This window comes from Hyperolius riggenbachi, chromosome 6, assembly GCF_040937935.1.
Source record: "Hyperolius riggenbachi isolate aHypRig1 chromosome 6, aHypRig1.pri, whole genome shotgun sequence".
Classification (NCBI taxonomy): Eukaryota; Metazoa; Chordata; class Amphibia; order Anura; family Hyperoliidae; genus Hyperolius; species Hyperolius riggenbachi.
In genome coordinates, this window is record NC_090651.1 from 229892892 (window position 1) to 230037070 (window position 144179).

Genomic DNA, 144179 nt, shown 5'->3' on the forward strand with positions numbered 1-144179 from the left:
CCCGCCAGCCAATTAGCAGCGGCGGCGGGTTGTTAGCCCCCGATCTGCCGCATGTAAAGCGGATAATACGCTTTGTAATGTATACAAAGCGTATTATACAGGCTGCCTCCTGCCCTGGTGGTCCCAGTGATTGAGGGACCACCAGGGCAGGTTGCAGCCCTCCTAGTAAGTACCCAAGCACACTGATCCTGCCCCCTGATCGCCCACTGCCCCCATCAGACCCCCCCTGCCCACCCCTCAGACACCTGTTTGCACCCAATCACCCCCTAATCACCCATTAATCACTCCCTGTCACTATCTCAACGCTATTTTTTAGATTAGGTCCTAAACTGCCCCCTGGGGGCTCCTGAACACCCCCTCCCCACACCCTCAGATCCTCCCTAGACCCTCCCCCTGTGTACTGTATACATCTATTCTTCCCTATAATCACCCACTGATCACCTGTCAATCACCCATCAATCACCCCCTGTCACCACCTGTCACTGCCACCCATCAGATCAGACACTAACCTGCCTTTTGTGGGCACCTGATCACCCACCCACACCCTCAGATTGCGTGCAGACCCACCCTCATATCACCTCCGAAAGTGCATTGTTTACATCTGTTCTCCCCTCTAATCATCCACTGATCACCCATCAATCACCCATCAATCACCCGTCACCACCTGTCACTGCTACCCATCAGATCAGACACTAATCTGCCCCTTGCGGGCACCCAATCACCCACCCACACCCCCAATTAGCCCCCCAGACCCCCTCTGATCAACTCGCCAGTGCATTGCTTGCATATATTCTCCTCTGTAATCACCTACTGATCACCTATCAACCACCCCGTCACCCCCTGTCATTGCTACCCATCAGATCAGGCCCTAATATGCCCCCTGCGGGCTTCTGATCACCCGGCCAAACCCTCACCCGCCCCACCGCAGTGGTACGACTTAATTGCCATGTCCAGGTCACGATTTGAGAACATTCCTGCACTTCAGTGCCAATACAACCTGTCATCTAAGAAGCCACTCTGCTTATGACCGGTTCCACAAAATTCAGCCCCTCATAGACCACCTGTCATCAAAATTTGCAGATGCTTATACCCCTGAACAGTCATTTTGAGGCATTTGGTTTCCAGACTACTCCTCGTGGTTTTGGGCCCCTAAAATGCCAGGACAGTATAGGAACCCCACAAGTGACCCCATTTTAGAAAGAAGACACCCCAAGGTATTCCGTTAGGTATATGACGAGTTCATAGAAGATTTTATTTTTTGTCAAAAGTTAGCGGAAATTGATTTGTATTTTTTTTTTCACAAAGTGTCATTTTCCACTAACTTGTGACAAAAAATAAAATCTTCTATGAACTCACCATACACCTAACGGAATACCTTGGGGTGTTTTCTTTCTAAAATGGGGTCACTTGTGGGGTTTCTATACTGCCCTGGCATTTTAGGGGCCCTAAACCGTGAGGAGTAGTCTAGAAACCAAATGCCTCAAAATGACCCGTGAATAGGACGTTGGGCCCCTTAGCGCACCTAGGCTGCAAAAAAGTGTCACACATGTGATATCGCCGTACTCAGGAGAAGTAGTATAATGTGTTTTGGGGTGTATTTTTACACATACCCATGCTGGGTGGGAGAAATATCTCTGTAAAGGGACAATTGTGTGTAAAAAAAAATCAAAACATTTTAATTTACAGAGATATTTCTCCCACCCAGCATGGGTATGTGTAAAAATACACCCCAAAACACATTATACTACTTCTCCTGAGTACGGCGATACCACATGTGTGACACTTTTTTGCAACCTAGGTGCGCTAAGAGGCCCAACGTCCTATGAGTACCTTTAGAATTTCACATGTCATTTTGAGGCATTTGGTTTCTAGACTACTCCTCACGGTTTAGGGCCCCTAAAATGCCAGGGCATTATAGGAACCCCACAAGTGACCCCATTTTAGAAAGAAGACACCCCAAGGTATTCAATTAGGTGTATGGGAAATTCATAGAAGATTTTATTTTTTTGTCACAAGTTAGTGGAAAATGACACTTTGTGAAAAAAACAATAAAAATCAATTTCCGCTAACTTGTGAAAAAAAAATGAAATCTTCTATGAACTCTCCATACTACTAACGGAATACCTTGGGGTGTCTTCTTTCTAAAATGGGGTCACTTGTAGGGTTCCTATACTGTCCTGGCATTTTAGGGGCCCTAAACCGTGAGGAGTAGTCTAGAAAATAAATGCCTCAAAATGACCTGTGAAATCCTAAAGGTACTCATAGGACTTTGGGCCCCTTAGCGCAGTTAGGGTGCAAAAAAGTGTCACACATGTGGTATCGCCGTACTCAGGAGAAGTAGTATAATGTGTTTTGGGGTGTATTTTTACACATAGCCATGCTGGGTGGGAGAAATATCTCTGTAAATGGACAATTGTGTGTAAAAAAATCAAAAGAAATCTCATTTACAGAGATATTTCTCCCACCCATCATGGGTATGTGTAAAAATACACCCCAAAACACATTATACTTTTTCTCCTGAGTAAGGCTATACCACATGTGTGACATTTCTTTTGCAGCCTAGGTGCGCTAAGGGGCCCAAAGTCCTATGAGCACCTTTAGGCTTTACAGGGGTGCTTACAATTTAGCACCCCCCAAAATGCCAGGACAGTAAACACACCCCACAAATGACCCCATTTTGGAAACTAGACACTTCAAGGTATTCAGAGAGGGGCATGGTGAGTCCGTGGCAGATTTCATTTTTTTTTTGTCACCAGTTAGCAGAAATGGAAACTTTTTTTTATTTATTTTTTTTTGTCACAAAGTGTCATTTTCCGCTAACTTGTGACAAAAGATAAAATCTTCTATGAACTCACCATGCCTCTTAGTGAATACTTTGGGGTGTCTTCTTTCCAAAATGGGGTCATTTGGGGGGTATTTATACTATCCTGGAATTCTAGCACCTCATGAAAATTCAATTTTTGCACCATAGTTTGTAAACGCTATAACTTTTACCCAAACCAATAAATATACACTGAATGTTTTTTTTTTTTTAATCAAAAACATGTTTGTCCACATTTTTCGCGCTGCATGTATACAGAAATTTTACTTTATTTGAAAAATGTCAGCACAGAAAGTTAAAAAAAAATCATTTTTTTGCCAAAATTCATGTCTTTTTTGATGAATATAATAAAAAGTAAAAATCGCAGCAGCAATCAAATAGCACCAAAAGAAAGCTGTAATAGTGACAAGAAAAGGAGGTAAAATTCATTTAGATGGTAGCTTGTATGACTGAGCAATAAACCATTAAAGCTGTAGTGATCTGAATGGAAAAAAGGCTCTGGTCCTTAAGGGGTGAAAAGACTGCGGTCCTTAAGTGGTTAAAGAAAGACTGAAGATCTCAAGTGCCAATTGGAGTATTTGAATCAAACGCTAGATCCACCTGTTGTTTGAGGTGGCTGGAATCCGGTGAGCGCATTCTAGATTGGGAGTGGATTCACGAGTGGTGCACTTATACACTGAAACACAGGTGCATGTGTGTTTTATGAAGTTACGCTATGTGCAATCTGTTCTGTAATTTTCAGGAAAAGTGGAGAGCGCAGTTCAGCAACTTGATATAAGTGTCTCTATTTTAGATCATTTTTAGTTTGTTGGAAAGTAGTTTTCTAATTCAGAAATGTTTCTGCCTTCACTGTTAACAGAAGAAGCAGTTTAATCCACCCAGCAGTAAATAATAATAATAACAACCTGCACAGAGTATACATAGTAGTAAGATTAGCTTGGAATTTTAAGATCCCTACATGCTTCAAAACTCCTCCTTTTAACAGCTGGGAGCATATTATTTTTATTACATTTTCCATCTATGAGCAAACACAGCCATAATTGCATTTCCAGAGGGTTTTGTGAGCAAGTGTAACTATGGAAATGTTTCCATGACTACAAATCAATAAAAGTTGCCACAGATACAAGTCTGACTTTGTCGTCAAGTAATCTGAGTTTTATTGTGCCAAGAGCTAGGAAATAATGTTTTAACGAAGCAAGCGACGAGAATGCAGTAGAGATGCTTAAAGGAATGGGAAATCAATCACAATGGGATGTAGTGCACTACTGCTGCTTGCCGTAGAAGCCACGTGTGAGTGTGTAGGGCCAGGACAAGGTCCTCCAGCACCAGAGGCTGACTTTCCAAATTGCACGCTCGCCTCTCCCCCAAACCATCACACATAGATCCGACCTGTGAGATGTAATTCAGTGCCCTAATTCCCCACTAAACTCCCCACCTCCAGGACTACAGGCACTAAATAGCCATATGCCCCTAGACATTTAACAAAAATCAATGAGCCTCTCAGATGCAAGATCTAAGCTGCCAGGTGCCCTCCAAACACAACAATGAAGTATCCATGCACTCTCAGATACAAAAAATAAGAAGTCATGTGCCTCTAGTAGGGATGCTCGCTGGATTCCGCGGAATTCTAAATTCTGTGATTCCGGCCAGAATTGGGCCAATTCCGATTCCGCCGGTCGGAACTGAATTGCTATACCTCTAAAACGGAATCCCGCAGAATTTTTTTTAATTCTGTGGTATTTTACGGAATTAAAATTTATTTCCTTACCTATCTATTTTCTCTCCCTTCCTCCCTCCCTTCCTTCCTCCTCCCAGAGGGAGTCTGGGAGGAGGGTCTCATCTTCCAGGGAATTGTAGTATTTCAAAAGCCAGCTTACATACCATGGCTGGGAATTGAACCCAGGCTGGGCTGGGAATTGAACCCAGGTCTCAGTGTGTGGTAGGTAACTGACTTAACCACTATACCACCAACAACACTACATGCTGAAGCCAGCCTAGCATGTACCACTATGATCAATCCAAGAGAAAAAGTAGCGTGCTTAAGGATTTGTAACATGTCAAAAGCCAACTCATCGTAGCTGGGAATTGAACCCAGGCTGGGCTAGGAATTTAACTCAGGTCTCAGTGTGTGGTAGGTAACTGACTTAACCACTGTACCACCAACAACCTTAAGCAAGCTAACTTTTCTCTTGGATTGATCATAATGGTACAAATCCGGCGGAATTTACATAGCGACAGAATTTAACATTGACGGAATATGTGATTTCCGGCGGAATGGAATTTGCTGGTTCTGATCATCCCTAGTCTCTAGATTGCAGTATTAGGTAACCATGGGTACCCTCCAATATCAGTATTAGGTAGTCATTGTGAGTACAAATATCAATATTAGGTAGTCATATGAGATCCTTCTGATTGCAGTATTAAAACGTAATAAGTCAGGTCAGCTCCCAAGTAGTCTTCTTTTAAAGCTCAAAGCTCCAAAGTTTAATGCATTAGCAAACCACAATGGCAGAGCTGACAATTGTTTTGGTACCCTAAAGGGTCCCCTTTTTTCAAAGCACAATTTAGACAGATACAGTGATAAGCCTGCAGTGCAAATTTATATAAATTATAAAAAGTGCACATGCCCAGTGCTGATAAGGGAAACACCCCCTCATGAATGTGCATAACAGAACATAAACAGTACATAAGCATAAGATTACTGACAATCACCTGCTTTCACTAAATTGGTGATTAGGTGTGATGACTGTGATTGGCTCACCGTGATAACAGGGAGGGTTTAGAGCAAGTGAAATTGGCTTTTGACTGGTGCATGGAGCTGACATCTGAGTGTAGTGGGGGCAGCAGGTGATCACAGTGGGAAAGCACAGAACCAGGACTTTGATATTTATACCCTAGCAGAGATAAGAGTCTCCAAACGGTGTAGATTTCAACTGTGTGTGTGTCTGGAACCGGTTAAACTTCATGTGACCTATGTGTGCATTTGTTCCCCACTCTTGTTTGTACTGCACTTTGCACAATGCCAGAGAGTATGATGGGGCAAACCCAAAGTATCAGTAAATATCAATGGGAGCCTCCATACCACTCTCACTGAAATTCCATTTAAAGTGGACCAGAGATGAAGCACCCTCATGTATTTTACCATATATATCAGTGGGGACATTAGAGAAAATGTCTACCCTGCTCTCTGTTTCATTTTTTACTGCTCAGCCTGTTTCTAATCAGCCCTGATAAAATCCCCCACTGAGCATTCAGTCTGACTTTGATCAGGAATCATTATAGCTGAGTCATTATAGCAGAGCCAGAAGGGGGCAGGCTTGGGCTTGAAAAGACATCAGAGAAGACAGACTCTGCTATAATTATTCCTGAGCAAAGACAGACGGAATGCTCAGTCGGGGATTTAATCAGGGCTGGTAAACAAGCCGGTTAAGCAGTGAAGAATGAAACAGAGAGCACGGTAGGTGTTTTCTCTAATGTTCCCACTGATATATATGGTAAAATACATGAGGGTGCTTCATCTTTGGTTCACTTAAAGCTTCTGGCAGCGCTTTGAAAGTAGTAGACCCTGGTAAGTAATTGATAAAGGTGAGCATTATGCAGATGGAGTCCAGTTTAATAATCACATTAAATTACTTTTTTTTAATGCAGGGCCACCTAGAAGCCTGAAGATTATTCACTTGTATAGACTAACTCACGGAATATGCTTTACATAATTTACTCTGAACAAGTTGTCTTATCATCTTTGCCAACAAGAAAAGCTGTAATAATTCTAATTTCTGAAACAGCAATATTAAACTTGGTTTGCATGTTAACAATGGATTAAAGCAATAACATACTGTAATGTTTATCCAGCAATGTCAGCTATATCGGAGGCCTAGGAAATTAAAGGGAGACTTGGCAAGGACTTCATGAATATTTTCATAAGCTGTGAACTTGTGTTTAATACAGCTAAGGGATGATGAGTTTAATTTTCCATAAATGTATTGCCTGAAGTATTATTATCCTAATAAAGCTATATCGCTGTGTACAACTCAGTATGCCAAGACCATCAATAGTACCATGGGGTGCCTTAACGAAACAGCTGTTCTCAATGTCCCGAAACATTGAGAGTATAAAGTATAACAGTATAAGATAAATATACAGTAATACAGAGGATACATGTTCAAGGGTAACTGTAAAATGGCTTGCTTAGTAAGAGCTCATTTGCAGTTGTGCTGTGGCTGAAAAAGCATTGTAGAGTGGATCAGTGGGAATGTCAACCATTGCTTTTTCTGCAGACTTCATTTCAGCTTACTTACTGGGTTTTTATCTGTAGATAAATTACAAACCATTTTACAGTTACTCTTATGAAACATGTCAGATGGGTGTGTCAAATCCTGCCAATAATTTATTTAAGTCCAAGAGACAAAGTAAATGATGATAGATCCTGCTTTGTTTAGTTAAATACCAGTTGAGGAAGACAATACATCTATCTACTGTAAGATCAAACTACAAAACCATCAATCTATGTTTATAAAAATTTTCAGCAAAAGTTTACCGTTAAAGGACATCTGAATTGAGAGGTATATGGAGGCTGCCATATGTATTTCCTTTTAAGCAATACCAGTTGCCTGGCAGCCCAGTTGATCTATTTGGCTGCAGTAATGTCTAATCTTGTTAGATTTGACAAAAATGTCAGAAACACCTGATCTGCTGCATGCTTTTTTAGGGTCTATGGATAAAAGTATTAAAGGCAGAAGATCAACAGGACAGCCAGACAACTGGTATTGCATAAAAGGAAATACATATGTAAGCCTCCATGTACGTCTCACTTCAATTGCCCTTTAAGGTTGGCATAAGGTAATCTCATGCTGAGAAAGAATAGTCAGAGGAGAGATGGAAGAGAGGAGGCACACTGGTAATCCAAGTACAGAAATCTGGCATCTGGGATCAATAGATCATATGGGGGGGGGGGGGGGGTTAAAGTACTAAAGCAGGTAATTTAGACACTGACAGCCACCTGTAAAAAATGGGTGCCACAAAGACTGCAATGTAGTGGCATAACAATAGGGGATGCAGAGGTTCCAGGACAAGAGGGGCCAACTAGGGGTTCTCTCTCAACCATAGTATTAGCTCTTCAATGGTGCTAAGCTGGTAGTGATCACTTCTATATATGTTTTGAATAGTGGTAATCATTAACAAACTGTTTCCCTCCTCTGCTTACACCTCTCATAACGTGGATGTCTTAGGCAGGTTTTTCTGCACCTTATAAACTGTATTGTATAGATTGCTTGGGGGTCCCAATGTAAAACTTTCAATGGGGCCCAAATCACCTTAGCTATGCTACTGCTGCAATGTTAACTGTGGATATGACGGCACCTACCTGGTAGCGGCTATGGGCAGCGCCTGGGTATAGCAAGTACCTAAGAAGTAATTTGGGTGCCGGGGTTCAATTATTAAAGCCAAACTCTGTTGGGATAGCGTCGTGACAGTGGCTATTGTATGCAGTATGACCGGTGCCTACAAAGTAATTTGGGAGTTCTGTAGTTTGAAGTTCAGCTATTATAGTCAAACACCAGCGGGATTGCAGCAGTGACTGCGGCTATGGTCTGCTGTGGGTGCGATTGTGGCATGCGGCGCTGAGGGTTTGGCTGTGGAGGTTAGTATTGACATATAAAGGGGGAGGTTAGTGTTAGAAGTAGGGGGATGGAGGTAAGTATTTGGCATAGATATGGGAGGGTTAGTGTGATAATACTCATACAGTGAGGGATAGTAGAATATTGCTGTAATTAATATATTCTTTTATGGGGTATAGTAGAATAATGGTAAAACTACAGATCTGCTACTATTAAAATTTCACGCCCATTTAACCAGGCACCCCTTTTAAATGTACAAAAAAAGGACACAAGCAGTGTCTCTTCTTCTGATTGAATGTGTGAGGTGAACCTAAAGATGCGGAGGAACAGATTGCTTTACAATTAGATAGATGGGAGAACTTTTGCTCTAAATGGATGAGTTGGATGGAATTTATTTGTATTCTGGTTTACTGTATTGATAAATATATATATATATATATATTAGGGATGGGACGAATCCACAATTTCTTCGAATCCGAATCCGGATCCGAATCTAAAAAGGTTCTCGAACATCTCGAACCTTTCGAATCCCGAATCTAACGAATCCTGCACATAAGAATTGTGCGATCCGTGGTATAGTTGCCCGCAGTATAGGTACCCAGGCATAGGTAGCGAGGTAAAGGTGCCTTCAGTATAGCTAGCTAGGTATGGGTGCCTTCAATATTGGTAGCTTTCAGTATAGGTAGCAAGGTATATGGGCCTTCAGTATAGGTAGCAGGGTATATGGGCCTTCAGTATAGGTAGCAGGGTATATGGGCCTTCAGTATAGGTAGCAGAGTATATGGGCCTTCAGTATAGGTAGCAGGGTATATGGGCCTTCAGTATAGGTAGCAGGGTATATGTGCCTTCAGTATAGGTAGGTAGCAGGGTATAGAGGCTTTCAGTATCGGTAGCAAGGTACGTCTGCCTTCAGTATCGGTAACAAGGTACATGTGCCTACAGTATCGGTGGCAAGGTATAGGGGCTTTCAGTATAAGTAGCACGGTACATGTGCTTTCAGTATTGGTAGGTAACTAGGTATAGGGGCCTTCAGTATAGGTAGCAGGGTATATGTGCCTTTAGTATAGGTAGGTAGCTAGGTATAGAGGCCTTCAGTATAGGTAGTAAGGTACATGTGCCTTCAGTATAGGTAGGTAGGTAAAGGGACCTTCAGTATAGGTACCAGGGTATAGGGCCTTAAGTATAGGTAGGTATGTAGGTAGGTATAGGGGCCTTTAGGTAGGTAGGTAGGTATGGGGGCCTTTAGGTAGGTAGGTAGGTAGGTAGGTAAAGGGACCTTCAGTATAGGTAGCAGGGTATAGGGCCTTAAGTATAGGTAGGTATGTAGGTAGGTAGGTATAAGGGCCTTTAGGTAGGTAGGTAAGTAGGTAAAGGGACCTTCAGTATAGGTAGCAGGGTATAGGGCCTTAAGTATAGGTAGGCATGTAGGTAGGTAGGTATAGGGGCCTTTAGGTATGTAGGTAGGTAAAGGGACCTTCAGTATAGGTAGCAGGGTATAGGGCCTTAAGTATAGGTAGGTATGTAGGTAGGTATAGGGGCCTTTAGGTAGGCAGGTATAGGTGCCTTTAGGTAGGTAGGTACGTATAGGGGGCCTTTAGGTAGGTAGGTGGGTAGGTAGGTATAGAGGGCTGTAGGTAGGTATAGTGGCCTTTAGGTAGATAGGTAGGTATAGGGGCCTTTAGGTAGGTAGGTATAGGGGCCTTTAGGTAGGTAGGTATAGGGGCCTTTAGGTAGGTAGGTACGTATAGGGGTCCTTTAGGTAGGTATAGGGGCCTTTAGATAGGTAGGTAGGTATAGGGGCCTTTAGGTAGGTAGGTAGGTACGTATAGGGGGCCTTTAGGTAGGTATAGGGGCCTGTAGGTAGGTAGGTAGGTAGGTAGGTAGGTATAGTGGCTTGTAGGTAGGTAGGTAAGTATAGTGGCCGGTAGGTAGGTAGGTATAGTGGCCTGTAGGTAGGTTGGTTAATTATAGTGGCCTGTATGTAGATAGGTATAGTGTCCTGTAGGTAGGTAGGTAGGTGCCCCCCCCCCCCCCCCCGTGCCTCCTCCGATCACCCCCAACCCCCCATGGCCTCCTCCGTCCCCCGTGCCTCCTCCGCTCACCCCTGCATAAGTATCTACTCACCTTTCCCGTGAAGCGCAGAGCGGCAGACCTCTTCGTTACTTCCCTGTTCCCTCTAGTGGCTTTTACTGATGACGTGACGGCGTCATTGTAATAGCCATCACTAGAGGGAACCAGGAAGTCAGTGAGAGGTCTGCCGCTCTGCGCTCCGCTCTGGATAGGTGAGTTGATACTAAGTATGCGGGCGGGCGGGTGGGCGGAGGCGGCGTGGGGGGGCGGGGTCGGAGGAGGTCGGAGGAGGACGAGTGCGAGCGGCGGATGTGCGGCGATGCAGCGTCAGGATTCGGTGGATTCGTATAGTGGAAAATGGCGTTGGGATTCGAATTCACGAATCTCGAATATTTCCCAATATTCGAGGGATTCGTGGATTTGCCGGATTCGTCGTCCCATCCCATATATATATTATATATATATATATATATATATATATATATATATATATATACAGTGGTTTGCAAAAGTATTCGGCCCCCTTGAAGTATTCCACATTTTGTCACATTACTGCCACAAACATGAATCAATATTATTGGAATTCCACATGAAAGACCAACACAAAGTGGTGTACACATGAGAAGTGGACCTAAAATCATACATGATTCCAAACATTTTTTACAAATAAATAACTGCAAAGTGGTGTGTGCATAATTATTCAGCCCCCTTTGATCTGAGTGCAATCAGTTGCCTATAGACATTGCCTGATGAGTGCTAATGACTAAATAGAGTCCACCTGTGTATAATCTAATGTCAGTACAAATACAGCTGCTCTGTGATGGCCCCAGAGGATGTCTAAGAGAATGTTGGGAGCAACAACACTGTGAAGTCCAAAGAACACACAAGACAGGTCAGGGATCAAGTTATTGAGAAATTTAAAGCAGGCTTAGGCTACAAAAAGATTTCTAAAGCCTTGAACATCCCACGGAGCACTGTTCAAGCGATCATTTAGAAATGGAAGAAGTATGGCACAACTGTAAACCTACCAAGACAAGGCCATCCACCCAAACTCACAGACCGAATAAGGAGAGCGCTGATCAGAAATGCAGTCAAGAGGCCCATGGTGACTCTGGACGAGCTGCAGAGATCTACAGCTCAGGTGGGAGACTCAGTCCATAGGACAACTATTAGTCATGCACTGTACAAAGTTGGCCTTTATGGAAGAGTGGCAAGAAGAAAGCCATTGTTGAGACTGGGGCGGAGGTTCACCTTCCAGCAGGACAACGACCCTAAACATAAAGCCAGGGCAACAATGGAATGGTTTAAAACAAAACATATCTACGTGTTAGAATGGCCCAGTCAAAGTCCAGATCTAAATCCAATTGAGAAGCTGTGGCAAGATATGAAAACTGCTGTTCACAAACACTATCCATCTAATCTGACTGAGCTGGAGCTGTTTTGCAAAAAAAAAAAAAATGGGCAAGGATTTCAGTCTCTAGATGTGCAAAGCTGGTAGAGACATACCCTAAAAAGACTGGCAGCTGTTATTGCAGCAAAAGGTGGTTCTACAAATTATTGGCTATGGGGGCCTAATAATTATGCACACCCCACTTTGCAGTTATTTATTTGTAAAAAATGTTTGGAATCATGTATGATTGTTGATCCACTTCTCACATGTACACCACTTTGTATTGGTCTTTCATGTTGAATTCCAAAAACGTTGATGCATGTTTGTGGCTCGTAATGTGACAAAATGTGGAAAACTTCAAGGGGGCCGAATACTTTTGCAACCCACTGTATATATATATATATATATATATATATATATATATATATATATATATATATATATATAGAAAAGATATAGTGGTAAATGGAAATAGCAAAATTTCTATGTGGAATTCCATCGGAATTTAATCAGAAGCGTGTAAAAGCTGCATCAGAAGGGATAGACCCATCACAGAAGCTTAAAACATGATGATTTCTGTATTAAAAACAGAATTTCTGCACCAATTAGAGTCTTAATTAAAACCAACCAATCCTACGTTAGCAACCAGCTCCTAGCTACCTATCATCAGCTATCCCACCCATTTTGTATATAAGAGAGGTGTGACAGTCACGAAAGTTTGTGGGTTTTAGTCTGGTGTTGGAGAGAGGAGAGACAGATCCATATTAGTTGTTTCAACATAAAACAATAGTCTTTTTAAAGACTGTACTGTATATAAAACAAAAGTATTTTTAAAGACTGTGAGAGAGAATTAGATTGAGTGTGAGCTATAATTAGTAGTAGCTAGCTAGGTGTATTTGTGAGAGAGTGACAGTAGATTGTTAGTTTGAGTGATAGATTGTAGTGTAGTGTACTAGTAGTTGCTGTGTGGAGAGGGTTAGACAGAGCCAGCCAGGCCGCAGGTTTAGTGTTTGACAGAGTGAGAGAGTTAGGTGGTGATTGATTAGTTGAGTGTAGTGCAAGTTTTTTTTTTTTTCTTCATTTTATTTTTGATTTATTTTCTTTATTTATTTTACTTTGGTTCTGTCGCTCATACCCCTTCCCCAATAAAGTTTTTGGCCCTAAAGCAATGGAGCGAGAGCAGCAGCAATTTCCTGCCACTCCTAAAATAAAATGGAGTGATGGTGGTGTTGGTGGATCACGTCAAGTACGTGATCAGGTTGATGGTGGCAGCAGCAGCAGGAAGCGTTCCCCCCTGGTCAGAGATGTCTTCCCTCTGTTCGTACGCAGGAAAATTTTGACAGAGCAGCAGGCGAACAGATTTGTTGATTATTTAGATCAGGAACCCTCTACTGTTCTGAGGAACTTGAAGCTAGTGGCAGCAGCATCAGTAGTGGCCAAGTTCCTCATGACCAGAACCCGACCGCAGCTGCTTCTCTTGATGAGTTTGCTGCCCAGTACTCTCCTCCAGAATTAAAGCACACCTATGTCGATGAGAGAGATGTGCAGAAGGATTGGGAGGAGGCATTGGAGGAGACCATGGGACCAAGGTCCCAAGAAGTGGTGGGTTCTGTGGTGACAGAAATGGCCCCTGTGTTTCTTCATCCAGTAGTAATCCATCACAACTGGGAGCTTGTGTCACCACCAATCTACATCACCACCAGTCACCACCAGTCAACTACAGAGGTGTTTTGTGGCCAGGTGGAGGGTCCAGAAGAGTCACTTATGGGTTCCAGTGATTTGGTTGAACTGGATGATGTTTTGGATGATGAGACGGCTGATCCACCGTGGTTGCCATCTGGTGGGTTTTGCACTAGCAGGCGTGAGCATCATGGAGAAACAGAGCAGACGGTTGGCCAGCAGCCTGCAAGTGCTTTACCGTCTGTCAGTACCCACCAGTCCAATGCTGAGCATCAACGTGCTAGAACAGGTCACACCACTCACACCGCTGCTCCACGTGCACGCACGTCCCCTGCATGGAATTATTTTACAGTTCTGGAAGAGGATGAATCGAGGTCAGTCTGTTCTGTGTGCCATAAATCGGTGAGCAGAGGCAAATCGGGCACCGGGTTCAGCACTTCAGGGCTGATAAGCCATCTACGCAACCACCACAGACGGGATCTCGAATATGTAAAGAATTACAATAAGATGGGTGGAGGAAAGCAGCGGCAACAGGCCCCTCCTCTTCTTTTTCTACTCATTCTGTCCCTATCCAACCTGCTCAGTCCCATTCTAGTTCAAATCCCTCTGCATGCCAGGCTGGAAGAGGACTCCAGACCTCGGCAAGCACCTCATCATCACCCTTGTTGGTTTCCTCTGAATCACTCTACACATTCCGAAGAGGTACCAGGGAAAATTATATCATACACTGTTGTCTAATTCAAAGACAGGCCCTTAACAGTACAAGCTTAAAAACAATAAAAGAGGGTACTTTTATTGGGTATTTCAGAAATAAAAATCAATATCCGTACAGGACTACACTCTATAGAGTTATCAGTGTACCATGAAGTAGCAAACAATTCACTGTCAGTCCACTGAGTCAAGTACACTCAGCTCGATCAGGGCTACAAAGGAGGTCTTTGCCCATCCCCCACTGCTCCCAGGTGTGAATGAGCGTGGTGTGGCTATCCCCTAGTAGCTCCCAGACCATACAAAAACATCAGCCGTTTGGGCCACAGAAATCCAATGTGACCACACAGTCCGTAGCTGTGTCAGTGCACACCAGATAGACCCTTAAATACGGTGAAAGTGATAGATAGGGGGTCCTCAGGCAGGACAGTGATGCTTAAAAAGTGCTCATATTATATACAGTGCAGCCTAACCCTCGACCGGTTTCTCCCTTATGGTTTCATCAGGAGGTGACAGTGGTGCAAACAAACCGAACGCTCTCTCACTCGTCATCTGAGTGGGAGGCCCCCATCCACATAGGTTGCTGTGGCTACGAGACTACCCGCCCCCAGACTATATGTAAACAAATAGTGTACGCCGCCATGCTGCCACTATATTCTCGCACTGCCATGGCAACCACAGGATTCCCCCTGCCGTCCAAAACTCTCGCTTGCTTGCATACACACAAGACTGGGACAGATTACTCACACTGTGGCAAGGTTCGCACAGCCCTATGCGGGCGTCTCTATCATTTAGTCACAGAGCAATTTATACAAATCAGCCAGATGCGCTGAATTCAGATACAATGTCCATATATATATGCAACTCTGAAAACATAAATTCTGCGCAATATCCATCCATCCTCATCCCAACCACTCCTGTCTTCCCCTCCCAAACTGTCTCAGTGTCCCCAATGGTGTAGTATTTACCATACCTTACCCTTCACTGTCGCCACCCCCTCACATCTATATTGTGTGGCATTTCTGGGCATGATAGGGTCAGCTCAGATTGAGGAGGGGGGGGGGGGATCCATTCAATATAAAGATTCCCTTTTCCACTGTATACAGTGGTAAATGTGAGACAAACAGAGGACACTTGTGTACTCATTAAACATGTGTCCATTGCCCCACCTGGAGGGGGCTCAGGGGCTCTAAGGCGAGGGGTGGCCAAGGTAGACAAGACCAGAGGGGGAGGAGGGGGGGAAAGGGGAGAGGGGGGGAGAAAATACAGGGGAACTAAAGATCCAAGGTCTGCCAACCAACCATTAAAAGGAAGGGGGGACCCAAAGAAACAAACAACAAAGCAATCATGGACTAATGCCAATATAGCCATATGCACAATCTATTGGAGATACAAGGTTTACAGGAAACATGCCAAATTAAAATCCTCGTTTAGACCTTTTGGTGCTAAGGTCTCCAGTCTAAATATCCATTGTGACTCAATTTGTGTCCGTTTTTTGTCAACATCTCCACCTCTAAAGCCCCTTCGCCACTGTTGGATCCCCCGGAATTGGATGTCAAAACGGTGTCCCATATGTACAGGATTCATATGCTTCGCTACTGAGGTTTCCCTCCAATATGTTTTGCGTTTAAGTGGGCGAGTGGTTTTGCCCACATACCACAGATCGCATCTGCATCGTGCTACATAAACAACATTTGGAGTGTCACAGTTGATGAATGAACGGATATCAAATTTACGACCATTTGTAGGTGCTGTACACGATTTCATAGTGGGCATATATTTGCAAGATTTGCATTTCCCACACTTAAAGGAACCATTCGGTCTCTGGGGTAGCCATGTGGCAGTCTGGGGGGGTCTGTCTACAAATGTGCTGTGTACGAGTAAATCACGTAGATTGGCTGCTTTCTTGTAGTTAATGCATGGTGTTGCAGGTAAAATCCTTGCTAGCTCCTTATCTTGTTGCAATACTGGCCAGTAGTGTTGAATGATCTGAAAAATTGAATGTAAATGACTTTAGGTGCCTTAAAGCCTTTAGGTGCCTTTAGGTGCACTTAAAGGTGCCTATCAAGCGTGGCGCTGTACGTGTTGAGCTGGGCGGTTTAGGTTTAGCCTGTAAGGCATCAGTACGCGGGGTGTCTTTTGCCCGATGGTAAGCTTTGTTGATAACCTCACTTGGAAAACCCCTTTGTGTAAATCTGTGTTTCAGTAGCCGACTCTCTCTGTCAAAGGCTTTTTCATCCGAGCAATTCCTCCGAGCTCGGAGGAACTGCCCCACAGGGATCCCTTTCTTGAGGGCCTTTGGATGCGCACTTTCCCATCTCAAAAGGGAGTTGATAGCTGTAGGCTTGCGGAAAATGTCCGTGGTAAGGACTCCGCCATCACCAATTGAAATTGTCAAGTCGAGAAAATTGATCGACTGTTTTTGTATCTCATAGGTGAACCTCATCCCGTTCTGATTCTCATTTAAGAGATGTACAAAGTCTTTAAACAGATTTTCCGGGCCATCCCAAAGGATGACCACATTGTCAATAAACCTGAATCACCAGTGTTCCAGCGCCAGGCCTCTGTGCCAGAAATGTTGCAGAGGAAGCCGATGCTACCTGCAAGTGATCCTTTTGTTGTGAAAAATAATGCGCTCCTGGCAAGGCTGTTGGGCCAACAGCTGCTGCCCTACCAGTTTGTGGACTGTGCCCCCTTCCGCAGACTGATGAACAGTGTTGCTCCACAATGACGGATCCCCAGCTGCCATTATTTTGCCAGGAATGCTATCCTTTTCCCTGCCCTTCACCAGCACATTGTGGAGTGTGTCGGCTGGTCTAATTAGCCCCCTTTTGGGGCTAATTGGACCATGCCTTGTAAGGGTTTTTTCGACTTCCTCTGGATCAACAGGGATATGTGAGGGAGCAGGCTGGAGTTGTACTTTGTACTGGTTGAACTCGATGGACGTATGTCTTTTTTCAACCAAAATAACTATGTAACTATGTAACTATGTAGCTGTCGGTGGCAAGGTGCACTTCACTATGGATGGCTGGAGCAGCAGGCATGGGCAGGGAAAGTTTCTAACTTTTACCGCCCATTGGGTCACCCTCCATGGTGCTGCTGAGGAGGGTGCATCTCAGCTGGTGGTGCCACCACGTGGGTTAAATGGGAGGCCTATTCTACTTCCCTCTGCTACCTGTTCTGTCCAAGGCCAGTCCGCCTTTGATGAGCCTCCCAGCAAGTGGTCCTGCTCCTACACTGGTCTGCAGCACCATCGATACCAAGCAGTGCTGAAACTCGAATCCATGGACGAGAACAGGCAAACCGGATCTGTAATCCTTGCAGCGCTTACAGGATCAGATTCGGCAGTGGCTTTTCCCCCGAAAACTGGACACAGGTTTAGTGGTGTCTGATAATGGTGGCAACATGCTGTCCGCCATTTTGGAAGGTGGCTACACTCACTTACCTTGCTTGGCCCACGTCTTCACCCTTGTAGTCCAGAAATTTCTACGAACTTTTGATGGGTTGAAGGACGCTGTGGTCTCAGCACGAAAAGTGTCAGCCCACATCCATCACTCCGCAACCGCCACTGTGGCCTTGAAACTGCTGCAGAGCCGCCATAGCCTGCCGCAGCCAGGCTTATTTCTGATTGTCCAACGTGGTGGAACTCCACCCTCCACATGCTGGAGAGGTTGTGGGAGCAGCGAATGGTGGTCAGGCTATACCTGTTTCAGACATCTTCCTCCAGAACAGGGCCACTGGACTACATTACTGGGGACCAGTGGCAGCTGATTGGACAGGTCTGTAAAGTGTTGGAGCCGTTTGAGCAGGCAACAAAGTTGGTCAGTGATGAGCACTGCAGCATATCAGAAGTGCTTCCTATTATCTTCATGCTGGACAAGGCTCTTGACAAAGTGCTCAGACAGTGGTAGGAAGCCCTACTGAACAGTGGTCAGTCAAGTGGGGGAGTGAGTGAGCATGCTCAAGTCCTGAATGAGGAGGCAGAGCTTGTGGAAGCAGAAGAGCCCATTGTCCAAGGGTGGGAAGAAGATTCTGATGATGTGGAGCTGGAGCATGACGACAGTTCTGACAGCCAGGAAGAGGTGATTAATGGCAGGCATCTCTTCTCTATGGCTGCGCATATGATCCAGTGCTTCCTTAAGTCCTGGATGAGGAGGCAGAGCTTGTGGAAGCAGAAGAGCCCATTGTTCGGGGGTGGGAAGAAGATTCTTATGATGTGGAGCTGGAGCATGACGACAGTTCTGACAGCCAGGAAGAGGTGATTAACCTCCTTAGCGGTAACCCCGTGTGTGACACGGGGTAAGCCGCCGGAGGGTGCCGCTCAGGCCCTGCTGGGCCGATTTACTTAATTTTTTTTTTTTGCTGGACGCAGCTAGCACTTTGCTAGCTGCGCCAGCACCCCGATCGCCGCCGCCGCGCGCCCGATCGCCGCTATCCGGTGCGGCGCGCGGCCCCCCCCCCAGACCCCGAGCGCTGCCTGGCCAATCAGTGCCAGGCAGCGCCGAGGGGTGGATCGGGTCTCCCAATGACGTCCCGACGTCGCTGACGTCGGTGACGTCATTCCGCCCCGTCGCCATGGATGCCCTTCTTCGTTGGGTAGAAGATGCGTTTCCTGAACCTGTATCCCGGGCCCAAACTACCAAACCTCATCATACTCAGCAAAGTTTCTGGTGGTCCCACTCCTGGTAGCAGCACCAATAGCCAATCTGTGAACCTGCTGAGTATGTTGAAGGAATTTTATCAGCCAATGCCAGATACTCCTTCTAGCACAGGGGTGTCAAACTCAAATATGAAGTGGGCCGAAATTAAGCTCTGAGACCAAATTTCCTGGTGCCTAGTGCCCCCTCCTTCCCCTATACAGTTCCCTGGTGTCTAGTGGCCCCCTCCTACCCCTATACAGTTTCCTGGTGTCTAGTGGCCCCCTCCTTCCCCTATACAGTTTCCTGGTGTCTAGTGGCCCTCTTCCCTCTCCTATAAAGTTCCCTGCCCGCCTCTCCATATGGCTTCCCTGGTGATATTAGGGTTCTCCCTCCCAATATAGCTTCTCCCGTGGTCTAAAGTGGGCCAGACATAATGCGAAGTGGGGAAACCACCTGAGGGGCAAATCTGATTCCTCAAAGGGCCAGATTTGGCCTACGGGCCAGAGTTTGACATGTATGTTCTAGAAGCAGCACCTCCAGCGGGCAAAGTAGTCACCACCAGCAGCTGGCCCGTATGATGAATGATTACTCGGGGTCGGCCAGTGCTCCAGACAATGTGGAGAGTAATGATGACCCCATTGAGTTCATGGGCGAAGTTTCAAACCTACGCTTACGAATTTACGCGTAGCGAAGTACCGCTACGCGTAGCGAAGTACCGCTACGCGTAGCTTACGCCCACTATGCGTAGTTAACATGTGTATTGCGTAGTGAACTACGAATGCGTTACTCGCGTCTAATTTTCCGCATGCGATTGTATGCATACAAATTTACGCATTGGAAAGGGGAATGTACGCATAGAAGGGTTCCCAGTATATGCATTTCTAAAGAAATTAATGCGTACAATTTTATGCATACGGGCATAAGTATCCGCATTCACTACGCTTCGCACTACGCGTAATTGCGTATTTTAACGCGTATTCTACGAAATGCATACAAAGCGAATATTTTTTCTCGAAGCCGTAGTTTGGCGAAGCGTAATTGCGTAAAACTACGCGTATTTCCAGCGTAGCGAAGTTGGCTGACTACGACCATCCCTGCTCAGTATGGACTGGAGGTTCTTGCATGCCATATCGCCAGTGTTCTTTCTGAGCAAGTATTTATTTAGTGCTGCAGGTGGGGTGGTCACCGACCAATGGACCCGTCTGTCCACAGACAATATGGACATACTAACGTTCATAAAAATGAACGAGTCATGGATCAGTGATAATTACAAGGCCCCTCTCACTGATTCACAATGAAGATTGGACAGACTAAATTAAAATTTTGCTGTAATGACTGCCGTGGAACCACCTCTAGGTCCCATGGCCTACGACAACTCCTGCTGCTCAAAAGAAAAAAAATTATAATGACTGCTGTGAAACCACCTCTAGGTCCCATGGCCTACGACAACTCCTGCTGCTCCAAACAAAAATTGTGATGACCGCTGTGAAACCACCTCTAGATCCCATGGCCTACGACAACTCCTGCTGCTCCCAAAGAAAAGTAGTGATGACCGCCGTGAAACCACCTCTAGGTCCCATGGCCTACAACAACTCCTGCTGCTCCCAAAAAAAATGCAATCAGGATTGTGATTCAGCCACCACTAAAGCCAAAGTTATCAGCAGGACCGCCAGGAAACTGTTATTTGTTTAAAAGGAAACATCCATTGCGTTCCCTTTAACATTGTGGAAATGGATCCGCCGGAATGCGGAATTCCGCGGAATACTGCGGGGAATGTAGCGGTTATGGAATTTCGTTACGGTTGAATCCTGAATTTCCCGCGATATCGGAAATCGCCTGTTCCGATCATCCCTACTAGCAGCTGGAAAGCAAAAAGGGACTAGTATGACTGTGATGACTGAATTCCAGCTGTGCAATGCCAGAAGATACATGAGAGTCGGGAACTGTTGCCACGGTTAAAATTAATTTAAATGTAGACGAAACACTGCTTTCACAGGCCACCACAATGTTCATCTTGTTCTTCACACAGTGGTGTATATGCAAATTTTAACTTTTCCCCTGAGTTTTCCCTTAGGTTACATGTTTACGCCTTGTTGTTAATAAAATGTCTTTTAAACCACCAGCAAGTGAGAAAATTCTTAAAATAATTTTTCACCTATTTCTGGTACTTTTTCAATTGCAGAGTGCTGAAAAGTAATTTAAAAATAAGTTGAAAAATGATCTCCTAGGAGAAAACGTAGGAGAAAAAGTGAATTGCATATGGGCCAGTGGCATACATGTAAAAAAAATGCCTGGAAAAAGGGAACAGGGGCTTGTTGCCAGTAGAATATTGCTAAAGTTATCAATAGTCTACTACTGGATTCCAATAGTAAAATATCGGTAATGTTTACAGATATTTTACTATGACTAAACCTAACTCCACTCTCACACTGAACGCTACCTCTACTGGTGCTTCCCTCCCCTGGTGGCTAACCCTAACCCCCCCTGGTGGCGCTATCCCTACTCCCCACCCCCAGTGGTGCCTAAACCTTAAGCCGCAATTTGCATAGCGATTAGCGAGAAGACTAGGCACCCGCTATTTTATCTGGTGCCTCCCTGTAGCCAACTGTACTGTCTTTGTTGCAAATCGGGGCTTTTGATGTCTAACCCTAACCCCCAGCCACCCCTAGTATTGCCTAGCCCTAACTCTTCTCCCGTGGTGGCACCTAATCTAGAGTGACCAGATTTTTGTGGGTACAACCTGGGACAGGGAGGGGGGGCGCGGGGAGGGGGGGTGGCACAGCGCGCAGCGCGCTGTGGCGAAAAGTGGGGAGGACTGAGGAGCGCTCAGCGAGGAAGATCGGGGGGGGGGGGGACTGCGGCGTGGCCATGACATTGTATGGGCGGAGCTAACGTAATGATATAACAGCGAGGCATAAGAAAGCAGTGTTTACGCCATGATGTGGACAAACGAGATTTTGCATCATGGGTGTGCAGAAACTGTGATGCTAATAGTATACCGTAACCACAAAGCAGCAAACATAGCCATCTATGACCATTAAATAATAAATAATAAATGCAGTAACAGTTACCCCGGACACCAGAAAATAAACGCAATGGGCAACATGTCAGCACAAAATAAACGCAATGCGGGCAACATGTCAGTATAAAATAAATGCAATGCGGGCAACATGTCAGTACAAAATAAACGCAATGCAGGCAAACATGTAGTACAAAATAAACGCAATGCGGGCAAACATGTCAGTACAAAATAAACGCAATGCGGGCAAACATGTCAGTACAAAATAAACGCAATGCGGGCAACATGTCAGTACAAAATAAACGCAATGCGGGCAAACATGTCAGTACAAAATAAACGCAATGTGGGCAACATGTCAGTACAAAATAAACGCAATGCGGGCAAACATTTCACCAGAAAATTACTGCAATGCGGGCAAACATTTCACCAGAAAATTACTGCAATGTGGGGAAACATTTTACCAGAAAATAAACGCAATGCGGGCAAACATTTTACCAGAAAATTAACGCAATGCAGGCAAACATTTCACCAGAAAATAAACGCAATACGGGCAAATGTTTCCCCAGAAAAGAAACGCAATGCGGGCAAACATTTCCCCAGAAAAGAAACGCAATGTAGGCAAACATTTCCCCGGAAAAGAAACGCTATGCGGGCAAACATTTCCCCAGAAAAGAAACGCAGTGCGGGCAAACATTTCCCCAGGAAAGAAACGCAATGCGGGCAAACATTTCACCAGAAAAGAAATTCAATGCGGGCAAACAGCACCAGAAAAGAAACGCAATGCGGGCAAACATTTCACCAGAAAAAAAACGCAATGCGGGCAAACATTTCACCAGAAAAGAAGCGCAATGCAGGCAAACATTTCACCAGAAAAGAAACGTAATGGGAGAAAATTTCACCTGGAAAAGAAAGCATTTACTCACCTGGCAGAAGTCTCCGGCCTCTGGCGCGATGCTCCCGGGACCACCTTCCTCCTGCTCGTCTCCCGCGCTGACAGGGCTACGGCAAGATGGCGCCCGAAGCCCTGTACTGGAGACACAAATAGTCTCCAGTACGGGGCTTCGGCATCCATCTTGCCGTAGCCCTGCTCTGCCTGCAGGTGTCGGAACAGACACCGGAAGAAGGAGGCTGGAGCGAGGCTGCGGGCAATGCACTGGCACGGCGTCTATAGACGCCGTTGCCGGTTCGTGAGGATAGAGTGGCCAGAGTCCCGAGGCCGGGACGTCCCGCTGCTGAAAGCGGGACGTTTCCCGGGACCTCATGCAGCCTGGGACAGCGGACCCCGAATCCGGGACGCGTCCCGGGCAATCCGGGACGTCTGGTCACTCTACCAAATCCTAACCCCCCCACCTCCCAATGGTGCCTAAACCTTATTTGCCCCCCCCCCCCCTTAATTTGCAGCAATGACAGTAAATCTGACCCCTTATGTTTAGGGCTCTGCTTTACTACAAAATGGAGTGAAGAAAGCAGCAGGAGAAGGGAGAGATATTTTGTCCTGTGTAGTAGAAAATGGTATGAAGACAGCAGAAGCAGTTTATGTTTTGGGATCCACTCATAATAAGGACCCAGTCTAGTGAAACAATGCTAGAAATACAGGAGAACGAGTATTATTATCATGAGCTACCCTTCTTCTATTCAAGGCCCTGTCTAGCATTAACATGGCAATATGGCATCATTGCAAAATATTTTAAAGTTGTAGGAGGACCCCTTTTTGTTAGAGTTGCCAGATTTAGTATTACATGCTCAATAATTTTTCATACAGGAATAGCATGACTTCTTTTAGTCAGCCTTGTTTGGTATTAAATTGGCAATGAAACAAAGACAGCAGCATGGGAACTAATTTCTTGAACACACAGTAGCATGACTCCTAAAAATCAGGCCCTGCCAACCATAAGAATTAGTAAGACACCTTCAACCGTAACATAATACTTGACAGAAAGGCTGTTCCCAGAATCTAGAGATGAGCGTAATGGAGTAATTACGATTTCGCGAAATTTCGCGTAATTAGTGTAATTACGTTTATGGCCGTAAGTACATAATCGTAATGAAGAAGGATTTCGCGAAATTTCGCGTAAGCGTAATTTTTGCGTAATTTTCGCATTGCAACGGGTATTACGAAATTAATGCGTATGGTCATGCTCCCGAAGCGGAAAAGTTGACGCATGTATCAATGTTAGGTAGCCGCCGACTTTAAGGGTTAATAGCAAAGCCCCCTGAAATGCTAAGAGCCTCAAATTTGGAGAATATATTAAGGAGATCAGGAGGAATAAGAGGAAAATTTTTTTTTTCAAAAAGACCTTATAGTTTTTGAGAAAATCGAGGTTAAAGTTTCAAAGGAAAAATTTAAACATTTAAAAACCCGCCGACTTTAACGGTTAATAGCAAAGCCTGCTTAAAGTTTAGGAACACCAAATTCCCAGGGTAAATTAAGGGGATCAGTGGGAATAAGAGGAAATTTTTTTTTTCAAAAAGACCTTATAGTTTTTGAGAAAATCGATTTTTAAGTTTCAAGGGCGAAAATGTCTTTTAAATGCAGAAAATGTCAGTTTTTTTGCACAGGTAACAATAGTGTATTATTTTCATAGATTCCCCCAAGTGGGAAGAGTTTTACTTACTTCGTTCTGAGTGTGGGAAATATTAAAAGGGTCCCCCCTCCCAGACCTCTTTAACCCCTTGTCCCCCATGCAGGCTGGGATAGCCAGAATGCAGAGCACCGGCCGCGTGGGGCTCCGCACCCTGACTATACCAGCCCGCATGGTCCATGGATTGGGGGGTCTCGGAAGGGGAGGGGCAGCCAAGCTTTCCCCTCCCCCTCCGAGCCCTTGTCCAATCCAAGGACAAGGGGCTCTTCTCCACCTCCGATGGGCGGTGGAGGTGGAGGCCGCGATTTCCTGGGGGGGAGGTTCATGGTGGAATCTGGGAGTCCCCTTTAAAAAGGGGTCCCCCAGATGCCCACCCCCCCCTCCCAGGAGAAATGAGTATAGAGGTACTTGTACCCCTTACCCATTTCCTTTAAGAGTTAAAAGTAAATAAACACACAAACACTTAGAAAAAAGTATTTTAATTGAACAAAAAACATAACCACGAAAAAAGTCCTTTAATATTCTTAATTAACCATTAATACTTACCTGTCCCTTTAAATAAATGATCCCTCGAAATAGCCTCGGAAATGTTCTATCAGTTACAATGTAACAAAGTTATTACAATGTAACAACTTTGTTACATTGTAACTACGCCGCACCCGACGTCACTCGCCGCCGCCGCATACGCGTCTGCCCTGCACACATTCCCGACAGAGCTCTGAGCTATATAGCTCAGAGCTCTCTAAGCATCTTTGTATTTGGGCTCCAAGGAGCCCCATTGGTCCTTAGCAGACCAATGGGGTTCCTTCAAATCAAAAGGAACCCCATTGGTCTGCTAAGGACCAATGGGGCTCCTTGGAGCCCAAATACAAAGATGCTTCTCAGAGCTCTGAGCTATATAGCTCAGAGCTCTCAGAGCTCTGTCGGGTCCGTGCAGGACGCTAAGTCCCCGCAGCTCCCGCTGCCCTCCCCGCCTCTCCCACATGTCACCCACATGTCACTCACATGTGGGTGACATGTGGGTGACAGATGTGGGCGGGGTGGACAGCGGGAGCTGCGGGGACTTAGCGTCCTGCACGGACCCGACAGAGCTCTGAGCTATATAGCTCAGAGCTCTGAGAAGCATCTTTGTATTTGGGCTCCAAGGAGCCCCATTGGTCCTTAGCAGACCAATGGGGTTCCTTTTGATTTGAAGGAACCCCATTGGTCTGCTAAGGACCAATGGGGCTCCTTGGAGCCCAAATACAAAGATGCTTAGAGAGCTCTGAGCTATATAGCTCAGAGCTCTGTCGGGAATGTGTGCAGCGCAGACGCGTATGCGGCGGCGGCGAGTGACGTTGGGTGCGGCGTAGTTACAATGTAACAAAGTTGTTACATTGTAATAACTTTGTTACATTGTAACTGATAGAACATTTCCGAGGCTATTTCGAGGGATCATTTATTTAAAGGGACAGGTAAGTATTAATGGTTAATTAAGAATATTAAAGGACTTTTTTCGTGGTTATGTTTTTTGTTCAATTAAAATACTTTTTTCTAAGTGTTTGTGTGTTTATTTACTTTTAACTCTTAAAGGAAATGGGTAAGGGGTACAAGTACCTCTATACTCATTTCTCCTGGGAGGGGGGGTGGGCATCTGGGGGACCCCTTTTTAAAGGGGACTCCCAGATTCCACCATGAACCTCCCCCCCAGGAAATCGCGGCCTCCACCTCCACCGCCCATCGGAGGTGGAGAAGAGCCCCTTGTCCTTGGATTGGACAAGGGCTCGGAGGGGGAGGGGAAAGCTTGGCTGCCCCTCCCCTTCCGAGACCCCCCAATCCATGGACCATGCGGGCTGGTATAGTCAGGGTGCGGAGCCCCACGCGGCCGGTGCTCCGCATTCTGGCTATCCCAGCCTGCATGGGGGACAAGGGGTTAAAGAGGTCTGGGAGGGGGGACCCCACGTCGTTTTTTTTTTTATATTTCCCACACTCAGAACGAACTAAGTAAAACTCTTCCCACTTGGGGGAATCTATGAAAATAATACACTATTGTTACCTGTGCAAAAAAAACTGACATTTTCTGCATTTAAAAGACATTTTTGCCCTTGAAACTTAAAAATCGATTTTCTCAAAAACTATAAGGTCTTTTTGGAAAAAAAATTTTCCTCTTATTCCCACTGATCCCCTTAATATACCCTGGGAATTTGGTGTTCCTAAATTTTAAGCAGGCTTTGCTATTAACCGTTAAAGTCGGCGGGTTTTTAAATGTTTACATTTTTCCTTTGAAACTTTAACATCGATTTTCTCAAAACCTATAAGGTCTTTTTGAAAAAAAAATGTTTCCTCTTATTCCTCCTGATCTCCTTAATATATTCTCCAAATTTGAGGCTCTTAGCATTTAAGGGGGCTTTGCTATTAACCCTTAAAGTCGGCGGCTTTTTTATATTATACGGAGCGTTACGGTTTAACGCGAAATTACGGTAGCGTTTAATGCGAAATTACGGCATGAACGAAACGCGAAATTACGCGTTGAAAATTACGCTTACGGTATTTTCAATTACGATTTTAATGGCAATTACGCTACTGTAATTTCGCATCGTAATCGCAAATTTCGCATGCGTAATTTTAGTAATGCGAAATTACGAAAATTTCAGCTCAACTCTATGTGTACCTGCTCAAGACTTAAGCAGTCAAAAACAACAATGTCAAACAGATGTGGCAGCCTAAGCAGTTTAAAAAAAGAGGTAGTGTACCCAGTCCTCATGCTCCATCAAGTTCTGGGCAAAGCCTGCAAGCCATCGTACTCAATACTTATTCATTATTTGATCCCACTTCAAGCTAGTATTAGTGATGACCCGAACCTCCAATTTTCGGTTCGCGAACTGAGTTCGTGAACTTCCGCAAAAAATTTGGTTTGCGCAAATTTCCGCGAACCGCAATAGACTTCAATGGGGAGGCGAACTTTGAAAACTAGAAACATTTATGCTGGCCACAAAAGTGATGGAAAATATGTTTCAAGGGGTCTAACACCTGGAGGGGGCCATGGATGAGTGGGATAGATGCCAAATGTCTGGATTTGACGCAAAGCAACGTTTTAAGGGCAGAAATCACGTTGCATGCTAAATTGCAGGCCTAAAGTGCTTTAAAACATCTTGCATGTGTATACATCAATCAGGTAGTGTAATTAGAGTACTGCTTCACACTGACACACCAAAATCACTGTGTAATGCACCGCAAACGGCTGTTTGTGTAGTGACGGCTGTGCTGGACTGGTGCGCACCATGGCCAGAGTGCAGGCCGTGGCGGTTTTCAAGCCCAGTGCTTTAAAACATCTTGCATGTGTATACATCAATCAGGGAGTGTAATTAGAGTACTGCTTCACACTGACACACCAAACTCACTGTGTAACGCACCACGAACAGCTGTTTGTGTAGTGACGGTCGTGCTGGACTGGTGCGCACTATGGTCAGAGTGCGGGCCATGGCGGTTTTCAAGCCCATATGGTCGCTGGGCTGTGGTAGCATAATGATAGAACAACAGTGACTGTCAGGTAGGTATATGCAGTGATGGGTATTACAACGTGTACCTGTCACACACAGACAGGTAGCGGACAGGCACAGTGACACTGTGTGCACTCACGTAGGTGGGTGGGTGCACAGTTACATGAGTGCACAGTGAACAACAGGTAGGTATATGCAGTGGGTGCAATGTGCACCTGTCACACACACACAGGTAGTAGTCACTGAATGTGCTGGGCCTGGCAGTGGCACACACACAGTATGAATTATCAAGGCTGTCTATGCAACACAAGTGTCAGTGGGACACAGAAAAAAAAAATAATGCACTATGGGGGCGAACCGAACTTCCGGAAAAGTTTGCGGTTCACCGCGAATGCGAACCACGGAAGTTCGCCGGGAACCGTTCGCCGGCGAACCATTCGGGCCATCTCTAGCTAGTATAAGAAGTATTATTGATTTATAATTTTGTTGTCTGGGTGCATACTTCTAGGCTGCCTGGGTTGATCAATCTGCAGGAGGGTCAACTGCTGCTTATGCTGAAGCTCCACATGTTGATGACTGAGAGACAGAAAATAATGGCATGCTATTTCCCTTTTTCTCACTTTTCATAAGCTCCAGGGCATCAAGGACCATGACCTATACCAGCTGCAGGGCCTTCCCCAAGAGGAACAAATGGTCTCCTCCTCAAACATCAAGCGTTTTCCTCTGGTTTAAGTCTAGCAACCGAAGAGGTTAGAGATTATGCCATTATTGTCACTAAGGACAGTGTAAAGAGATCTTGTGGGACGCACTCCACCATAGCCTCAGCTTATTACAGATGAGTAGAGTAGCAACAGTTGAGAAGTTTTGAACTTCCTTAGAGAATGTCGAGAATGTCATGTACTGCAGTGACTGTATGGTATCTAATACCTTGCAGGCTAATTTCTAAGATAGTATCAGTACATTGATTTCAATTATGGCCTGGATTCGTGTTGGGGTGGGATTGGTAAACTCGGCAAATTGAGAAAGAATTAACCCTTACTTCATTTTAACTTATTCTGCTATGGAGTGCATTATTATGCAGCCAGTGTATAATAAAATTAATTGATTATATGAGTTTGTCTTCATTGAGGAAAGTAAAATCATTCTTCTTTTCTTTTCATTTTTGTTTTTAACATGGTTTTATCAAACCCTCAGGTGCCTCTTCCCCCGATTGTGCTTATTCTGCCATGGAGTCTTTTTTTCATATCTAAATTCAGGATTATAATTCTCAAAATATATTGTATTTCTGGTGGGTCAGGATTTTTCCAACCAATGCGAAAGGTAGTACACAATAGATGAGTGAAATCTAAATGGTTGACGAAGTGGAATAATTTCCAAACCATTGTTTAAAAGGTCTGAAAAGGAAACTGGCTTTACAGAATAGTGCCAAATGATGGTGGACTTGCTGCACATCCCTTCTTGACTGGGCAATGCTGCTGGTGATGCACATGTTAACTTTGACTAAAGGCAAGCAGTTGAGGAGATGCTTACATCTTTTCATTAATCTGTAAGGTGAACTGGCCTTCTTCAAAACTTGTCCAGCCAATACACATGCTAGAGCAATTTTACCAAAGCTGCAAATTGGGGCTGTATATTTTGAGATTAGTACAGATGCTCTGAGGTCCACCAAGGTCACTTTAATAATCATTAGGAAACAATCGGTGATCAAGTCCATTGCTCCTCTCCTTGCTCCATTTGCATTAAAGGTTGCTTTAATGATCATGGCAGAAGCTGCTCCATTGGGCACCATGCTGTTGTCACTCCTCCATAGAGACAGCTGTTGCCTAGCGATGCATCTGTACAGCACTGAGGCCTTACAGTGTCCCCCATAAGATCAAATTGTGTGGGCTGCACAAACTGAGCTCAATTAATGCATGTGTAAGAACTTTAAGAATGTGCCAGTGAGTTTGACTAAGACTCTCTCTGAGGTTGTAGCACAGAGTACTATGTAAAGCACTGTGGCCTTACATAAATGTGTAATCATCATAATGAGAATTCTGTTTATTTTAATCACAGTTAAGTTGTCTCTTAAATCGGGTACAACTTATCCTTTGATTATTATTTTTTTGTTGGTGCAATTGCATAAGATCACTATCTAGTAGAGTTTTGCCCTGGCTGCTGTGAGTTAAATGATTATCTTTTTACTCAAACATCTCTGTAAATAAGATCCTTTGAATTTTAAATAATTTGTTTTGTTTCAACAGCCATAAGCTGCCCGGCTGTTTTACGATGTTCATCTTTTTATTATATTATCACCAACTGGCTGCACTGTAATTGATTTCCATCATTTGCATTTTATTTTGCCCGGAGAATATACATAAAATGGTTTGCATCACTGAAGTATATCATTAACTACAATCCACTCAGCTGACAAGAGCTGGTCTAATGTATTTTTTGCTAGGTTATAAGGTGCTTTTATTTATTTATTTTTTTCTTTCGCTAGGCTTTACTAAAGCTGAATTCCTGGAGCGCACATTAAAAAAATATGACACACATCAACCTTGGATTAGATCTCTATGTAAAATATGTCACCTTTCCTTGATACTTCAAATCCATGCAAGAATGCCTAATCAGCTTGCCTGGATGAGGGTGGAGGTGGTTACATCACCATGTTCAACACCTTGCCAAGCTCAGAACAAGCATGTGGACTTTATCTAAAAACAATTAAAAGCCCTACATCTTCAAAGATAAGCAGTTAGGCTGTGCATACATCAGGCGACTTGGCGGCTGATTGAAAATTGGTGCTACCATGTGCATGCCCGATCAACGATGCGACCAATTTCGGGCAAAATTGGTCACATTAATTGTTCTGACATGCTGCAAGATATCGTGCCTTGCGGTCGGTTAAATGCGCAGCTGTAATGGCAAGTGATATCAGGACAAGTGACAAATGCAACATAACCCCCAACACTGTCCCCCCTAATGCACAATATGCTCCCCTGATGCCCAGTGCACTATACATTACCTGCCCATGATTGCCACTGGCTTTGGGCTGGCTCGGGCATTGTCCTCCATCCATTCATGCACCCCACGTGGGGCGTGTCTATGGACGAAGGACAGATCCAGAAGCCATCGGCGGACAAGCGGTAGATCCGGACCGGTAATGTATACTCCACTGGGTACATGCGGGTGGGGGGGTGTCATATTGATCATTGGGGGGACAGCGTCGGGCAGCAGATGGGCCATCACAAGACCAATTCCGGATCGATTTTAGCATGGAATTGATCGGGAATCGTTCTGCAGGGTATGGGCAGGCAACAGATCTCTCTCTGAGCAGATTTGATCAGAGGGAGATCTGTCTCTTGCTCGATCTGCCCATGCATCGTCTGATGTATGGGCACCTTTAGATTCTATTCTTAATCTGACCACATTATAAGAACGTGTGAGCAAGCATCATTATCTGTTGGGAACCGCATTAGTGATTTATGCTCCCTGAATTGCTTTTGATGTTTTACTGAATAAATCTCTGAATTAGCATATCCATTGCGTGCAGATCATTTTCTAAATCCTTGAATCTGACGGCACTACTTGGTTCAGATAAGACACCAAAGTCTAACCACACGTGAAATAGACTGTATGGCATATGTCTTCCTATGGGGATTGCAGATTTTAAAGCTTGTATATAGCTAATGCATCAATAATATTGAGGACCTGATTCATATTGTGAAAGATTATCAATGGCTCAGAGTACTATGGCTGCATTATGTAGTAAACATTTGTTCCATTGTTAAATTGTTACATTAGAATACAAATAAATAATTCATACAGGTGTAAAAAGAGAGAAAGAAAAGGATTGAAAACTAAAAAACGTTTTCTCTTTAGCTGACTTAGAGACCCTACAAGGCAGTTTTGCCTGCAAATAACTCATCAGAACATAATAATGAAGCAATTAGTATTACGTTCCATTTATTCTTTTAAACTTATTATTTACCTTCATGTATCACCCCTCTAGTCATCTCGCTTTCCAGGTGTGAAAGACGTTACACGTAAGAAAGAATAACTTTCAAGGGATTTCTAATACTTTGCACAGTAGAGTGTGAAATTATTTCTCACATGAATAAGCATAGTAACGATGGATTTGGATGGGATAGCGATGTAGGAAAATAACTTACTGTATGCCCCAAACTTTATAACCATAACAGATGTCTACAAAATGGAAATGCACATCCTGTTTTTCCTTAAAGAAGAATTTTAGAGAAAAGGGGGAAAAAATCAATACATTGCAAAGTGAGGAGTTAAAAAACAGAAGAAAGATTAAGAAATGATTGATATTCCCTATGGAATTTGTTTATATTTTTTGTTCCACAATAAGCCTTCACATCATCATCTTTACTACTGGCAGACAAGTAAAAGACTAGACCGCAATAAAGGTAGACAGATGTGCCCCCCCCCCATTATAGATATACATAAGTATTAAGTACCCCCCCCCCCCCCCCCAGTATAGACAGCCAATTGTGCCTCTAATATTAGGTAATTCCTCCACCTCCCTGTATAGGCTTCTAGATATGCCTCCAGTATTAGGTAAGCTCCTGCTCCACCCCATTCCCAGTATAGGTAGCTAGATGTGCCCCCAGGACCAGTATTAGATAGACCCTCTACCCAGCATAGGTAGGCAGACATGTATGCATTCAGTATTAGGAAGACCCCGCCCCCCCCCCCATATAGGTAGCCACAGCCTCCAGTATTGGACAGCCCCTTCCCCAGTATAGATAGCCACATATATCTCCAGTATAAGGCAGCCCCCTTCCCCAGCATAGATAGCCATATGTGCCTCCAGTATAAGGAAGCCCCCTTACCCAGTATAGGTAGCCAGATGTGCCTCCAGTATTAGGCAGCCCCCTTTCCCAGTATAGGTGGCCACATGTGCCTCCAGTATTAGACAGCCCCTTCTGCAGTATAGATAGCCACATACTGTATTTCTCCAGTATAAGGCAGCCCCCTCCCCAGTATAGATAGCCACATGTGCCTCCAGTATAAGGCAGCCCCCTTCCCCAGTATAGGTAGTCAGATGTGTCTCAAGTATTAGGCAGCCCCCTTCTCCAGTGTAGATAGCCACATGTGCCGCCAGTATAAGGCAGACCCTTCCCCAGTATAGATAGCCACATGTGCCTCCAGTATTAGGCAGCCCCTTCCCCAGTATAGATAGCCACATGTGCCTCCAATATAAGGCAGCCCCCTTGCCCAATATAGGTAGTCAGATGTGCCTCCAGTATTACGCAGCCCCTTCCCTAGTATAGATAGCCACATGTGCCTCCAGTATAAGGCAGCCCCTTCCCCAGTATAGATAGCCACATGTGCCTCCAGTATAAGGCAGCCCCCTTCCCCAGTATAGGAGCCAGATGTGCCTCCAGTATTAGGCAGCCCCCTTCCCAAGTATAGATAGCCACATGTGCCTCCAGTATTAGTCAACCCCCTTTCCCAGTATAGATAGCCACATGTGCCTTCAGTATAAGGCAGCCCCCTACCCCAGTATAGGTAGCCAGATGTGCCTCCAGTATTACGCAGCTCATTCTCCAGTATAGATAGCCACATGTGCCTCCAGTGTTAGCTAACCCCCGTCCCTAGTGTAGATAGCCACATGTGCCTCCATTATTAGGCAACTCCCTTCCCCAGTATAGGTAGCCAGATGTGCCTCCAGTAATAAGCTGCCTTCCCCCCATATACAGAGTTGCAAGAGCAGAGCAAGTTTGTTGCTTTTACTCACCTGTCAGCACTGCCAGGATCCCTCTTCTACCTGTCACTGCTTCTCCTCTCTGACTCCCTTTAGCGGCATCATGTAATCAGAGATGCCCCTGGAGGGAGTCATAGAGATGAGAAGCTGTGACAGGGCTGAAGGGGGTTACTGTCAGCACTGGAAGGTGAGTAACAGCTAAAAGAACACTCCACTTCAGTGACGTACCTAGGGCATTTGACACCCGGTGCTGGGTATTAAAAGATGCCCCCCCCCCCCCAAAAAATAGAAAAATAAATGGGTGTGGCTATAACCTACGGCGCGCGAAGCGCACTGCGGTGAAAAATGGGCATGGCCATGACCAGATTAGGGCGGAGCTAACTAATTTAAAGTGAACCCGGGACGAGAGTGATATGGAGGCTGCCATATTTATTTCCTTTTAAACAATAGGGAGCCCTGCTGATCTATTTGGCTGCAGTAGTGAACTGAATTACACCAGAAACAAGCATGCAACTAATCTCGTCAGTTCTGACAATATTGTCAGAAACCCCTGACCTGCTGCATGCTTGTTCAGGATCTATGGTTGAAAGAATTAGAGGCAGAGGACCAGCACGGCAGCCAGGCAACTGGCATTGCTTAAAAGGAGATAAATATGGCAGCCTCAATATTATTCTCACCTCGGGTTCCCTTTAAAAGTGCAACGCAAAGACAGTGGGCCCAAGTTTTGGTGAGCCTTTTCCCAGAAAATTCACATAATTGTGCAGGTTTTCTCAAGAAAATACACGTAAAGTGAGTAGATTTGCCCAGAAAATAAATGCAATCATGGCGGTAGATTTGCCTAGAAAATACATGCAATCATGGCGGCAGATTTGCCTAGAAAATACATGCAATCATGTGGAAGATTTGACCAGAAAATACATGCAATCGTGGCAGACCTGGCCAGAAACCACTTCAATGATGTAGCAGACCTGACCAGAAAATGCATACAATCACGTAGCAAACGACCAGAAAACGCTTCAATCATGTAGCAGACCTGGCCAGAAAATACATGCAATCATGTCGGCAGATTTGACCAGAAAATACATGCAATCATGTGGCAGACGTGGCCAGAAAACACTTCAATCGTGTAGCAGACCTGGCCAGAAAATACGTGCAAGCATGTGAAAGATTTGACCAGAAAATACATGCAATTATGTGGAAGATTTGACCAGAAAATAAATGCAATCATGTGGAAGATTTGACCAGAAAATACGTGCAATCATGTGGCAGACCTGACCAGAAAATACATGCAATCATGTGGAAGATTTGACCAGAAAATACATGCAATCATGTGGCCGACCTGGCCAGAAAACACTTCAATTATGTAGCAGACCTGGCCAGAACAGTCGATACTCCTGCTAATATAAATAAAAAAAAAAACATTTACTCACCTGAAGCAGCAGCAGACCTTCTGTCCTGGCCTCCGTCCGGCGCAGCTCCCACAATCCTCTGCAGCCAGCCAGCAACTGAAACTCCCGCGCTTAGAGCAGGGCTATGGGAAAATGGCGTCTGAAGCCCTGCACTGCAGACTCAAAGTCTCCAGAGCAGGGCTTCAGACGCCATTTTACTGTAGCCCTGCTCTGCTGCAGCTGTGGGCTGCTGCTGTCAGTGAACTGACACGGCATCTATTAGACGCCGAAAGTCAGTTTACGCTGGGGGGTGCTTTAGGGGTGCTTGGAGAATGGCGCTGCCATTGCCCCAGTATAGCTAGTATAGTTGCCCCCAATATAGCTAGTATAGTTGCCCTTAGTGTAGGCTATATAGTTGCCCCAGTATAGCTAGTATAGTTGCCCCCAGTATAGCTAGTACAGTTGCCCACAGTATAGCTAGCTAGTATAGTTGCCCCCAATGAAGTTAGTATAGTTGCCCCAGTATAGTTAGTATAGTTGCCCCAGTATAGCTAGTATGGTCACCCACAGCCAGTATAGCTAGTATAGTTGCCCCAGACAGTATAGCTAGTATAGTTGCCCCCAGCCAGTACAGTTAGTATAGTTGCCCGCAGCCAGTATAGCTAGTATAGTTGCCCCCAGCCAGGGTAGCTGCCCCCAGTATAGCTAGTATAGTTGCCCCAGCCAGTATAGCTAGTATAGTTGCCCCAGCCAGTATAGTTGCCCCCAGTATAGCTAGTATAGTTTAGTTGCCCTCAGTATAGCTAGTATAGTTTAGTTGCCCCCAGTATAGCTAATATAGTTATCCCAAGTATGTATAGTTGACCTCAGTATAGCTAGTATAGATGCCCCCAGTAAGCTAGTATAGTTGCCCCCAGTATGGCTAGTATAGTTGTCCTCAATATGGCTAGCATAGTTGCCCCCAATATGGCTAGTATAGTTGCCCCCAGTAAGCTAGTATAGTTGCCCCCAGTATGGCTAGTATAGTTGCCCCCAGTAAGCTAGTATAGCTGCCCCAATATGTATAGTTGCCCCCAGTAGGCTAGTATAGTTGCCCCCAGTAAGCTAGTATAGTTGCCCCCAGTAAGCTAGTATAGTTGCCCCCAGTAAGCTGGTATAGTTGCCCCCAGTAAGCTGGTATAGTTGCCCCCAGTAAGCTAGTATAGTTGCCCCCAGTAAGCTAGTATAGTTGCCCCCAGTAAGCTGGTATAGTTTCCCCCAGTAAGCTGGTATAGTTGCCCCTAGTAAGCTAGTATAGTTGCCCCCAGTAAGCTGGTATAGTTGCCCCCAGTAAGCTAGTATAGTTGCCCCAATATGTATAGTTGCCCCCAGTAAGCTGGTATAGTTGCCCCCAGTAAGCTAGTATAGATGCCCCCAATATGTATAGTTGCCCCCAATATGTATAGTTGCCCCCAGTAAGCTGGTATAGTTGCCCCCAGTAAGCTAGTATAGTTTCCCCCAATATGTATAGTTGCCCCCAGTAAGCTAGTATAGTTGCCCCCAGTAAGCTAGTATAGTTGCCCCCAGTGTAGGTGCCCCAGGAGTGGGAAGCAAGGCTAGATGGAGGGGCTGTGGAGGGGTCCCTCACCTGGGACCCCTCCTTCTGCCTCTCTCTCCCCTCTCCAGAAAAGCGGCGACAAGTGCGGGGCGGCCGGAGGCGTACAGAGAATTACTCACCTGATTTCCGCGTTCCAAGCGCTGGCAGCGTCATGACGTTACAGGTCTCCGCCTCCAATGCTGCCCACTGCGCTTCCGCTAATCAGGAAGCACAGTGGGCGGCATTGAAGACGGAGACCTGTAACGTCATGACGCTGCGCTCCATGCTTGGAACGCGGAAATCAGGTGATTAATTGTCCATACGTCTCCGGCCGCCCCGCACTTGTCGCCGCTATTCTGGAGGGGGAGAGAGGCAGAAGTAGAGGTCCCAGGTGAGGGAGGGGGGGATATGTCCCCCCTCCCCACCGCTGCCTCCACAGCCCCTCCTTCTAGCCCTGCTTCCCCCTCCTGCTGTGCTGCTGTGGGGGGTCATGGCGACACCCCCCTGGGTGTCTGACACCCGGTGCGCCACGCCCCCTGCGCCCTATGGTAGGGACACCACTGCTCCACTTGCAAATGCTTTGCAATGGCTTGGGAAAGGGAGACAGGGAAAGGGAAGGTGAGAGATGCACAGGCATACCTTCAGGGCTCTATGCCCAGAGGATTGCGAGCCTGAACTTCCCTCGGCCCAGCCCAGCATAGAAGAAATCTAGCAGATGCTTCCACTGTGTCTATGGAAATATCACTACAACATTGCTTGATGATGATGACAAATGCTTGATGCTAAATGTATCTATGGAAAATTATTTCACACTGGAGTAAAGAAATATAAAAAAAAAAAAACATGAAAGATCCATTATGTTCTTCAGGATGCTGACTGGTTGTGCGGTAGATTTGGAATCATATGGAGCAGGAACTTCCCTTACTTATCCTACACAACAGAAAATTCCATTTCCTATTGGTACTCTGCCAACAGACCAGCCAGCCAAGGATAGTGGACTTCGGGTGAGATAAATCCTCCTGTAATTGGGACAGCTGTGTACCAGTATACAGTTTTATATCTTACTAGTGGTTCAACTGTGACTCAGAATGAATTATTGAATATTTATTAACCTTAACAGAGAGTTCTTTCAATTTTCATTACAGAAACTTTCATCCTCTGCCAACAAATTCAAACATAATCTGATTATCTGCCAAATCAGTAATGACCAAAACAAGCATCATTTTACATTTTGAAAATAATGCATTTGTAATTCTCATTGTGTCTGAATATCAGTGCATTTTTATATCAAAGTAAAAAGTTTCACATGCTGAAAATAAACCTTGTTAAATAATGTAAGCTCCAGGCAAAAGCACGAAAGTCATTAATAAAAATGTAACATGAAGATCTATTTAGCTATCCTAATGAATTTTGGATTCACCGTTTGGATGTAAAATTAAGATTTTATGTTTAGTGTCTGTAGAGAGAAATAAAATGAATCTTAGTAGAAAATTTTATATCTGAAGTGAAAGGAATTTGGAAGATACCAGTGCTAAGTATGGATGGCCCGAACCTCCGAACCGGGTTCGTGAACCTTCCGTGAAAATTCGGTTCACGTGAACTTTTGCGAACCGCAATAGACTTCAATGGGGAGGCGAACTTTGAAAACTAGAAAAATTTATGCTGGCCACAAAAGTGATGAAAAGGATGTTTCAAGGGGTCTAACACCTGGAGGGGGGCATGGCGGCGTGGGATACACACCAAAAGTTCCAGGGAAAAATCTGGATTTGACGCAAAGCAGCGTTTTAAGGGCAGAAATCACATTTCATGCTAAGTTGCAGGCCTGGAGTGCTTTAAAACTAGAGATGGGCCGAACCTCCGAATTTCGGTTCGCGAACGTACCGCGAACTTTCGCTGCAAACCGCAATAGACTTCAATGGAGAGGCGAACTTGTAAATTTTAAAAAAATTATGCTGGCCATAAAAATGATGGAAAAGATGTTTTAAGGGATCTAATACCTGGGCGGAGACATGGTTGAGTGAGATACACGTCAAAAGTCTCTGTAAAAAAACTATGTTTGACACAAACCACTTTTTTAAGTTCAGAAATCACATTGAATGTTGAATTGCAGGCCTAAACTGCTCTACAACATCTTGCATGTGTATACATCAATCAGGAAGTGTTCCCTCCTCTCCTTCTCCCTCTCCTCCTCCTCTGGAGGAGGATCTTGTCTTCCAGGGATTTGTAGGATAACAAAAGGACACTCACATACATTGGCCAGGAATCAAACCCAGGTCAACTGCTTGGGGGCCAGCTATGCTCACCACTATACCACTAACACTACAAGCTGAAGCCAGCCTAGCTGGCCTGGGAAGGATGAAAAGCTAGGTGGCCATGCAACCATTCCTGCTAACCTAAAGCTTACTTGTGTCTTACATCACATTGGCTTAAGACTTTACCAAATCCAATGCTCCAATATGGGGAAGCTTCTCTGTCTGCTGTTTTTTTTTTTTTTTTTTAAAGTGTGGTGTCACAGTTCACTCATCTCTTCAACTACAAGAAAGGCCCAGGAGTAGTCTTAGCTACCGTAATATCTATGTTACGGCAGGGCCCTTATTACACTTTCTCTTACAGGACTATAGAAACCCTTTTGCCATGCGATAAAGCGAGGTGCAAAAATGAAATCATGCCTAGCAGAGGATGGTTTCGATCCATCAACCTCTGAGTTATTGTCCCAGCCCACTTCTGCTGCGCCACTCTGCAGCCTGCTTACATTTGTATACAATCTTTAAGTTTAAGAAGGGTACATTATTAGAAATAGTTGCACTACAATCTATGTTACAGCAAGGCCCTAATGACACTTTTTCTTAAGAGGCTATGTCCGCCGATTGGCCCAGGTGGTAAAGCAAATGTAAGCAGACTGCAGAGTGGCGCAGCAGAAGTGTGCTAGGCCATAACCCAGAGGTTGATGGATCAAAACGATCCTCTGCTAGGTGTACTTTGTTTTTTACACCTTGCTTTACCAGATGGGCCGATCGGCGGCCATAGCCTCTTAAGAGAAAGTGTCATTAGGGCCTTACTGTAACATAGATTGTAGTGTAATTATTTCAACTAATGTACCCTTCTTAAACTTAACCTCCTTCCGCCCGCGTCACGCCGATGGGCGTGGCCACGGCGACAGCCCCAGGACCACCTAACGCCAATTGGCGTAAAGTCCTAAGGCTCTGTTTTGCAGGAGATCGCGCGCACGTTGCGCGCGCATCTCCTGCTTGCGGGGCGGAGCTCCGACCCGCCTTCGGTCTCCGAGCAGCTATCGCCGCTCAGGAGACTGTTAGACGGCGTGATCGCCATTTATTTGTATGGTGCAGCGCTGCGATCAGCAGCAGCGCTGCACTGGGGACAGCCGTGTGACAGCCGTGTCCCCTGGGGGACAAGAGAGTGATCGGCTCTTATAGGGTGAAGCCTAGGAGAGCTGATCACCATGATTGGCTGGCTTGGAGGGAGGAAACAGGTTTAAAGGAACAGGGTTTTTTTTTTAAAAGACACAAACAAATATTGATAAAAATAAACATGGGGGGAGCGATCAGACCCCACCAACAGAGAGCTCTGTTGGTGTGGAGAAAAGGGGCGGGGGGATCACTTGTGTGCTATGTTTTGCGGCCCTGCAGCTTGGCCTTAAAGCTGCAGTGGCACATTTTACTGAAAATGGCCTGTTCACTAGAGGTTAAAGATTGTGTACGAATGTAAGCACACTGCAGAGTGGCGCAGCAGAAGTGTGCTGGGCCCATAACCCAGAGGTCGATTGACTGAAACCATCCTCTGCTAGGCATGATTTCATTTTTGCACCTCGCTTTATCGCATGGCAAAACGGTTTCCATAGCCCAGTAAGAGAAAGTGTAATAAGGGCCCTGCCGTAACATAGATATTATGGTAGCTAAGACTACTCCTGGGCCTTTCTTATAGTTGAAGAGATGAGTGAACTGTGACACCACACTTAAAAAAAAAAAAAAAAAAAAAAAACAGCAAACAGAGAAGCTTCCCCATATTGGAGCATTGGATTTGGCAAAGTATGAAGCCAATGTGTTGTAAGATACAAGTAAGCTTTAGGTTAGCAGGAATGGTTGCATGGCCACCTAGCTTTTCATCCTTTCCAGGCCAGCTAGGCTGGCTTCAGCATGTAGTGTTAGTGGTATAGTGGTGAGCATAGCTGCCCTCCAAGCAGTTGACCTGGGTTGGATTCCCAGCCAATGTATGTGAGTGTGCTTTAGACATCCTACAAATCCCTGGAAGATAAGATCCTCCTCCGGAGGAGGAGGGAGCAGGGAAGAGCTGATATGGGGTGCTATATAAGGAATAATAATCAGCCAGGAGCAAGCTAACAAGCCTACAAAAGCCTAACTAAGCCTCCCCTAGCAGAGTCTGTCAGCAGCTGTCCCTTCACTAATTACTGTAGGCAGACGAGTGAGTAAAACAGCCAGAGAACCTTGCCTTTTATAAGGGGGGCTCCAGGAGTGAGTGTATCCTGATTGGCGACAATGTGCCTGCTGACTGTGATGTAGAGGGTGAAAGTTGACCGTAATGGAGCATTATGGGGGCGAACTTCCGCAAAAGTTCGCCTTCGCCAGAACCACCCAAAGTTCGCCTGGAACCGTTCGCGGTTCAGCCCATCTCTATTTAAAACATCTTGTATGTATATACATCAATCAGGGGATGTAATTAGAGTACTGCTTCACACTGACACACCAAACTCAATGTGTAATGCACCGCAAACAGCTGTTTGTGTAGTGACAGCCATGCTGGACTGGTGCGCACCTTGTCGAGAGTGCAGGCCGTGGCGGTTTTCAAGCCCATATGGTCACCGGGCTATGGTAGCTCAATGATAGAACAACAGTGACTGTCCAGCTGACCAAATTTGGTCTGTCCACAATGAAGCAACGACCTTATTATCTTTGGTGTGCCACACCCCGACACACTCATATAGCCGGCGGTCATTGCTTCATTGTGATACGCAAGCCCCTTCAAAGCGGCAAAGTAATGATCACGAAGGGGAATGGACACTTGTACATGCCTTTTGTTTTGTTGTTGCAGCTGCACTGCAGCCAGAAAAGATAGGCAGGCATGTACACGCACCAGAAAAATTATTATAGAGGCCGCTGCTAGCAGCGGCCTTAAAAATTCAGGAATCCGCCTAGAGTCCTGGACCCTGTTGGTGGTGGCGGAGAAGGCAGTCAAGCGACCTGCAGGCAGAGATGCTGTGTGGGGAGCGACTTAGTCTTGCGGCAGGCAGCCAGTCACACGGCGTGCAGGCAGAGATGCTGTGTGTGGGGACTGACTTAGTCTTCGGGCGGGCAGTAGCCCTCCGGGATCCATGCCTCATTCATTTTGATAAAGGTGAGGTACTGAACACTTTTGTGACTTAGGCAACTTCTCTTCTCAGTGACAATGCCTTCAGCTGAGCTGAAGGTCCTTTCTGAAAAGGACGCTTGAGGCAGGGCAAGAGAGAAGTTGGATGGCTAATTGGGACAGCTCTGGCCACAGGTCATGCCTGTGCACCCAGCAGTCCAAGGTTTCATCGCTGCTCACAGTGTCTATATCCACACTTAAGGCCAGGTAGTCGGCTACCTGCCAGTCCAGGCATTGGTGGAGGGTGGATATGGAAGGACTAAGAATGTTCGCATGTCCGACATCACCATGCGATCGCTGGAGCGTCCTGTCCTTGCCTGCGTGGACATGGGAGAAGGATTACTGGCAGTGGTACCTTTATTGCGTTGTGCTGTGACCAGTGGTGCTCAAATACCCCTTTTAAAAATTCGAATTTGGTCGAATTCGAATAGTAAATTATTCGAGGTCAGTCGAATATTCGAGTCGAATATTTTTTACTATTCGATTCGACCTCGGACTTCGAGCTCACTATTCGAGTCGGTATTCGAGCTCACTATTCGAGCTGACTATTCGAATTGGCCCAAAATAGCTTCCAACACTTGTTTTGAGGGTGAATGATGCAAGAAACATCTTTTTTTCCAAGTAACAACAGCAAGTGATTATGTGGGGATGTTCCTTTAAAAAAAAATGTGGAAAGAGAAGTTGTGTCCTTAATTTGGTTCAGTAGTGTAGTGTTACTGTATATACTTGTTCTTCTTCTTCTTTATCTTTCTTAATCTTCTTCTAGATCTTCTTCTTCTTCTTCTTCTTCTTCTTCATCATCTTCTTCTTCTTCTTCATCTTCATCTTCTTCATCTTCTTCTTCATCTTCTTCTTCTTCTTCTTCATCTTCTTCTTCTTCTTCATCTTCTTCATCTTCTTCATCTTCATCTTCTTCATCTTCATCTTCTTCATCTTCATCTTCTTCTTCATCTTCTTCATCTTCTTCATCTTCTTCATCTTCTTCTTCTTCTTCTTCATCTTCTTCTTCTTCTTCTTCATCTTCTTCATCTTCTTCTTCTTCTTCTTCATCTTCTTCATCATCTTCTTCTTCTTCTTCATCTTCATCTTCTTCATCTTCTTCTTCATCTTCTTCATCTTCTTCTTCATCTTCTTCTTCTTCATCTTCTTCTTCTTCATCTTCTTCTTCTTCTTCTTCATCTTCTTCATCATCTTCTTCTTCTTCTTCATCTTCATCTTCTTCATCTTCTTCTTCATCTTCTTCTTCTTCATCTTCTTCTTCTTCTTCATCTTCATCTTCTTCATCTTCATCTTCTTCTTCTTCATCTTCTTCTTCATCTTCTTCTTCATCTTCTCCTTCTCCTTCTTTTTCAATATCGTCTTCTTCTTCTTCTTCACGTATTTCTCTTTTCAAATTTTTTTTTAAAGAAATGCAGCTATTTTTGAGCGTAACAAATAGCTGGTGGGCGCACGCATGTTGGAAGCGCCATTGTATGTGCTCCCTGGCAGTGGAAACACAAAGACAGCAGGAGGTAAATTCAGCAGCAGGAGGAGGAGGATGAGTGTGTGGCAGCAGGCAGTCAATGAGGCAGGCAGCTCGCCGTGACATAATAGCCCTGGTACCTAGCGGTGATACCAGGGCTGTAAATAAACACAACAGGAGGTCCCAGACAGCGGTCGTGCAGCCCACATTGTGTCCAATACACAACTGGGACAACACAGTTTTCAACCCGGGCACCTCAGAAAAATTAAACCTTTTTTTTTTTTTATTGGTTTTTTTTGGTTTTGGTTTTACAACCAATATAGCTATTGTTTTGACGTAATAGCTGGTGGCAGAGTGGCAGCAGAAGGTAATTCTGTGTACCCTGGCAGTGGGAAACACAGACAGACAGCAGCAGCAGGAGGAATGGAGGAGCAGTGTGAGCAGCTATTGTTGTGACGTAATAGCTGGTGGCAGAGTGGCAGCAGACGGTAATTCTGTGTACCCTGGCAGTGGGAAACACAGACAGACAGCAGCAGCAGGAGGAATGGAGGAGCAGTGTGAGTGTGGCAGCAGGTAGGCAGCGTGACATAATAGCCCTGGTACCTAGCGGTGATACCAGGGCTGTAAATAAACACAACAGGAGGTCCCAGACAGCGGTCGTGCAGCCCACATTGTGTCCAATACACAACTGGGACAACACAGTTTTCAACCCGGGCACCTCAGAAAAATTAAACCTTTTTTTTTTTTTATTGGTTTTTTTTGGTTTTGGTTTTACAACCAATATAGCTATTGTTTTGACGTAATAGCTGGTGGCAGAGTGGCAGCAGAAGGTAATTCTGTGTACCCTGGCAGTGGGAAACACAGACAGACAGCAGCAGCAGGAGGAATGGAGGAGCAGTGTGAGCAGCTATTGTTGTGACGTAATAGCTGGTGGCAGAGTGGCAGCAGACGGTAATTCTGTGTACCCTGGCAGTGGGAAACACAGACAGACAGCAGCAGCAGGAGGAATGGAGGAGCAGTGTGAGTGTGGCAGCAGGTAGGCAGCGTGACATAATAGCCCTGGTACCTAGCGGTGATACCAGGGCTGTAAATAAACACAACAGGAGGTCCCAGACAGCGGTCGTGCAGCCCACATTGTGTCCAATACACAACTGGGACAACACAGTTTTCAACCCGGGCACCTCAGAAAAATTAAACCTTTTTTTTTTTTTATTGGTTTTTTTTGGTTTTGGTTTTACAACCAATATAGCTATTGTTTTGACGTAATAGCTGGTGGCAGAGTGGCAGCAGAAGGTAATTCTGTGTACCCTGGCAGTGGGAAACACAGACAGACAGCAGCAGCAGGAGGAATGGAGGAGCAGTGTGAGCAGCTATTGTTGTGACGTAATAGCTGGTGGCAGAGTGGCAGCAGACGGTAATTCTGTGTACCCTGGCAGTGGGAAACACAGACAGACAGCAGCAGCAGGAGGAATGGAGGAGCAGTGTGAGTGTGGCAGCAGGTAGGCAGCGTGACATAATAGCCCTGGTACCTAGCGGTGATACCAGGGCTGTAAATAAACACAACAGGAGGTCCCAGACAGCGGTCGTGCAGCCCACATTGTGTCCAATACACAACTGGGACAACACAGTTTTCAACCCGGGCACCTCAGAAAAATTAAACCTTTTTTTTTTTTTATTGGTTTTTTTTGGTTTTGGTTTTACAACCAATATAGCTATTGTTTTGACGTAATAGCTGGTGGCAGAGTGGCAGCAGAAGGTAATTCTGTGTACCCTGGCAGTGGGAAACACAGACAGACAGCAGCAGCAGGAGGAATGGAGGAGCAGTGTGAGCAGCTATTGTTGTGACGTAATAGCTGGTGGCAGAGTGGCAGCAGACGGTAATTCTGTGTACCCTGGCAGTGGGAAACACAGACAGACAGCAGCAGCAGGAGGAATGGAGGAGCAGTGTGAGTGTGGCAGCAGGTAGGCAGCGTGACATAATAGCCCTGGTACCTAGCGGTGATACCAGGGCTGTAAATAAACACAACAGGAGGTCCCAGACAGCGGTCGTGCAGCCCACATTGTGTCCAATACACAACTGGGACAACACAGTTTTCAACCCGGGCACCTCAGAAAAATTAAACCTTTTTTTTTTTTTATTGGTTTTTTTTGGTTTTGGTTTTACAACCAATATAGCTATTGTTTTGACGTAATAGCTGGTGGCAGAGTGGCAGCAGAAGGTAATTCTGTGTACCCTGGCAGTGGGAAACACAGACAGACAGCAGAAGGGCAGTACACAGCAGCAGCCCACTGTAGGTGTGAAATGTGTGGCTGCAGGCGACGTAATAGTCAAAGTGAACCAGGCTGGCTTAGTGAGCAGGAGCCAGGAGGTGGTAAAGGGTGGTAAGGCACATTAACGATGGTACTAAGTTCCGGCAGCCAGTTCATGTCCCCCTCTCGCCGACAACAGGGGCCAGGAACTCGCCTTCCACCCACGCCTGGTTCATCTTGAGAAACGTCAGTCTGTCCACAGACTTGTGAGACAGACGTGAGCGTTTCTCGGTGACCACGCCACCAGCTGCACTGAAGCAGCGCTCGGACAGCACGCTGGAAGGGGGGCAGGACAGCACTTCCAGGGCGTACTGCGCCAGCTCGCTCCAGATCTCCATGCGCTTGACCCAATACTCCATGGGATCAACAGGGGCATCGCTGTCAAGCCCGCTGTAGGACCCCATGTAGTCAGCCACCATGCGGGTCAGGCGCTGGCTGTGACCGGAGGAGGATGCTGCTGCATGCATCTCCTCTCTAGTCACTGCTGCCGGAGCCTCTACAGTCCTGTAGAGCTCGTGGCTGAGAGACAGCAGGTCTGTGGGGCGCTTGCTGCTGCTGGATGCAGGCACCTGCTGCTGCCTCTGTGCTGGCTGCTGGACAGTGGGGGTGGAAGGCTGGGGGAAGGCTTCCTCCAAGCGCTCAACAAGGGCCTGCTGCAAGCTCCTTATTTGTTGCGCTGGGTCTCCTCCTGCAGGCGGCAGGAACTGGCTCAACTTCCCCTTGAGGCGTGGGTCCAACATCATGCTGATCCAGATGTCCTCCCTCTGCTTCATCTGGATCACCCTGGGGTCCCTGCGCAGGCACGTCAGCATGTGCGCTGCCATTGGGAAGAGGCGGGCCACGTCTGCTGGCACATCGACGTCAGTGCTGTCCTCCTCATCCTCCTCCTCTGCTGCCTCATCCTCTCTCCACCCCCGCACCAACTCAGCTGCACTGCGCTGATCCCCCTCATCAGCAGCCAGGTCAGGGACCTCCACCAAGTCCTCCTCCTCCTCCCCCTCAGAGGTGGACTGTGCAGCTGCTTGCCGCTCCTGCTGGTCCAAGGCTGCCGCTCCCTGTGCCAGCAAAGCATCGAGTGCCCTGTTCAGCAGAGAAACCAGGGGCACCCACTCGCAGACCATAGCATGGTCCCTGCTCACCATGTTTGTGGCCTGCAGGAAGGGAGCCAGCACTAAGCACACCTGCTGCATGTGCCTCCAGTCATCATCGGGGACGATGGACGGGATGTTGCTGGTCTTGTCCCTTCTCTGAGCTGCGGAAACAGTGGCCAGGGCAAGGTAGTGGTTGACAGCGTGCTTCTGTTCAACCAGACGCTCCAACATCGCCAGGGTGGAGTTCCAGCGAGTCGGAACGTCAATGATCAGCCGATGGCGTGGCAGATCCAGCTCCTTTTGCACGTCTTCCAGGCTCGCACAGGCTGCAGCCGAGCGCCGGAAGTGACGCACAACGTTCCTTGCCGTTTCCAGCAGCTCGTCCATCCCCTGGTAGGTGCGCAGGAACTTCTGCACCACCAGGTTCAGCACGTGGGCAAGACAGGGGATGTGGGTCAGGTTTCCCCTGTCTATGGCAGCAACCAGATTGGCCCCATTGTCGGACACCACCTCTCCGACTCTGAGGCCTCTGGGGGTCAGCCAAATCCGCTCCTGCTCCTGGAGTTTGGCCAACACGTGGGCTGCCGTCAGCTTGGTCTTGCCAAGGCTGACCAAGTGCAGCAGCGCTTGGCAGTGGCGGGCCTTCACACTGCTGCTGAGGCGGGGGGTTTGGCCAGGTGTGGCGGAGGATGGCAGAGGATCGGAGGAACCCGCTGCAGTTCCCCTGACCCTGCGGGGTGGCACCACCCACTGTGTTGCTGCTGCTGCTGTGCCCGCTGCTGCTCTCCCATCCTCACCCCCTTCCACCAAGCTGACCCAGTGGACAGTGAAGGACAGGTAGCGGCCTGTCCCGAAGCGGCTGCTCCAGGAGTCCATGGTGACGTGGACCCTTTCACCAACCGCGTGCTCCAGCCCTCGCTCCACATTGGCCATCACAAAGCGGTGCAGTGCAGGAATGGCCTTGCGGGCGAAGAAGTGTCTGCTGGGGAGCTGCCAGTCTGGGGCTGCACAAGCAAGCAGCGCCCGCATGTCGCTCCCCTCCTGCACGAGCGTGTACGGCAGGAGTTGGGAGCACATGGCCCGTGCCAGCAAGCCGTTCAGCTGCCGCACGCGACGGCTGCTGGGAGGCAGAGCCCTAACCACCCCCTGGAAGGACTCGCTCAAAAGGCTCTGGCGTGCCTTTTTGCTGGCACGGGAATCAGCAGACGGAGCAGAGGAGGCCACTGAGGACTGGCTGCCAGAACAGGCCTCAGTGTCGGCGGCAGGAGTTGCAGAGGGGGGAGGAGCAGGGCGTTTCCGCACTCCTGCTGGTGCTGCTGGAGGAGCAGGAGGGCGGGTGGCTGCTGTTGCTGCTGCTGCTGCTGAAGGCTGTGCAGTGATGGGATTGGTGCCACTGCCAGCACCAGATGCCTTCAGCCTCTGGAACTCCTCATGCTGGTGGAAGTGTTTCGCAGAAAGGTGGTTGATCAGCGAGCTGGTGCTGAACTTCAAGGGGTCTGCACCTCTGCTCAACTTCCGCTGACAGTGGTTGCAAGTGGCGTACTTGCTGTACACTGTGGGCATGGTGAAAAACCGCCAGATTGGTGACAAAAACATCCCCCTACGGCATGGAAGCGCTGCTGCCTGTTTCCCTGTGGTGGTTGGGGGGGGGGGGGGGTCTTGGGTGCGGCTGGTGGTGGTACTGGCTGATGCTGCTGCTGCTGCTGCTGAGCCTGAGACACCAGCAGGCTGTGGGACGCTGCCAATGCTTGCAATGATGCGCCTCCTTGCAAGGCCCACAACCGCATCCTCCTCCTCCTCCTCAGAGCTGCTGAGGACGACATCCTCTGGATGTGTTGGCACCCAGTCTCTGTCTGTCACCGGGTCATCATCATCATGCCCCTCCTGAAACATGTCCTGCTCTGATGATGACCCCCCAAACTCCTCTGCTGATGCATGGATGGGACGCTTGACTGTCGCCACAGTCTTGCTGTCCAATCCCTCCTCCCCCAAAGTGCCCATCAGCATCTCCTCCTCCAAATCGCCAACAACAGCATTCAATTGACTCATCATGCCTGGGGTCAAAAGAGTGCTGAGTGACAGGTCGGCGACTGACGGTGAACTGGCCTCCTCCCCAGGCCCTGCTGGGCGGCTGCTGCGAACAGGGGTGGTGGTGGTGAGGGTGGAGGCCTCGGATGCAGAGCTGATGGCGGGCTGCTCATCCTCCGTCATGAGTTGCACCACAGTGTCTGCATCCTTTTCCTCAATGGGACGTTTCCGACCCGGCTGGAGGAAAATGGGAGCAGGTGCTACACGCTGCTGCTGCTGTGTCTCTGCAGCGTGAGTTGCAGATGCTCCTCCTGGGCGGCGCCCAAGGCGTCCACGGCCAGTGGCTATGGGAGGAATGTTAGCCACTGACGCTGCTGCTGCTGCTGCGGAACTGTGCATGGTGGCGCGCCCGCGGCCGCGGCTTGCCACAATGCTGCTCCCTCTCTTCCTGATTCCCTTGCTGCCCTTCCCCTTGCCCAAACCGCGCTGGCTGCCACTTCCAGACATCTTCAATGTTTTGGGCGTATAGACAAAAGTTTTGTAAAAGGGCGGGTGAAAAGTGGGGTACTTTAATGGAGTGGGTTGGTTGGTGAGGTGACTGAGTGAGTGTCCCCTAGTACAGTAAGTAAGTATTAACAGTCAGGAAGTACAACTAGCAGTTACAATAATCAGTAGTAGTAATCACAAGTAAATTTAGTGTGTGTACACTCAGACAGTGAGTGCACGCACGCAGGAGCTAGTAGCCTATGGACACAGTGACTGAGTGTCCTAGACTCCTAGTACGGTAAGAGTAAGTAAGTAGTAACAGTAAGTAGAACTAACTAATAACAATAATCAATCAGCGATCAGAAGGAAATGGAGTGTGGGTGGTGTGTGTGTACACTCAGACAGTGAGTGCACGCACGCAGGAGCTAGTAGCCTATGGACACAGTGACTGAGTGTCCTAGACTCCTAGTACAGTAAGAGTAAGTAAGTAGTAACAGTAAGTAGAACTAACTAATAACAATAATCAATCAGCGATCAGAAGGAAATGGAGTGTGGGTGGTGTGTGTACACTCAGACAGTGAGTGCACGCACGCAGGAGCTAGTAGCCTATGGACACAGTGACTGGGTGTCCTAGACTCCTAGTACAGTAAGAGTAAGTAAGTAGTAACAGTAAGTAGTAGAACTAACTAATAACAATAATCAATCAGCGATCAGAAGGAAATGGAGTGTGGGTGGTGTGTGTACACTCAGACAGTGAGTGCACGCACGCAGGAGCTAGTAGCCTATGGACACAGTGACTGAGTGTCCTAGACTCCTAGTACAGTAAGTAGTAACAGTAAGTAGTAGAACTAACTAATAACAATAATCAATCAGCGATCAGAAGGAAATGGAGTGTGGGTGGTGTGTGTACACTCAGACAGTGAGTGCACGCACGCAGGAGCTAGTAGCCTATGGACACAGTGACTGAGTGTCCTAGACTCCTAGTACAGTAAGAGTAAGTAAGTAGTAACAGTAAGTAGAACTAACTAATAACAATAATCAATCAGCGATCAGAAGGAAATGGAGTGTGGGTGGTGTGTGTACACTCAGACAGTGAGTGCACGCACGCAGGAGCTAGTAGCCTATGGACACAGTGACTGGGTGTCCTAGACTCCTAGTACAGTAAGAGTAAGTAAGTAGTAACAGTAAGTAGTAGAACTAACTAATAACAATAATCAATCAGCGATCAGAAGGAAATGGAGTGTGGGTGGTGTGTGTACACTCAGACAGTGAGTGCACGCACGCAGGAGCTAGTAGCCTATGGACACAGTGACTGAGTGTCCTAGACTCCTAGTACAGTAAGTAGTAACAGTAAGTAGTAGAACTAACTAATAACAATAATCAATCAGCGATCAGAAGGAAATGGAGTGTGGGTGGTGTGTGTACACTCAGACAGTGAGTGCACGCACGCAGGAGCTAGTAGCCTATGGACACAGTGACTGAGTGTCCTAGACTCCTAGTACAGTAAGAGTAAGTAAGTAGTAACAGTAAGTAGAACTAACTAATAACAATAATCAATCAGCGATCAGAAGGAAATGGAGTGTGGGTGGTGTGTGTACACTCAGACAGTGAGTGCACGCACGCAGGAGCTAGTAGCCTATGGACACAGTGACTGGGTGTCCTAGACTCCTAGTACAGTAAGAGTAAGTAAGTAGTAACAGTAAGTAGTAGAACTAACTAATAACAATAATCAATCAGCGATCAGAAGGAAATGGAGTGTGGGTGGTGTGTGTACACTCAGACAGTGAGTGCACGCACGCAGGAGCTAGTAGCCTATGGACACAGTGACTGAGTGTCCTAGACTCCTAGTACAGTAAGTAGTAACAGTAAGTAGTAGAACTAACTAATAACAATAATCAATCAGCGATCAGAAGGAAATGGAGTGTGGGTGGTGTGTGTACACTCAGACAGTGAGTGCACGCACGCAGGAGCTAGTAGCCTATGGACACAGTGACTGAGTGTCCTAGACTCCTAGTACAGTAAGAGTAAGTAAGTAGTAACAGTAAGTAGAACTAACTAATAACAATAATCAATCAGCGATCAGAAGGAAATGGAGTGTGGGTGTGTGTACACTCAGACAGTGAGTGCACGCACGCAGGAGCTAGTAGCCTATGAACACAGTGACTGAGTGTCCTAGACTCCTAGTACAGTAAGAGTAAGTAGTAACAGTAAGTAGAACTAACTAATTACAATAATCAATCAGCGATCAGAAGGAAATAGAGTGTGTGTTGTGTGTGTACACTCAGACAGTGAGTGCGCACACGCAGGAGCTAGTAGCCTATATGAACAGTGACAGTGAGTGTCCCTACGGGTACAGTAAGAGTAAGTAGTAAGTAAGTACAACTAACAATAATCAATCAGTAATCAGAAGGAAATAGAGTGTGTGTACACACAGACAGTGAGTGAGTGCACACACGCAGGAGCTAGCTAGTAGCCTATAAACAGTGACAGTCAGTGAGTGTCCTACTCCTAGTACAGTATAACTACAATACTATTAGTAAAGGACAGCAGAAATACTGGTATAGATGATGAGAGAAATAAACAGAGGACAGCTGCCCACAGAGGCAAGGCCCCCCTGAGGCCTAAACCTGTAAGCTTGCAGCAGCTGCCTGTCTCTAATGTAACACACAAGCTACTAACTAAAATACAATGTCTATCTAAATAACAACAATACAGGTGTATATGGCAGGTGTAGGTGAGCAAAAACGCTAGGTAAATGAACACAATAGAGCACTTGCTAAGCCAAAGCACAAAGGAGCAGATCTCTCTCTGTACAAGTCTCAGGCAAGCATGGAAAACCCGAACATGGCGGCCGCTATTTATAGGGTAGGGGCTGGCCAGGGTCCCCCTCTGTGATTGGCTGCCGTCAGAGGGCCTGGGAGCCCTCTGATTGGCTCTAAGCACATCAATCTGGGCTATGACGCTATTCGAGCTCGGTACCGAGCTCGAATAGCGCCGGTTTGCTCGAATAGCTCGAATAGTGAATGGGCTATTCGAGTGTTCTCGAATAGCCCATTCGAATAGCTACAGCTATTCGGAGCTCGAATACCGAGCTCGAATAGCTGAAAAAGAGCTCGAATATTCGAGCTACTCGAATATTCGAGCTCTGCTGAGCACCACTAGCTGTGACATCACCCTTAAGCACATTGTAAAGCATAGTTGCCAGCTTGTTCTGCATGTGCTGCATCCTTTCTGCCTACTGGTGAGTTTGTAACATGTCCGCCACTTTGTGCCTATACCGAGGGTCTAGTAGCGTGGCCACTCAGTAAAACTCATTCCCCTTTTGTTTTTCTTTTATATGGGGGTCCCTGAACAGGCTGGACAGCATGAAAGACACCATCTGCACAAAGTTGGATCCAGACATACTATCCATCTCCTCTTGCTCTTCCTCAGTGACGTCAGGTAAGTCCTCTTCCTCCCCCCAGCTACGAACAATACCACGGAAACATCGAGCAGCACAAGCCCCCTGCGACGCCTGCTGCGGTTGTTCTTCTGCCACCGCTTCCTCCTCCTCCTCCAAAGAAACACCTTCCTCATCATACGAGTCTGACTCCTCTTCCCTTTTCCCACACGACTCTTCCTCCTCCTCCCCCCTCTGTGCTGCCGCAGGTGTTGAGGAAACATCTGATTCTGATTAAAATTGCTCTCAGAACTCATAACTGTTCCTGTTCACACTCCCCCTCAGCTTGATCCACCACTCTACGCACGGCAAGCTCCAGGAAGTAAACGTACGGGATCAAGTCGCTGATGGTGCCTTCACTGCGACTCACCAGGTTGGTCAACTCCTCAAACGGCTGCATGAGCCTGCATGCATTTTGCATCAGTGTCCAGTTGTTAGGCCACAACATCCCCATCTCCCCAGATTGTGTCCTTCTACTGTAATTGTACATGTACTGGGTGACGGCTTTCTCCTGTTCTAGCCGGCGAGAGAACATGACCAGGGTCGAATTCCAGTGAGTTGGGCTATCACATATCAAGCGTCTCACCGGCAAGTTGTTACTCCGCTGAATGTCCGCAAAGCGTGCCATGGCCGTGTAAGACCACCTGAAATGACCACACAACTTCCTGGCCTGCTTCAGGACGTCCTCTAAGCCTGGGTACTTTGACACAAATCTTTGAATGACTAGATTGAGCACATGTGCCGTGCAGGGTACATGTTTCAGCTTTCCCAAATTCAATGCAGAAAGGAAATTGCTGCCATTATCACACACCATGTTGGCAATCTCCAGCTGGTGTGGGGTCAGCCACTAATCCACCTGTTTGTTAAGAGAAGCCAGGAAAGCTGGTCCAGTGTGACTCTCCGCTTTGAGACAAGACATGTCTAAGATGGCGTGACACCGTCGTACCTGGCATGCAGCATAGACCCTGGGGAGCTGGGGCTGTGTAGCTGGAGAGGAGATGGCAGCACCAGTAGAGTTGAACTGCCACTCAGTCAAGGAGGAGGAGGAGGATGACAGCGAAGAGGGTGTAGCAGGAGGAGAGGAGGTGGCAGGAGGCCTGCCTGCAAGCCATGGAGGTGTCACAAATTGGTTCGTTGCACAGCCACGTACTCCCTGCTTTCCATCGGTCACCAGGTTGACCCAATGGGCTGTGTAAGTTATGTACCTGCCCTGACCGTGCTTGGCAGACCAGGCATCCATGGTCAGGTGGACCCTTGACCCAACGCTGTGTGCCAGAGATTACACCACTTGCCTCTCAACTTCATGGTACAGTTTGGGTATCACCATTTTAGAGAAATAATTGCGGCCTGGTATCTTGCACTGTGGTGTCCCAATGGCCACAAATTTATGGAAGGCCTCAGAGTCCACCAGCTGGTATGGTAACAGCTGGCGAGCTCACAGTTCCGCCACGCCAGCTGTTAGATGCCGGGCAAGGGGGTGACTAGCAGAAATTGGCTTCTTTCGCTCAAAGATTTTCTTCACGGACACCTGGCTGCTGTGGGCAGAGAAGCAGGAACCGCTCTAGGGCAGAGGGGGAGTGGAGGAGGGTGGCTGTGAAGGTGCAAGGGAGAAAGCGTCTGAAGATGCTGCACCTGACGGAGGAAGAGGAGAAGGAGGGTGGCTTTTCTTTTGTGTGCTGCTTTTGCTCAGGTGCTCTTCCCATTGCAGTTTGTGCCTTTTCTCCATGTGCCTTTGTAAGGCACTTGCCCCTACTTGAGTGTTGGCCTTTCCACGGCTCAATTTTTGGAGACAGAGAGAACAGTTGGCATTGCTCTGATCTGAGGCAGACACATAAAACAATGTCCAAACTGCTGAGCCCCCCTGGGGTGATGGCACTATGGTGGCATCAGCAGCTGACGTTGAAGAGCATGTTGGCTGGCTGTACATAGGTGGTGATACATGGTGCTGGACACTGCCACCAGCTGTTTCTGACGACGAGCTCCCCCTGCTTCTTTCAGGGACAGGAACTCGTCTCCTTCTACTCCTCTTTGACTTCCCCTCTGAACTGTCCCCTTGGTGATCTTGTCTCTTAGGAACCCATGTGGGATCCGTATCTTCATAATCATCATAATCATCCTGCCCAGCTTCGCTTGCCTCAGACACCTCCAAAAATGCACCAACAGCAGGTACTTCATCATCCTCCTCCTCCTCACATGTTACGTCCATAGTGTCACCGCCTAACTCAGACATATGAGGTGGTGTAACTTGCTTAGTGCCTTCATCTGGTTGTAACAATATGGCTGTGAATCAGTTAATTCCCCACCAATTAACTCCTGCGAAGTGTCAAATGCAGCGGATGTGGTGCTTGGAGTAGCGCTGGTGGTAGTGTTGGGCGAACAGTGTTCGCCACTGTTCGGGTTCTGCAGAACATCACCCTGTTCGGGTGATGTTCGGGTTCGGCCGAACACCGAACATAATGGAAGTCAATGGGGACCCGAACTTTCGTGCTTTGTAAAGCCTCCTTATATGCTACATACCCCAAATTTACAGGGTATGTGCACCTTGGGAGTGGGTACAAGAGGAAAAAAACATTTAGCACCTGCATGGGTGTCAGAAAATTTTCCCACTCCAAGGACACTGCCGATACCATTCCCTTTTGGGCACTAGCTGCGGCTTGTGTTGTTTGCTGCCCTCCTGGTCGTCCTGGGTTTGCGGAAGTCAGTCTGTCGGCGTACAACTGGCTAGAGGAGGGGGAGGATGTCAATCTCCTCTCTAAAGTCTCCACAAGGGCCTGCTGGTATTCTTCCATTTTGACCTGTCTGGCTCTTTCTTCAAGCAGTTTTGGAACATTGTGTTTGTACCGTGGATCCAGAAGGGTATAAACCCAGTAATTGGTGTTGTCCAGAATGCGCACAATGCATGGGTCGCGTTCAATGCAGTCCTAGGCTGAAGAGGTCATAGCCTAGGGTCACAAAACCTGTTTATTTGGGCAATTTCAATGGTGGCGAGTCTGACGTACATAAATCGCAGCAATGGCCGTTAGCAACGTCTGAATCTCACGAAATGTCTCATGCAGGTAGAAGACATATTGTTAGACTTGGGCTCCAAAGATGGGTTCCCTACATCTCTGCAAACCAGAGTTACAGGGCTCCAAATTTGGTAAAATCCCCCATAGGCTTTCATTGGGCCTCCTATTTACAGTTCCAAAATCTCACATCTTTTCAAAGGGCAATTACTCAGCAGTGCCAAATTTTCTAGCATTGTAGGGACCCTTAGGGGGAACATGACTGGTGAGTTTCGGGCCCCTAGGCCAAAGAGGTCATAGCCTAGGGTCACAAAAACCTGTTTATTTGGGCTATTTCAATGGTAGTGATGGTGACGTACATAAATCGCAGCAATGGCCGTTAGCAAAGTCTGAATCTCACGAAATGTCTCATGCAGGTAGAAGACATATTGTTAGACTTGGATTCCAAAGATGGGGTCCCTACATCTCTGCAAACTCTGCGTGTGAACTGGCTTTTAAAGGGACAGTTAAGTATTAATGGTTAATTAAGAATATTAAAGGACTTTTTTCGTGGTTATGTTTTTTGTTCAATTAAAATACTTTTTCTATGTGTTTGTGTGTTTATTTACTTTTAACTCTTAAAGGAAATGGGTAAGGGGTACTACAAGTACCTCTATACTCATTTCTCCTGGGAGGGGGGTGGGCATCTGGGGGACCCCTTTTTAAAGGGGACTCCCAGATGCCACCATGAACCCCTCCCCAGGAAATCGCGGCCTCCACCTCCACCGCCCATCGGAGGTGGAGAAGAGCCCCTTGGATTGGACAAGGGCTCGGAGGGGGAGGGGAAAGCTTGGCTGCCCCTCCCCTTCCGAGACCCCCCAATCCATGGACCATGCGGGCTGGTATAGTCAGGGTGCGGAGCCCCACGCGGCCGGTGCTCCGCATTCTGGCTATCCCAGTCTGCATGGGGGACAAGGGGTTAAAGAGGTCTGGGAGGGGGGACCCCACGTCGTTTTTTTTTTATATTTCCCACACTCAGAACGAAGTAAGTAAAACTCTTCCCACTTGGGGGAATCTATGAAAATAAAACACTATTGTTACCTGTGCAAAAAAAATCTGACATTTTCCGCATTTAAAAGACATTTTCGCCCTTGAAACTTAAAAATCGATTTTCTCAAAAACTATAAGGTCTTTTTGAAAAAAAATTTTTTCCTCTTATTCCCACTGATCCCCTTAATATACCCTGTGAATTTGGTGTTCCTAAATTTTAAGCAGGCTTTGCTATTAACCGTTAAAGTCGGCGGGTTTTTAAATGTATATATTTTTCCTTTGAAACTTTAACATCGATTTTCTCAAAAACTATAAGGTCTTTTTGAAAAAAAAATTTTTCCTCTTATTCCTTCTGATCTCCTTAATATATTCTCCAAATTTGAGGCTCTTAGCTCTTAAGGGGGCTTTACTATTAACCCTTAAAGTCGGCGGCTACCTAACATTGATCCATGCGTCAACTTTTCCGCTTGGCAGCATGACCTTACGCATTAATTGCTAGTAGGATTTTACGCGTAAGCCTATAACGTAATAACCTGCATTACGGTATACTTACGCGTAATTGCGTAAGTGCTATGCGTAATTATAGACATGTACCGAAATTGAATGTCTATGCCGTAAGCGTAATTTCGTAATGCGTAATAGCGTAAAATTACGCGTAATGATCCGTAAGCGTAGCTTTCTCCATTACGACCAGCACTGGTGCACTCAACTCACGTAGGTAGGTGAGTGCACTGTGAACAACAGGTAGGTAGGTACAGTATATGCAGTACTGGGTATTACAATGTGCGCCTGTCACACACACATGTAGTCACTGAATGTGCTGGGCCTGGCAGTGACACACACACACAGTATGAATTATCAAGGTGTAATGATCTGCTCAGCTGTCTGCACAGGCAGACAGCTGTTTGACCATTCTTTAGGTCTGAGTGCTGCAGGTCTCTGGAAAAGAGACCTGTTTTCACCTTGCAAGCTTCAGAGTTGCTCTGCTGGTGAGGAATTTGCATACAATTGTCATGCAAATTGCTCAGCTGCTTCCTTTGATGGTTTGCAGTATAAATACCTTTTGCTCCCAGAATTCCTTGCTGATCATGATGGTTTGTTCCTGCTAACTCACCTGGAGTATCAGCCTTTGCTATTGTTTGCTAAGATTATCTTAGAGTAATTCCTTGGGACTGCACTAGGCATCCCTTCTAGCGTAGTCAGGTTGTATTATCTGTTTTGCCTTGTACTGTCTATCTGTTGTGATTGTCTTGTCGCCAGCGGCGGTCGACAGGAAATCGTTCTGTCTGTAGAGGTGCAAGCCAGAGCAGCGGTTGCTACTGGTTGCTGCATCTATTTGTCTGTCCGGATCGCATCCGCTCTACCGGTAGTAGCGGTGGTTCCTTCTGTGCTCTGTTTGGGAGTGTAGGCCAGAGCTGCGGTTGCTGCTGGCTACTCCTTCTTTCTTTCTTGTCTGGTACGAACGATTGCTGTAGGCTCGGGGAGGTAACCGTTTTAGCAAGCGTTCGCGTTCTCTATATCGTGTTTGTGTACATTGGTTAGTTAGGGTAGCACGCTTATCACTGGGCGCCTAATGCGCGGTGATCGTGTCTTTAACGCGTTCGCTGTTGCGAATGAGTGCAGAGTTTGCGTTTAGCTAGCGTTTGTTATTTTCCTTGGCGTTCTGTTCATTGTTATTTGCTATGTCTTTCTTGCTACACTTGTGCTATGTCTAACTCGGTCTTGTGTCACTTTTGGCAATAGCTACTCTTGCGATTGCGTTCCCACTTCGTTTCCGCTGTTGTGTGTTCACCGTCGCTGGGTGGCGACTAGATTGGTGGACACACATACAGTCTGTCTCTGTGCTCACTTTCTCTCTACAGGTGCATTGCACCAAAGCTGGGTTCTGTCATTTTACACGCTTGTGGAGAACTTCCGCAGTGTCAGCGCACATCTTGTGCTCTGGCCACGGAGATAGTTCCACAACCGTTACACAAGGCTGTCTATGCAACACAAGTATCAGTGGGACACACAGAAAAAAAATAGAGAACAAGATTAGTTCTTAAAAGAGCTGTTGTGGGGTGCTATTTTAGTAATAAAAATCAGCAAGGAGCAAGCTAACAAGCCTACAAGAGCCTAACTAATCTTTCCCTATGAGAGTCTGCAGCAGCAGCAGCTGTCCCTTCTCTATTTACTGCAGGCACACGAGTGAGTAAAATGGCCGCCGATGCCTGCCTTTTATAAGGGGGGGAGTGGCTCCAGGAGGGAGTGTAGCCTGATTGGGTACAATGTGCCTGCTGACTGTGATGTAGATGGTCAAAGTTGTCCCTAATGGTGCATTATGGGGGCGAACCGAACTTCCGGTAAAGTTTGCGATTCTCTGCGATCGCAGACCACCGGAAGTTCCCTGGGAACCATTCGCCGGCGAAACGTTTGGGCCATCTCTAGTGCTAAGTAGGAGCAAGTTCGGAAGCACCCAGAACAAGCTAAATATATATAAAAATAGGACTTACTGGTGCCCTAGACTAATAGAGCCTTCCCTAAAAGTATACAGTACAGTATAAATCAACCTGTAGAAGCAGTTTACGCCATGAAACGGGTTGCTCAATAAAGTTAGTCTTTTAATGCTACCATACACGTGAGAGGTTCTCATTTAAGGTAGGTCCTATTCTTTCAGCCTACCCATGTAAGTCCTATTTTTTATATAGTGAATATTTAGCTTCTTTCTCTGGGCACTGCCTACCTTGCTCTTACTTAGGTCTAGTTACCCCTAGATAGGGGAACTAACTCTGCGAGGAAAGACCTCCAAAGAGTGAATTTTTCCTGGAGCTGAAACCAACAAATCACACGTCCCAAGACCCAGTGGGGAAGGTATCTCCCCACCTGCTTATATATTTGGTTGCATCATTTGCAATCCAGCTTTGTGAGTATAATCACCTACTTGTTTATTCTTGACCTAAAAAAACAGCAATAATCCACCAGATTGGGCTCACGGTGTCCTTGTGTTCTTTTTCCCTTCTCCATTAGTCTTTATATACCAGTGCTAACTTTCTTTTAAAGATGCTAGTTCCCTGGCTGTTGTGCTGATTCTCTGAACTAAATGTTTTCAGAATCATTGGTCTAACAAAAGCTTGCAGACTCAGATCGGGTCTACTGGATCAACTCTGATTCCACTGATACCACTAAAAAGTGACTATTCTGAATCTAAAAAAATACAGAAAGCAATGATGAAAGCTTTTACATTCTCTTCACGTCACGCTCCCTTTCATATCTGCTTTGCTTGTGATTAGCTAATCTGCTTGGTCATCAACTTTAGGAAGCATGCCCCCCCTCCCTCACCTTCAATCTGCATTGATGGCCTGGAAGTTGAAAGAGTTCTCTGTGCACGCCTCTTGGGCACTACCGTCTCCAATGACCTGACTTGGAAAACCAGAACCACCTCCATCCAGAGAAAAGCCTAGCAGCAGTGGTGCTCACCGCCAGGTCGTGATCATGCTTACACGTGGATTCACGACCATTTTGACGCATTCCACCTCGGACACGCTAAGCCGTGAATAGATTTTCAACCACGAAAATCTGCTTCGGCTTCGCGTGAATGCGGACAGAAATCCGCATTCACACTCGTGAAACCCGGCACTGAAGTCGTGGTTAGCGGAAATGCGTCAAACTATGCGGAAGTGACACATTGCAGGCCAATCAGAGTGCCCCAGCCAGGCCCTAGCAACCAATCACAGGAGGGGAGCTATGCCCTCCCCTCCTGAATATAAAGCGGCGGCCATGATGGAAAAGCTCTGTCCTTGCTAGACTGTGGTGCTGAGAGGATTATCTCCAGGCCATTGTTGTTTGAGCAAGTGCATTTATTGTGTTAAAAACAAAGCGTTCTTTTTTGCTAACACTGCTCTTATACTGTACACAGTTAGCTAGTCAGTGAGTGATTGCTGTAGTTAGTTGTAGTCAGTGTAGTGTAGTGGGAGTGTGGGAGTCTAGTGATTATTTAACTGTGTGTAGTGCAGGCAGGTTCAGTGCTGCAGTGTAGTCAGTGTAGTGGGAGTGGGGATTATCTGTGTGTAGTGCAGGCAGGCAGGTTAGTGCAGCTGCAGTGTTCACTTGTATATTCCAGTGACAGTTATACACTTGTACTATTTGCCGGCAGCCAGTCACACCGCCGGCGCCGCCACTCTCTGCCAGCGCTGTTCATTCATTCTGTCAGTGACCTTGTGCCATGCCCAGTGCCCACTGCTCGCTCGCTGGCATATAAGCATCTCATTACACAGTGTGACATCCTTGTGTGCCCACTGCATCCTTCAGTGCCCTAGTTGTATATCCAGTGCCCACTGCTGTGCCCACTGCATCCTTCAGTGACCTTGTACTGTGCCCACTGCATCCTTCAGTGACCTAGTTGTATATCCAGTGCCCACTGCTGTGCCCACTGCATCCTTCAGTGACCTTGTACTGTGCCCACTGCATCCTTCAGTGACCTAGTTGTATATCCAGTGCCCACTGCTGTGCCCACTGCATCCTTCAGTGACCTTGTACTGTGCCCACTGCATCCTTCAGTGACCTTGTTGTATATCCAGTGCCCACTGCTGTGCCCACTGCATCCTTCAGTGACCTTGTACTGTGCCCACTGCATCCTTCAGTGACCTAGTTGTATATCCAGTGCCCACTGCTGTGCCCACTGCATCCTTCAGTGACCTTGTACTGTGCCCACTGCATCCTTCAGTGACCTAGTTGTATATCCAGTGCCCACTGCTGTGCCCACTGCATCCTTCAGTGACCTTGTACTGTGCCCACTGCATCCTTCAGTGACCTAGTTGTATATCCAGTGCCCACTGCTGTGCCCACTGCATCCTTCAGTGACCTTGTACTGTGCCCACTGCATCCTTCAGTGACCTAGTTGTATATCCAGTGCCCACTGCTGTGCCCACTGCATCCTTCAGTGACCTTGTACTGTGCCCACTGCATCCTTCAGTGCCGTTGTACTGTGCCTGGTGCATCCTTCAGTGACCTTGTACTGTGCCCACTGCATCCAGTGATTCATTACTAGCAACATGTCTGGCAGGGTTTCGCGGGGTGAGAGGAAAGGGAGTTCAATTGCCTCAGCCACTTCTGGGACTACTCCACGTCCAGGGAGAGGACGCCCAGCTGTACGTGGTCGTGATGCAGCAGAAAGGGGGCAGCAAAGCCATGGCCGAGTCAGCGGACGCCATTGTCCAAATATTTTAAAGTTTCTGGTCCCCGTGTGGTGGTTGAGCAAATGGAACCTGACGTACTCATGGACATCATGACTTCCTCCCAGACCTCTACTGTGAGCACCACTCCAAGCAGCAGCAGCAGCCAACGTCCCACGCTTGTTGTGACATCCACCCCAGCACCCACTGGTCAGCAGCCCTCCCAGGATGACAGCGTTCTGTCCCTCAGTCCGGCATCTGGGAACCTGCTGATGCAAGAAGCTCAGGACTTACTGGGGACTGATGTGGCAGAGATTGAGATCGGGCCACAATCACAAGGGTTGTTGAGTTCTGGTGATGAAGAAGAGGGGTCTGTGTCTCGGGATGTAGGGACAGAAGAGGAGGCGGGGGAGTCAGAGGAAGAGCTGGATTATGATGATGCTGCTGATGATGACGACGTTATGGACCCTAACTATGCGCAGCCTGCTGAGTCCGTGGAAGAATGGTCAGAGCAGGATGACGAGTCACCTCGGCCTAGGCAAGGATATCGCCATATGTCAGGCAGGGGCATCGGCAGCAGTGGGCGTGGAGGAAGTAGACAGGACACTGCTTCAGCCGGCACCACCACCATGCAACCCCCGGCAACTACTACCACACATTGTTCCGCTGCACCCTCTGCTAGTGGGGGCTGCAGTAAATTAAAGTCACCAGTGTGGGATTGCTTTGACGAATGTACTGATGACAAAAGGTATGCGGTGTGCAGGTTATGCAGCAAAAGATTGAGCCGTGGGAAAAGTCTGAACAAGATGGGTACCTCATCCCTCCAGGGCCACCTGAGAAGCCGCCACTGCCGCGAGTATGCGGACTTTAAGAGGAAGCAGGCACTGCTGGCAGGGGTTCCTGAGAGCAGAAGGCCCACCAGCGCAGCAGCATCATCCCTCCCTTAAGGTCGTGAATCCCCCACAGCAGCAGCAGCAGTAGTATCACGCAAGCGCTCTTCCACCTCGGCTACTCAGGACACAGACATTGAGGCTGGCAGCCAGTGTTCGTCTCTCTCCTCTGTCTCCCCTGCATCCCAGCGTCGTCAGACCCTGCTGAGCGACACTTTTCAGGGTCTGACCAAGCCTCTGCCTCCAAGCCACAGGCAGATCCGCAAACTAAATGGCTTGCTGGCCCGGGCCATGGCATCACAGCTGCTTCCCTACTACCTGGTGCAGGAGGGGAGCGCCATGCGGACGCTGCTCCAATTTGGCATCCCCGAGTGGCAAGTCCCCAGTCGCCACTATTTCAGCAGGAGCGCGATCCCAGCACTCCACAAGTTTGCGGTGGAAAACGTGGCCCGTTCCCTGGACTACTCTGTGGGCAAGCGGGTCCACGTGACCATGGACTCGTGGAGTAGCAGATTTGGGACAGGTCGCTACCTGTCCTTTACGGCCCACTGGGTGACACTGATGGAAGGGAGGGAGGACAAGAGCGCATCAGCCCAGCTAGTGGTGCCACCACGCGGGATCAGGGGGGATGCAGAAGGGTCCTGTCACGACACTCCCTCTGCACCCGGAAAGCAAGCCCGCCTCGGCAGCAGCAGCGCCAAGCCTCGGCACTGCCAAGCCCTTTTAAAATTGGTGACCCTGGGGAAGGATAGGCTTACGGCCACCAACGTCCTGGCCGCCCTCAGGAAGCAGGAGCGGAGGTGGCTGACCCCCAGAGGCCTTGAAGTGGGGTATGTGGCAGCCGATAACGGGGCCAACCTGGTGGCAGCAGTGCAGCAATGAAACCTCCAGCACATCCCCTGCTTGGCCCACGTGCTCAATCTTGTGGTGCAGCGCTTCTTGCGCACCTACCAGGGGATGAGCGAGCTGCTGCAGGATGCCCGGGTGGTGGTATGCTTTTTCCGCCTGTCAGCCACTGCCTCTGCACTCTTGTCCACCTTACAGCAGCAGTATGGAAGGCCACAACACCGGCTGATCATCGACATGCCAGTTCGCTGGAATTCGACTCTGGCCATGTTGGAGCGGCTGTGTCAGCACAGGCTGGCTCTTAGGGCCTACATGCTAGACCCAAGTGTCCCCAGCAACCAGCAAGTCCCCATGATTACTGCCACTCAGTGGACACTGATGCAGCAAGTATGCCTGGTGCTGAGTCCCTTCCTGGAGGCAACCAAGATGGTCAATGAGGAGTGGGCCTCTGTGTGCCAGTGGGTGCCCTTGGTTTGTCTACTGGAGCAGGCAATGGACAATTTAATTGAGCGTGGGGATGAAGCCCTGAGGCAGTTGGAAGAACAGGAGCAGATGGCAGCACAGTCCAGCTCAGAGGAGGGCTCACAGCAGGTAGTGGAAGAGTTGGAGGTCCCTAACCTGAATGAGGAGGAGGAGGAGGAGCAGAGTGCAGCAGGCGTTGTACGTGGATGGCGGTTTGAGGAGGACAATGACATGGCACAGGAAGAGGACAGGCATGCGTTATGGGACAATGGCGAGGACGAGGAAGATCTTGCTGGCAGGGCCCACTTGTTTCCCATGGCTGTGCACATGTTGCGCTGTCTTCGCAGGGACCCCCGGGTGATCCAGATGCGTTCAAGGGAGGACATCTGGATTACCTTGATGCTTGATCCCCGTCTGAAGGGGAAGCTGGGAGACTTAATGACGCCATCCACCACCGAGCAACGCACAAGGGAGTTGAAGGAGGCCCTTGTGCGCAGACTACTGGAAGCATTCCCCCAGCCTTCCACCCCCACTGTAACTGCTCTGCCAAGCCAGCAAGAGGTGCCTGCCATTGCCACTAGCAGCACAACAACAACCACCAGCACCAGCAGCAGCAGCAGCAACTGGCGCCCCGGAGACCTGAAGAGCCTAAGCAAGAGCCTGTATGCAGTGCAGCAGCCCAGAACAGAGGTGCCCGCCACAGCATCCACCACCAACCAGCACAAGCAACGACTGACCACCATGGTGTCTGACTATATGGGGTCATCCAGCGGGCTCAATGACACCGACAGCCCCGTGGACCCCTTGGAGTACTGGGTCAAGAGACTGGACATCTGGAGCGAGCTTTCCCAGTACGCCCTGGAACTCCTATCCTGCCCTCCTTTCAGTGTCCTCTCAGAGAGATGCTTTAGTGCGGCCGGTGGCATGGTCACAGAGAAGCGTTCTGGGCTCTCCCACGCCTCTGTGGACAAACTCACCTTCCTGAAAATCAACCAGGCTTGGGTGGAAGGTGAGTTCCTGGCCCCTATTGTCGGACACAGGGGGACATGAAGTGGCTGCTGCATGTGCTGTTGTTAACTATGCCTGCCTTTATAAAGACAGTTACTACCTGCCTAGTGCCTACCTTGGTTAATTTTTTGGTGTTATGGTACTACTACCAGTAAGTTGCCATGGTCCTCCTTCTGAGCTGCTGAACTGACCGCCCGCTTTGTCCTCCTGACTCAGTCGCTACTACACTCTGCGTTCACACTGCCCGGGTCACTGGGTGCATATAATTTTTGGGCCAGCACTATGACGCTGTGCTACTACTACTACCACCAGTATGTTGCCAGGGTCCTTCTGTACTGCTGAACTGACCGCCCGCATTGTCCTCCTCCTCCTGACTCAGTCGCTTCCACCAATGTACTCTGTCTGCGTTCACACTGCCCGGGTCACCGGGTGCATTTAATTTTTTGGCCAGCACTATGACACTGTGCTACTACTACTACCACCAGTATGTTGGCATGGTCCTTCTGTGCTGCTGCTGCTGAATTGACCGCCCGCATTGTCCTCCTCCTCCTGACTCAGTCGCTTCCCGCTGCTGCACTCTGCGTTCACACTGCCCAGGTCACTGGGTGCATTTAATTTTTTGGCCAGCACTATGACGCTGTGCTGCTACTACTACCACCAGTATGTTGCCATGGTCCTTCTGTGCTGCTGTTGCTGCTGAACTGAACGCCCGCTTTGTCCTCCTCCTCCTCCTGTCTCAGTCGCTACCATGGTACCACCAATGCACTCTGTCTGCGTTATCACTGCTCGGGTCACCGGGTGCATTTAATTTTTTGGCCAGCACTATGACACTGTGCTACTACTACTACCACCAGTATGTTGGCATGGTCCTTCTGTGCTGCTGCTGCTGAACTGACCGCCCGCATTGTCCTCCTCCTCCTGACTCAGTCGCTTCCCGCTGCTGCACTCTGCGTTCACACTGCCCGGGTCACTGGGTGCATTTCATTTTTTGGCCAGCACTATGACACCGTGCTACTACTACTACCACCACCAGTATGTTGCCATGGTCCTTCAGTTCTGTGCTGCTGAACTGACCGCCCGCATTGTCCTCCTCCTCCTGACTCAATCGCTTCCACCAATGTACTCTGTCTGCGTTCACACTGCCCGGGTCACCGGGTGCATTTAATTTTTTGGCCAGCACTATGACGCTGTGCTGCTACTACTACCACCAGTATGTTGCCATGGTCCTTCTGTGCTGCTGAATTCACCCCCCGCATTGTCCTCCTCCTCCTGACTCACTCGCTTCCACCAATGTACTCTGTCTGCGTTCACACTGCCCGGGTCACCGGGTGCATTTAATTTTTTGGCCAGCACTATGACGCTGTGCTGCTACTACTACTACCAGTATGTTGCCGTGGTCCTTCTGTGCTGCTGAACTGACCGCCCACATAGTCCTTCTCCTGACTCAGTCGCTACCACCACTGCACTCTGCGTTCACACTGCCCGTGTCCACTGACAACTCTGCTGCGATGTCATTGCTAATTGCTGCAAAAAAAAAACAAATTACAAAAACCTCTCTGGGGCCTTTTTGGCGTCAGCCACTCATCCTCCTCCAGCGGTACCTTCGCCGCCAAGTGCCATTGGAACTCGCCTTCACCTCTCTGATTGCTTAACGCGTATATCCCTTTTTAAAACTGCGTATTACCAATTAATAGCCCCATTTACAGTGGTGATTTGTCTTTAAAAGTCATTAAAGAAAAACAAAATTTGGGAATTTTTTATGTTGAAGTTATGTTGCCCCTTATCACCTCGAAAATCCATGCAATTTGGGGGATTGTAGCATGTATGGGGGCTTTGTTATTAACGTTAAAAGAAATTCTGCCTCCGGGCGGGAATCCACGCGTGATTACGCCATTCACGGCAGAAAATCCGCGTGGTTGCGTGGACGCGGACGAAAATCCGCATGCGGCGGGGCCGAATGCGGAATTTTTTTTGCAACCACACGGATTGCCGAATTCGTGGATGAGGCACATCCGAGCACCCCTACCTAGCAGAGGCGTTTCTTCCTCTGCCCACTGAAGAAGTGCGGTATGACCCAGAAACTCCTGACAAGTTTCTACTCTGCCACAATCTAATCTATCCTCTGCACCTCCATCCTAGTCTGGTTCGCTGTCTCCTTTGCCAGGGGCAGACACAAACTACAGAGGGGACAATCAGGAAACCACTCCCCTCTCTGGAACTCCTCTACAACTGCAGACTGTGCTGCAGAGCATTGAGGATCACCAATGATCTCTCACATCCAGGCTTCTGCTTCTTCAGCCGGCTCCCTTTAGACCAGAGATTTCAATCCATTGCCACCAGGACCACAAGCAAGGCACAGGAACAGTTTCTTACCATGGGCGTCCGCACATATGGCAAAACCGGGCATCTGCCCGACCCTGGCCGCCCGCTGCCCCCCCCCCCCAGGGCCGCATGCCCGTGCAGCGAGCAGGAGGGGAGCAGCACAGAGAAGAGGGCAAGCTATGGGCACAGTGGGGAAGGGCGGACGTCTCCCCCCCCTTCCCTCACCTTAGGGGGCTTTCCCTCCCTCTGGTGCCGCACTCTGGTCTGGACCAGACCAGAGTAGCAGCTAATCCATCCGGCACCTGCGTCGAGACGAGGTAAGTTCCGCCCGCTGCCCAGCCACTGCACACTTCGTTCTGGACTCCGGAGGGGAGAGCGAGGGAGGGAAAGCCCCCTAAGGTGAGGAAAGGGGGGGGGAGACGTCCGCCCTTCCCCGCTGTCCGCACATAGCTTTCCCTCTTCTCTGCGCTGCTCCCCTCCTGCTGGGGCACACCTGGCTACTTATTCTGGGGACATATTCCCCTATGCCTACATATACTGGGACATATACACCTGGCTACTTATTCTGGGGACATATACCCCATGCCTACATATACTGGGCACATATACCCCTGCCTACATATACTGGGCACATTTACCCCTGACTACATATACTGGGCACATATACCCCTGACTACATATACTGGGCACATATACCCCTGCCTACATATACTGGGCACATATACCTCTTGCTACATATACTGGGCACATATACCCCTGCCTACCTGTTCTTGGGACATCTCTACCCCTGGCTACCAGTTCCGGGGACATCTATACCGCTGGCCACCTATTCTGGGGACACCTATAGACCTGGGGCTACCTATTTTTGGGGAACCACTGCTGTCAGATTGAGTGTTATTATGGTATTATGCTACCATATTAAGGGGGCATTCTGCCTATTTATGTGAAATGCTGTCTATTTATGTGCCTCATGACTGCTGAATTTGTCTTGTTGGGGGCCTCATGATTTGTTGGGGGCCTCAAGATTGCTGAATTTGTCTTGTTGGGGGCCTCATGATTGCTGAATTTGTCTTGTTGGGGGCCTCATGATTGCTGAATTTGTCTTGCTGGGGGCCTCATGATTGTTGAATTTGTCTTGTTGGGGGCCTAATGATTGCTGAGTTGGTAATTGTAAGGAATTCTAAGCATAAGTATATACATTGTCAGCCATTTTGTCTCCTGTGTAGCCATCTTAGGATCCATGTATAATGCACTAAGCTTCTATCCTTCTCTCTGTGTCTAGCTACAGATTAAAGACTTTACCTGTCATGCATCACTGCATTCTTACTTCTGCTTTCCTGTTCTATCTCTGCTCATCTCTCCGAGTATACAGGAAAATGTTAACCACATCGGCCGAATGAAACCGAGAGTAACTTTGAATATACCACCCTAACTGTCAATGACACCTGTAGAGATATGTCATATGTTTATGCCGGGAATTTCCTATCATGTAACTGTGTCAAAGTTTTTTTTTATCTATTGAGTCTATTGAGTCTGCGCACCCTATACAAATCTGTGTATAAATATAACGTCCAGGGCCTAATACAGGTCAATCTGGTTATCAGCCACAAACTGTCTCCATGTCTTTCATTGTGGTTGGTCAAATTCAATGCTAGTACTAGCTAAGAAATCACAGAGCATTATTTCTAGGTCATCCCTGATGGTCAAGTGGGTCTGTAAACTGACCCTTCCTTTCAGTCATGTTGGGGGCCTCATGATTGCTGAATTTGTCTTGATGGGGGGGCCTCATGATTGCTGAATTTGTCTTGTTGGGGGTCACATGATTGCTAACTGCAAGACTATGGAAAAAGCTGAATCATCATCATATGAAACAATAGCATTAAACCTACTTTTTCCGCTTTTTAAAACAGAAAATGAAACTGGGAGGTTCTAAAAAAATGAATACATTTTTCAGGAGTAGGATGTATGAAATTGTTTATCTTCACAGTTTATTTTCAACTTGGATTTTCCATAATGTTCATGTATGAGTTAAAACGTTTATATTTAGTTTAAATTGCTGTTGGCTCTTTGTGATAGTAAAGTGACTTAGCAGTTTGGACACTCGACCTCCAAAAGGTTCACCACCACTGTCCTAATCTAATGTCCCACCATTGCTTAGTTCATGTAAACTTGTCTCCACCCACGACCACACCCACATTTTGGTTCATGACCACACTCATTTTTCGCCGCATGACGTAGCCCCATTTTTTGGCGTGCTGCGAGCGCCTCACAACATCACCCCAAATTTTCGTCTGCTCCTCTTTTTCCTCCCCCCCTTTTTGCCCCCCCCCCATGGAAAATTTTCTGCGGACGCCCATGTTTCTTTCCCGCAGCTGTCAACTCTATCCCAGTTGATCACTCTTCCTTTGCAAGCTGGATTTGATTACACCGATGCAACTGAGGCAAACCTTTTGTGAATATGATTAATTCTCTATGTTCAAATTGCAGTTTTTTTATAGCTTTATTTTAGCTCTATGCAATGCATGCCAAGCCCAATTCCGGGCACAACCCAGTCATGTTTGGCGAAATAAAAGATTCTGATCCTGACATAATCCAAGTTGGCATAGTATGCCTAGTATGGCAGAGCACCACAAAAGCTGGCCCAGCCATCCTACCTATACCAGTGTATTGAACAGAATGGGGGTGGAGGAGGGTTGGGACAGCAGTCCTCGGGCGCTGGAAAGTACAAATCCAGCCCTAGATTGAAGGTCTTCTTTTCAAACTTGAATAGTTGCTAAAATTGTATGTTAACCACCTTTTAGATAAAAGTCTAGTATATAATATATTTAACTTAACTGTCATTAACAGTTTGTTCTCTCATTTAGTCATCATAAAAACACTGGGAAAGTTTGCCCTTGTCCCCCTTAGGAATGCAAAGGTTCCGCCTTATTTGTGTTCTCTTCTTTTACAGCATTGTACAACATTTAGCTGTTGTAATACATGTTTCCCTTTCATCAAAAAGCTTTGAAGACAGTACAGAAAGTAGGTTAAAGGTATGAGATGCAGAACAATGGCAGCAATCAACTCACATAAAGATTTAATTGCACATTGTAACAGAATTTCAGACGCTATTTACCATTCATGTCAAGGCTCTTTCTGCAACAAAGAGACTCTTACATCAATGGCCTATGCTGTATGTGCTTGCAGGGTTTGCTAAATGTGCTGTCATTTATGTTTTTAGATTATTTGGAAGAAAATTTCTGTCTAGTGTCTACTTTCATAATCCAATCTTTACTAAACAACTTTTCTTGTTAAATAAAATACTAAATTGACACCATGAGATGCACATTAGGTGTCTTTGAATGTAGCGGCGTTTATAGCAAACCTGAATCGAAAATAAACGTATGAGATAATGAATTGTATGTGTAGCACAGCTAAGAATCGAAGATTAGTAGCAAAGAAAAAAGTCTCATTTTTTTTACAGTACAAGAAGAGTTAAAAAACTTCAGCTGTTATCTATGCAAAAGAGCTTCTCTTAGCTCTTTGACCCACTCGGTCAAATACAGTCCTTTTTTCTGAGGCACTCAAACATCAAAGAAACAGTGACAGACATCTTAAGAAAAGGTTTTACTGCAAGAACGTTCAAAGGGTCATTATTTTTGCTTTGTTTTATAACTTTTAAAGACAGAGTATAGTTTCTAAACTGCAAATATGACCGAATGATGCAAACTTATTAAAAAAAAAGCTATATAACTGAAAATAAAAATGTGACTCTTTTCTTTGCTAATGTTTTATTCTTAATCTATACTACACATATACCGTAATTCATATATCATACTTTTTTTTCACTTCAGGTTTGCTTTAAAAATAAAATATAAAAATTCAATTAAAAAATAATTCAATGATTGTCACCCAAGACAATCTGTACAGATAATTTAGAGACAGTTTTAGGATTATCATTGTGCAGGCATGTGGTTCAGCTCCCAGCCATGTAGCACGTACTTCTCTATTGAGGAGGAGGGCTCAAAATCAATACCCTGCTTTGGGAATTGGGATCACAGAAAAGGAGGTCAGCAACATTGTGGTACCCCTATACATACTTTACATTCCCAGATGCAACTATCAGGAATACTTATTTTTAGTGATGGAAACCTTAAGTATTTACATAGGCTTTAGGCACATAATGTAAGTACCGGTAGGTATTAATGGATTTCACCAGGGATCTACAAGGGATAATAGACATTCCTGGAAGACCTCTGAAGAAGCTGCAATGTGAGGGACAGCGCGGCGGACGTCTACTTTTTGGGGTGCTCTCTGGTAAGATACCTTCCTGGTTTTATATATCTATTTCTAACAGAGGTTCTGGTGTCCATTGTCTGACTCATACTTTCTGACTTTTACCTATTTCCTCCTTTACCCTGACTGGGTTATTGTGTTTTATAGATACTGCTTGTGTGTGTTGTTCGTTCTTTGGCCCAGCTTATCATATTTATGTATATCTTACCGGCAGACCCCCTGCCTATTTTGCATATCTCATTGTGAGATCTATGTATCTATAATATTGATTGTATTCTACATATTACGTCCTTATGTGCTGTATTTTGTGGTTTTTAATTGTTTTTATGTGTCAATTTCTCATTAATAAAAAGCATCTATATTTATCTTTAGGAATTTGTTTATTTAATAATATGTTTTTGCCGTATGGATGGCTTTTCTTTTTTTGATGTATAGTTTCCTGGAAGACCTCTCAGTGTTCAGCTCCTAGAACAACAGAGGCAAAAACACAGTTCTAGTTAGTGTTTCATGTGAGCCAAAATTGCCATTGCATGATCTCAGCAAAGATGAGCTAAACTTAACCTGGGAGTGTTACCAGATCTCCATCATCCTTCACCCTTCTTCATTGGTTCCCTAATTACAAAGCCTTAAAGGGAACCTAAAGTGACATTAAAGAGAACCTGTACTGAGTAAAAATATTTACAATAAACACATGAGGTAACTTCAAATGAACATTACATAGTTACCTTGCCATTAGTTCCTCTCAGAAGCTCACCATTTTCTTCTGACAATAATCCCTTCCAGTTCAGACAATATTTTGTCAGATCTGAAATATATCAGTTGCTGTCAGTAAAATATCAGTTGCTGTCAGTTATAGCTGAGAGGAAAACTGATGTACCAGGTAATGTCCATGTTTCCCTATGGCTCAAGTGGGCGATTTTACAGTTTAACTGTGTACTGACCAGAAAGCTGTTATGGGTAATGGCCATTTTCAAAATGGAGGACAGAACATTCCCTTGATCACAGTGGACAAACAGGACACGGGAGAGGAGAAAGACACTGAGGAGTAGACTACATGGAAGGGAAGTATGACTTGTGTATGCTTATTTTAACTTTTAATTTTCAGTTCAGGTTTTCTTTAAGGTCTAACTTCTGCACAGCACTCAGCCCTGAACTGTCATCCAAGGTCCCGATCTCTGCAGTCCTTTCATTTTATTGTATAGTTGCTGTATTTATATAATAAAATCTATCTAGTGATCATTTTTCACCTCTCTCTGCTTCTCAGCTTAATACAGTTCAGTTTAAGCATGCTGCTAGCTGTATACTAAATGTATCTAACAAAGGAATGCAAGCAGAAGATAATGTTATCACCTCTTTGGGTGTGGCCAGAAAGCAAGGAGCTTTCCACTAAAGAACAAAGTGATGTGTTTAGCACTGTTTAAATGCTGTTCTGCTACTTTTTTGTGGTAGTAGATTTTATGCTGTAAATAAATATTTTAGAGCAAAGAAGAAATGCTGAGTTTGCATATATTTTTAAATATTTTACATGTATGTATTACATCTGCTTTAGTTTTAAGCTTTTGTATGTTATGCTATGGTATGGAGCCCAGATGTTTGGGAGTTAGAGGGGAAAAAAAGGAGAACAATACACTCGCCCAAGTTTATCCGCAACTCTAGGGCCCTTATGCAATTAACTTTTTTATCTGATTTATCTCCTAGGAGATAATTTTCATCTTCTCCTCTTTTCTTTAAACTAACTTTTTAGCATTTGAAAAAGTACCCAAAAGTTGGTGAAAAAGTGCTATCAAAATTATTTTGAGCATTATCTTGCTTGCTAGAGGATTAACATTCATTTTTTATGACAAGTTGTGAAACTATTACCTGGGAGAAAATTCAGGAGCAAAAGTGAATTGCATATGGCCCTGGATCTCTGGTTTTAGGGGAAGCTTTACATGCTACTTTCTAGCAGCCCCCACCGCGTTTGTATGGGGCTTTATTCGCCAGTTCATTACATGAAATTGTCCAAGTCAGCTTCACATTTCATTGCTTGATGTTGGGGAACACGGTTCTTCCTTTGGTTATTTTGATCAATAGAGAGCATTGTGCCTGAAAGCAATTCAGTCTTGCAAAATATTTAGAACTTTGTACAGCAGCTTTGTGCAAATACAGGAAGAGTCTTACCTGAAGTGGCTTATCAAGAATTAAAGCTCTTATTCTATTACTTCTCAGACTCATTATCGTTAATCATTGTGCACTAATCATGCCATTCAAAGATGATGATACTTTTTTTCATGCACAAGCTTGAGAATAAATTGGTCTCTTTACCCCTCTCTCAAGATTCTTCTGTATGGAGCCGTTATTATGAGCCTCACGGAAAGCGCCTCGCTGACCTTTGCTCAGATGTTTTATTAATTGCAATTGTTCTTGATTGAAACCTTTCTCCACCGGCAGTTCAGATACAGCATTTCAGATGACAGGCTTCACAAGAGTCAAGGTTGATGAGGAGAGATGAGGGAAGGGGCAGACAGAGGTGAAAGGAAATAGAAAAAGGAAAAAGAGCAGGGAAAGAGCAATCAACTGAGAGGGACTACCGAGGAAATGCATCACGGCTGCCCCATAAACAGCAAATATCTAATGCTGCTGAAACTGTACCTTAAGTCCAACTCCAGACATAGAGTTTTTCCTAGTCCTGTCACTGTGCAGACATTCAGTGACTTTTTTTTTTTCAACACTGTTTTTTTATTGCATCGTTCAATATAAGAGTTACATGGCAATATAAGAGTGAACAAATAAACAGAATTTGAAATATGCGTCTCCATTTTGGTTTTGTCACGTTTTTCCTCCGTTTAACATAGTCAAGTAGTAATAAAAACATTTAACAGTCTAACTTAGTAGCAAATGAAGACCACACCTAGGAGTGATTTAAGAGTCTAGAAAAATTGTAGTCACCTTCTTCAGACTGTGGAAGTGAGATCTGAGCTCCAGGTGGGTCCTTCGAGAAAGGAGGAAATTAAAGTTCCATTCGTGCAATATGACTGGAGAACACAGGTGAGTATAACAGTGAAGGAAAAGCATAAAAAATAGAAACATAATGTTCCTAAAGAAGGAAGACTGATATTGAGTCACGGTGTTCAGGTAGTTTGCTTATAATTATGTCAGGTAGTGTCCAAAAGGTGCAAAAGGGTCTCAAAGAAAAAAAAATGTTTTCATCTCTTTTTTTTTTTTTTAAACCAGAAGACAGTTGAGACCATTATACCTCTATAAAGATTTGAGTAGGTCCAGTTCCTTCGGATGTACCTTATTATTAAATAAGATTTGTGAGTCAGGGGGGCAGATTGTCCGGGGAATAATGCACCCAGGGGTCCCATGTTCTATGAAAATTAGATTCTGTGTCCCTTGAGGCAGTTAATTGTTCCATGGATTTAGTCCAGTTTATTTTAATTTTAAGATCTGGGATGATAGGTGGAGCTATTTTTTTCCAAGCAGATGTAATAGAGAGCCTGGTAGCAGTTAGGATATGAGAGATTAAACGCATAGTGGGTTTGGGTACTTTCGGTATAGGTTTACCCAAAAGCATAAGCAATGGATCCAAAGGAACTGAGACCCCTGTGACTTGTATGATCAGGTTCTGTACTTCTTTCCATAAAGGTGTTATCGAGGGGCATGACCATAGAATATGTTGTAATGAACCCTTATAACCACACCCCCTCCAGCAACTATCTGGAGTATTAGGGTATATTCTAGATAAAACTTCTGGAGTTAGATACCAGTGAAACAAAATTTTATAGATATTTTCTTTTATTTGGGTGCACATGGAAGTGTGACGAGCATTCTCCCATATATCAGTCCATTCCTTCAAACCAATATTTATAGAAAGAGTCTTTTCCCATTTTTCCATGTATGAGTGAGAAGGAGAGAGATTTCCAGATTTAGTCTGGAGAAGGACGTATATCTGAGAAATAAGACCTCTCTGGTGTCTTGTATGAAGGCATATTCGTTCAAAAGGTGTAGAGGAAGAGAGTGAAAGGGCTTTTTTTGTATATTGTTGGAGAAAATGCGTTATTTGATTAAACTCCATATGAATCTGAGGGGTAAGGGGGATTTTTTTCTCCTATCTTAGACCTAGAGATTAATTTTCCGCTAACAAAATCAGTCCAATTATTCAAGTTGAAGTATCCATGGTTAAACCATCTAGACATAAAGGATGTTGAGAGTCCCGGGGGAAAGGAAGAGTTGCCCAATATAGGGAACAATGGGGAGGGCGAGGATCTCAGATTGGCTAGGTGCATAACCGATCTCCATATTCGGATAGTGAATGAGATAGTTGGGAGAAGATTGGTCTGAGAAATTTTAGGGGGGGTATCTGACCATATGGAAGAGGCCAAGGATAATGGGAGAACACTAGTGGCTTCAATTATGCCCCATTTAGAAAAGACCCTAAAGGTAGACCATTCTGTCAACTGTCTGAGGTGAGAAGCCTGATAATAAGCTTTTAAATTTGGGAGTCCCAGGCCACCTTGCTCTCTCAGAGAAGTGAGGACAGTTTTAGATACTCTGGGTTTGTTGTGGTTTCATACAAATTTTGAAAATTCAGACTGTAGCCTAGACAGTTGAGAAGAGGGACCTTGTACCGGGAGGGTTTCGAACAGATAGAGTAAGCGGGGTAATATGTTCATTTTCAATGAGTATATTCTTCCAATCCAAGATATTTTGTATGTGGTCCATTTGTGTAGGTCTTGAAGGATTTTCTGAATGAGTGATGGGAAATTATGTTTATAGATTGTGGAGTAATATGGGGTGAGGTTAATTCCTAGGTATTTTAAGGTTTGAGTCTTCCATCTGTAGGAAAATGCTAGTTTTAATGAATCGAGGAGGTGGGGAGGAAAATTTATCGGGAGGGCTTCAGTTTTATCCTTATTAAGTTTAAATTCAGAGAGGAGCTCATACTCATTTATTGTATTGTGAAGGGCGGGAAGTGAGATCAAAGGATTCATGATGGATAAGTAGTATGTCATCCGCGAAAAGCGATATTTTGTATTCAGATTTACCTTGGGGTACTCCACTAATGTCTGTGTTAAGCCTTATAGCTGATGCTAGGGGTTCTATGCTAATGTCAAATAAAAGGGGGGATAAAGGGCACCCTTGCCTAGTACCATTTTGTATTTTGAATGGTTGTGGGGGATTAGAGGGTAATTTTACTGTTGAGGAAGCGGAAAAGTATAAGAATCAGAGCATTGTAATGAATGGGCCTTCGAAGCCTTGGTTTTTAAGAACATGGAATAAGAATGGCCAGGAAAGTCTATCAAAGGCCTTCTCTGCGTCCAAACTTAGGAGCAGAGCGGGCCTTCGACTTCTATTCATGATGGAAATTAGGTCAATTGCTCTCCTGGTGTTGTCACCAGCCTGTCTTCCTAAAATGAACCCCACCTGAACGTTGTTAATTAATTGTGGTAAGATGGGGTTTAAGCAGTTAGATAGAGTTTTTGTGATAATTTTAAGATCTGAGTTTAGGAGGGAGATAGGTCTGTAACTTTGGGAGAGTTGGGGGTCCTTACCCTCTTTAGGGATTACTGTTAAAAGGGAATTTAGCATAGAAGAGGGGGGGTCTCACCGTTCATGATTTTATTAGCTAAGGTGCATAGATGGGTAGTAGGATGTCTTTAAATATTTTATAATAAGAATATGGAAGCCCATCTGGTCCGGGGGATTTAGAGGATGGTAATTGTTTAAGAACTCCTGCAAGTTCTGTGATGGTAATAGGAGAGTTGAGTGATATGCGGTGAGTTCCCGTGAGTTTCGGTAGATTAAGGGATGATAAAAAAGTGTCAACTTTATTTAAATATGTAGAGTTTTTGGATTGGTCAGGAAGGTTGTATAGTTGTTCATTGTAAGTGGTAAGGATTTGGGAAATTTTTTGGGGATCATAATGCGTAGTACCATCTTTATCTTTCATTGAGTATATTACCTGTTGCGAGCTTTTAGGGTTTAATTTCCGAGCTAAGATGGTATGGGGTTTATTGCCCCTCTCAAAGAAAAGCTGCCTGGTCCATCTAAGGCTTTTCTCAAGATGAATGGTCTGGAGAGAGCGTATGTCTTGTTTGAGCTGTTGCATAGCATGGAAGTGATCCTGCGTGGGATTAGTTTTGTATTTTGCTTGAGCTTGGGATAAAGCTGCTTGGAGGGATAGTAGCTTTTGAGATGAAGACTTTTTACGCCTGGAGCTTTCAGCTATGAAATGCCCCCTAATAAAAGCTTTGTGAGCTTCCCATAAGATACCATATGTTGAAACCGGGTCCTTATTTTGCAGAAAGAATGACCGCAACTCCTCAGTAATCTCAGGTAATAAAGTTTTGTCTTTCAGCAATGTTTCATTTAATCTCCAGTTCATGGGTTTATGTGGTGTGTACAACCAATCTAAAATCAGAGTGACACTCTGGTGGTCAGACCAGGCCATTGATATGATCTCTGATTGCAGAAGAGAGGGAAGTAGTATAGAATTTGAGAAAAAATAGTCTAGGCGTGAAAGTGAGGCATGTGGTGGGGAGAAGAAAGTATATTCTTTTTGTGTAGGATTACAAACCCTCCAGAGATCTATCTATATATATAATAGAGTAAGTGCCTCAACCTTCAAGCAAGAAGAAGAAGTAGTGCCCTGCCCCCAGGGCCGGTCCAAGCAAGAAGAAGGGGCTGGTCCAAGCAAGAAGAAGAAGTAGTGTCATATCAAACCAAGGGCAAAGAGGGATAATTTGCATATTCAGTAGCAGTGCATTGTGGGTAACCACAAATGTTCACTTATAGCTGAATTATTGCAGATTTGCTTCTGTTTTAAGAAGGAAAATTACACCAAGCTTTGCTTTTTTTAGTAGGAGTGCCTTTTGGTCTCTATAATCCTCCTATACATTCTTAGTAGTTTGGGTCACCCTGAGCTGCTTGGTTACTCTGTTGTACTGGTCCAAGCCCTATCTCATACAGCCTTATAAATCCCTGCTATGTACTGATGAGGACCAAATGTCTGAAGTAGGCTGTCACATGTTGGTTTGATATGACTGTGTAAAACTTAAAGCTATAGGCTTGCTTAACTTACCAAGGGTAAAAAGAAATAATTTGTAAATTTAGTGGTGGTGCATTATGGGTAATTGCAAATGTTCACTTATAGCTGAATTATTGCAAATTTTCTTCTGATTTAAAGAGAGTCTGAAGTGATAATAAAACAAGTAGATGTGGGATCGCACACCATTAGCGAGGTGCAAGGACCAGTAGTAGTACAAGCAAAAATCCAAAAAGGTCCGCACACTCCAGGAATCAAATTCCAGACTTTTATTCAGCCAATGTGACACAATTCCATTCCATTACACCAATGAATCGTTTCGGGGGCCCGTGGGGTCCCCTTTGTCAAGGCAATACAGACAGAATGGCAACAATGTTCAGAAAAAACCATACACCTTATAAGTAGTCATGAGATCACATGCCACTCCCCCATGAGGTTCAAAAATTCAATTAGCATATGTAAACATACTAGTCAATATCATATTACAGACATCGTGATATACAAAGTGCAGCCTAAATCATCCAATTATGGTACAAATGGCGCCACCTCACATGCCTGCAAAATATCGAGATTTATCTTACCCCCCTTGGGCTGTGTGTGGATAATTTCAGCACTGGTAGCCCCCGTGACGTACAAGGCGGAAATCCCGCCTCTCCCAGGGTGCACTCGCGCTAGGCGGGTGTCCGTAACGGGTTCAGGAGAGGTAATACTCTCAGAGCCCCCAGTGACCAATCCCCGCCTCCCATCTCGCGAGAACCACCACGGTTCACCAATCCCCCAAACTCCGGCCAATGAATGGGAAAATTCCCATTCACCGTCACATCCGTAACCATGGCGACGCCACGATGCCGCACGCGCAGCTGCCGCCATCCAGCGCCGTCATGCGCACACAGGCGCACCGCCTCAACCATGGCCGGCACTGTGGACCAAATGGGCACACCCCCAAGGGGGCGTGCCCGTTCCGTCAACACAACCAACCCTGGCCACAACGCCGCACGCAATTTAAAGGGGGGTTGCCGCACACCGTCTTAGGGGGGCCTCTGCCAATGCATACCAGGCTGAAAAGTAAAGGTCTCAAACTGCAGAGACCACACCACCTTAAAAGCCCATGGGGGCTACCCACTACGCTATTGTGACATAGCACCTGGGGCCAACAGTGCCCAAAGTCCCAGCGGAGTTTATCAAAGCCCAATAGGGCATATAAAATACAATGTATAATGAAGATGTCCCACCATAGGGAGTGAGGGGAGAAGGAAATAAATAGCCCATAACTACTTACATACCACCCGAAAAGACATAGATGTGTGAATAACACCGTGATAGAAAACGAGCCAGGAACACCCAAGGTAGAAAAGAAAAGACCTGTAAAAACAAGTAACAAGGATTAGTAATATGTACAAAAAATACAATTTATGTACAAAACATTCTAACAGTACTCATAAGCGACTGATTACCTCACAGGTAGGAAGCATGCTAGACCATTATAACTTAGTTAGGCTGCACTTTGTATATCACGATGTCTGTAATATGATATTGACTAGTATGTTTACATATGCTAATTGAATTTTTGAACCTCATGGGGGAGTGGCATGTGATCTCATGACTACTTATAAGGTGTATGGTTTTTTCTGAACATTGTTGCCATTCTGTCTGTATTGCCTTGACAAAGGGGACCCCACGGGGCCCCGAAACGATTCGTTGGTGTAATGGAATGGAATTGTGTCACATTGGCTGAATAAAAGTCTGGAATTTGATTCCTGGAGTGTGCGGACCTTTTTGAAGTGATAATAAAACTCACTTCAGCTCTTATATTCAGCAGGGGCATGTGTGTCCCTGCTAAAATGCCGCTATCCCGCGGCTGAACGGGGGTCCCTTACCTCCCAAATCCCCTCCGTTCTTTGCGGGGATCTCTTCCTGTTGAGGCAGGGCTAATGGTCGAAGCCCTGCCTCACACGCGTCTGTCAGCGCGTATCTCTGCCTCTCGCCCGCCCCTCTCAGTCTGCCTTCACTGAGAGGGGCGGGGGAGAGGCGGTGATGCGCCGCTGATAGACTCATGTGAGGCAGGGCTGCAGCAGTTAGCCTTGCCTCCAGCAGCAGCAAAATCTACAACCAAGTTGGTCGTAGATTTTGCAGGTGGGGATTTGGGGGGTAAGGGACCCCCGTTCAGCCACGGGATAGCAGCGTTTTAGCAGGGGCACACATGCCCCTGCTGAATATAAGCTCTGAAGCAAGTTTTATTCTCGCTTCAGAGTCTCTTTAAGAAGGCAAATTATACCAAGCTTTGCTTTTTTTAGTAGGAGGTCTTTTTGGTCCCTTTTATCCACCTATACATTCCGAGTGGTTTGGGTCACCCTGAGCTGCTTGGTTACTCTGTTGTACTGGTCCAAGCCCTATCTCATACAGCCATATCAATCCTTGCCATGTACAGATGAGGACCAAAAGTCTGAAACAGGCTGTCACATGTGGGTTTGATATGGCTGTGTAAAATGTAAAGCTATAGGCTTGCTATACACCAGTGGTTCTGGATGTTTGCTTGGCTTACTAAGGATGATAAGGAATTATTTGCATATTTAGTAGCAGTACATTGTGTAGGGTTGCCAGGTCAGCTGATGGAGAAAACCGGACAGGGGGTGGAGTTAGGGGCGGAGTCAGAAGCGCACTTTTATGTAGAGTGGGGCTAAGCAATGGGCTTTTTTTTAAAAAAAAATTTATAGTATTTATATCGCACTGACATCTTCTGCAGCACATTACAGAGTACATAGCCATGTCACTAACTGTCCTCACCAGTAGTACTGGTCCAGTGCACATAAGAGACAGTTTTTCACCAGTAACTGCACATAAGAGACAGCTTTTCACCAGTAAATGCACATTATAAGAGACACCTTTTCGCCAGTAAATGCACATAATAAGAGACAGCTTTTCCCCAGTAAATGCACAAGAGACAGCTTTTCACCAGTAAATGCACATAATAAGACACAGCTTTTCACCAGTAAATGCACATAATAAGAGACAGCTTTTCACCAGTAAATGCACAAAAGAGACAGCTTTTCACCACTAAATGCACATAATGACAAACAGCCAGTGTTCCCAGTATATGTAGCCAGGGATATATGTGCCCAGTATATGTAGCCAGGGGGTATATATGTCCCAGTATATGTAGGCAGGGGTGTAAATGTCCCAGTATACGTAGGCAGGGGTATATATGTCCCAGTATATGTAGCCAGGGGCTATATGTGCCCAGAATAGGTAGCCAGGGGCTATATGTGCCCAGAATAGGTAGCCAGGGGCTATATGTGCCCGGAATAGGTAGCAAGGGGCTATATGTGCCCGGAATAGGTAGCCAGGGGGTATATGTGCCCAGAATAGGTAGCCAGGGGCTATATGTGCCCAGAATAGGTAGCCAGTGGGTATATGTGCCCGGAATAGGTAGCCAGGGGCTATATGTGCCCAGAATAGGTTAGGTAGCCAGGTGCCCCCCGCCCCCCCCTTCCCCCCGCAGGAGGAGAACAGTGCAGCAGAGAGAGAGCTGGGAGCAGCGGTGGAGAAGGGGGGCAATCTCCCCCCCTTCCCTCACCTTAGGGTGCTCTCTCTGCCCCGCTGTCTCCTCCAATATGATGTGCAGGCTGGCGGGTGGCTGCGGGCGGAACTTACCTCTGTGTTGCAGGCGCCGGAAGTTCGGGTCCCGCAGCCGCTGAGATTCAACTCAAAAAAGATCCGGATCAAAGATTCGAATCATTCATGAGCCGGACAACACTATTCAGACTGATTAGTGTTGTCCGGCTCATGAATGATTCAGATCTTTGATCCGGATCTTTTTTGAGTCGAATCACAGCGGCTGCGGGACCCGAACTTCCGGCGCTGGAGCGACACAGAGGTAAGTTCCGCCTGCAGCCACTCGCCAGCCTGCACATCATCCTGGAGGAGACAGCGGGGGAGAGAGAGCACCCTAAGGTGAGAGAAGGGGGGGAGATTGCCCCCCTTCTCCACCGCTGCTCCCAGCTCTCTCTCTGCTGCGCTGTTCTCCTCCTGCGCTGCGGGGGGGGGGGCTCTAAACCGGACAACTTAATTGTCCAGTTTAGCATGCCTTTTTGCACCGGACACAGCGCACAAAAACCGGACTGTCCGGTGTAAAACCGGACACCTGGCAACCCTAGCATTGTGGGTAACCACAAATGTTCACTTATAGCTGAATTTGTGCATATTTCCTCCTGTTTTAGGAAGGCAAATTACACCAAGCTTTGCTTTTTTTAGTAGGAGGTCTTTTTGGTCCCTTTTATCACACTAAACATTCCGAGTGGTTTGGGTCACCCTGAGCTGCTTGGTTACTCTGTTGTACTGGTCCAAGCCCTATTTCATACAGCTGTACCAATCCCTGCCATGTACTGATGAGGACCAAAAGTCTGAAACAGGCTGCCTACATGTGGATTTGATATGACTGTGTAAAATTTAAAGCTATATGCTTGTGATACACCAGCAGCGCTCGATGCTTGCTTGGCTTACCAAGGGGAAAAAGTAGTTATTTGCATATTTAGTAGCAGTGCATTGTGGGTAACCACAAATGTTCACTTATAGCTGAATTATTGCAGATTTCCTTCTGTTTTAAAAAAGGCAAATTACACCAATACAGTGTGCGGCATTGCAGGAAGTGATGACAGTGGAACACACGATGGAACACGGAAGAGTTGAGTCATCCCGCCCGCTGCCTCTTACTAATAGTGGCGGCTGCTACTGTGCTTAAGCAGGAGGGGGAGCGTACATGGGGGACCCAGGTGAGGGGGGTTTCCTGCTGAGCTTAAGCTGGAGGGGGAGTGCACATGGGGGACCCAGGAGAGGGGGGTTCCTGCTGAGCGTAAGCTGGAGGTAGAGTACACATGGGGGACCCAGTTGAGGGGGGGTCCAACTCCCCTCCCCGCTGCTGTGCCCAATACCCCCTTCCTGCCCTCTACCCTCTTATGCGGCGTATGCTATGCCGCGGGTTGGCTAGTTAGTCTATATTTTCTCATTAACGCCCTGAAATTACGGGAGTTACGGTCATGCGTGGAGTTTATGGTAGCGTTGCAGGGAGCACTCCTATCCATAGTAGAGGAAAAGGCTAGGTTGAAGTCACCTCCTATAAGGAGGGTACCAGTTAATGCTTTATGTAGTTTAATGAGGAAGGAGGATAAAAAAGAGGTCTGTTGCGTATTGGGTATATAGACATTTGCCAAGGTGATGGGTTTTCCTGCCAGAGATCCCAATAGAATGATATAATGACCTTTAGGATCACATATTGTCTTTGTCACCTGAAGGGGAAGACGTTTTTTGCATAGGATAGCCACTCCCGCTCGCTTGGTAGTGCTTGAGGCTAGATAGATCTCTGAGTATAATTTGTCTCCTAATCTGATTGTATCAGACGAGCGGAAGTGAGTCTCCTGCAACATGGCAATGTCCACATCTAATCTCTTAAGATCTCTTAACAGGGAGAACCTTTTTTGGGGGGAGTTGAGACCCTTTGTATTTAGAGTGATGAGCTTAACCATTGTCCAACATATAAGGACTAGTGTTTAATAATCCTAACACTAAACACCGTGACTCGAAAGGGAGAGAACCATGAAACCTAAAAGGGGAGAAAATGGTTAACAAAAACATAAACATAAACATTACCATCCAAAACCGTATACAGCCACTGCGCAGCCTGTGGCCGCAGATAGAGACAACCCAAAATGGTTGTCTAGATGAGGAAACCCCGGGGATACCTGTAACCCGAAGGAGACAGGTAGTCCCGGGTGTAAACCTCCGAGGGCGAATGCTGGAGCACCAAGACCGTGCTCCAGAAACCAATAGCCCACATCAAATAGTTTATTTGAAGACCGGTTATAGTAGAAATATTATAGAAATAGTATTAAACATTAAGCACATTGATGAATGCGCCCTGTAGGTAGACTAGTAGTGAAATGAGTATTCCCATAGAACTGAGGATTCTGTGCTATAAAATATAGCATATGGAAACAGTCTGTGTCCTGATTGAGCAAAGAAGAAAAAGAAAAAAAAAAACTTCAGAAATTTAGCTTGGGAGAGCTTCTATAGAGTCCGAATCCTGGGTATAAGTGAGGCTGCGGATTGGGGCCTTGGTCCACTCTGATATATGGCGAACCTTCCTAGGAGGGGAAAGTGCCATAGGAGAACGGAGATGTTGGGAGGAGTTCGGTGGTGGGGGTCTTAGGCCCATCTGTTTGAGAAAGAGAGGGGCATCATCTGGGTCCGTAAGTGAGAAAGTCATATCGTTTCTTGTGACAATAAGACGAAAGGGGAAGCCCCATTTGTAGGGGATGTTAGAGTCCCTTAAGAGCTGTGTGACGGGTTTAAGGGCCCTACATTTAGCCAGTGTTATAAGCGATAGATCATTAAAGACTTGTATGTCATCTCCCTTAAAAGAGATTGAAGGAGTTTTGCGTAATGCACCCAGGATGGCTTCTTTAGCCTCATAATAGTGCAGCCTTATAATAATGTCCTTTGGCCTCCTGGAGGCAGATTGTTTGTCACTTAATGACCTGTGGACCCTGTCCATTCGCCAAAGTTCGTCTGGTATGTCTGGGGCAATTGTTTTGAAAAAGTCAGTAAAATAAGCCTTAATCTGGTCACAGATTTGGAAATCCCCTTTATTCTGAGGTTTTGTCTCCTCTCTCTATTTTCCAGGTCCTCATGAGCAGTACGCAGGGATTTGCATTCAGATTGGGAGAGCTGTTGCTCTTCTTTAAGATGTGCTTTTTTCCGTGCTATAGCATCGTATTTATCCTCCAGAGTGTTAACTCTGTTCCCCAGGCCTGTCATGTCAGCTTTTAGCTCTTTCACCACTGAGAGCATGAGCTGCTGTAAGGACTCATGCAGAGTATGATAATGTCTGTCCAGTGCAGCTTCTAAAGCTGCATTTGTGACTGGGGCTGTGTCTGGGTTTGTATGAGCCTGTGTGCCTGGAGGATCAGCGTGCTCTGGCTGATCGGCGCCATCTTGGTTACCTGGGGGGCGGACAAACCGATCCATCGTGCCCTTCTGTGCCGCTGATTTAGGTGGCAGTTTCGGGGGCATCTGCTGCAGGAGATTCTCCTCTTTCAGACCCGGTAGGAGCCGCGCTCGGGAGGCTTTGCGAGGCTTAATGTGGCTTAGCGGACGGTGAGGCGGGCTGGAGCTCCAAGATCAAGCGGCCATTCCGGAATCGCCGCGCATGCGCCCTGACATTCAGTGACTTTTGATATACAGTGTATATATATATATATATATATATATATATATATATATATATATATATATATATATATATATATAGCTACCTTAACCACTTGAGGACCGTAGGCTTTACCCCCCTTAAAGGATACCCGAAGTGACATGTGACATGATGAGATAGACATGTGTATGTACAGTGTCTAGCACACAAATAACTATGCTGTGTTCCTTTTTTTTTTTTCTCTGTCTGAAAGAGTTAAATATCAGGTATGTAAGTGGCTGACTCAGTCCTGACTCAGACAGGAAGTGACTACAGTGTGACCCTCACTGATAAGAAATTCCAACTATAAAACATTTTCCTAGCAGAAAATGGCTTTTGAGAGCAAGAAAAAGATAAAAAGGGGAATTTCTTATCAGTGAGGGTCACACTGTAGTTACTTCCTGTCTGAGTCAGGACTGAGTCAGCCACTTACACACCTGATATTTAACTCTTTCAGGAAGAGAAAGAAAAAAAGGAACACAACATAGTTGATTGTGTGCTAGGCACTGTACATACACATGTCTATCTCATCATGTCACATGTCACCTCGGGTATCCTTTAAGGACCAGACCCTTTTTTTCCATTCAGACCACTGCAGCTTTCACGGTTTATTGCTCGCTCATACAACCTACCACCTAAATGAATTTTGGCTCCTTCTCTTGTCACTAATAAAGCTTTCTTTTGGTGCTATTTGATTGCTGCTGCGATTTTTACTTTTTATTATATTCATCAAAAAAGACATGAGTTTTGGCAAAAAATTATTTTTTTAACTTTCTGTGCTGACATTTTTCAAATAAAGTAAAATTTCTGTATACATGCAGCACGAAAAATGTGGACAAACATGTTTTTGATAAAAAAAAAACCATTCAGCCTATATTTATTGGTTTGGTTAAAAGTTATAGCGTTTACAAACTATGGTGCAAAAAGTGAATTTTCCCATTTTGTAGCATCTATGACTTTTCTGCCCACCTGTCATGTTTCATGAGGGGCTAGAATTCCAGGATAGTATAAATACCCCCCAAATGACCCCATTTTTGAAAGAAGACATCCCAAAGTATTCACTGAGAGGCATAGTGAGTTCATAGAAGATATTATTTTTTGTCACAAGTTAGCGGAAAATGACAGTTTGTGACAAGAAAAAAAAAAAGTTTCCATTTCTGCTAACTTGTGACAAAAAAAAAATTAAATCTGCCATGGACTCACCATGCCCCTCTCTGAATACCTTGAAGTGTCTACTTTCCAAAATGGGGTCATTTGTGGGGGTGTGTTTACTGTCCTGGCATATTGGGGGGTGCTAATTTGTAAGCACCCCTGTAAAGCCTAAAGGTGCTCATTGGACTTTGGGCCCCTTAGCGCAGTTAGGTTGCAAAAAAGTGCCACACGTGGTATTGCCGTACAGGAGAAGTAGTATAATGTGTTTTGGGGTGTATTTTTACACATACCCTTGCTGGGTGGGAGAAATATCTCTGTAAATGACAATTGTTTGATTTTGTTTTACACACAATTGTCCATTTACAGAGATATTTCTCCCACTCAGCATGGGTATGTGTAAAAATACACCCCAAAACACATTATGCTACTTCTCCTGAGTATGGCCATACCACATGTGTGGCAGTTTTTTGCACCCTAACTGCGCTAAGGGGCCCAAAGTCCAATGAGTACCTTTAGGATTTCACAGGTCATTTTTGTTTCAAGACTACGCCTCACGGTTTAGGGCCCCTAAAATGCCAGGGCAGTATAGAAACCCCACTTATGACCCCATTTTAGAAAGAAGACACCCCAAGGTATTCCGTTAGGAGTATGGTGAGTTCATAGAAGATTTTATTGTTTGTAACAAGTTAGCGGAAATTGATTTTAATAGTGTTTTTTTTCACAAAGTGTCATTTTCCACTAACTTGTGACGAAAAATAAAATCTTCTATGAACTCGCCATACTCCTAACGGAATACCTTGGGGTGTCTTCTTTCTAAAATGGGGTCATTAGTGGGGTTCCTATACTGCCCTGGAATTTTAGGCGCCCTAAACTGTGAGGAGTAGTCTTGAAACAAAAATGATCTGTGAAATCCTAAAGGTACTCATTTGACTTTGGGCCCCTCAGCGCAGTTAGGGTGCAAAAAAGTGCCACACATGTGGTATTGCCGTACTCAGGACAAGTAGTATAATGTGTTTTGGGGTGTATTTTTACACATACCCATGCTGAGTGGGAGAAATATCTCTGTAAATGGACAATTGTGTGTAAAACAAATCAAACAATTGTCATTTACAGAGATACTTCTCCCACCCAGCATGGGTATGTGTAAAAATACACCCCAAAACACATTATAATACTTCTCCTGAGTACGGCAATACCACATGTGACACTTTTTTGCAGCCTAGGTGCGCTAAGGGGCCCAACGTCCTATTCACAGGTCATTTTGAGGCATTTGTTTTCTAGACTACTCCTCGCGGTTTAGGGCCCCTAAAATGCCAGGGCAGTATAGGAACCCCACAAGTGACCCCATTTTAGAAAGAAGACACCCCAAGGTATTCCGTTAGGTGTATGGCGAGTTCACAGAAGTTTTTATTTTTTGTCACAAGTTAGTGAAAAATTACACTCTGTGGAAAAAAAACAATAAAAATCAATTTCCGCTAACTTTTGACAAAAAAAAAAAATCTATGAACTCGTCATACACCTAACAGAATACCTTGGGGTGTCTTTTTTCTAAAATGGGGTCACTTGTGGGGTTCCTATACCGCCCTGGCATTTTACGGGCCCAAAACCATGAGTAGTCTGGAAACCAAATGTCTCAAAATGACTGTTCAGGGGTAGAGTTGGGCCGAACGGTTCGCCTGCGAACGGTTCCATGCGAACTTCCGTGGTTCGCGTTCGCGTCCCGCAGGCGAACCTTTGCGGAAGTTTGGTTCGCCCCATAATGCACATGGAGGGTCAACTTTGACCCTCTACATCACAGTCAGCAGGCCCAGTGTAGCCAATTAGGCTACACTAGCCCCTGGAGCTCCACCCCCCTTATATAAGGCAGGCAGCGGCGGCCATTACGGTCACTCGTGTGCCTGCATTAGTGAGAGTAGGGCGAGCTGCTGCAGACTGTCTCTCATAGGGAAAGATTAGTTAGGCTTAGCTTGTTCCTGGCTGCATACCTGTTCTGTGAACCCACCACTGCATACCTGTACTGTGAACCCACCACTGCATACCTGTTCAGTGAACCCAACACTGTATACCTGTTCTGTGAACCCACCACTGCATACCTGTTCTGTGAACCCACCACTGCATACCTGTTCAGTGAACCTCCCACTGCATACCTGTTCTGTGAACCCACCACTGCATACCTGTTCAGTGAACCCACCACTGCATACCTGTTCAGTGAACCTGCCACTGCATACCTGTTCTGTGAACCCACCACTGCATACCTGTTCTGTGAACCCACCACTGCATACCTGTTCAGTGAACCCAACACTGCATACCTGTTCTGTGAACCCACCACTGCATACCTGTTCAGTGAACCGGCCACTGCATACCTGTTCTGTGAACCCACCACTGCATACCTGTTCAGTGAACCCACCACTGCATACCTGTTCAGTGAACCTGCCACTGCATACCTGTTCTGTGAACCCACCACTGCATACCTGTTCTGTGAACCCACCACTGCATACCTGTTCTGTGAACCCACCACTGCATACCTGTTCTGTTCAGTGAACCTGCCACTGCATACCTGTTCTGTTCAGTGGACCCACCACTGTATACCTGTTCAGTGAACCCGCCACTGCATACCTGTTGTGTTCAGTGAACCTGCCACTGCATACCTGTTCTGTGAACCCGCCACTGCATACCTGTTCTGTTCAGTGGACCCGCCACTGTATACCTGTTCTGTTCAGTGAACACGCCACTGTATACCTGTTCAGTGAACCCGCCACTGCATACTTGTTCTGTTCAGTGAACCTGCCACTGCATACCTGTTCAGTGAACCCGCCACTGTATACCTGTACTGTTCAGTGAACCCGCCACTGCATACCTGTTCTGTTCAGTGGACCCGCTACTGTATACCTGTTCTGTTCAGTGAACCCGCCACTGTATACCTGTACTGTTCAGTGAACCCGCCACTGCATACCTGTTCTGTTCAGTGGACCCGCTACTGTATACCTGTTCTGTTCTGTGAACCCGCCACTGTATACCTGTTCTGTTCAGTGAACCCGCCACTGCATACCTGTTGTGTTCAGTGAACCCGCCACTGTATACCTGTTCTGTTCAGTGAACCAGCCACTGTATACCGGTTCTGTTCAGTGGAGCCGCTACTGTATACCGGTTCTGTTCAGTGAACTCACCACTGCATACCTTTTGTGTTCAGTGAACCCGCCACTGTATACCTGTACTGTTCAGTGAACCCGCCACTGCATACCTGTACTGTTCAGTGAACCCGCCACTGCATACCTGTTGTGTTCAGTGAACCTGCCACTGTATACCTGTACTGTTCAGTGAACCCGCCACTGCATACCTGTACTGTTCAGTGAACCCGCCACTGCATACCTGTTGTGTTCAGTGAACCCACCACTGCATACCTGTTCTGCTCAGTGAACCTGCCACTGCATACCTGTTCTGTGAACCCGCCACTGTATACCTGTACTGTTCAGTGAACCCGCCACTGCATACCTGTTCTGTTCAGTGGACCCGCTACTGTATACCTGTCAGAAAGGACCTTCAGCGCAGCTGGAGGCATTGTCACTGAGAAGAGAAGTCGCCTAATTAACAAAAGTGTTAAGTACCTCACCTTTATCAAAATGAATGAGGCATGGATCCCGGAGGGCTGCTGCTCGCCCCAAGACTAAGTCAGTCCCCGCACACACAGCATCTCTGCCTGCACGCCGTGTGACTGGCTGCCTGGCCTGCCCCAAGAAGACTAAGTTGCTTCCAGTCCCTCCACACAGCATGTCTGCCTGCAGGCCGCTTGACTACCTTCTCCGCCACCACCAACAGGGTCCGGGACTCCAGGCGGATTGCTGAATTTTTTAGGCCGCTGCAACCAGCGGCCGCTGTAATAATTTTTCTGGTGCGTGTACATGACTGCCTAATTTTTCTGGCTGCACTGCGGGCAGCTGCAACAACAAAAGAAAAGGCATGTACATGCGCCCATTCCCCTTCGTGATCATTACCTTGCCGTGGTGAAGGGGCTTGCGTATCACAATGAGGCAATGACCGGCGCCTAGATGAGTGTCTCGGGGGGCACACAAAAGATAATAAGGTTGTTGCTTCATTGTGGTCAGACCAAATTTGATCAGCTGGACAGTCACTGTTCTGTCATTCAGCTACATCAGCCAGGCGACCATATGGGCTGTAAAGCCACCAAAACCTGCACTCTCGCCATGGTGCGCACCAGTCCAGCACGGCCGTCACTACACAAACAGCTGTTTGCGGTGCGTTCCACGGTGAGTTTGGTGTGTCAGTGTGAAGCAGTACCTTAATTACACTACCTGATTGATGTGTACACATGCAAGATGTTTTAAAGCACTTTAGGCCTGTCATTTAGCATTCAACGTGATTTCTGCCCTTAAAACGCTGCTTTGCGTCAAATCCAGATTTTTCCCGGGGACTTTTGGCGTGTATCCCACTCCGCCATGCCCCCCTCCAGGTGTTAGACCCCTTGAAACATCTTTTCCATCACTTTTGTGGCCAGCATAATTTTTTTTTTTCAAAGTTCGCATCCCCATTGAAGTCTATTGCGGTTCGCGAACTTTAACGCGAACCGAACGTTCCGCGAAAGTTCGCGAACCCGGTTCGTGAACCTAAAATCGGAGGTTCGGCCCAACTCTATTCAGGGGTATAAGCATCTGCAAATTTTGATGACAGGTGGTCTATGAGGGGGCGAATTTTGTGGAACCGGTCATAAGCAGGGTGGCCTTTTAGATGACAGGTTGTATTGGGCCTGATCTGATGGATAGGAGTGCTAGGGGGGTGACAGGAGGTGATTGATGGGTGTCTCAGTCAGGGGGTGGTTAGAAGGGAAAATAGATGCAATCAATGCACTGGGGAGGTGATCGGAAGGGGGTCTGAGGGGGATCTGAGGGTTTGGCCGAGTGATCAGGAGCCCACACAGGGCAAATTAGGGCCTGATCTGATGGGTAGGTGTGCTAGGGGGTGACAGGAGGTGATTGATGGGTGTCTCAAGGTGTGATTAGAGGGGGGAATAGATGCAAGCAATGCACTGGCGAGGTGATCAAGGCTGGGGTCTGAGGGCGTTCTGAGGATGTGGGTGGGTGATTGAGTGCCCTAGGGGCAGATAGGGGTCAAATCTGATGGGTAGCAGTGACAGGGGGTGATTGATGGGTAATTAGTGGGTGTTTAGGGTAGAGAACAGCTGTAAACACTGCACTTGGGAGGTGATCTGACGTCGGGTCTGCAGGCGATCTGATGGTGTGGGTGTGTGATCAGATTGCCCGCAAGGGGCAGGTTAGGGGCTGATTGATGGGTGGCAGTGACAGGGGGTGATTGATGGGTGGCAGTGACAGGGGTGATTGATGGGAGATTGACAGGTGATTGACAGGTGATCAGTGGGTTATTACAGGAAAGAACAGATGTAAATAATGCACTGGCAAATTGATAAGGGGGGTCTGAGGGCAATCTGAGCGTGTAGGCGGGTGATTGGGTGCCCACAAGGGGCAGATTAGGGTCTGATCTGATGGGTAACAGTGACAGGTGGTGATAGGGGGTGATTGATGGGTGATTGATGGGTAATTAGTGGGTGTTTAGGGTAGAGAACAGATGTAAACACTGCACTTGGGAGGTGATCTGACGTCGGATCTGCGGGCGATCTATTGGTGTGGGTGGGTGATCAGATTGCCGCAAGGGGCAGGTTAGGGGCTGATTGATGGGTGGCAGTGACAGGGGGTGATTGATGGGTGATTGGTGGGTGATTGACAGGTGATTGACAGGTGATCAGGGGGATAGATGCATACAGTACACGGGGGGGGGGGGGGGTCTGGGGGGGGGTCTGGGGAGAATCTGAGGGGTGGGGGGGTGATCAGGAGGGTGCGGGGGGCAGTTTAGGGAATAAGAAAAAAATAGTGTTTACAGATAGTGACAGGGAATGATTGATGGGTGATTAGGGGGGTGATTGGGTGCAAACAGTGGTCTGGGGGGTGGGCAGGGGGGGGGGGGGGGGTCTGAGGGGTGCTGTGGGCGATCAGGGGGCAGGAGGGGGGGAAATCAGTGTGCTTGGGTGCAGACTAGGGTGGCTGCAGCCTGCCCTGGTGGTCCCTTGGACACTGGGACCACCAGGGCAGGAGGCAGCCTGTATGATACACTTTGTATACATTACAAAGTGTATTATACACTTTGTATGCGGCGATCCGGGTGCTAGTAACCCGCCGGCGCTTCCGAACGGCCGGCGGATTACAGCGCGAGGGGGCCAAGCCAGGCGCCGGTGGCTGATCGCGGCACGAATGACGCAATCGCTCCGCCCATGCCCGTACAAGGACCGCCGCCAATTGTACATGCGGCGGTCCTTGTGGGATCCACTTTCACCACCTGTATTGTATAGTGGAGTGTGTGGCTAAGTGAAAATTACAGCAGCCCATCAGCATGTCACTATGCTAATCAATAAAGTGATTGAGTGATTGCACTGTAGTTTAAAAAAAATTGTGTCACCTGATCACGCACTAACGCGAATTTTAGCGCGCATTGATCTTTGCGATGCGATCTTTGTGCAAACGCAAAGGGTAACTCGTGCAAAAATTCTCGTTAACGCTCGACTGGGAAAAATTTGCATGTGCAAATCTTAAGCGTAAAAACACGGCAAAACTCGTGCAAAGCTCTTATAAGGACTGTGATAGCGTATATCACAGCTTTGTGAATCAAGCCCAAAGTGTTTAACTTCACAGTCTTTGTAATGCAATGTTGGTTCACACATTGTGCAAATGGCAGATTAGGTGACCGAAGTGTACTTTAAAAATTTTGTGTCACTTAACCAGACATTGTCACACAAAGTGCTGCATATCACTGTTGAGTTTGTCATGCAGTTTTAGGTTCATCATCTGCAAAAAATATGTTTTTTGAGGGGGGAAAGGTTGCCATTAATGACTCTCTGTCATGACACTACTCTGGTTTTTGGACAGTTTTAGCACCTTTTTAAATGCAATTTTGGCTGCAAAAAATGCCCTGAAGGTTTTTGAAGTCTGTCTGCCATTAACCACTTGCCAACCGCGCACTCATACCGCGCGTCGGCAAAGTGGCAGCTGCAGGACCAGCGACGCAGTTCTGCGTCGCCGGCTGCAGGCTAATTAGTCAGGAAGCAGCCGCTCGCGCGAGCGGCTGCTTCCTGTCAATTCACGGCGGGGGGCTCCGTGAATAGCCTGCGGGCTGCCGATTGTGGCTCGCAGGCTAAATGTAAACACAAGCGGAAATAATCCGCTTTGTTTACATTCGTACAACGCTGCTACAGTAGCAGCGTTGTACCAGATCAGCGATCCCCGGCCAATCAGCGGCCGGGGATCGCTGTCACATGACAGGCAGGAGCCTGTTAGAGGTTGCACAGGACAGATCCGTTCCTGTGCAGCCTCGGATCTCCGGGTAAGGGAGGGAGGAGAGGGAGGGGGGGAATTTCGCCGTGGAGGGGGGCTTTGAGGTGCCCCCACCCCGCAACACCCAGGCAGGCAGGAGCGATCAGACCCCCCCAGCACATCATCCCCCTAGTGGGGAAAAAAGGGGGGCGATCTGGTCGCTCTGCCTGCACCCTGATCTGTGCTGGGGGCTGCACAGCCCACCCAGCACAGATCAGCTAAAACAGCGCTGATCCTTAAGGGGGAGGGGGGGTAAAGGGTGGGTCCTCAAGTGGTTAAAATCAGAGGGATCCGCTACGAAAGGTCAGTTTGTTAACCTTTGTGGAAAAGTTTATGAAGAGATTGCGAATGTTTATTTGCAATGCTTGCAACAATCAGTAACCCTTCGCACACTCGCATGCAAAAGTTTAAACAAATGCATTCACAGATTCACTCATCCAGGCACCACTGTTAACCCTACAGCTAAGTTAAAAGCCGGGGTCTTAGTTCACAGAAGAATGCATTATTTTGCTTAGTCATCTACACTGCACATAAGTACCCAGGTAAACATAGGTGTCCTAACTCTGGCCCTGTAACATGCATGCACTATGCATGTTACAGGGCCAGAGTTAGGACACCTACGTTTACCTGGGTTCTTCTGCGCAGTGTAGGTGACTAAGCAAAATAATGCATTCTTCTGTGAACTAAGACCCCGACTTTTAACTTAGCTGTAGGGATAACAGTGGTGCCTGGATAAGTGAATCTGTGAATGCATTTGTTTGAACATTAGCATGCGAGTGTGCAAAGGGTTACTGATGTTTGCTAATATTCTGGCCACACCCCCTTCAGCACCTCCCTTTCCTTAATAACTTATTTAATGTCCTAACTAGAAGCGATGTGCCTGGATATATGTAGTTTTTTTTTCATTTGCAATGTTTGTCTATCACTAGTTTATATATGCCAATCCTAGGGGAGGCCAGACAAAAGAGAATTGCAGCCAGTACCTATTCAGTAAGGAGTTTCTTGGGCAAGTCTCCTTAACACTGCTACTGCCTACTGAGTGCGCTCTAGTGGCTGCCTCACAAGCGCTTTGAGTCCGACAGGAGAAAGGCGCTATATAAATACTGCAATTATTATTATTATTATTAGTCTAGGCAGGAGATGACAAGGGCGTGGATAAGGAGTTTAGTGGTGTCAGGGGACAGGTAGGAGCGGATCTTGGAGATGTTGCGGAGGTGGAAGTTGCAGGATCTGGCAATACCTTGGATGTGGTGTGTAAAGGAAAGTTCAGAGTCCAGAGTAACGCCTAGACAGCGGGCTTGGGAGGTAGGGCGAATGGTAGTATTTTCAATCTAACCTATACTGCGGGCACCTACCTATCTAACCTATACTGGGGAAACCTACCTATTTAACCTATGCTGGAGGCACCTACCTATCTAACCTATACTGTGGGCACCTACCTATCTAACCTATACTGCGGGCACCTACCTATCTAACTTATAGTGGGGGCACCTACCTATCTAACCTATACTGGAGACACCTACCTATCTCACCTATTTCTGCGGGCACCTACCTATCTGACTTACACTGCTGGCACCTACCTATCTAACCTTTACTGGGGGAGCCTACCTAGCTAACCTATACTAGAGGCACCTACCTATCTCACCTGTACAGCGGGCACCTACCTTTCTCCCCTATACTGCAGGCACCAACTATCTAACCTTTACTGGGGGAGCATACCTATCTATCCTATACTAGAGGCACCTACCTATCTCACCTATACAGCGGGCACCTACCATTCTCACCTATACTGCGGGCACCTACCTACCTAACCTATACTGCGGGCACCTACCTATCTAACCTTTACTGGGGAACCTACCTATCTAACCTATGCTAGAGGCACCTACCTATATAACCTATACTGTGGGCACCTACCTATCTAACCTATACTGCGGGCACCTACCTATCTAACACATACTGGGGGCCAGAGCCGGATTAAGGCTAAATGGGGCCCTAAACAAAGTAACTGATTTGGGCCCCCCATCATGTTGTAATAGAATCAGAAGATGCAGCTGCACAGCAACATGCCGCACACACCGGGGCAGCCGAGCTACTGGTTGCTATGGGCAACAGCCTGCTTTCCTCTGTGGGTGTACAATGCAGGGAATAGCAGCAGCAAAATGCAGAGTGAGAGATGAATGGCTGGGACATTTGCACTCAGGGGCTGGGGCACCCCTGTGAAGAGGGTGCCAGATATCACAGCAGCAGCACTTTCCCCCTGCATCTCCAGCCTGGCAATAGCAGAAAGCTCTGGACACCGCCAAACCGGAAGCCGTTGCCCAGACAGAATTACATAACCACCTCCACCACCGAACAACCGATTTCCAGCAGAGAAGGCAGCCGCAGCGGGGGAGAATGACAGCACCAGATGACTCACATTCACCTATTGCGATCCAAGCAATAGAGGTCCCGTCATCCGGAGCCCATCTGTCTCCTCTAGAGTGCTGCCGCTCTGTTACTACTACTATTACTACTTCCTACTTCCTGTCTGATCTGAGAATCAGGAAGTTCAGAGAGAGCGGCTGCACTGTAGAAGAGACAGATGGGTTTCAGATGACGGGATCTCTATCGCATGGATCATGGATAGGTGAGTGAGCGTTTGCCATCTGCTGCTATCATTCTTGCTGCAACTGTGGTTCTCTGTGGGAAGGGAGGGCGGAGTGGGCAGCAGCAGAGAGCACAGTAGCAGGAGGGGGACCTAGGAGGAGAGCCTGGCTCTGAAGAAAATCAGCAGCGCACGGCATCATTTAACAAGACAAGACAAATAACATTTATATCGCGCTTTTCTCCTGGCGGACTCAAAGCGCCAGAGCTGCAGCCACTAGGATGCGCCCTATATGCAGTAGCAGTGTTAGAGAGACTTGCCTAAGGTCTCCTACTGAATAGGTGCTGGCTTACTGAACAGGCAGAGCCGAGATTCGAACCCTGGTCTCCTGTGTCAGAGGCAGAGCCCTTAAAGTGACTCCGAGCAGTGCCTGTGGGTATGCCTTTAAGCATAACCACAACTAATTAATTACATCCTCACAGACCTACCAGCATGATGTTTGTAATTATATCCCCTGGGTTCCTTATATTTCATTGCATTGTGCTGAATCGAGCTGCCGACTTTGGAGAAAAGTCGTCCTGTGGCCATGATTTCGATCGCAAAAATAGTGAAAACTAAAAGGCATAGGGCGGCCGTTTATATATCAATGGAAAGAGGAGAAAGAGAGCTTTAAAATGATATGCATCTTTCCATAGTTACTGCACTGCTCAGAGTCCCTTTAACCATTATACTATCCAGCCCCCGCTGACAGGATGGCGAGGGCTGGTTTATGTGCTGATGGGGCCCCTTTGACTCTGAATGGGGGTGCCCCAAGCAACTGCTTTTGTTGCCTGGTCGGTAATCCGGCCCTACTGGGGGCACATACCTATCTAACCTATACTGGAGACACCTATCTATCTCACCTATACTGTGAGCACCTACCTATCCAACCAATACTGCGGGCACCTACCTATCTAACCTTTACTGGAGAGCCTACCTATCTAACTTATACTTGAGGCACCTACCTATCTCACCTATACAGCGGGCACCTACCTTTCTCACCTATACTGCAGGCACCTATCTATCCAACCTATACTGCAGGCACCAACTATCTAACCTTTACTGGGGGAGCATACCTATCTATCCTATACTAGAGGCACCTACCTATCTCACCTATACAGCGGGCACCTACCATTCTCACCTATACTGCGGGCACCTACCTACCTAACCTATACTGCGGGCACCTACCTATCTAACCTTTACTGGGGAACCTACCTATCTAACCTATGCTAGAGGCACCTACCTATATAACCTATACTGTGGGCACCTACCTATCTAACCTATACTGCGGGCACCTACCTATCTAACACATACTGGGGGCCAGAGCCGGATTAAGGCTAAATGGGGCCCTAAACAAAGTAACTGATTTGGGCCCCCCATCATGTTGTAATAGAATCAGAAGATGCAGCTGCACAGCAACATGCCGCACACACCGGGGCAGCCGAGCTACTGGTTGCTATGGGCAACAGCCTGCTTTCCTCTGTGGGTGCACAATGCAGGGAATAGCAGCGGCAAAATGCAGAGTGAGAGATGAATGGCTGGGACATTTGCACTCAGGGGCTGGGGCACCCCTGTGAAGAGGGTGCCAGATATCACAGCAGCAGCACTTTCCCCCTGCATCTCCAGCCTGGCAATAGCAGAAAGCTCTGGACACCGCCAAACCGGAAGCCGTTGCCCAGACAGAATTACATAACCACCTCCACCACCGAACAACCGATTTCCAGCAGAGAAGGCAGCCGCAGCGGGGGAGAATGACAGCACCAGATGACTCACATTCACCTATTGCGATCCAAGCAATAGAGGTCCCGTCACCCGGAGCCCATCTGTCTCCTCTAGAGTGCTGCCGCTCTGTTACTACTACTATTACTACTTCCTACTTCCTGTCTGATCTGAGAATCAGGAAGTTCAGAGAGAGCGGCTGCACTGTAGAAGAGACAGATGGGTTTCAGATGACGGGATCTCTATCGCTTGGATCATGGATAGGTGAGTGAGCGTTTGCCATCTGCTGCTATCATTCTTGCTGCAACTGTGGTTCTCTGTGGGAAGGGAGGGCGGAGTGGGCAGCAGCAGAGAGCACAGTAGCAGGAGGGGGACCTAGGAGGAGAGCCTGGCTCTGAAGAAAATCAGCAGCGCACGGATTCATTTAACAAGACAAGACAAGACAAATAACATTTATATCGCGCTTTTCTCCTGGCGGACTCAAAGCGCCAGAGCTGCAGCCACTAGGATGCGCCCTATATGCAGTAGCAGTGTTAGAGAGACTTGCCTAAGGTCTCCTACTGAATAGGTGCTGGCTTACTAAACAGGCAGAGCCGAGATTCGAACCCTGGTCTCCTGTGTCAGAGGCAGAGCCCTTAAAGTGACTCCGAGCAGTGCCTGTGAGTATGCCTTTAAGCATAACCACAACTAATTAATTACATCCTCACAGACCTACCAGCATGATGTTTGTAATTATACCCCCTGGGTTCCTTATATTTCATTGCATTATGCTGAATCGAGCTGCCGACTTTGGAGAAAAGTCGTCCTGTGGCCATGATTTCGATCGCAAAAATAGTGAAAACTAAAAGGCATAGGGCGGCCGTTTATATATCAATGGAAATAGGAGAAAGAGAGCTTTAAAATGATATGCATCTTTCCATAGTTACTGCACTGCTCAGAGTCCCTTTAACCATTATACTATCCAGCCCCCGCTGACAGGATGGCGAGGGCTGGTTTATGTGCTGATGGGGCCCCTTTGACTCTGAATGGGGGTGCCCCAAGCAACTGCTTTTGTTGCCTGGTCGGTAATCCGGCCCTACTGGGGGCACATACCTATCTAACCTATACTGGAGACACCTATCTATCTCACCTATACTGTGAGCACCTACCTATCCAACCAATACTGCGGGCACCTACCTATCTAACCTTTACTGGAGAGCCTACCTATCTAACTTATACTTGAGGCACCTACCTATCTCACCTATACAGCGGGCACCTACCTTTCTCACCTATACTGCAGGCACCTATCTATCCAACCTATACTGCATGCACCTACCTATCTAACTTATTCTGTGTGCACCTACCTCTCTAACCTATACTGTGGGCACCTACCTACAGTGGGATGCGAAAGTTTGGGCAATCTTGTTAATTTTCATGATTTTCCTGTATAAAATGTTGGTTGTTACGATAAAAAATGTCAGTTAAATATATCATATAGGAGACACACACAGTGATATTTGAGAAGGGAAATTAAGTTTATTGGATTTACATAACGTGCGCAATAATTGTTTTAATAAAATTAGGCAGGTGCATACATTTGGGCACTGTTGTAATTTTATTGATTCCAAAACTTTTATAACTAATTAATGGAACTGAAATTGGCTTCGTAAGCTCAGTGACCCTGACCTACATACACAGGTGAATCCAATTATGAGAAAGAGTATTTAAGGGGGTCAATTGCAAGTTTCCCTCCTCTTTTAAGTTTAGTAGCAGCATGGGGGTCTCAAAACAACTCTCAAATGACCTGAAGATAAAGATTGTTCACCATCATGGTTTAGGGGAAGGATACAGAAAGCTGTCTGAGATTTCAGTTGTCTGTTTCCACAGTGAGAAAGATATTGAGGAAATGGAAGACCACAGGCTCAGTTCAAGTTAAGGCTCGAAGTGGCATACCAAGAAAAATCTCGGATAAACAGACGTGACAAATGGTGAGAACAGTCAGAGTCAACCCACAGACCAGCACCAAAGACCTACAACATCATCTTGCTGCAGATGGAGTCACTGTGCATCATTCAACCATTCGGCGCACTTTACACAAGGAGATGCTGTATGCGAGAGTGATGCAGAGGATGCCTTTTCTCCAGCCACAGCACAAACTGAGCCACTTAAGCAGGGCCGGAGCTACCATTGGAAAAAATGAGGGGAGCAGGGCCAGATTTCCCATAAGGCACTGTAGGCACTTGCCTACAGGCGCATTATGGGTAAAAGGTGGCCCCTCCCCTCCTGAAATGTCCCCCTGGTGACAGCTTTTGCGCTTTATTCCCTCCCGTCCCCGCTCCAAAAGATACAGATAAGTACCAGCGAGTGGGAGGCGGGTCTGCCAGCCGAGGCATAGCTGACAGAGAGACTCCAGTCAGCCCCGCCCCTCTGCTCAGCCGGCCAACTGCAGCCCAGGCTTTGTCCCTCCAGGCTTCCCTGTGGGCAGACTCCACCCCATCAGCCGTTCCATTCTGGAGGAGGAGGAGGAGCAGCCAGCGTCACCTACATGCACCTGACCTGAGCAGCTGGCCGCCTGCCAGTGCACACATATGTCAAAAATCACAGCTGCTGACAGGTAGGAGCTGCTGCTGCCGCCCCCTCTCGCCTCTCTGTCTGTACACACACCGTCCTGTGCTCCGCTGTGTCCTGTGAAAAGGCAGAAGAGACTGATCTGCTATCTTGCAGAATGCAGTCTGAGCTTCTGACCTTTGTGTGCCTCTGCTTTTATTTCACCACCTTGAAGCACTCAGCGGGCCATTTACAGGGAGGCAAGCAGAGTCTGTATGGTGCTATGTGCTGGCTCAGCTGCCTGAAGATAAAAAACTTTACACTTTCCTCCCCAGCTCTGTTCAGTAAATAATCAGCAATCCCCAAGTTCCTATGAAAAGAATAACAGCTAGTTTAGAGGTGTGGTGGTGGGGAAAAGTGGACTCAACTGCTAGATTTTGTGTATTTCAGTTGCAACGCTTTTATTCATTCTGTATGTATACGGTATGTGCTTTTATTTAAAATGTGTGTGTTTGTCTAGTGTGTGTGTGTGTTCAAGTGTGTATGTATGCCTGCATTCAAACGTGTGCGTGTGTCTGTGTGTTCAAGTGTGTGTATGCATGCCTGCACTCAAATGTGTCTGTGTGTCCAAGTGTGTATGTATGCCTGCGTTCAAATGTGTGCGTGTGTCTATGTGTTCAAGTGTGTATGTATGCCTGCGTTCAAATGTGTGCATGTGTCTGTGTTTTCAACTCTGTATGTATGCCTGCATTCAAATGTGTGTGTGTGTCTGTATGTATGTGTGTCTGTGTTAAAGAGACCCTGAAGTCTCAAAAAAAATAAGTTTTTACTTAAGTAACTTCATTAGCACTAATGCCCTAACTGAAACTGTCTGTCTTATGCCACTAACTTCCTCAGGGGTTTACAGTCTAATCCCTGCCCCATATCACTGACCTCAGGAGCTTACACCCCAATCATTGTCTCATGTCAGTAAGCATGATATGGGACAGTGACAAGAATGTAAGATCCTAAGGACGGTTTGTGACATGAGGCAGAGATTATGCTAGGTACACACAATGCAATTTTCTAATAGACTTACTGTCGGTTTGATTATTTCCAACATGTCTGATCTGATTTCCGATTGATTTTTCAAATTATTTTTTAAAGAAGTGAACAGAAAATTGATTGGAAAATCGATCAGAAATCAGATCGGACATGTTGGAAATAATCGATCTGACAGTAAATCTGTCAGAAAATAGAGATGGCCCAAATGGTTCGCCGGCGAACGGTTCCCGGCAAACTTCCGCGGTTCGCGATCGCGCCAAACTGGGAACTTTTCCAGAAGTCCGGTTCGCCCCATAGTGCATCATGAGGGTCAACTTTGACCCTCTACATCACAGTCAGCAGGCACATTGTAGCCAATTAGATTACACTCCCTCCTGGAGCCCCACCTCCCCTTATAAAAGGCAGGCAGCATCAGGCAGTGGACTCACTCGTGTGCCTGCAGTAATTAGTGAAGGGATAGCTGCTGCAGACTCTCATAGGGAAAGCTTAGTTAGGCTCTTGTAGGCGTGTTAGCTTGCTCCTGGCTGGTTGTTATTGCTAACAAAAACAGCCCTCAACAGCTCTTTTGAGAGCTAATCTTGTTCTTGTGATCTATTTGGTTTTTTTTTTTTTGGGTGGCCCACTTGCATTATATACAGCCCTGTCAGTCAGTGTCACTGTGCCTGTCGGTGTGACGGGTGCACATGTAATACCCATCACTGCATATACCTACTACCTGTTGTGTTCACTTCAGTGCACCCACCTAGCTATGTGAGCGCACGCAGTGTCACTGTGCCTATCCGGTACCTGTCTGTGTGTGACAGGTGCACATGTAATACCCATCCCTGCATATACCTACTACCTGTTGTTCACTTCAGTGCACCCACCTACCTACGTGAGCACACACAGTGTGATATACCACTCCATGCATACCTGTTAACTGCACCTGTGTGACTGACTGCACGTTGCATTAGTCAAGTCAGTGCATACCTTTCACTTCATCCCCCCCAATATGGACAAAACAAAAGACAGAGGCAGGCCACCTGGTAGGTCTGTTCGAGGTTGCGCTGTCTTGATTTCGTGCGGCCCGCGACCAAAGTACAGTGTTCACAAGATGGCACGTGTCATCAACCCCCAATATTGTCAGGACGTAGTTGACTATTTAATACAAAACACCTCATCTTTCTCAGCTTCCGCACGGAAGCGTGACACATCTTCCTCCTCCTGCTCTGATTCTGGCTCCCCACTTAACACTCAGTCGGCTGCCACCACCAAAGTGCCATAACCCCAGGGCTCAGCGGTGTGGAATTTTGTTTGTGTTTCTGCCTCAGATGAGAGCAATGCCATCTGTACTCTCTGCCACCGAAAATTGAGCCGTGGAAAAACCAAGAGGGACAACTACCTTACAAAGGCACATGATTACAAAGCACAAACTGCAATGGGATGACCACCTGAGGGAAAGCAGCACACAAAAGCAAATCCACACACCGCAGTGGAAGATATGTAATCATTCTAAAAAAAGGCGATACCCAAACTGTACCGTGATGATAAAAGGCAAGTGGTGTCATCTCTGGCACACAGCGTTGGGTCAAGGGACCATCTGACCACGTGGTCTGCAAAGCACAGTCAGGCCTGCCCGAAAACTAAGTCAGTCCCCACACACAGCATCTCTGCCTGCACGCCGTGTGACTGCCTGCCCCAAGACTAAGTTGCTCCCTACACAGCATCTCTGCCTGCAGGCTGCTTGACTGCCTTCTCCGCCACCACCAACAGGGTCCAGGACTCTAGGCGGATTCCTGAATTTTTAAGGCTGCTGCTAGCAGCGGCCGCTATAATCATTTTTCTGGTGTGTGTACATGCCTGCCTAATTTTTCTGCCTGCACTGTGGCTGCAACAACAAAACAAAAGGCATGTACATGTGCCAATTCCCCTTCGTGATCATTACCTTGCCGCGGTGAAGGGACTTGCGTATCACAATGAAGCAATGACCACGGGCTATATGAGTGTCTTAGGGGGGGAGGGGGAACACCCAAGATAATAAGGTCGTTGCTTCATTGTGGACAGACCAAATTTGATCAGCTGGACAGTCACTGTTCTGTCATTCAGCTACCTCAGCCCTAGACTTTAAAACCACCGCGCCCTGCACTTTGGCCATGGTGCGCACCAGTCCAGCACGGCCGTCACTACACAAACAGCTGTTTGCGGTGTGTTACACAGTGAGTTTGGTGTGTCAGTGTGAAGCAGTACTCTAATTACACTCCCTGATTGAGGTATACACATGCAAGATGTTTTAAAGCACTTTAGGCCTCCAATTTAGCATACAATGCGATTTTGGCCCTTAAAACGCTGCTTTGCGTCCAATCCAGATTTTTCCCTGGGACTTTTGGCATCTATCCCACTCCGCCATGCCCCCCTCCAGGTGTTAGACTCCTTGAGACATCTTGTTCATCACTTTTGTGGCCAGCATAAATTTTTCTAGTTTTCCAAGTTCGCCTCCCCAGGTTCGCGAACCCAGTTCGCGAACCGAAAATCGGAGGTTCAGGCCATCTCTATCATAAAATTGCATCGTGTGTACCCAGCATTGGGGTTCAGAATATTTTTACTTGGGGGTGTAGCCTGATTTTAGAGGCGGAGTTAGGGGCGCCAGAACACCTGTGCCTACAGGCTCCGGAGTTGTAAATCCGGCCCTGGAGGGGAGGCAATTTTTACACCCTTGCACTGGGTGCAATTTAGCCTAGAAACTGCCCTGGACACAGACAGCAATAAAATCTTCTACCAATATAAGCACTAAAAAAAATGCACAACAAAACGTGATGAGTATTGTCCGGAATCTCACACCACACGCCATATATGGCCAATTCTGCCACTTATCGCTGTCTAAAAACCCCGTGGCTGCATGAAGCTGTCATATATCTCTAAATCCCTTACCTTAATATACCATAAGGCAATGTAGGCACATGCCTACAGGTGTTTGATCATGGAAATCACTCTCCTCCCTGAGTGCCTCTCACCTTTTCTATGCAGAGTCCTGATGAGAGTGTAAATGAGAAGTTGCTCAAACTGCTCTCAAGCATGCCACTGATGAGATCTGCCTTCAGTCAGGAGCACCTCTAGCTGCTTAATACTGAGGTTCCTCTAGCTAACCAATACTTGGAGGAACCTCTAGCTACTTAAAGAGATTCTGTAACAAAAGCCTTATTTCTTCTATCCTATAAGTTCCTATACCTGTTCTAATGTGGGCTGGCTTACTGCAGCCTTTTGTAGTAGCACTGTCTTTGTAATATATCTAAACTTTTTTTCTTTGTCAAGATTTGTTGACCCAGAGAGGAATGTGCTGCCTCCGCTGTGATAGAGAGAAGTTAAGCATGCCCCCTGCACACCCCCTCCAGGCTCTGTGTGCTTTGTTTACTCCTCACAGACAAAGCTCTCTCGGGGAGTTGCCTGTCTCATGCAGAGAACTGTGAGAATCCCTGACTGGAGAGCAGATAATGCTCTATGTAATAAAAATTGTAGTATATAAATATATATATATATATATATATATATATATATATATATATATATATATATATATACACTGGGTTGCAAAAGTATTCGGCCCCTTGAAGTTTTCCACATTTTGTCACATAACTACCACAAACCTGAATCAATTTTATTGAAATTCCACATGAAAGACCAACACAAAGTGGTGTACACATGAGAAGTGGAACGAAAATTATACATGATTCCAAACATTTTTTACATATAAATAACTGCAAAGTGGTGTGTGCATAATTATTTGTCCCCCTTTGATCTGAGTGCAGTCAGTTGCCTATAGACATTGCCTGATGAGTGCTAATGACTAAATAGAGTGCACCTGTATGTAATCTAATGTCAGTACAAATACAGCTGCTCTGTGAGGGCCTCAGAGGTTGTCTAAGAGAATATTGGGAGCAACAACACTGTGAAGTCCAAAGAACACACAAGACAGGTCCAAGACAGGTCAGGGATCAAGTTATTGAGAAATTTAAAGCAGGCTTAGGCTACAAAAAGATTTCCAAAGCCTTGAACATCCCACAGAGCACTGAATATTCAGAAATGGAAGGAGTATGGCACAACTGTAAACCTACCAAGACAAGGCCATCCACCTAAACTCACAGGCCGAACAAGGCGAGCGCTGATAAGAAATGCAGTCAAGAGGCCCATGATGACTCTGGACGAGCTGCAGAGATCTACAGCTCAGGTGGGAGACTCTGTCCATAGGACAACTATTAGTCATGCACTGTACAAAGTTGGCCTTTATGGAAGAGTGGCAAGAAGAAAGACATTGTTAACAGAAAGCATAAGAAGTCCCATTTGCAGTTTGCCACAAGCCATGTGGGGGACACAGCAACCATGTGGAAGAAGGTGCTCTGGTCAGATGAGACCAAAATGGAATTTTTTGGCCAAAATGCAAAACGCTATGTGTGGCAGAAAACTAACACTGCACATCACTCTGAACACACCATCCCCACTGTCAAAGATGGTGGTGGCAGCATCATGCTCGGGGGTGCATCTCTTCAGCAGGGATAGGGAAGCTGGTCAGAGTTGATGGGAAGATGGATGGAGTCAAATACAGGGCATACTTGGAAGAAAACCTCTTGGAGACTGCAAAAGACTTGAGACTGGGGCGGAGGTTCACCTTCCAGCAGGACAATGACCCTAAACATAAAGCTGGGCAGCAATGGAATGGTTTAAAACAAAACATATTCATGTGTTAGAATGGCCCAGTCAAAGTCCAGATCTAAATACAATCGAGAATCTGTGGCAAGATCTGAAAACTGCTGTTCACAAACGCTGTCCATCTAATCTGACTGAGCTGGAGCTGTTCTGAAAAGAAGAATGGGCAAGGATTTCAGTCTCTAGATGTGCAAAGCTGGTAGAGACATACCCTAAAAGACTGGCAGCTGTGATTGCAGCAGAAGGTGGTTCTACAAAGTATTGAGGGCCGAATAATTACGCACACCCCACTTTGCAGTTATTTATTTGTAAAAAATGTTTGGAATGATGTATGATTTTCGATCCACTTCTCACATGTACACCACTTTGTATTGGTCTTTCACGTGGAATTCCAATAAAATTGATGCATGTTTGTGGCAGTAATGTGACAAAATGTGGAAAACTTCAAGGGGGCCGAATACTTCTGCAACCCACTGTATATATATATATATATATATATATATATATATACATACAAACATCGCTTTCTGGTTAGTGGCCATGTTTTTTGTTTGTGGCTTTTAATTGCCTAAAACTGGCAATTAAAAGCCAGGATAGGGGCAGTGAGCGACAGAAGCAGCGAAACAGCAAAGAGGGGCCTAGGAGAACATAATGAATAGAATGGTATGCTATTTGGTAAGAATTTGAGAGTACAGATTCTCTTTAATACTGAGGTTACTTACTTCTACCTAATACTAAGGGGCACCTGAAGCTACCTATGACGGTCAAGAGAAGTAAGGGAAAAGTTACAGCTAGGACTACCACTTGTGGTCTGTCTAGACCCCTCCAACAATCTCTGTTGGGATGTATGGAAGCACAAATGTGGGAAAGAGGTGTAGATGCAACTATTAAAAACAGATAAAACTAAGAAAATGAGGTGGCTTACTTCAGTAACGAGATCTTTGTGTAAATCAATACATTTTATTAGCACAGGCAACGCATTTCACGGGTCTAAACCAAGCCAAAGAGGCTCCCTATGCCAGAATGTTTTTTATACTTGGCACTGTTATTGGCCTGATGAAGCGGGCTCAGACCCGTGAAACGCGTTGTCTGTGCTGGGCTGCAGGGCTTTGCTATGCTGGGTGCTTTGTTATGCTGGCCTGGGGGGCTTTGCTACACTGGGTCATTTGTTGTGCTGGGATGGGGGCTTTGCTATGCTGGGCTGGGTGCTTTTTTATGTTGGGTGGCTTTGCTATGCTGGGCTGGGCACTTTTTTATGCTGGGCTGGGGGGTTTTGCTATGCTGGGGCTTTGCTATGCTGGGCTGGGTGCTCTGTTATGCTGGGCTGGGGGACTATGCTGGGCTGTGCGCTTTGCTGGGCGGGAGCCAGGTGGGCTGGTTGCAGCACTACAGACCTCAGATTGCGACGACTGGGGAAGGCAGAGCAGGCCACACATACAGGAAGTGAAGTCACTTCTACATTTTTAGTGCGTCCTGCTCTGCCTTCCCCAGTTGCCACGATCTGAGGTCTGCTCATGGCAGGAGCGGGGAACCAGCACAATGTGGGGGGAGGGAGGCGGGGCACCTGACCACATTGTATCTGGGGCACCATGGCAACAGGTTCGGGGGTGGGGACCCGGGTAAACCCCCCCTAGCGATGCGCCTGCTGTGCAGATTTATTTTAGGATTTGTATCAGCTCAGCTGTAAAAAAAAGTTTTGTTTAAAGGTTATCATCCTGTTGCATATCTTTTAGAGCTGAGCTGCTCAAGAGGCCATTAACTATTTAAGCCCCCTGGACGTAGAAGCTATGTCCAGAAGGCCATGTGCGCTCCCACGCGCTCACACGGCCAATCGCGTGCGTGCATGCACGCTCCCGGCCACGGATCGTTAGCCCAGGAATCAATCAATTGGGATATGGTGTCGGATGATTGATTCCTCTCCCCTGCAGAAAAAGCGCCCGATTCTCTCTGAAGCCCCGCTTTTTCTGCACATATATTTACATTAAAAAAATACTATTTGCATCCCACCCTCCCAAAAATACCCACATAAAATGTTTAATAAAAAAAAAAAAATACAATTAAAAAAAAAACACATAAATATTTACCTAAGGGTCTAAACTTTTTAAATATCAATGTAAAGATGACTTTTTTTTTTTTTTATTATAAGCTTGTAAATAGTGATGGATGCAAAACGGAAAAAAATGCACTTTTATTTCCAAATAAAATATTGTTGCCATACATTGTGATAGGGACATAATTTAAATGGTGTAATAAGCGGGACAAATGGGCAAATACAATACGTGGGTTTTAATTATGGAAGCATGTATTATTTTAAAACTATAATTGCCGAAAACTGAGAAATAATGATTTTTTTCCATTTTTCTCCTATTTTTCCTGTGAAAATGCATTTACAGTAAAGTGGCTCTTAGCAAACTGTACCCTCCAAAGACAGCCTAAAAACAAGATATAGATCAGTTAATTGTGATAAGTAATGATAAAGTTATATGCTGATGAATGGGAGGTGAACATTGCTCGGATGCATAAAGTGAAAACGACTGAGGGCTGAAGTGGTTAAGGTTTGTGTCAGTAAAAATGAATGTCACTAATTTGCCCTGGGTATTTGTGATTCCTTGTAAAAAAAAATTTCTAGCTATACAACGCTTTATATGGGCATTTTGGTTTTTATTTAGTTAAAACTGTATAAATCCACTGATACATTTTTAACTATAACCTTTTGTAAAAATGGATGCCCACCAAGGGATCAGATAAAAATGGTGCAAGACAAGTGCCTATAAAATATACACCTCAGGCAGTGGGGGCGGGGGGGGGGGGGTTGAGTAGTCCTGGGTTAGGCAACAGGGCTGGAGTGGTTAGGTTTAGGTTGAGTCATGGGTTCAGTGTGAGAGTAGGCAGGTTTGTATACATTACCTGCTCCTGGGCGATCGCGTCTTCTCCACTTCCTACTTAGTTTGCAGGAGTCCGGCAGCCAGCCACTCACCATGCGGCTTCAGTCCCTGCATAGTGATTGGTGGGCTGTAGGACTCTTGCAAACTAAACAGGAAGTGGAGGAGACGGGATCGCTGGGAACAGGTAATGTATGACAGATGCCGCCAGGGCCGGCCCTAGACTTTTTGCCGCCTGGGTCCCCCGTCCTCCGCTCCCCTCCAGCCTTAAATAGAAGCAGCCGCTATGTGATGTGTAAGAGGATTGGGCGGGGAGGACACTCACCTCTTCCCAGCGTGCGCTCCACTGACGTCACTTCCTGCAGCGTTGCAGGAAGTGATGTCAGTGGAGCGCACGCTGGAACGAGGAAGAGGTGAGTCCTCCCCGCCCGTTCCTCTTACACATAGCGGCTGCTTCTATTTAAGGCTGGAGGGGAGCGGAGGACGGGGGACCCAGGCGAGGGAGGGGGGGTCCGACCCCCCTCCCCGCCGCTGGCCCAATACCCCCGTCCTGCCAGCTACCCCTCCAGCTCGGCGGCCGGCTCCCCGCACCCACGGACGGGCGGGTGTCGCCCCTGGAAATTTGCCGCCTGAGGCAAAAGTTTTACCCCGCCTCATGAGCGGGCCGGCCCTGGATAATGACATCTTATTACTAAGGTTTTTAAACATTTTAGGACATTTCTGAAACGTTAAATGACTTAAATAGCAAGATGCCATTATAGGCATCACCCTGCGCCATTTTTTTGCAGCGCCTCTTTTTGAAGGGACTCCAAGCAGTGTAGTAACTATGGAAAGATGCATACCATTTTGAAGCTCTCTTTCTCCTCTTTCCAACAATATATAAACCGCCACCCTACGCCTTTTAGTTTTCGCTATTTTCGCGATCTTTCTATCGCGAAAATAACGAAAACTAAAAGGCGTAGGGTGACGGTTTATGTATCGTTGGAAAGAGGAGAAAAACAGCTTCAACATGGTATGCATCTTTCCATAGTTACTTGTATTACACAGGATGACTTTTCCCCAAAGTCAGCAGCTCCATTCAGTTGCCGACTTTGGGGAAAAGTTGTCCTGTGTAATACAAGCAACTATGGAAAGATGCATACCATTTTGAAGCTCTCTTTCTCCTGTTTCCAACGACACATGAATCGCCACCCTACGCCTTTTAGTTTTTGATATTTTTTACGATCGAAATTGCGGTTGCCGTGATTTCGATCGCGAAAATAGCGAAAACTAAAAGGCGTAGGGTGGCGATTTATATATTGTTGGAAAGAGGAGAAAGAGAGCTTCAAAATGGTATGCATATTTCCATAGTTTCTGCACTGCTCGGAGTCCCTTTAATGTACCTGCCCACCAAATGCATAAGGCAATTCTCTGAGGCAATTCAGGGACTTATCTCCTGCGGATCTGACTAGGTGCTGAGGTGTCACATAACATCTACACTTTATAATTGGTTTCAATTATATTCACATTTATAGTGGTCAAAAATAACCATTTTAATTGATAAAAATAATAGGAAATGTATAATTCACAGGGAACAGGCAACGAATTTAACATATGCTACTCAATATGTTAAAATTTAAACATACTTACATCAACCTGACTTCATTCACATACAAGAATAATTAAATACCCTACAATTTTCTTCAATTCCCTCACAGCTGTTGGCTAGAATAAACAAGCCAATTACTTTGCAGAAAATTCATAAAGTAATTGCCTAAAAAACCTTAAAAGCATTTGGTGAAATATTCTGTAAAGCAAATAAAAGCAAATCTGATATTAATGGTATTTATGCTGATTATAAATTAAAACTTCAGCTACAGGCTTCTTTTTCATATCCATGGGCATTGATTCTTGTAAAAAAAAAAAAAAAAAGATCTAAAAGTCAGTTTGGCTGTTCCAAGTGTTCAGACTTTTCCCAGTACTGAAATTGGTAGACAAATATTACAGAGAAATATAGACAGAGGCGCTTGGCTTTCACCCTGACATGTTTGTTGTAGTTGCTCCAATAATTGCCTGATGAAGCAGGTTTGAACCTGTGAAACACATTGCACCGTGGAGTACTCAAATAAACCAAATTGTTGACAAAAATCCACAAGTTTGTGTCTACTGACTGGGGAAGTAAATCCACCATTACCTCCCTTTCTAATTTCTAACAATTTCTAACATATTTTATACTTGTATTGGGCCTCTGTTCTAACTTACAGTCTATATTCTAGTCCACCCTTGGTGGAGGGGTACTATCCCCTTTCTTCCTGTCTACAGAGAGCGACTTCTTAACCTGAGTGGGGACAGGTCAAACCTCCCCAACTGCCTATATAGTGGTTGCCTGATTGGTGACCTATATTTGTGAGTATAAATTATTCACGTTATGCATTCTGCTCTTGAATCCTAAAATACTACACTATTGTGGGCTCATGGCTTCCCGTTTTTGTTTCCAAATACAGATAAATAGCTAAGTTTAATGTTACACAGGCAGGTAGAATAGCTTCTGTAAAGATGTTAGTACTGCCTAAAGCAATCCTAATTTTACAAATTATTCTCAATTATAAATTGCACTAAACAAATCTATATGAGCAAGGAAAACAAGGTGGAACAGAAGCACCAAATATTGTCAAGTATTACTATGTAGTCTAGTTTTTTTTTGCCAATTTCTTGATCTACAATAAATAGGCATGCATTGGCTTAGGAATATACAGACCACACACAATTCTTGGAGGTGTTATATTCTACTTTTTATTGCAGATAATAGGGATGAACAGGAGAATTTGTAAAGTTCAATCTTGCAGCATGTTGGCCCATTTTCACTTATCAAACTTTATTTGTGGCATTGCCTCGTTGTTTTGTTTTAAAATTTATAAAACCATATGTGATTTATTTTTTGATTACTTTCAATGTAATTTTTTTTGTCTACTAGAGAGCGCTGTACATTTAATCCTATGCACAGGAAGTGTTTGTGGTTTTTTTTTTTCACTTTACTTTTGACTTTTGTTTTGATGAATGAACATGGCTCTTGATTGCAGTCATGCTTATTCATTTACAGGCACATTGATTGGTTTTCAGAACACATGTTCCTGTCTCTAATCCCTGCCAAGTAAGAATCACCGTGAACAAATGGCAGGAGCATGCGCATTGACAGGACGTGCCTGTATGTCCTGTTTGCAGGCCAAAAACACACACTCAATATGTATAAATGCCCAGTTTGTGTTAACAAGATTAGTTATGTTGATAATGTGCTAATTACGAATTTGCCAAATTATTATAATCGTAATAGAAAATCGTAATCGCAAAAAAGTACATGAAATTTTGCATAAATATGATGCATAATTTTTGTAACTACAATTAGTTTTGTGCTAGATAATTCTTAATTATGTACAATTTTCACGTAATTACAAATATTGACTCATTTCCGCTTAATTTTTCATAATTACAAAAAATTATACAAAATTAGGAGTAATGCTAAATTTAGAATTATTTACAAAGTTTCTGAAAATTACAAATTACAGTTTAGTACCATAATTGCAAATTACAATATAAAGTTACACAAATGCAACATTTTGGCTCATTACTAAACAAGATTTGTTAGTTTTAAAATCTGCTGTTTAAAAAAATAAATGCCTTATTTCATTAGCAGGTGTAAGTACTTTTTAAAGGGGATGTTTATTTTTATTTATTTATTTTTAGCTCATTTTATGACTGTTGTTAAATCTGTCTGAGAAGACTGCAGTCTAAAGCAATGGTCAATGGTGCAGAAAGTTGCTTCTTTCTATATTTTACAAATTCTATATTTGGTATCAGCTGACCAAGGAGCTGCTATAAACGTGCCTACACAGATGTAAGAAAACATCTGTGCCTGATATGGGGCTTAAAAGTAAATGCTTACATTGTAGGAGGCTAAAATTCCTTTCCCTGTGTCAATTTCAGGATGAGCTACAATTCACGAAATTGATGCATTCTAGCTAACTCATCTCCACTTAGAAACCACTGGACCCTAATATGGAAGATGCCCGGAGGTAGAACTGTTCTTATGGCAACCAATAGTATTGTCCTTTTTCATGTCTTCACTGCTATGTGATGGAAAAGGACTGCATTCTGGATAACCATAATTATAATTACGAGGACCCGGATAGACCTGACAGAACAACAGTGACAACAAGTAGCATATTTATTTGTTCATTTCTTTTTTTCTTGATAGGATTCCCGCTATGTACATGAAAGCACTTTTCCTTTGCGCTGGAGAGCTTTTGCTCTGGAGAAGGAGCTTAGTTTTGGATGATTCACTTTTCACTTCTTCATAGTGCATGAGCCATGGATTTTCTTTCTTATCAAGTATATAAAGGACTTACGGTCAATTTCAAATCATTCACTCACATAGAAACACAAAGTGCTAAAACAGTTGTACCTAATAACATTGTCCATTTGTTGGGTGCAAAGTATAATTTAAACATAGAAATAAGAGAATAACAACGTTATTATTATTATTACTACTACTTCCAATGCTACTAGCACTGTTATTTTATTCATTTAAATTCTTCACTATAAACAGCAAGCTTAGCAATAATAACAGTTATACGTAGGTGTTATTTCTTAGTAAGTGTAATTAAATTAACCCTTTGGGGACTGGCTGCCTAACCCCCTTAAGGACCAGGCTATTTTACATGTGGGGGGGGGGGGGGGCTCCTTGCTCGCACTGACCTTAAAGGAGAGGTCCAAGGTAAAACAAAAATCAAAATCCACCTACCTGGGGCTTCCTCCAGCCCTGGCAGCCATCCTGTGCCCTCGCTGTAGCTCCGCTCACTGCCGGTGTCCTCAGCTGAATAAGCCGACCTCGCCAGGTTGGCTTCCAGGTCGGTTTCATGTTCGCTTCTTCAAGTGAGGACACCGGCAGTGAGCGGAGCTGAAGCGAGGGTACAGGACAGCTGCCAGGGGCTGGAGGAAGCCCCAGGTAAGTGGACTTAGATTTTTGTTTTACCTTGGATGCATCCTTTAAGTTCTGGATCACAGCTTGATAACGTCATCAAGCTGAGACACGACACGTCAGAGCAAGCGGGGATGCTGGCCAGAGCTCTAATGGTGATCACTACAATCCGCCGGCGATCACGTGATCAGGAGCCAATCGTGATGGCTCCTGATCACTGAGGGGTGATTTCAGCTGTCATATGAACGCTTAATCTCCCCTCTCAGGTGCACATGATCGTGTCGGGAGCGGAATTGGCAGGCGGCATAAATGCTATGCCGCATCAGGATTAGACAGCCACAAGTGCGGCGTAGGATTTACATGCGGGAATCTGGAAAAAGTTAATCCAGAGGAGGGTGATTGACTAAAGCACTGTAATTTGCAAAGCAATGTGTGCCCATGGCTGTCAGATAATAAGTTAAACATACATTGCCACATGCCCAGGGCCGGTTCTAGACTTTTTGCTGCCTGAACCAGCTGAGTGGACATTACAAGCGGTGGAGGATGTTATACAAGTCACCATCATTGCTTCGCCCCTCCCATACAGCAGAAAATCCACATGCTGATGGCTGACCGGCTGGTTATTACAAGCAGCGGAGGGTGAGATACAAGTAACTACTTAATGAATTATCACGAAGCGTGTAATTACTTGATTATTTTTTTCTTAAGTTTTTCTGGGCAGACCCACTCTTTGTGAATAACACATCTACTTATTTCATGTACATTTGGGTCTGTCCATGACCCATCATGACCGGACCCATACTCTAGTGCATGGTCACACACCTTTCTCTTTTTTGCTGTGGCGCACTACGCGTGCCCCATGTAACTGGCTCCCACATCAGTAAATCCAGCACCTGCATTGCCCCCTGCTGCCCTCACAAAAACATTTCTCAAGCAGACCCTGAATAGTTATATCATGGAGTCGCGAAAAAATACAGAGGTGCCAGCAGAGTAAAAATAGTGCCAATTAAAGGCAATTAAACTACTGGTTGTTGCTCCTGCTTGTATGTGTTTTGCCTGAGGAAGCGGGCTTGAGACCCGTGAAACGCGTTGCAACTAATTGTTTCTTCATTTGGAGTACTAAATTAATTAAATTACTACTTTTGTACCATACAAAGTGGTTTGTTTGTTTTTCCTGTAGGGTAGGCAAGTCCACCATTGCCACCCACATTTTAATTGGTTTTAATTGGCACTATTTTTACTCTGCTGGCACCTCTGTATTTTTTCGCTACGCAATTATCCACCTGGTGGATGGGTGTTGACACCCTTTCTTCTTCACAGAGAGTGACCTTTTAGCCTGAGCGGGGACAGGTCTAATCTCCCCATTTGTGAAACAGGTGGTTGCCTGTTCCCGGCAACCCACTTTTGTGAGTATAATTTTATCTTTTTACTATACCTCAACTCACTTACAATAATACACTATTGGGGGCTCTCGGTTGTTTTTCTTTCTCTTCCTACATAGTTATATCATGGACTGTCCTCAGTAGAGTTCACAATCTATTCCCTACCATAGTCATAGTTTAAAGTCCTACCAACTTATTAGGTGTTTATATAGCACTGACATCTGCACAAAATTTACAGAGTACATGGGTATGTGAGCTCCAAATCGAAGGGGGGGTGGGGGCGTGTGGGTCCCAGGCTGAAACTTCCCTGGTGGGCCCTTAGTGTCTCAGTCCTACCCTGTATTCAGTATGTGTTTCTAAAACACAAAACTAAGCTCATTATATACATTATTAAATACATCCCTATCTGACATACATTCTGGGAGTTAAAAGAGTACAGCATTGTGAATTTGAACATTTGTCTCTTCTTACAAACTGTTTGAGAAGAGCTGCCAAACTGCATCTACTGCCATTGATTTTCAGCCAAACAAACATTTGTCTTCCATCTAGGTGGCTGAGCCAACTTTTACTAATGCAGCAACTAAAAATCTTAAGTCAAAGTGTCCGATGATAAATAGTAGTGTTTTGCAAGAGCATTGATTTCTATTATGAAATCAGAGATCAGAGATCTACTAAAAAATCAGAGATGTGATGGATCTACTAAGAACTCAAAATGGGCAGAGATGTTTTCACAAAAGGCAGACAAGGACACAATGTGCCGAAGGGTCTTCCAGGTTTGAGTTGGGCCTTTGCCAACAACACTTGTCTTGAAATACCCAGTTGTAGGATGACATAAACAAAGATGTTCTTTTAATCAGCTGCAGACAACATGCAAATATAGGCCAAATTGTATGTCTGAATTGAATTCTATTATAGTCTGCTAATGTGTGCAATCAGAGCTGACATTTAGATTATATTGGAATTTCAGGCCAAAGAGGCCATTGGTGCCAAAAGCCTCAACATAAAGATGAAGCCAACCCACTTTTATGTACTAGACTAGAAGCCAACCCGCTTTTATGCAAGACTAGAAATATAATGCACAGAATGGGAGGAAGTAAGCTTGGAAGAATCATTTAATTGTACAGGGCTATGGAGCATGATGGTACATTTAGAAAAAAAATGAATAAAAATAACACCAATAATAAGAAACAACAACAACAACCATCCTTATTATTAGTAGCAATATTTTAGTGAAAAATATGCCTGTTGCCATTTTGCTGTACACGCCATAATGTAAGTGAAAGACTCTCATTTTGTGTAATGTAAAAGAAGTTAGAATTATGTAATGTGGATTGTTTTATAACATCACACACTGGCAAATTATTCATAAATAATTATATTGATCTCAACCAAACAAGTGATTTTGACTGGTGCAACCAGAGCTATAAAAATTATATGAGCATAACATTCCCCTCTAATTTCGGTCTGCAGTTCCGGAGTACAAGATGGAATCTTCAAAGGACTTACATTTTTTAATTGTTGGGGTTGTACATAAAGCTTGCAAAGGTTCTGTAGTATAAGTATAAATGGAGATGGGCAATCTTAAGTAAGGCATTCACACCTACTGACATAATTAACAGAGAAGGAATGTCAGGGACCCAATATGCTGTAAGCACAGGAAGTCCTGCTTGCCAAAATGACTCTCAACCCTCTGCATGCAGAAAAACTTTGCTTTTGTCGAATGCACTGTTTAGCCTATATTTAAAAGTGATGCATCATGGGAAATCACAGATGCTCATCTACAGCTGAATTATTGCAAATACCCTCTGTTTTAAGAAGGCAAAATTACATTTAGGAAGACCAGGAGACTCATGCAATTCCAGCAGACAGTGACTGATTACATCTTATCTGCAGCAGAATTAACTCTACAGACTCTCTCTTTCAAGTCTCAACAAGTCATTCTGAACATTCACTAAAAAGGATAGTAAGGAAGCTTAAAACCTGATATGGTGTTCATTATTTACAGGATTAGATACTGTTCAAGAAGCAAGCCATGCTCTCTAATGCTGGGAATACACGGCTCAATTCTGAGCTGATTAGATGGTTGGATAGATAATTTCTGACATGTCCAATCACCGTTCGATTTTTTTGCCGCTCGATTTGTCATTGAAATGATTTGAATAAAGATAAGAAAAACGAGTGGAAGATTAGAGAATCGAGCGGGCAAAACGATTGGGTGCAGAATATTCCCAGCATTAGGTTTAAACTGAACTGCTCGTTTGTTGTTTAGTTCAGCCGGCTGATGGCCAGAAGCACTGTTCTGCTACAATTAAAATGCAGCCAAATGTCAGAATTTGGTAACACTGTGCGTGTCAAATTTGACAACCGGTGGCATAACAAGGTGGTAAAAATATGTATCATCACTTTTCTTAGGAAAGTAACCTCAATGCTTATGGGGGTGGGGGGGGGGGATGTTGGGGCCTGCCCATGTCAAGCGTTAGCCAGCACCTGGCTGGTGAACAGTAAAAAATGACAGGTGGTGAATTCCTTCCATTCAACTGCATGTGGAAAAGATGCCTTAGACTGTTCTGATGTAAGCTAAAGATGGGGAGGGGGTGGAGGGCTGGAGTCTGGATGGAGTTATAGGAAGAAAGAGGGGCAGATTTCAGTTTTTAGAACTCATTGCTGAGCAATCAACCCTATATAAAGTGAAGAAAAGAAAGGGTGTCCGCACGATATCCCTTGCATCAAGTTCCTTTATTATGGACGTATCCACACCAAATCACACATCATGTAGCTGACATGTTTCGAACCAGACGGTTCTTACTCATAGCTAAAAGTTTGTGACACCAGGCACTATATATACCAACCTCCTGTGGAGGGGGAGGTCCCACAATTAGAGACACTCCCCTAAGCACCACATCCAGGAAGGGATTTTCCCATTCCAAAGAGAAACAACCCTTATGATATATCTCATGCGAAAATGTCTGTATTCTGTCAAATTTTATTTAAAATATATAGAAAAGGTTCCTATAATAAAATAAATAAAATCAGATAGTAAGAGAGCAAGACAAACAAATACTCCGGAGCACCGCCTCACTAAGTTATAAATGCTAAGTCCCAACGGGAATTCAAACCCATTGGAAGTCTCGTTCCCAATCTAAAGATCCATAAAGCCTCTCGGCTGGTGAGTCGTTTAACCAAATTCCCCCCTCTCTGGGCTGGGAGGATCCTTTCCAGACCATGAAAAGAGAACGAAGCCATATTTCCACCATGGACCTGGCGAAAGTGCTTCGCTACATTAGAAATGTTGGTACTGAGCCACCCTGGGCCACAATAGTGTTCACCAATTCTGGCACGTAAAGATCTGGTAGTGCACCCCACATATTGTAGGGAGCACTCTGTGCACGTGACAAGATATATCACATAGGGCGTGCCACAATTGATGAATTCCTTGATAGGGAACCTACGTCCATTTGAGGTTGATATTGCCTCCTGTGTACGTTTGTGTACACTACAATAGTGGCATGTTCTCACCCCACATTTATATGAGCCGGTCAGACTAAGCCAGGTTGAGGGTCTAGGACTAGATTCAAACAGACTGGGCGAGAGGGATTGGGCCAGAGTGGGTGCACGCCTACTGGCAAAACGTACTCCCTGTTGTAAAATACCCCGCAAATCCTCATCCCCTTTTAACACAGGAAGATACTTTCTCAAAATGGAGACTATCCTGTTAAATTCCACACTATAGGTGGTAACAAAAGTGGGCCTTGAATCTGCAGTATTTTTTCCTCCGGTTGTTGTCAGTAGATGATCCCTGCTTTTTTGATTGGCTCTAGTTTTACCTTTGTTGATCATCCACCCAGGATAACCTCTATCCAAGAGTCTATTCTCCACCCTCTTAAATTCCTCCCCGAGCCACGTCTCCTCCGAACAATTACGTCGCGCCCTAATAAATTCACCCACAGGGACCGCACAAATAGTATGCTTTGGATGGCAACTCGTGGCTCGGAGAGTTGTGTTACCACTACAGGGCTTCCGGAATGTCCTGGTGTGTACTCTCCCCTGGACAGGGTCTCCCACTAAAGTGATATCTAGGTAGTCTATTGAGCCCACCCCCCAGCTATGGGTGAACTTTAAATTCAAAGAATTACTATTGAGGTTACTCACAAAGGCGGGGATATCCTCAGGGATTCCCTGCCAAATCAATAGTAGGTCATCGATGTACCTCCCGTACCACGCAACACTCCCCAGATGGCGACCCCCACCCCCAAAGATGCGGCTCTCCTCCCACCACCCCATATAGAGGTTGGCCAAAGATGGAGAAAACTTGGCCCCCATGGAGGCGCCACACCTCTGGAGGTAGAAGCCGCCATCAAACATGAAGTAATTGCGGGTCAGGAGGTACTCGACAGCTAGATAGATAAAGGTCCGGAGATCCTCAGTGTAAGAGGAGTATTTTTTAAGATGGTATTTGACAGCTTCGATGGCTAAATTATGGGGGATGCATGAATATAGGGCCTTCACATCGATGGTAATCCATACATAATGTTTTGCCCACACAAAACTCTTCAAGCTGGAAAGCAAATGCTTGGTGTCTCTGATGTAACCCGGAAGGCGCCTGACCAGCGGCTGCAACATTGAATCGACCCACTCGCTCAGGCGCTCCCCCAGAGAGCCAATGCCAGCCACAATGGGCCTGCCCTCCGGGGGAGCGGAGCGCCCGGTTTGTGAATCTTGGGAAGATGGTGGAAAACCGGGGTGATCGGATCAAGGACATCCAAATAGTCCACCATTCTTTGATCCAACACACCCAAACTTTGTCCAAAAGTCAACAAATCAAGTAATTCTCTCTGGAAAGCCCTCATAGGGTCTGCTCCCAATTTCTGATATACCACAGAATCACTATATAAAGTGGGATGTAAACGTTTGGGCAACCTTGGTAATTTTCATGATTTTCCTGTATAAATTGTTGGTGGTTGCGATAAAAAATGTCAGTTAAATATATCATATAGTAAAAAGTGTTGGAGGCTGGCACTTCCAAAGTAGAAAAAGCTCTTTAACCTCCTTGGCGGTAACCCCGTGTGTGACACCGGAGGGTGCCGCTCAGGCCCTGCTGGGCCGATTTTCATAATTTTTGTTTTGCTGGACGCAGCTAGCACTTTGCTAGCTGCGCCAGCACTCTGATCGCCGCCGGCCCCTGCCCGATCGCCGCTATCTGCTGCGGCGCGGGCCCCCCCCCCCTCCAGACCCCAGCGCTGCCTGGCCAATCAGTGCCAGGCAGCGCCGAGGGGTGGCCCGGGACTCCCAATGATGGCGACGGGGGAAGCCCTCCAGGAAATCCCGTTCTATGAACGGGATTTCCTGATCGGAGATCGCCGAAGGCGATCGAAGCGGGCGGGGGGACGCGTCACCCCGTACGCGTTGTGTGGAGTCCATCCATGGCTCAGCGCATACTCAGTGCGCATAAAGCATTGAATGAGACGTCAACAGTCTCCCGCCCACAAGGGCGTACGCTAGTGACGTCACATGTAAACAAAGCAGCCGCTTTCAACAGCGGCGGTGTATGGTATCCACAGCAGCGCGTCCCTGGCAACGCTCGCTCACCAATAGCAAAATTATAGCAACACTTACCCAATCCGCTGCAGCGAATCATGTGACGTCACTAGCGAATCATGTGACGTCACTAGCGTACGCCCTTGTGGGCGGGAGACTGTTGACGTCTCATTCAATGCTTTATGCGCACTGAGTATGCGCTGAGCCATGGATGGACTCCACACAACGCGTACGGGGTGACGCTGACAGATCCTTAGTCACCTGACCTTGCTGCAGCGAATAGGAATGCGGAGGTGGTTCTTTGTCGACGTGGAGCGCTGATACACTCCGCAGTACTTTGCTTTACAGGCTATTTTGCATGTTGGCGATGTAGTCTTCACTCAGGTCCTCTGAATGGCACAGGTAATGTGATTGGCTGTGGGAGTTTTGAATTGATTGGACATTTGGGTGGGCTGACACTATATATGTTGAATGTATATGTCATCTCATTTGTGGTTGAAACGGCTTGAAGAAAGGCTAATACCTGAAACAGCGGGCTGTCGCTGTGTTACCACTGTTTTTAATGCTTCATTAAAGAGCTTTTTCTACTTTGGAAGTGCCAGCCTCCAACACTTTTTACTATATGGATTGGATCTGATGGTGTGAGGATCTTTTGAGGCTTGGGCACCCTTATCCCTGTGTTCAGCGAGTGCCACTCTTTTTATCATTGTTTGTACCAGTGGATCACACCGTAGAGGATGAGCACCACCGGGGATTGTGGATCTGGAGGTTTACCGGATACTTTTTCATATACTGAGGAGCATGCAGCTAATGTCTTGGCAAAGGCTGGTGAGGCGACTGCCTTTTTGCAGACACCTGACATTAAACCACTTAAACGTGACTTGGAGGCCACCAAAAAGAATTGGGTGGAACTGGATATGCATGCTAGAACTCTTGCAGAATACTGCCGTTCAAGGAGAATACCACGGGCAGTACGCTCTCAAGTTTCACCTATGTTATTTGGTGGAGACCCAGAGTTTTGTTCGATTTTTGAGAGGATTTGGAATAAGGCAGCGTTTGACACCATGATTCTCACAATTGAGAGGATTCATCGCGAACTTCCAATCCTGGAACAGAAAAGTCTAGCTATCATCACCCAATTAACTGCTTTGTTGTCAGCAGAGGAGATGCAAGCGTTTGTGGATCAGTTGTCGGCGAAGTTGGCAGCGCACACTAAGACCATTGAAGAAACTAAACGTCTGAAGTTCCATCGTGACATTCACGACTATACTGAGGGTTATGTATATTCATGGCAAAAGATGGTCCCGGCAAATACCCTGAGGAGACCTAATAAACCTAATAAACCCAGAGGGAGATTGCCACGTCCCCGTCCCCCACAGGGAGGGGGTTCATGTCCTCCACAGGGAGGTAATCAGGGGTCTTCTACCTCAGATTTTTTGTCTTCACGGGAGACCTCACCTACACCAAGAGGAGCAGTAGGCGGGGTGGGAGCAGGGCCCGGTCCAAACGCACGAAAAGATTCAGTAAAGAGTCAGATGGAACTACGCAAGAGACCCTGATCGAGTCACCACAATTGGTAGTTAACATCTCTGGTCATGACTTAACACCAACAGAGGAGAGAGTGCTTAACTATGGACTGAACTTTAGCCCTACCAATTTACCCAATTTTTTTGAATTAGACCAGGAATTGTTTCGATTCTTTAGGACGATTAAGCTCAAATATTTTTTTGGGGAATTTGCCACATTTTGATAACCCCCATGGGACAGTGGAAGAGTCTATGCTTTGCCTTAAAGATCTTGGACTGAGGAATAAGAGTTCTTTTTCCCCAGCAGGCAATCTGGTGATCGATAACTTTTGTACCCGTGTTATGGAAGATGTTGGGAAATTAGAGATGGAACAACAAACGAAAAGAGTACAATTCAACCTCACGAGAGATGAACGAATGGCATTGGACGGTTTGAAGAAGAGAACTGAATTGACCATACGGCCGGCCGATAAAGGCGGTGCCGTTGTGATACTGGACAGTAGTTACTATGAGGAAGAAATTAGGGGCCAGTTGGCTCATACAGAAGTGTATGGCAAAATTTCCGAGGACCCTGTGGTCCATATACAAAAGAAAATTAAAAGCATTATTGAAAAGGCTGTAAGTGAGGGAATCATTGATGAGGGGCTAGCTAGGTTTCTAGTACAGGAGAACCCCACTACACCAAAATTTTACACATTACCGAAGATACACAAGGATCCGTGCCGTCCACCGGGGAGACCCATTGTGGCCGGCACGGGTTCGATTTTTGTCCCTATAGCGCAGTTTTTGGATAAACTGTTGCAACCCCTGGTGGTGACATTAGATTCCTATGTGAGGGACACTAATATGTTCCTGCAGAAGATTGGGGAACTGGATTTGGGTGAGGAAAGCCTGCTTCTGGTTACATTGGATGTGGAGAGCCTCTACACCTCCATCCCACATGATGGAGGTGTGGAGGCTATCGATTGGTTCCTTATGACAAGATCAGATCTATCTAAACAACAGCGTGCATTTGCCATTGATTTGCTTAATATTGTATTACGCTACAACTACTTCTCTTTTCAGGAGGAATTCTTTCTGCAGCTGCGGGGCACGGCGATGGGGTCGAATGTGGCCCCGTCCTATGCGAACCTCTACATGGGTCTGTATGAAGAGGCTTTTATTTATTCTAATCGCCATTTTCAACAACACGCTAGATGTTGGCTCAGATATATAGATGACATTTTTTGTGTGTGGGTGGGGCCACATTCGACCCTTGAAACCTTTCTAGGGGAGCTGTCCCAATGCTGCAGAGAGATCAAACTTACATGTCATTCAAGTATAGAACGTGTTACTTTTTTGGATACCACCATCATTAGAGAGGGACGGTCACTTGTTTCTGACCTTTTTATCAAGGATACAGACCGGAACTCTCTATTACACTACGAAAGCTTCCACCCTTCCCATGTGAAAGATGCTATCCCTAGGGGGCAGCTGGCCAGACTAAGTAGGATTGTCTCTTCCCCTGACTCCTTACAGGAGCGACAAGAGGCTATGGAGTATAAATTTAAACAGAGAGGCTACCCACAACAGATTCTACAACAAGGGCCACGTCCTAAGAGAAAACCCAATAAACAGTTCCGGCTCCCTTTTGTATCTACCTTTAATACTAGCAGTAGTGATGTTGAGAAAAGCATTAGACGCCATTGGCACCTCTTGAGTCATGGTTTTCCCAATATCCCTGAGTTTAGACATCCTCCACTGTTTTCATATAAAAAAGCCCCCACGATTAGGGATAAGGTTTTTTACCATACAGCAACAACTGAGGAGTCTAATAAAAGAGTGGGGACATTTCCCTGCTTGAGCTGTCACCTCTGTGGACATATAACCAAAGGGTCAGAGTTCACACATCCCTCTAAGGGTATTAAGTTTAAAATTAAAGATCTATATACCTGTGAGTCAAGCTATGTGGTCTACTATCTCAAGTGCCCATGTGGCTTGGGTTACATAGGTATGACTACCCAAAAAATCAGAGATAGGATTTGTTCTCATAAAAGTGCAATTAGAAATGGAGACATGAAACAGGCTGTCTCAGCACATTTCACTAGCATGCACCACAGTGTGTCACAACTTAAAGTACAAATTATTGATGGGGTACCTATTACGTGGAGGGGAAGACATAGTAGACTTAGGGAATTACTTAAAAGGGAGGCGGGGTGGATCAGGAGATTGGGTGTATTGGGGGAGGGCGGACTAAACAGAGAATATGATCTGGGGTTTTGTATATAATAATACCTTGACATGATGCTTGCTTTAATGTGTTATTTTGCTCTTTATTACAGAGCTTTCATATTGCCTTGGCTTGGGGAATCTGGGGAGAGATTGCTAACTTTGATTCGCTGCAGCGGATTGGGTAAGTGTTGCTATAATTTTGCTATTGGTGAGCGAGCGTTGCCAGGGACGCGCTGCTGTGGATACCATACACCGCCGCTGTTGAAAGCGGCTGCTTTGTTTACATGTGACGTCACTAGCGTACGCCCTTGTGGGCGGGAGACTGTTGATGTCTCATTCAATGCTTTATGCGCACTGAGTATGCGCTGAGCCATGGATGGACTCCACACAACGCGTACGGGGTGACGCTGACAGATCCTTAGTCACCTGACCTTGCTGCAGCGAATAGGAATGCGGAGGTGGTTCTTTGTCGGCGTGGAGCGCTGATACACTCCGCAGTACTTTGCTTTACAGGCTATTTTGCATGTTGGCGATGTAGTCTTCACTCAGGTCCTCTGAATGGCACAGGTAATGTGATTGGCTGTGGGAGTTTTGAATTGATTGGACATTTGGGTGGGCTGACACTATATATGTTGAATGTATATGTCATCTCATTTGTGGTTGAAACGGCTTGAAGAAAGGCTAATACCTGAAACAGCGGGCTGTCGCTGTGTTACCACTGTTTTTAATGCTTCATTAAAGAGCTTTTTCTACTTTGGAAGTGCCAGCCTCCAACACTTTTTACTATATGGATTGGATCTGATGGTGTGAGGATCTTTTGAGGCTTGGGCACCCTTATCCCTGTGTTCAGCGAGTGCCACTCTTTTTATCATTGTTTGTACCAGTTAAATATATCATATAAGAGACACACACAGTGATATTTGAGAAGTGAAATGACGTTTATTGGATTTACAGAAAGTGTGCAATAATTGTTTTAACAAAATTAGACTGGTGCATAAATTTGGGCACCACAAAAAAGAAATGAAATCAATATTTAGTAGATCCTTCTTTTGCAGAAATTACAGCCTCTAAACGCTTACTGTAGGTTCCAATGAGGGTCTGGATTCTGGTTGAAGGTATTTTGGACCATTCCTCTTTACAAAACATCTCTAGTTAATTCAGCCAGGTTTGATGGCTTCCGAGCATGGACAGTTCTCTTTAACTCACACCACAGATTTTCAATGATATTCAGGTCTGGGGACTGAGGTGGCCATTCCAGAACGTTGCACTTGTTCCTCTGCATGAATGCCTTAGTGAATTTTGAGCAGTGTTTAGGGTTGTTGTCTTGTTCAGCTTCAGCTTTGTCACTGATTCCTGGACATTGGTCTCCGGAATCTGCTGATACTGAGTGGAATCCATGTGTCCAGGGCCGAGCCTGGGCGGGTGCTGCGGGTGCAAGGCACCCAGGCGCCTGCCTCTGAGAGGCGCCGCCCAGCCGCCGCTCTCCCCCTGTGGCCGAAGCTTGCTCGCTCCCTCTAGCCGCCGGCGCCGCCGCGTCAGACCTCGATCAGGCGGGCAGGCGCTAGGACCTAGCACGCCGCACTGATATGCGGAAGTGACATCACTTCCGCATACAGAGCGGGTGCGTCCAGCGCCCTCTCACTGGTCGGGTCGCCCGCTGATTGAGGTCTGAAGCTGCGGAAAGGTGAGGGGGGAGCGGCGGCTAGAGGGGAGCGGAGCAGAGCGCAGCGCTCCTGTCACTAACTACCTAAACGGGGACCCTATACCCCCTGGCTATCTAAACTGGGCACATATACCCCCCTGGCTACCTAGACTGGGCACATATACCCTCTGGCTACCTAGACTGGGCACATATACCCCCTGGCTACCTAGACTGGGCACATATACCCCCTGGCTACCTAGACTGGGCACATATACCCCCTGGCTACCTAGACTGGGCACATATACCCCCTGGCTACCTAGACTGGGCACATATACCCCCCCTGGCTACCTAGACTGGGCACATATACCCCCTGGCTACCTAGACTGGGCACATATACCCCCTGGCTACCTAGACTGGGCACATATACCCCCCTGGCTACCTAGACTGGGCACATATACCCCCTGGCTACCTAGACTGGGCACATATACCCCCCTGGCTACCTAGACTGGGCACATATACCCCCCTGGCTATCTAAACTGGGCACATATACCCCCTGGCTACCTAGACTGGGCACATATACCCCCTGGCTACCTAGACTGGGCACATATACCCCCCTGGCTACCTAGACTGGGCACATATACCCCCTGGCTACCTAGACTGGGCACATATACCCCCCTGGCTATCTAGACTGGGCACATATACCCCCTGGCTACCTAGACTGGGCACATATACCCCCTTGGCTACCTAGACTGGGCACATATACCCCCTGGCTACCTAAACTGGGCACATATACCCCCTGGCTACCTAGACTGTCCACATATACCCCCTGGCTACCTAGACTGGGCACATATACCCCCTGGCTACCTAGACTGGGCACATATACCCCCTGGCTACCTAGACTGGGCACATAGCTACCTAGACTGGGCACATATACACCCCTGGCTACCTAGACTGGGCACATATACCCCCCTGGCTACCTAGACTGGGCACATATACCCCCCTGGCTACCTAGACTGGGCACATATACCCCCCTGGCTACCTAGACTGGGCACATATACCCCCTGGCTACCTAGACTGGGCACATAGCTACCTAGACTGGGCACATATACCCCCCTGGCTACCTAGACTGGGCACATATACCCCCCTGGCTACCTAGACTGGGCACATATACCCCCCTGGCTACCTAGACTGGGCACATATACCCCCCTGGCTACCTAAACTGGGCACATATACCCCCTGGCTACCTAGACTGGGCACATAGCTACCTAGACTGGGCACATATACCCCCCTGGCTACCTAGACTGGGCACATATACCCCCCTGGCTACCTAGACTGGGCACATATACCCCCCTGGCTACCTAGACTGGGCACATATACCCCCCTGGCTACCTAGGTTGGGCACATATACCCCCTGGCTACCTAGACTGGGCACATATACCCCCTGGCTACCTAAACTGGGCACATATACCCCCTGGCTACCTAGACTGGGCACATATACCCCCTGGCTACCTTGACTGGGCACATATACCCCCTGGCTACATATGCTGGGCACATATACCCCCTGGCTACATATGCTGGGCACATATACCCCCTGGCTACATATGCTGGGCACATATACCCCCTGGCTACCTAGACTGGGCACATATACCCCCTGGCTACATATGCTGGGCACATATACCCCCTGGCTACATATGCTGGGCACATATACCCCCTGGCTACATATGCTGGGCACATATACCCCCTGGCTACATATGCTGGGCACATATACCCCCTGGCTACATATCAGAATCAGAATCAGAATCAACTTTATTCGCCAAGTACGGCAGGAGCCGCACCCGGAATTTTTTGTGGACACAACGGCAATTGGCTTAGCAACATCAACATGGTACAGATAATATCTACATAGACACTACAGCAGTTTGACAGTCAATAGCAGCAGTGGCAACAGCACATGGTACAGATCTTAGCTACAGAGACACCCTGACTTCAATTTAACACTTAGTTCAGTTGAGCAGGTCTATTCTTATGCAAACAGACATTTGAACGATGACATGTGGTACAGCATGGCCAGCCGGAGACTGTTCTTTCCGTGCTCGTGTTCCGCACGGGGGTGGCCGAGGAAGATTAGGGGATGTCGGTTGGGAGAGTGCATGAATTAAGTAGGGCAACCGCTTGGGGAAAGAAGGTGTTTTTATGCCTCGTGGTTTTGGTGAGGATGGACCTATAACGGCGACCTAGAGGAAGGAGGGCGAAGAAGCAACTGCCTGGGTGGGAGGGGTCTTGAGTGATCTTGTTTGCCCTGGACCTCATTCTTGATGATTGAAGGATGTCCAGGGGTGGCAGGGGTGACCCGATGATCTTCTCAGCAGCACTGATCACCCTTTGGAGTTTGTGTTTGTCCCTTGCATTAGCCCCGGAGTACCAGACAATGATGGAGGAGCAAAGGACAGACTCGATGGTGGCAGAGTAGAAGCTGATCATTAGCTCCTGCGACATCCCGAACTTCTTCAGCTGCCTGAGAAAGAACAGCCTCTGCTGGGCTTTCCTTTGAATTACGGAGGAGTTCGCATCCCACTTCAGGTTATCCGTGATGGTGGTACCAAGGAACCGTGCGCTGTGTACTCTTGAGACCTCCGTACCATCAATGAAGACCGGACTGGGAGGCGGAGCGTTCCTTCTAAAGTCTACAATTAGCTCCACAGTTTTTGCCGTATTTAATACAAGTTTGTTTTCCTTGCACCACCTGAGGATCCGCTCAATCTCCTTGCGATATTCGTGCTCATCGTTTTCATCTATGAGGCCTAGTATGGTGGTGTCATCCGCAAACTTGATGACCTTGACAGAGTCAGCGGATGAGGTACAGCTGTTCATGTACAGTGAAAAGAGAATCGGGGACAGCACACATCCTTGCGGGGCACCGGTGTTGGTGATTCTAGCACTGGAAGAGCAGCCGCCGATCCTGACTAACTGCGACCTGTTCGTAAGGAAATCCTTGATCCAGGCGCACAGATTAGGGTCAACACCAAGTCGTACTAGGTTGTCATACAGGATGGCCGGACAGATGGTATTGAAAGCGGAGCTGAAATCCAGGAGCAGTATCCTGGCGTAGGAGTTGGGTTTATCCAGATGTTTCATGACGTGTGCTAGACTGATGTTGATAGCGTCCTCAACGGACCGGTTGGGCCTGTATGCAAATTGCAGGGGATCTGTTTTGGTGACGGTGTACCCCTTCAAATAGGGGAGAACCAGTCTTTCGAAGGTTTTCATGATGATTGAGGTTAAGGCAACCGGTCTGTAATTGTTTAGATCCGAGACACCTGGCTTCTTGGGGACCGGAATGATATTCGCTTTCTTGAAGCAGGAAGGGGCCTTGCTCACTGTCAGGGATCTGCTGAAGATAGAGGTTAGGATCGGGGCCAGCTGGCTTGCACAGATTTTCAGGCAGGTTGAGGATATGCCGTCCGGGCCCAGAGACTTTCTAGTGTTGAGCTTCTGGAGGTACAGTAGTACATCAGCCTCCCGGATAGTTACCGGTGCTTGGAGGGCAGTGGCAGCTTGGGGAGGTGTGGCAGGAGGCTCCTCAGGTGGGGGTGAGATTGCTAGGTCCTCAGAGTGGGTGGGTAGGTGCTCGAACCTGCAGTAGAATTTGTTGAGCTCCTCGGCTAGCGCAATGCTAGGAAGAGTGTGTTGGGGAGGGGGCTTGAAATTTGTGGCTGCCCTGAGGCCTTTCCAGACTTCCCGTGTGTTGTTGGACTGAAGGTCCTGTCTTAGTTTGTTTGAGTAGTCCCGCTTGGCCACCTTCAGCTCTCGGTTCAAGGAGTTCCTGGCCTCTCTGAACTCCTCTGGGGTGCCGGTTTTGTGTGCTTCCTCTTTGATTTTCCGTAGGTGACGTAGCCTGCCATTGAACCAAGGTTTATTGTTTGGGAAGACTTTGATGTTCGTTGTTGGGATGCATGCCTCCTCACAGAAGCGGATATAGGAGGAGACATTCTCCGTCCATTCATCTAGGCAGGGAGCCTCCAGGACCGACCAGTCCGTGCTGTCAAAGCAGGCTTGTAGTTGACCCTTGGCCTCCTCAGTCCACTTTTTAACAGTCCTAACAGTCGGCTTGGAGGATTGAAGAAGCCTTCTGTATGTGGGGATCAGGTGGATTATGCAGTGGTCGGAGTTGCCTAGGGCAGCCCGGCGAGTAGCCTTGTACGCATCTTTAAGGACCGTGTAGCAGTGGTCCAAGGTGTTTTGGTTCCTGGTGGGGCAGGTGATGTGTTGCTTGTACCGAGGCAGCTCCTGGCGAAGGTTTGCCCTGTTAAAGTCTCCTAAGATGATGAAGAGGGAGTCCGGGAGGGAGGTCTCCCACACTGATATGGTGTCGCTGAGTGTACGCAGGGCGATCTTGGTGTCCGCATCCGGGGGGATGTAGACGCCTGCCAGGACATAGGAGGTGAACTGTCTTGGTGAGTACTGAGGCCTGCAGTTGATAAGAAGGATCTCGGCATCTGGAGAGCAGCTTTTGTGCAGGATGGTTGTGTTTGAGCACCAAGCGCCGTTGATGTAAAAGCAGATTCCGCCACCCTTACTTTTCCCCGAGAGAGCGGGGTCACGGTCTGCTCGGAAGAGACTGAAGCCCGGTAGGTTGAGGGAGTTGTCCGGGATGTTGTCGTTTAGCCAGGTCTCAGTGAAGCAGAGGACCGGGGAGTTGCCCTCGATCGAGGGTTTGCTCCCAAGTAGTAGGAGCAGCTCGTCCAGCTTATTCTGGAGGGAGCGGACATTTGCTAATAGAATGGCTGGGATAGGGGACCGCAGGCCCTTCCTTTTAAGTCTAACCTGAGCCCCCGCCCTCCTACCCCTAGGCCGAAATCTGCTCGTGTTTTTGTCGATCTGGGACCGAACTGTGGGCACATATACCCCCTGGCTACATATGCTGGGCACATATACCCCCCGGCTACATATGCTGGGCACATATACCCCCTGGCTACATATGCTGGGCACATATACCCCCTGGCTACATATGCTGGGCACATATACCCCCTGGCTACATATGCTGGGCACATATACCCCTGCCTTCATATGCTGGGACATATACCCCTGCCTACATATACTGGGGACATATACCCCTGCCTACATATACTGGGGACATATACCCCTGCCTACATATACTGGGGACATATACCCCTGCCTACATATACTGGGGACATATATCCCTGGCTATATATTCTGGGGACACTGGCTGTTTGTCATTATGTGCATTTACTGGTGAAAATCTGTCTCTTATTATGTGCATTTGCTGGTGAAAAGCTGTCTCTTCTGTGCATTTTCTGGTGAAAAGCTGTCTCTTCTGTGCATTTGCTGGTGAAAAGCTGTCTCTTCTGTGCATTTGCTGGTGAAAAGCTGTCTCTTCTGTGCATTTGCTGGTGAAAAGCGGTCTCTTGTTATGTGCACTTACTGGTGAAAAGCGGTCTCTTGTTATGTGCACTTACTGGTGAAAAGCGGTCTCTTGTTATGTGCATTTACTGGTGAAAAGCGGTCTCTTGTTATGTGCATTTACATGGGGAAAAGCGGTCTCTTGTTATGTGCATTTACATGGGGAAAAGCGGTCTCTTGTTATGTGCATTTACATGGGGAAAAGCGGTCTCTTATGTGCATTTACATGGGGAAAAGCGGTCTCTTATGTGCATTTACTGGTGAAAAGCGGTCTCTTGTTATGTGCATTTACATGGGGAAAAGCTGTCTCTTATGTGCATTTAGTGGGGGAATTTTGTCAGTAAAAATAATCTTTTGTCAGTAAATTTTTAGGTATTTGTCAGTAAAAATAACATGAAAGGGTGGCAACACTGGCAGGCTGCGTGGCACAACGGGAAAGATACAGGCAGCCCACCTTGGGCTTGGCAGGGGGGAGGAGCCGACGTCAGCGAGCGAGAGTAGGGTGGCCGCAGGCAGCCATAAATACGCAGTGTGTGACTGCGTCGCACTCGCAGAGCCTCTCAGCCTGAGTCAGTCCAGAGACTAGCAGACTCGCAGGAAGCCAAAGCCAGCCAGGAGCAAGCCCATGGAAGAGGGTAGGAATGGGGTATCACATGCATGCGTAAAGAGGTGGAAGGTGTGGGTGTGATTAGGCAGGACATGGGTGTGGTTATGTAGTTGGGCGCGGTTCATTTAACCACTCCCATAGGCGCCAGAGGAAATCTTGCACCCAGGTGCCAGGCACCCCAGGCTCACCCCTGCATGTGTCCCTCAACTTTGACAAGATTCCCAGTCCCTGCATTGGCCACACAGCTCCACAGCATGATGGAACCACCACCATATTTTACTGTAGGTTGCAGGTGTTTTTCTTGGAATGCTGTGTTGTTTTTCCTCCATGCATAATGCTCCTTGTTATGCCCAAATAACTCCATTTTAGTTTCATCAGTCCACAGCACCTTATTCCAAAATGAAGCTGGCTTGTCCAAATACGCTTTAGCATACCTTAAGCCACTCTGTTTGTGCTGTTGGCGGAGAAATGGCTTCCTCTGCATCATTCTCACACACAGCATCTCCTTATGTAAAGTGCGCCGAATGATTGACCGATGCACAATGACTTCATCTGCAGCAAGAGGAAGGTGTAGGTCTTTGGTGCTGGTCTGTGGATTGACTCTGACTGTTCTCACCATTCGTCGCTTCTGTTTATCCGAGATTTTTCTTGGTTTGCCACTTCGAGCCTTAACTTGAACTGAGCCTGTGGTCTTCCATTACCTCAGTATGTTTCTAACTATGGAAACAGACAGCTGTAATCTGAGACAGTTTTCTGTATCCTTCCCTAAACCATGGTGGGGAACAATCTTTATCTTCAGGTCATCTAAGATTTATTTAGAGACCCCCATGTAGGTACTCTTCAGAGAAACTTAAAAGAAGAGAGAAACTTGCAATTGACCCCCTTAAATACTCTTTCTCATAATTGGTTTCACTTGTGTATGTAGGTCAGGGGTCACTGAGCTTACCAAGCCAATCTGAGTTCCAATAATTAGTTCTAAAGGTTTTGGAATCAATACAATTACAACAGTGCCCACATTTATGCACCTGCCTAATTGTATTAAAACAATTATTGTGCACTTTTTGTAAATACAATAAACTTCATTTCACTTCTCAAATATCACTGTGTGTGTCTCCTATATGACATATTTAACTGACATTTTTTATCGTAACAACGAATATTTTATACAGGAAAATCATGACGATTAACAAGGTTGCCCAAACTTTCGTATCCCACTGTATATCTTACATATTGACTCTTACCCCTTATCTGGACTAGTAACTACAGCTTTCTTGGTTCTTGGATCTGAAAAGAAAAAGCTAGTGCTTTGTTAAAAAAAAATTAATAACAGCCAAGGGACAATCAACCATTGCTTGAGTGATTTACACCCAATGGGCTTGATTCACAAAGCAGTGCTAATGCTTAGAACGGCCCTGCTATGCATTTAGCACGCAATGTGCCACAAAGTTATGCGCGCGTTACCATGGCACAATGCGCGCAATGTGTGGTGGTAACGTGTGCAAAACTTTGTTAGCACGCGCGCGTAAAACATTGCGCGCTTAAACCTTTGCGCGTGTCACATTGCGTGCTAAATGCATAGCACGGCCGTGTTATGCATTAGCATTGCTTTGTGAATCAAGTCGAATATGTGTATGATGGACACAGTTGTCAATCTTCAGTGTTAAAATGTCAAAACTACTGATCAGCAGCATTGAGAAATCATGTCCCAGTGGTGTTACTGGACACTAGTGTCACCAAAATGATGTCTCCAGAAAAGGAAGAACCACACGGACTTCCTTCATGGCTTACTTCCATTAAGCGTGCAAACAGTGCATCTGTGAGGGGACCATAGTTCCTCTACACAGGTTCATATATATTTATATATATATAGTATATATACAGTTCCAATTCCACCATGGCAGCTATCATACCTATTTAAGTGCTGGAGCTTGGTCACTCGTAGCCTAGGTCACTCGTGCCATTTCATTCCTAAGTGCCATTTATTACAAAGTGCTTCACAACTTACCAAGAATTTACCAAGTATTCACCCAGGATTTCAAACAGGATTCAACAGCCACAGGACTCTGCTGGAAACTACTACTCTGCATCCACAACTTCCTCCAATGCTATTGCTAAAAATGACACTGCTGGATATATATGTTGCACAGCCAAGTAGACTCTGCTTCTTTATTTACACAGGTTTGCTTGCACTAACTGCATACTCATATAAACTGTTTAGTGGTTGGAAACTTCCTGGTTATAATCAGAATATTACTATGTTTACTGCACTTTTTCTTATGTTCTGCCTGTCTGCAAATATCTACAAGTTGCATTGCAATATGCATCCTCCCAGTTTACCACACTCCATATTAATTTCACTTGCTCTGCTTTCCTCACCTTACTCAGCTTCTCATGAACTGTTAGCTCTCCTGAAATCTCTCTCTCCCTCCAGCAGCTCAAAAACCTCACAAACATTTAAATCCCATTCACATTTGCTTACTCTCTCCCTCCTACTCTTACTTGCAGCTGGTGATATATCACCCAATCCCGGGCCACAGCCTGCTGCCAGACAAGCATCCCCTGCTGACCTGCTTCATACACTTCACAGCCCTCTGTCCACAAATAACCTCAACACCCATCCTCGCTCAAACCTTATTTCCATCCATCCCACCCACAAACACATGCTCCCCCTGCCCTGCGGTCTCTGGAATGCCAGATCCGTCCGCAATAAACTTACAGCAGTCCACGACCTCTTCCTCTCCAAATCCCTCACCATCCTCGCACTCACTGAGACATGGCTCACCCCCTCTGACTCTGCCGCAGAGGCTGCCCTCTCCTATTGTGGGCTTCACCTCAGACACACCCCCAGACCAGACAACATGACCAGGGGAGGGGTGGGTCTGCTCCTCTCCCCATCCTGCACCTTTCGTGTCCTCACCCCACCTAACTCCCTAAAATTCACATCATTCGAGGCCCACACCGTCCGCCTCTACCACCCCCTCCCTGCCATTGTTGCGGTCTTGTACCGTCCTCCGGGCTCCACCCCACATCGATGAAGCCCAGAGCTCCGCTGTGACCCAGCTACTTACCATTGCCAACTCACTTGAACTTGTACCGTCCTCCGGGCTCCACCCCACATCGATGAAGCCCAGAGCTCCGCTGTGACCCAGCTACTTACCATTGCCAACTCACTTGGACTAGTACAACACACCAACACCCCCACTCACACTGCACGTCACACTCTCGATCTTATATTCACTAAATCCACCACTATTGCAGACCTTGACCTTCAACCTCCTCATGGAAGGCACCTCCAAACTACCCGCCCACTCACCTGGTCGATGGCAGCGAGACCTATGCAAGCTCAACCCTAGCGTCCTTGCTGACCCCCTCCATGCCCTCTCCTCCACTCTCCCCACCCTAACCTGTCCTAATCTTGCTGCAGCTCAGTATCGCCAAACTCTCTCATCAGCCCCTCACATCCTTCACTCCTACTACCACCGAGGAAGTCATCCACCTACTGCAGACTTCCCATACCACTACTTCCCCCCTTGACCCCATCCCTTCTGATTTACTCAAGCCTTCACGGAATTGGCCCCAGTCCTCACTACCCTGTTCAACCTCTCCCTATCCACAGGCACCTTCCCCTCAGACTTCAAGCAGGCCACTGTACTACCCCTGCTCAAGAAGCCCTCCCTCGACCCATCGCTACCCTCCAACTACCGTCCTATCTCCCTCCTCCCCTTTGCCTCAAAACTCCTTGAGGGTCTGGTTCACAAACGCCTGACCCAGTTCCTCAATGCCAACTCACTGCTAGACCCACTGCAATCTGGATTTCGGCCTACCCACTCAACCAAAACTGCTGTCACCAAAGTGTTCAATGACCTTGCCTTAGCTAAAGCTGAAGGTAAGTACTCCATTCTCCTCCTTCTTGACCTTTCAGCAGCTTTTGACACAGTAGATCATCCCCTACTCCTCCAGTCCCTCCAGTCCATGGGCATTCACGATCTTGCCCTGTCCTGGCTTTCATCCTACCTCTCCAACCGCTCCTTCACGACCGCCTGCAATGAGTCCTCATCCACCCCGAACCACCTCTCGGTGGGAGTCCCCCAAGGTTCGGTCCTTGGCCCCCTACTGTTCACCCTATACACATCCTCCATTGGCAAGGTTATCTCCTCCATGGGTTTTAACTATCATCTGTATGCAGATGACACCCAGATCTACTTACACACCCCTGACATATCCACCACTAACATGGACAAGGTCTCCTCCTGTCTATCAACCATCTCCTCCTCGATGTCTGCTAGGTTCCTGAAACTAAACCTAGACAAAACGGAATTTATGATCTTCCCACCCTGGACATCCATAAACCTCCCAGATGTGCATGTCACTGTTAACCACACTACCATTCACCCTACCTCTCAAGCCCGCTGTCTGGGTGTCACTCTGGACTCCGCACTCTCCTTCACTCCCCACATCCAAAACCTCACAAAGTCCTGCAACTTCCACCTTCGTAACATTTGTAAGATTCGCCCTTTCCTGACCTCTGCCACCACCAAACTCCTCATCCATGCCCTCATAATTACCCGCCTTGACTACTGCAATGCCCTGCTGTCTGGTCTCCCTATGACCCGAACAGCCCCAATGCAGTCCATCATGAATGCAGCAGCCAGAATTATCCACTGCTCCTATCGCTCCACCATGGCGGATCTACTCCCCTACTACTTGAATCCCTCCACTGGCTTCCGATCCAGTCCAGAATCAGATTCAAGATACTGTTTCTGACCTACAAATCTGTCCACAAAACCTGTCCAACCTACATTTCCGACACACCTAGCCACTCACTCCGCTCTTCCAATGAACTTCGCCTAACCGCCCCCCGCATCACCCAGTCCCATGCACGCCTCCAGGACTTCTCAAGAGCTGCTCCAACACTATAGAACTTCCTACCTCGACCCATTAGGGCAGCCCCCTCCTTCAACATCTTCAAGAAAGCCCTCAAAACTCACCTTTTCACTCTAGCCTACTACCCCTCACAAGTGCTCTAAACCCACAGCTGAACTCTGGTCTCCTACCTCTCGTGTCCCTACCTCTCCCTTTAGATTGTAAGCCTTTGGGCAGGGTCCTCCTCCTTTTGTGTTCAACCTGATCATGCACCTCCATTACTGTACACCCATGCTATGCATCTGAGTGAACCTAACTTGCCTAATCTCCATGCTCCCATCCAGTGACTGACTAAGCATTACCTTGTACTCATACTGTGCTGTGTGATCTGGTCTTTCTATGTTAATTGCAGAAATGCATTCATTTTGGTAAGTTAATGATATTAGGGCTAAAAAAAATAGTTTGAAACTAAAATGAGAAAAGTTTTGCCGTTTTACATTTTTACTTTTCTGTGTCCCCACAGGGAAGATTTCCACTTTCTTTCTGTCCCTGGAGCCTTGCTGGTTTAAATATAAATACTGATAGCTCAAGAGACAATGGCCTTGATTTACTAACCGGCACTAAGCTGGTTAGTGTGCCTTATCACATAGGGCTTGATTCACTAACCGGAGCTAAGCCTTATCAGCGCTAACCTTATCTGAGGTTAGTGTGCCTTATCTGAGGTTAGTGTGCCTTATCTGAGGTTAATGTGCCTTATCTGAGGTTAGTGTGCCTTATCTGAACTTAGTGCCCCTTAAGTAGCTTTGTGCACACTAAAAGATGCACAAAGCTACATCGCGCACTGCACCGCGCACAGTGCACACATCGTAACTATAACGTTGCACCCGCTATACTGTATAGGATGCGACCATGAGGTCGCATAGGATGCGACGATAGCGGTGCACTGATGTGCCGTTTAGGTTGCATCCTATGCGACCTTAAGGTTGCATCATGTACAGTATAGCGGGTGCGATGTTATCGTGCAGTGCACGATGTAGCTTTGTGCATCTCTTAGTGTGCACAAAGCTACTTGAGGGGCACTAAGTTCAGATACGGCACAGTAACGTCAGATAAGGCACACTAACTCAGATAAGGCACACTAACCTCAGATAAGGCACACGAACTCAGATAAGGCACACTAACCTCAGAAAACCAATGAAAGTAAAAAAAAAAACCTCTAAACTTCTTTCACATAAATATATAATATAATATTTCATCTAAATGAAATAATTGATTAATTAATATTTGTCATTGTCTTTTTCCTTATTGTCCTTAAATGTATATTTAGGGTACTTCTTTTCAGAAAAGAAGTGAAGGTGATTTTCCAGAATGCTTAGATTGCAGTAAAACCTATATATACTGTATATATAATATTTCCAAAACCAAGAATAACATTTTGCAAATATCAGTAGCAGAGTAACAGGCAGTACCACAAGTTGTTGTGGAACATTTCATATAGTCATCTTTAATCTAAACAATATAAAAACCTTGAGTTGCTGATCATGTGACTAAGCCAACTACAGTGGGTTGCAAAAGTATTCAGTGGGTTGCAAAAGTATTCAGCCCCCTTGAAGTTTTCCACATTTTGTCATATTACTGCCACAAACATGAATCAATTTTATTGGAATTCCACATGAAAGACCAACACAAAGTGGTGTACACATGAGAAGTGCAACGAAAACCATACATGATTCCAAACATGTTTTACAAATACATAACTGCAAAGTGGTGTGTGCATAATTATTTGATCTGAGTGCAGTCATTTGCCCATAGACCTTGCCTGATGAGTGCTAATGACTAAATAGAGTGCACCTGTGTGTAATCTAATGTCAGTACAAATACAGCTGCTCTGTGAGGGCCTCAGAGGTTGTCTAAGAGAATATTGGGAGCAACAACACCGTGAAGTCCAAAGAACACACAACACAGGTCAGGGATCAATTCAAAGCAGGCTTAGGCTACAACAAGATTTCCAAATACTTGAACATCCCACGGAGCACTGTTAAAGCGATCATTCAGAAATGGAAGGCGTATGGCACAACTGTAAACCTACCAAGACAAGGCCATCCACCTAATATCACAGGCCGAACAAGGAAAGCGCTGATCAGAAATGCAGTCAAGAGGCCCATGGTGACTCTGGACGAGCTGCAGAGATCCACAGCTCAGGTGGGAGACTCTGTCCATAGGACAACTATTAATCATGCACTGTACAAAGTTGGCCTTTATGGAAGAGTGGCAAGAAGAAAGGCATTGTTAACAGAAAGCATAAGAAATCCCGTTTGCAGTTTGCCACAAGCCATGTGGGGGGCACAGCAACAATGTGGAAGAAGGTGCTCTGGTCAGATGTGACCAAAATGGAACTTTTTGGCCAAAATGCAAAACGCTATGTGTGGTGGAAAACTAACTCTGCACAACACTCTGAACACACCATCCCCACTGTCAAATATGGTGGTGGCAGCATCATGCTCGGGGGGTGCATCTCTTCAGCAGGGACAGGGAAGCTGGTCACAGTTGATGGGAAGATGGATGGAGCCAAATACAGGGCAAACTTGGATGAAAACCTCTTAGAGACTGCAAAAGACTTGAGACTGGGGCGGAGGTTCACCTTCCAGCAGGACAATGACCCTAAACATAAAGCCAGGGCAACAATGGAATGGTTTAAAACAAAACATATCTATGTGTTAGAATGGCCCAGTCAAAGTCCAGATCTAAATCCAATCGAGAATCTGTGGCAAGATCTGAAAACTGCTGTTCACAAACGCTGTCCATCTAATCTGACTGAGCTGGAGCTGTTTTGGAAAGAAGACTGGGCAAGGATTTCAGTCTCTAGATGTGCAAAGCTGGTAGAGACATACCCTTAAAGACTGGCAGCTGTAATTGCAGCAAAAGGTGGTTCTACAAGGTACTGACTCAGGGGGCCGAATAATTACGCACACCCCACTTTGCAGTTATTTATTTGTAAAAAATGTTTGGAATGATGTATGATTTTCGATCCACTTCTCACATGTACACCACTTTGTATTGGTCTTTCACATGGAATTCCAATAAAATTGATGCATGTTTGTGGCAGTAATGTGACAAAATGTGGAAAACTTCAAGGGGGCCGAATACTTTTGCAAGCCACTGTACATATTGCCTACCAAGGTGCATGCTGGGAAATTTACACCATCAGAAACTGACAGCAGCCCTAACCACTCCCCACATTTCTTTCAACAATCAATTTTTATTGAAGATTTTTTTTAATTCCATATTTTTTTTTTTACATAAACAAGGCATACAACGTGAAAACAATTAGTCGCTATTAAATGCACTTCAAGTTACAACTAAAACAGGGACTGTATCAAATACATGTAATAAACTGTGAACCCAAATCAGCGTTGGATCTGGGGACTTACACCCAAGAGAAAGGAAAGATTATGCATATACAATTGGTCTTTAACATTTTGACGCTATAATAACATTCGTGAAAGCAAGTGCAGTCTAATTTTGCATAACAAAAATGTCAATGGCCCAGCAAAATCACAATTACAAATGTAGAGCAGACCAGGCTGACCAAGGGTCCGAAATATCGTAGAACCTACTGCGAGGATGATGCAAGAGGGAAAAAGTTAACTGTTCCATCTTGTATATAAATTTAAATTTACTAAAAAGCAAAGCTTGGGGAGGGTGTGGAAATTTCCAATGCATGACCAAAAGGGCCATAGTTGCATTGCAGGTGTGAGCCATAAAAGTATTCTCAGAACTATTATGTGCAAGGGAAGGATTGTGGAATAGAGCGACCATCAGGTCTTTAATACTTTAGAGATTACCTCAAAACACAGAACCTAAAACTCAGAAACTGCTTGGCAGTGGATCTGATCAGCAGGGGCGTCACACCCCCCAAAGCATAAGTCGTTAGGAAGTAAGCCTTACTATGTAATTGCATAGGGGTCCATTACCAATCGTTAGGGATGCTCATTCGGATTCCACAGAAATTGCATTGCATTGGGGATTTTCGAGGAAAACGCTTACCGATATGCATAATTTTAAGCTAATCAGAAGACTCAGAATGAATAGGCCAATGAAAAAAATTCAAAAATTGTAGGGAAAAATAGCTTACCAATATGCATAATTCTAAGGTAATCAGAAGACTCGTATTGAAGCTCAGAATGCGAAAAGTAGTAGCGGGAAGCGGCAGCTGTAATCGGCATTGTTGGAAAGCGGATTTTCCAGGAAATCGGCATTTCTGACCATCCCTACCAATTGTATAACACTTTGTAGGACCTATCTTCAATTATGCAGTTAGTCAAGACTTTCCCTATTGCTTCAAATATATCCAACCACTCCTCTGAGTCACTTTGTACACAAACCTTTCCAATTTAACATTGAGTGAATAAGGTAGGTAGCTGCTGATACCACAGGGTAGAGCACCGGGGCATTTATAGGCACAGGCAATCCAGACCATTGCCTGGAGTGCCATTGGTCCTGGGCGGCGCCATGCCCCTGTATTAAGCCCTGTCTCCTGAGCTTCTGCTGCACTACACTCTGCATTTACACTCTAAGCTGACAGCTGAGGCAATGCAGGAAGGGGTTTCGCAACAAAATGTGACAAGGATCGGTGGGTTGTTTATCTCAGGGACTCCCAGTATTAGGCATCATCCTTATATGCTAGATGGTTCATATACTGATTAGTGTGTCTGTGTTTTTTTTTTGGGGGGGGGGGGGGGGGGTGACACAGGACTTCTTGCCTGGAGTGAGAAAAATGCTAGATATGGCCCCGGTAGAGTACAAAGCAGTGACAGGGTGACTTGGTCCCAATAAGCACTCCATTTCAATTTGAGCTAGAACACCAGGGAGTGGCTTCTTTAATATCCGAAGGACAGGGCCGGCCCTAGACTTTTTGCCGCCTGAGGCAAAAAAATTTTTTCCGCCGCCACCCCCCCTGGAGGGGTAGCTGGCAGGACGGGGGTATTGGGCCTAGCGGCGGGGAGGGGGTCGTACCCCCCCTCCCTCGCCTGAGTCCCCCGAACTGCGCTCCCCTCCAGCCTTACATAGAAGAAGCAGCCGCTATTTGTAAGACGCACGGGCGGGGAGGACTCACCTCTTCCCAGCGTGCGCTCCACTGACATCACTTCCTGCAGCGTTGCAGGAAGTGACATCAGTGGAGTGCACGCTGGATCGAGGAAGAGGTGAGTCCTCCCCGCCCGTGCCTCTTACACATAGCGGCTGCTTCTATGTAAGGCTGGATGGGAGCGGAGGACGGGGGACCCAGGCGAGGGAGGGGGGGGGTCCGACCCCCCCTCCCCGCCGCTAGGCCCAATACCCCCATCCTGCCAGCTACCCCTCCAGCTCGGCGGCCGGCTCCCCGCACGGACGGGCGGATGCCGCCCCTGGAAATTTGCCGCCTGAGGCAAAAGTTTCACCCCGCCTCATGAGCGGGCTGGCCCTGCCGAAGGAGAAAACCTCTAAGTTGAAGGTCACAAACACTTTTGACTCCCGTAGAGAGCCAAGGCAACCAGCTAGTTAACTCACAACTATGAGGTAAAGTAGCTAAAAAGGGATTCCCTTCCAATGTGAGAATCTGGTCTGAAATGCCTTTTTAGAATATCCTTGCATATAAGCAAAGACTCCGTCAAGGTGTGAGCTGAGGGGGGATCTGGGTTGATGGCCGACTGGTCCACTCAATGGGAAATGGATTAAAAAAGCAACTGCCTCAAGGTCTACCCACATAATTAAACCCCTGGGGACTTCCCACTGTGGAGCTCCACCCCCCCCCCCCCCCCCCAGATACATTTAGTATAGTGCTTTTGCAGCTTCTTGATATCTGCTAGATTGAGGCGCATAGGAAATGAACAAAATAAATATGATATTTTGGG